At 41.7% G+C, this 119,642-nt stretch overlaps 2 protein-coding genes and 1 pseudogene across 2 annotated transcripts; all 3 read right to left on the reverse strand.

The window, feature by feature from the left end:
* Positions 1–6,119: 6,119 nt before the first annotated feature.
* Positions 6,120–46,466, reverse strand: LOC110515972 (alkylglycerol monooxygenase). The gene is made up of 13 exons (XM_021594663.2): positions 46,208–46,466; positions 43,185–43,315; positions 42,710–42,861; positions 34,116–34,219; positions 33,100–33,195; positions 31,668–31,734; positions 31,483–31,548; positions 31,321–31,400; positions 29,009–29,143; positions 27,984–28,100; positions 23,667–23,749; positions 23,275–23,377; positions 6,120–6,734 (listed from the first exon to the last, which is right to left on the reverse strand). The coding sequence occupies exons 1-13, from the start codon at positions 46,325–46,327 to the stop codon at positions 6,654–6,656; spliced, it is 1,335 nt and encodes a 444-aa protein (XP_021450338.2). The 5' UTR covers positions 46,328–46,466; the 3' UTR covers positions 6,120–6,653.
* A 1,465-nt stretch (positions 46,467–47,931) lies between these two features.
* LOC110515986 (homeobox protein MOX-2) lies at positions 47,932–61,526 on the reverse strand. The gene is made up of 4 exons (XM_021594668.2): positions 61,375–61,526; positions 57,766–58,667; positions 52,618–52,790; positions 47,932–48,791 (listed from the first exon to the last, which is right to left on the reverse strand). The coding sequence occupies exons 2-4, from the start codon at positions 58,310–58,312 to the stop codon at positions 48,573–48,575; spliced, it is 939 nt and encodes a 312-aa protein (XP_021450343.1). The 5' UTR covers positions 58,313–58,667; positions 61,375–61,526; the 3' UTR covers positions 47,932–48,572.
* A 19,991-nt stretch (positions 61,527–81,517) lies between these two features.
* Positions 81,518–117,809, reverse strand: LOC110515999 (annotated as a pseudogene).
* Positions 117,810–119,642: the final 1,833 nt, after the last annotated feature.

A 119,642-nucleotide genomic window follows, 5' to 3' on the forward strand; every position in this document is an offset into this window, starting at 1 on the left:
CCTAGACATTTCCACTTCACAATAACGGCACTTACAGTGGACCGGGGCAGCTCTAGCAGGGCAATTATTTGTCTTGTTGGAAAGGTGGCATCCTATGATGGTGCCACGTTAAAAGTCACTGAGCTCTTCAGTAAGGGCCATTCTACTGCCTATGTTTGTCTATGGAGATTACACGGCTGTGTGCTCGATTTTATACACCTGTCAGCAATATGTGTGGCTGAAAAAGCCAGATCCACTAATTTGAAGGGGTGTCCACATACTTTTGTTTATATAGTGTATATTACAATCCACTGTGCCATTCTTGTCCATACTATAGATGTTTACTCAGAATTCATGCTGGAGTATTGTTCAGTGGGGGACGTTTAAGGGAAGAATAGACCAGAGATTGAATCAAGCGTTCCGACGTAGAAGACACTATGGAAGACACTATGTCAGTAAATAGCATTCGTGTCTATGCATTCTTATGGATATCTGTCTGTTACAAATTCACAAGAAGGTGATGAAAAACACATTTTTATATTTATTTAACTAGGCAAGTCAGTTAAGAACAAGTTATTATTTTCAATGACGGCCTAGGAACAGTGTGTTAACTGCCTTGTTCAGGGGCAGAAGGGCAGATTTGTATCTTTTCAGCTCCGGGATTCAATCTCGCAGCCTTTCGGTTACTTGTCCAATGCTGTGACCACTAGGCTACCCTGGTTACATATCTGAGTTGGAAAATGTCTTGAGCAGAATGTCACAGCTGAGATCTTGTGTTGAAGGCTTGGTGTTCCCCGCGGAAGATGCAGAGATGCTTTTACTCACCCTCTAATTCTGTCTGCGAGTGATAAACGGGGGCCTGTGGAAGACCTTCATTTGTTGGATGCTATTGTGGAGCTGTTTGGATCGTTTTAGACTGAGATGGAGAGGAAACAATGTTGCCTTTAGTCAGAGAAAAGGCTTTTGTAAATTTCGATCATAAACGTGTGACAACTGACATGCCTTGTGAGAGCTTTTTCTTATTGTCTTTCCTTTTTCATTAGGGTAAACCCAGGGGGAGAATTCTCCCACACCCGTATAACTAACAATGCTTTGTGTTGAGATGCAACAAGCCCAATTCTACTACCTATAGTTAGGATTTTATTTCAGATATACACGATAGACCGATACACAGACAACAGGCTTAATTGACATTTAAAGTCAAACAGTACATATCTAGAAGCAGCATAACCAACAGCCTCGCAAATTTATGTAGCCTACACGCTCTGTACATAACGTAGAACAAATTGCAACACTTCTTCTAGACTCATTGTGCTTGACACATTATATTCAAACATTGAGCCTGGCATTTGTATGCCTTTATTTCCTAATAGAGCCTCCGAATGGTGAGAAATTCTTAGAAATGAGACAGCATGCTTTGGCTCGTCTCAATCATGAAGTGATGATAGGTGGAGTGAGTTGGAGAAGTAATCCTGTCAAATGGGATTCTGAAGCCTATGGTTGTAGCTTTATTTCTATCTTAAAGAGACATTGATGGGTGTCACAGAGCTTGTGCCCTACTCATTTAAAAGGTTACGCTACTGCAACAGAGTTAAGAGCCTATCGTAACATCACTCCACAGCGAGCTTTTGTATAGCGCAAACGACTCGTACCTTGTCAAGCGGGTGGTCATGTGTGTTGGCGAGTTAGAGGACCCTGGTTCAAGTTCAGGGAGGAAGCTCTACATGCTAAGCCAGCACACTGACACCGGTTATGCAACTTTTGGACTAATAAATTAATTATATGTACCAATTGATTCTTGAAGAATATAACTTAGAAATGCTTTGTGAGTTTAGTTCAATAATTGTACCCCATCAGAATAAAATAATAAATAAGACTAAATTGAAAAAAATCGAAAAATAAAATAAAATTTTTGCAGCCAAGCGTTCTGACCTGTAGGGAAAAATGTAGGCCTACTTCCTGCGACCCTCAGGTCAGAATTCTGGCAACTTCAGACCCATCCCTACGTTTTTTACAGGGGCGGGGGAGCGCTCTTTGCTTTTGTTTCAACTGAGGATTGCTGATAAATGAGCCATTTATTAAAACTGTTCATTGGATATGAGAAAGGCATTTACTTATTGTATAATGTCCGATATTTTCCCAAAGTTGCATATTGTTGATCCCCTGTGAAAAGAGAAGAAATGTATGTTTGTGGTCGGAACGCCGGCAATAGGATTGTTGCCAAACTACATTCTGCAAGTCCCCCAGTACAAATAGGTTACCCTTCCTGTTCATGCATTTTATGATTTAATGTTGCCACCAAAACGGATCATGTTTATCAATTAAAACACACATAGTTAAGCTGAAGTAATGTTAATGCTTAATTGTTTTCCCGCTTAATTATAGAGAGAGGTCCTTCATGTTTTCTGGTCAGAGATTTTGACAGGCAAGCCGGCTTTGTGGGAAGATGGTAATTGGGGAACATTAGGCTAATGGCATGTTCCAAAGCGAAATGCATTGTGGGTAAAATGTGTTCAAACGGTAGATGCTAAGAGAGATCCTTGAGACAACCTTACCCTAAACCCTATCCTTAACCCCATCCCCTACCTTGACCCGCATGTTTAGGTAAAACGAAAAATAATGTCCCATTTGGAACACTGACAAGTAGAGCATGAAAAAAATATTATGTATTTATTTATTTTTGCTCAATCTGATTGGGTGGGCCCAGCCCCTCCGTGCCTATGTGGCTGTTTCAAGTACCTATATGCTGGAGGGGGAGAGGTCTGACGCTGCCCAAATGCTCTGTCTAAATGTTGATACTTTCATATCGACGAGAAATCATTTTCAAAAAACTAAATGTTAAATTATTGCACACCTTTATATGGTTAGGTCCCCACATGGCCATATGTCCATGTTACAGCGCATGTTAACAAAAGCAGGGACGACCAGCTGTTCTTAAGAGATATCTAGCGTCTCTGAACACCTGTATGTAATGGAAGGACGTCAGAAAATTTTTGTAACTGAAAAGTACTGTTAAACAGTGTTAAACGTGTACAGTAACTATATATTTTGCATTTGTGAAATTATTTTGATTTGATATGAAAGTAAAGGGCTTTATGTTTCTAGAACCGTATCTCAATGAGAATCAATTCACATTTAGATGTAGCATTTGGCTGTTTTGGCTGCCAGAGACAGTTTACCTCTGAACATAAGTCAAGGGCCTTGTGTTTTGGTTGATCATGTCACATGACCTGACCCCATCCTATGACTTTTGCTGACATTTTCTGTGCAATGATCATTTCTGGAAAAGACTTCAAATTAAGGTTAAAATCCAGGTCAAGTAACATGACCAACCAAAACACAGGGCAAAAATGTATTTACATAACAAATAAAGTCCTTGGAGGTGAAAAAAGGAAGTAGACTTGCCTACACTGTACATCTTAGGCTAGGCCTAGCCTACCTTCCAGGTAAGAGGCAAAATCCTATTAACTGTGTATCTCCAAATAACAGTGCATGTAATATCCTTTCCTACACCAAAACAACCTGCAGGAAATACTACTGACTGAGTTGAACACATCTTTTATTTAGCTTTATTTGGCATATGCTGTGTAACATACTGGCATTTTGAAAAGCGACCGTGCAATATCAAACAGTGCTGAGGGAATATGTGAGACAGAAGCCATCTGACGGTTTACTATCCTGTATGTTTTGGAATAATTCACAGTGTTTTCACACAACAACAACAGAACAAACAGTAGCATCAGGGGACCAGGGCTCAGCTGCTTGATTCTAGTGGCTCTGATACACTTCTTTACCAACCAGAGACATTGTTTCAAGTGTCATTAGTTGTATGTACGGGATACGAACGCAACAACGCAACAATAAGAAATAATAAAATATAAGAACATGTACATAAAGTAAATGGCTCAGTAGAATTTTTGCATAAGTATAATACAGGAAGGCACAATGTATAGTCCAATATTTACAGGTGTTTTGGAGAAGGGGGGGAAAGTGTTTAAATTTGTCACGCCCTGGTCTTAGTATTTTGTGTTTTCTTTATTATTTTGGTCAGGCCAGGGTGTGACATGGGTTCATTATGTGGTGTGTTTTGTCTTGGGTTTTTTGTAGGTATTGGGATTGTGGTATGGTGGGGTTTTCTAGGAAAGTCTATGGTTGCCTGAAGTGGTTCTCAATCAGAGGCAGGTGTTTATCGTTGTCTCTGATTGGGAACCATATTTAGGCAGCCATATTCTTTGAGTGTTTTGTGGGTGTTTGTTTTGCACCAGTATAGGCTGTTAGGTTTTTGTGTTATGTTTTTGTATTGTTTTTTTTTTTTTTAATCTTCATTAAAGATGTATAAAAATTACCACGCTGCATTTTGGTCCGCCTCTCCTTCATCGGAAGAAAACCCTAACAAAATTGTGCAGTATTCAGCAGTCATAGTAAGAGTCTGGTAGCAGCGGTTGTGATGTTTGTGTGTGTGTATAGCATGAATATATGTGTGTGTCTGTGTGGATATATGTACACTGAATGTACTGTACCAAACATTAGGAACACCTTCGTAATATTGAGTTGCCCCCACCCCTCCACCCCAACCCACAAGGTGTCAAAGGTGTTTGACAGGGATGCTGATCCATGTAGACTCCAATGCTTCCCACAGTTGTGTCAAGTTGGCTGGATGTCCTTTGGGTGGTGGACCATTCTTGATACATACGGGAAACTGTTGAGCATGAAAACCCCAGCAGCGTTGCAGTTTTTGGCACCTACTACCATAGCCTATTCAAAGGCACTTAAATATTTTGTCTTGCCCATTCACCCTCTGAATGGCTCACATACACAATCCAGGTCTCAACTGTCTCAAGGCTAAAATATCTTTCTTGAACCTATTTCCTCCCCTTATTGAAACTGATTGAAGTGGATTTAACAAGTGACATCAATAAGGGATCATAGCTTTCACCTGGATTGACCTGGTCAGTCTATGCCATCGAAGGCGCAGGTGTTTTCTAAATGTTTCGTACACAAAAGTGTATGCCTGTGTGGGTGTACGTGTGCTAAGGTGAGGAGAATCAGAGCAGGTGGCCAGTCCAGTTCAAGTGTTCAGCAGTCTGATGGCTTGTAGGTAGAAACTGTCTATGAGCCTGTAGGTATCAGACCTCATACTCCGATACCGTATGCCCAATGGTAAGTGAACAGCTCATTGGACATCGAATAACAGGCACCAGAGATATGTACTGTAGGCCTACGAGTCTACTCACGTGTTTCTGCAGTTCGACTAGGCTTCTATTGGGTAGGCTACCTACAGTTTTTTTTTAAATGTTTATTCTATGACCAGGCCAGCTTCCCACAGTGTGATGTACAGGTAACCATCAAAGTAAAGGAAACACCAACATGAAGTGCCTTAATAGGGCGTTGGGCCACCACGAGCCAGAACAGCTTCAATGCACCTTGGCATAGATTCTGGAACTCTGTTGGAGGGATGCGACACCATTCTTCCATGAGAAATTCCATCATTTGGTGTTTTGTCGATGGTGGTGGAAAACACTCTCTCTGGTTTCGCCCACACAACCGCTCCAGTGACCACTCTTGCCCTGTGGATGGGGGCATTGTCATCCTATGGGGGCATGGAAGCCAAAATAATGGGCAGCCCAGCTTTTTTTATACAAGACCCTAAGCATGATGGGATGTTAATTGCTTAATTAACTCAGGAACCATACCTGTGTGGAAGCACCTGTTTTCAATATACTTTGAATCCCTTGTTTACTCAAGCATTTCTATTATTTTGTCAGTTACCTGTATTAGGCAACACCAGGTACAGATCTTCCTCCTCCAATCCATACCTTAACTATTATTTGGGAAAATACAAAGCTGGCCCAAGATCAGAGTCTAGGGGCAACCTTATCTATAAAATTAATGCAGTCGTAAGGCAACAATAGTGCCACCTGGTGCAGAATCCTGAAACTATTTTCCAGCCCATGGTAGTGAGGTAGAGAATGCTTCTATAGTGTTACTTATTTAGATACCCTAATACGAATGAATCACAGTTTTAGTTATATAAAATACATGAATATCTAATACATTGTTTTTTTCTGAAACTTGTCTAATTTAGTCGAGCATGCTGTACTGCTGGCCTACAGACCAGCTAAAATGATGAGTGAGACTGGTAACAGAAAACTGTTTAGTGAAAAATGGAACTGAAAAATATAGAGTTAAGAAGTATTACATTTCATGAAAAAAGGGATCCTAGGAAAAGTTACCCTGCAGTTTTAGGAGGTATTTGTTGTACAGGTAAAGGTGTAGGTGAAGACAGTTTTAAAAGTCATTCATAATATTCTCAATGGCTCACTAAACAGGAATGTATTACATTGATTGTCATCAATCAATCACTGAATAGCACCATATAACAGTACAATTTGAACAAAATCAGAAAAGCTACCTTCCATAAGAAACGTAGAAACACTAAGCATGGCCATAAAGGTATAGTGCCTATGGCCATTCATACACACTATGCTTGTCCGATTAAAAACATTAACAAATATTATTATGAGGCAAGATATGCACATTACATATATTATATGATTCATAGAAGCTTGTATGTTGGTTAATATGTGGGAAAGTGTGGCTACCTAAAGTCATGGCTAAAGTCCTTCAAACATTTGATGGAGCCAGGTACAGTAAGCCAATGGGACCTGACAATCTCATGTTGTCTTCTTCTTGACTGAAATCAATTGGCTGAATGTCTGCAGGCCCCAGTACAGCAGGGAGATGGAGACAAAGGCCTACAGAAAGAGAGAGAGGGAGAGAGAGAGAGATAGGCGTTAGGCCAATATGTTCTTTACTTTATTAGGTGTCTGTGAGTACTGACTGATTCATTTTACACCTACATCTTGTTGGGACTAGATGCTGTTCGTGAGCACTTACCCCAAACAAACATTCATTTTTTAAAATACTCTGGATTGCTTCAAAGTAGATTTGATTTGCTTCATTCTCTTACCCTCATATTTGGTGTACCATTGTATGCATTCATTCACTGGACATGATGGTCAGACTGACAGATCTAGATACATAGGATAGTAAGGAAGTATCGATCGATATTATATCTGCCCCACAATTGATAAAGGAGAATAATAACACAGCATCATCTTTCACTTAATACATGATTGAAAGAAGACACAGAAGAACTGTGAGCCAGACATATTAGCGCGGGACACATAAGGAACGGCAAAGGTTAAGGAGTAGGGCAAAATCATCTCCCATGATGCTCTCATGTTGGGGTCAAGAAGTCGAACGCCACGGGGGAATATGCCAGAACATTCTGCCAAAAGCTGTCCTGTGGCGCCTGTCCCTCCTCCCCCGACCCCCTTTCCCTCTGTGATCTGGCCCATAAACTGCATCCTACCTCGCAGAGCAAGCCAAACCAGGCCCCTGTCCATCACAGGCAACGGCCTGATGGGAAAAAAGCAGCGTTTCCTCTGGACGCCACAGCTGTTTTCCTCCGAGAGGGAGAGTGGGAGGGAATGAGAGAGCACAACAGGGCCTGGAATGTCCCCCCGCTTTTCCGCCCCTCACTACCTGTCCTGGCAACAGGTTCCCCACTGAGGGAAGGAGAGGACGGAGGGAGGGAAGGAGAGGACGGAGGGAGGGAGGGAAGGAAGGAAGGAAGGAGGAGGGGGGGGTTGAAGAAAAGAGAAAAGGAGAGGGAGGCAACCTGGGCCTGAGACCAAAGCCTCAACGTCTAGGGCGGACATACCTTTTTACACTGCAGCACTTTACAGAGACATGACGTTGTGATGTGAGCTGTACCCATCCCGGAGATGGATTGGGATCGAAAGTGAAGCAAGGCCTCAGGAGTACCCCACAAATCACATAACAGGCCGAGCTGTCTGTTGGATCGACCGGGAGTACAGTATTGGTTCTACTCCCATCTCTCTGTTGGCCGTACTAAGCTACATTTTAATAGACTTCTCTGGGAAAATACTGCATGTGGGATAGATTACATGCGGAAGCGGGGGTTTGATCGTCTGCAAATAAGCACTACGAACAGAGAACACTGGTTCACCAAGTAGGAATCTCAACAAATCCACTCTCACTCACTTTGTTTTGATTTCAAGAGAGGGTAGTTCGTTAGAGCACCAATGAGTCAAACAAATGGGCTCAGAGCAGGACAAATAGAAATGCATGTGGTAGATCTTAATTTCTGAGTAGTTTCTGTTTTCTTGGGTCCAAATCAAGATATGTTTCTGACCAAGGAGGATACACTTCTACAGTAATGTCGAGACTGCATTGACTATTCGGCCATCATGTGATAAATAAAGTGATATATTGAATAGTCAAGAAAGCTGCCACCAGGTGAGACGGTAGCCTTTCCTCTCATACCTTTGACTCCCAACCTCCCTACATTGGGGTACCTGTGGCAGTCCTGGGCAGTAGGGGGTTAACATGGTGGCGCCCTGAGTTCTCCCATGCAGCTGCACTCATGATTGAAATGAAAACAGCACAAAATGGGTGCTGTCAGGAGTGTGATATATGACTTGTAATGGGATGTTTCCAGAGCTCCCCTCCCGTCCATATGGCTAGCCTGCCTACAGTACACATTAGGAGAGAGAGGGAGGGAGAGAGAGAGATGCAATACTCAAACATCTGCATAACAGGGCTAGGAGATTCTTAGACACAAACACATACTCCCTCATTCGCAGGCAGGGATACACACGAGTGCACACACACGCATGTGTAGGTATGTATGCATGCATGCATGCAGTGCATTCAGAAGGTACTCAGACCCCTTGATTTTTTTTACATTACAGCCTTATTCTTAAATGTATTAAAACACATTTTTTCCCTCATCAATCTACACACAATACCCCACAATGACAAAGCATAAATGTATTAAATATTTTATTTACATAATATTCAGACCTTTTGCTTTGAGACTCGAAATTGAGCTCAGGTGCATCCTGTTTCCATTGATCATCCTTGAGAAGTTTCTACAACTTGATTTGAGTCCACCTGTGGTAAATTAAATTGATTGGCCATGATTTGGAAAGGAACACGCCTGTCTATATAAGGTCCCATTGTTGACAGTGCATGTCAGAGCAAAAACCAAGCCATGAGGTTGAAGGAATTGTCTGTAGAGCTCCGAGACAGGAGTTTGTCAAGGCACAGATCTGGGGAAGAGTACCAAAACATTTCTGCTGCATTGAAGGTCCCCAAGAGCACAGTGGCCTCCATCATTCTTAAATTGAAGAAGTTTGGAATCACCAAGACTCTTCCTGAGCCATCGGGGGAGAAGGGTCTTGGTCAGGGAGGTGACCAAAGACCCGATGATCACTCTGATATAGCTCCAGAGTTCCTGTGTGAAGATGGAAGAACCCTGCAGAAGGACAACCGTCTCTGCAGCGCTCCACCAATCAGGCCTTTATGGTAGAGTGGCCAGACGGAAGCCACTCCTCAGTAAAAGACACATGAAAGCCCACTTGGATAGCCTCAAATAAATAATGAAACATGTTCAATTTGGTTTAAATAATGCAAAAACAAAGTGTTGGAGAAGAAAGTAAAAGTGCAATATGTGCCATGTAAGAAAGCTAACATTTAAGTTCCTTTCTCAGAACATGAGAACATTTGAAAGCTGGTGGATCCTTTTAACGTGAGTCTTCAATATTCCCAGTTAAGAGGACTTAGGTTGTAGTTATTATAGGAATTATAGGACTATTTCTATCTATACCATTTGTATTTCATATACCTTTGACTATTGGATGTTCTTATTTGCACTTTAGTATTGCCAGTATAACAGTATAGCTTCCGTCCCTCTCCTCGCTCCTACCTGGGCTCGAACCAGGAACACAACGACAACAGCCAACCTCGAAGCAGCGTTACCCATGCAACCACTCCAAGTCTCAGAGCGAGTGAGGTTTGAAACTCTATTAGCGCGCACCCCGCTAACTAGCTAGCCATTTCACATCGGTTACACCAGCCTAATATGGGGAGTTGATAGGCTTGAAGTCATAAACAGCTGCTGGCAAACGCATGAACGTGCTGTTTGAATGAATGCTTACGAGCCTGCTGGTGCCTACCATCGCTCAGTCAGACTGCTCTATCAAATCATAGACTTAGTTATAACATGATAACACACAGAAATATGAGCATTAGGGCATTAATATGGCCGAATCCGGAAACGATCATCTCGAAAACAAGACGTTTATTCTTTCAGTGAAATACGGAACCGCTCTGTTTTTTAAATAACGGGTGGCATCCATAAGTCTAAATATTCCTGTTACATTGCACAACATTCAATGTTATGTCATAATTAGGTAAAATTCTGGCAAATTAGGCGGCCCAAACTGTTGCATATACACTGACTCTGTATGCAATGAACGCAAGAGAAGTGACACAATTTCACCTGGTTAATATTAACTACTAACCTGGATTTATTTTAGCTAAATATGCAGGTTTAAAAATATATACTTCTGTGTATTGATTTTAAGAAAGGCATTGACGTTTATGGTTAGGTACACATTGGAGCAATGATACAGCATCGATTATATGCAACGCAGGACACGCTAGATAAACTAGTAATATCATCAACCATGTGTAGTTAACTAGTGATTGTGATTGATTGATTGTTTTTTATAAGATAAGTTTTATGCTAGCTAGCAACTTACCTTGGCTTACTGCATTCACGTAACAGGCAGTCTCCTCGTGGAGTGCAATGTAATCAGGTGGTTAGAGCGTTGGACTAGTTAACTGTAAGGTTGCAAGATTGAATCCCCCGAGCTGACAAGGTAAAAATCTGTCGTTCTGCCCCTGAACGAGGCAGTTAACCCACCGTTCCTAGGCCTGTTATTGAAAGTAAGAATGTGTTCTTAACTGACTTGCCTAGTTAAATAAAGATTAAATAAAGGTGTAAAAAAGAATAATAAAAAGAATAAAAAATCGGCCAAATCGGTGTCCAAAAATACGGCCCTAATTAATCGGCCATTCCGATTGATCGGTCGACCTACGGTGAAGGATGGGGTGGCAGCATCATGCTTTGGTGATGTTTTCCAGCGGCAGGGACTGGGAAACTAGTCAGGATCGAGGGAAAGATGAAAGGAACAAAGTACAGAGAGATCCATGATGAAGTCCTGAGTGCTCTGGAGCAGGTTCTCAGACTGGTGCGAAGGTTCACCTTCCAACAGGACAACGGCCCTAAGCACACAGCCAAGACAATGCAGGAGAGGCTTCGGGACAAATCTCTGAATGTCCTTGAGTGGCCAAGCAAGAGCCCTGGCTTGAACCGGATCGAACATCTCTGGAGAGACCTGAAAAAAGCTGTGCAGTGACGCTCCCCATCCAACCTGACAGAACTTGAGAGAATCTGCAGAGAAGAATGGGAGGAACTCCCCAAATCAAAATCAGATCAAATCAAATTGTATTAGTCACATGCGCCGAATACAACAGGTGTCACAGCATAATAACCTTACAGCACATTGCTTCCTAAAAGTAACAAGTAATTAAAGAACTGCAGTAAAATAACAATAGCGAGACTATATACAGGGGGGTACCGGTACAGAGTCAATGTGCGGGGGCACCGGTTAGTTGAGGTAATATGTACATGTAGGTAGAGTTATTAAAGTGACTATGCATAGATGACAACAACAGAGAGTAGCAGTGGTGTAAAGGGGGGGGGGGGGGGGGTGCAAATAGTCTGGGTAACTAATACTGTACAGGTGTGCCAAGCTTGTAGCATCATACCAAAGAAGACTCCAGGCTGTAATCGCTGTCAAAGGTGCTTCAACAAAGTATTTAGTAAATGGTCTGAATAGTTATGTAAACGTGATGTTTCAGTTTACATTTTTTATTACATTTGCTAAAATGTAAAAAAAACTGTTTTTGCTTTGTCATTACGGGGTATTGTGTGTAGATTGATGAGGGGGGGAAAACGATTTAGTCTATTTTAGAATAAGACTGTAACTTAACAAAATGCGGAAAAACTCAAGGAGTCTGAATACATTCCGAATGTACTGTACATGCACTCAAATACACACACATGCTCGAAGGTAGGCACATGGACATATATGTAGCAAACACACACATGCTCCTCTCCTGCTGGGTCTAGTTCCTCCCTCTTCACTATAAGCAGACACACTTGACTCCTGTCTTTGAACCCAGTCAACAGAGAGATGCTGAGCAGGTTAATGTCTCTCCAGAGAGGCTACTCTGTCTGGTGCTTAACAACTGTACAAGAGCCATGGGAAACACTCTCCAACACACACATACAGAAACACAGATAAACGGGGACACACACACAAATGCACGTATGCACGCATGCGCAGACACCCACATAACGCACATATAGCTTGTGCAGTAGTAATGTAGCAAAATAGTCATGATTAAGTCACAAATGGACTCCTTCAGTGTCTCAGTCTACTCTTTCCACTCTTATCAGCACTATTTTCTCCAAGGATGTCAGAGGACAGATCCAAGGTCACTACAAACCTATTTGGTCCATGAGGCCTTTCCCCTTTCTACTGTTCTGGGGTCAGCGAAAGTGAAGGATAATTCACCATCCCGACCTCCTGGCTGTGTGTCTACACACTATTACACTGTCATTACTGCAAAAGCCATAGGCTTGGCACAATCTAAAGCCTCAGCCATGGAAGTTTAGGGTCATGTCTCAAATGGCACCCTGTTTCCTTTATAGTGCACTACTTTTGAGCATAAGGCCATAGGGCTCTGGTCAAAAGTAGTGCACTTTATAGGGAATAGGATGCCATTTGGGATACACTTGTAAGCCTCAGCCATGAAAGTCTCGATCTTACTAATACCCATAATGCTCTGGGTGGCTCCAGCGTTGAGGCGGCCCACTCCGGAGAGCGCAGGCGGAAAGTTGGCAGCCGCGGCGCGATGGGAGTGGGTCCAGAAACAAGGGATGAAAAAACAAAGGAGCGAGAAAGAGAGAGGGAAAGAGGGGGAGACTTCTGCCTTGCAAAATCAAGCCCGGTGTGCTTTGATGGAGCAATCAGGCCAAGACAAAGCCCTAGAACTAGAGTCTCAGTGGACGTTCTGTAAATCAGTTCAATGGGATTCCACAGAGAAGGGCGAAGATGGATGGAACCCCAGGGGCTTGTAAGAGAGAGAGAGAACAATCCTTCCCTCCCTCCTTCCCTTCTTTCGCTCCACCTCCACCTCTGTCTTCTCCTCCCTCTCATCCTCTACTCTGTTAGCGTATTGTACTGTAGGAACCTGGAGCATGATCACATTCAACCATCCTGGCTAGTGGCTAGTAGTGGCCGGGGACTTTAATGCAGGGAAACTTAAATCCGTTTTACCTCATTTCTACCAGCATGTTAAATGTGCAACCAGAGGAAAAATAACTCTAGACCACCTTTACTCCACACACAGAGATGCGTACATACAAAGCTCTCCCCCGCCCTCCATTTGGCAAATCTGACCATAACTCTATCCTCCTGATTCCTGCTTACAAGCAAAAAATAAAGCAGGAATCACCAGTGACTCGGTCAATAAGAGGTCAGATGACGCAGATGCTAAGCTACAGGACTGTTTTACCAGCACACACTGGCATATGTTCCGGGATTCTAGAATGCTAGAGGCATCATTACATTACCTGGTTCGATTCCAGGTTGTATCACAACTGGCCGTGATTGGGAGTCCCATAGGGCGGCGCACAATTGGCCCAGCGTCGTCTGAGTTAGGGTTTGGCCGGGGTAGGCCGTCATTGTAAATAAGAATTTGTTCTTAACTGACTTGCCTAGTTAAATAAAGGTTACAATTCTTCCAGTGGCATTGAGGAGTATACCACATCAGTCACTGGCTTCATCAATAAAATCGATGACGTCATCTCCACAGTGACCGTACATACCCCAACCAGAAGCCATGGATTACAGCAACATCCCCACTGAGCTATAGGGAAGAGCTGCCGCTTTCAAGGAGCGGAACTCTAACCCGGATGCTTATAAGAAATCCTGCTATGCCCTTGATGCAAAGCATCAATACAGGACTAAGATTGAATCGTACTACACCGGCTCCGATGCTTGTCGGATGTGGTAGGGCTTGCAAACTATTACAGACTACAAAGGGAAGCACAGCCGTGAGCTGCCCAGTGACACGAGCCTACCAGACAAGCTAAATTACTGGCAAGCAACACTGAAGCACGCAAGAGAGCATCAGCTGTTCCGGACGACTGTGTGATCATGCTCTCCGTAGCCGATGTGAGTAAGACCTTTAAACAGGTCAACATTCACAAGGCCACAGGGCCAGACGGATTACCAGGACGTGCACTCCGAGCATGCGCTGACCAACTGGCAAGTGTCTTCCCTGACATTTTCAGTGGTAAGGGTAGGTAACAACACATGTGTCATGCTGACCCTCAACACGGGGGCCCCTCAGGGGTGCATGCTCAGTCCACTCCTGTACTCCCTGTTCACCCATGACTGCATAGCCACGCAGGACTCCAACACCATCATTAAGTTTGCCGACGACACAACAGTGGTAGGCCTGATCACCGTATCATTACGTGCCCTGGAAGGAGGATCATAGCCCCCCCCCCCCCCCCCCCCCCCCCCCTCTCTGTCTCTCCACAGTTTTATGACTTTACGACAGGTCATAAATACCTGTTAGAAACTGCCATGCAGTGTTGAGAGAGTCTACCAGAACAAAGAGACTTGGACAAACTCCTAAATCCCCAAAATGGGAAAATTGAACAATATTTCCACTTTTGAGAATGTGGAAATGGTCCATGGACACTTAAGGGACAGTTATGACGAGTGCGTTTCATTTGGTGATTTCATGAAGGACAGGAAACACACAAAATGGTATCTCTTAAAGTGTACATTTCCCATTTCTAAAATATTGTGAAACGTATGTGATTAAACATGATTAAACATGACACAACTATTTGTGTGTAATGAAATATTAACCTTCTAAATGAGAGTATGGATTTTCATATAAAGATGAACTAGTCAGTGGCCACACCCCCATGAGTCCAGACATCACATTAGGCGTCATAGAACCACCCCTTCTTCGACAGAGGTTAAAACCCACTCCTGAAGAAATGCACATCAGACTAGAAAACATGCAGCTGACACAACATGTTTAAATAGTTGGCACTACAACTCTACCAAAGGACAAGACCATACCACGTGGAGCATTGGCTACACGGCTGGAAATGGTTCAACTCTGAGACTATCGATCACTACAGAATACGAGCAAATCTTAGACGTATAATTACTAGTCTGGAGCTAGAAGTTACTTAAGTCTAGAACAAGAATACCGACAACAGCCGAAGCATCTATTCCATGATAACATTTCTGAATGATACTCTGTAGTATCCATCCTAACCACTTACAACCCTGAAAGACATTGTGACTTCTGGGAAAGTTAACCAGAGACTCTGATGAACCCTACAGGACGATCGAGGATTCCAACAGAGAAGACAACAACAACATACGGGCGTAAATATATATACACATTGCAATTATTCTCGAATGAACGGACGTTCACGTGCAAAGGATTAGCATTTCAATGAATATAATTATAGACTGTGTGTAGTGAATCCATTTTGTCTTTCCCGCTCTCCCAGTCCTCACCCCTTTCCTTTGACTACCAAGCCGTCATACCGGTTTAGCCCACTAGGGACTTTTCTGTCATTGTTAGTAACCAATATCTACTGTTTGTTTGTGATGTATTTCCGTGACTATTTAGTTTGTAAATAAATAGTTAAGACAATTTGTATATTGCTGATTCATTATGGAAACTAGGGTTCGTGCAGATGAGACTGATAGAAGGTAAAGAATAATTCATGACTGATTGATGACTGAAATTTAAGAGATTTTTTGATCTCTAAGAGTTAATTCGGAAGACGGAACTCCTTAAATAAACTTCTCCGTGGTGCCCCAGGTTATTAATAAGTTAATTGTTGCATGATTTAATTAAATCACGTAATCAATGAAATGTTAGGTATCAATTTGATAAAATAGCACGTCATCACATTAATGATAGTCACAGACACAACAACCGACAACGATGAGACAGCCTATTGGGAGGAGGTCAGAGATCTGGCCGTGTTGTGCCATGATAGCAACCTCTCCCTCAACGTGATCAAGACAAAGGAGATGATTGTGGACTACATGAAAAGGAGGACCGAGCAAGTCCCCATTCTCATCAACGGGACTGTAATGGAGCAGGTTGCTTGGTGTCCATATCACCAACAATCTAGCATGGTCCAAACACACCAAGACAGTTGTGAAGAGGGAACGACAAAGCCTATTCCCCCTCAGGAGACTGAACTTATTTGGCATGGGTCCTCAGAAAGTTCTACAGCTGCACCATTGAGAGCATCTTGACTGGTTGCATTACTGTCTGGTATGGCAACTGCTCGGCCTCCGACCGCAAGGCACTACAGAAGGTAGTGCGTATGGCCCAGTACATCACTGGGGCCAAGATTCCTGCCATCCAGGACCTCTATACCAGGCAGTGTCAGAGTAAGGCCCTAAAAATTGTCAAAGACTCCAGCCACCCTAGTCATAGACATAGATATTCTCTCTGCTACCGCATGACAAGCGGTACCAGAGCGCCAAGTCTAGATCCAAGAGGCTTCTAAACAGCTTCTACCCCCAAGCCATAAGACTCCTGAACAGCGAATCAAATGGCTACGCAGACTATTTCTTACTTATCTATTTTTTACCTTACACTTATTTTTCTTAAAACTGCATTGTTGGTTAAGAACTTGTAAGTAAACATTTCACTGTAAGGTCTACACCTGTTGTATTTGGCTCATGTGACAAATAACATTTGATTTGATTTAGTACTGGGGTTGGAATAGCATGACAGATTAGCGTAGGGCTTTGTGGTCCTCCTTTACTCCTCGTCATCCTATTTTTCCTCATCTACCTCCTCATGAGTAAATGACAAACATCTGTGACGAATTCCCAAGAACAACATAAGGAGAAAGTTAGATGGACAAATATACCATCCCAGAAATGCTAACCTCCCCTGTTATTGTAATGGTGAGAGGTTAGCATGTCTTGGGAGTGTGATATAAAATGCTAACCTCCCCTGTTATTGTAATGGTGAGAGGTTAGCATGTCTTCGGGTTATGATATCTGTGCATCTCTAACATTCTCAAATCCAAAGTGCTGGAGTACAGAGTCAAAATAATTTTACAAATTGTCAGTCCAAATATTTTTGGAGCTCACTGTACATGTTATTACATTGGTTACAGTGCCTTGCGAAAGTATTCGGCCCCCTTGAACTTTGCGACCTTTTGCCACATTTCAGGCTTCAAACATAAAGATATAAAACTGTATTTTTTTGTGAAGAATGAACAACAAGTGGGACACAATCATGAAGTGGAACGACATTTATTGGATATTTCAAACAGCAAACTCTCTCCAGAAGTTCAGTGAGGATCTCTGAATGATCCAATGTTGACCTAAATGACTAATGATGATAAATACAATCCACCTGTGTGTAATCAAGTCTCCGTATAAATGCACCTGCACTGTGATAGTCTCAGAGGTCCGTTAAAAGCGCAGAGAGCATCATGAAGAACAAGGAACACACCAGGCAGGTCCGAGATACTGTTGTGAAGAAGTTTAAAGACGGATTTGGATACAAAAAGATTTCCCAAGCTTTAAACATCCCAAGGAGCACTGTGCAAGCGATAATATTGAAATGGAAGAAGTATCAGACCACTGCAAATCTACCAAGACCTGACCTCTAAACTTTCAGCTCATACAAGGAGAAGACTGATCAGAGATGCAGCCAAGAGGCCCATGATCACTCTGGATGAACTGCAGAGATCTACAGCTGAGGTGGGAGAATCTGTCCATAGGACAACAAAGTCGTATATTGCACAAATCTGGCCTTTATGGAAGAGTGGCAAGAAGAAAGCCATTTCTTAAAGATATCCATAAAAAGTGTTGTTTAAAGTTTGCCACAAGCCACCTGGGAGACACACCAAACATGTGGAAGAAGGTGCTCTGGTCAGATGAAACCAAAATTGAACTTTTTGGCAACAATGCAAAACGTTATGTTTGGCGTAAAAGCAACACAGCTGAACACACCATCCCCACTGTCAAACATGGTGGTGGCAGCATCATGGTTTGGGCCTGCTTTTCTTCAGCAGGGACAGGGAATATGGTTAAAATTGATGGGAAGATGGATGGAGCCAAATACAGAACCATTCTGGAAGAAAACCTGATGGAGTCTGCAAAAGACCTGAGACTGGGACAGAGATTTGTCTTCCAACAAGACAATGATCCAAAACATAAAGCAAAATCTACAATGGAATGGTTCAAAAATAAACATATCCAGGTGTTAGAATGGCCAAGTCAAAGTCCAGACCTGAATCCAATCGAGAATCTGTGGAAAGAACTGAAAACTGCTGTTCACAAATGCTCTCCATCCAACCTCACTGAGCTCGAGCTGTTTTGCAAGGAGGAATGGGAAAAAAATTCAGTCTCTCGATGTGCAAAACTGATAGAGACATACCCCAAGCGACTTACAGCTGTAATCGCAGCAAAAGGTGGCGCTACAAAGTATTAACTTAAGGGGGCTGAATAATTTTGCACGCCCAAATTTTCAGTTTTTGATTTGTTAAAAAAGTTTGAAATATCCAATAAATGTCGTTCCACTTCATGATTGTGTCCCACTTGTTGTTGATTCTTCACAAAAAAATACAGTTTTATATCTTTATGTTTGAAGCCTGAAATGTGGCAAAAGGTCGCAAAGTTCAAGGGGGCCGAATACTTTCGCAAGGCACTGTAAATTAGAAAGTGAGTATGTGTGTTTGTGGGTGTGCATGTCTGTGTTTCTGTTTCTTTTTGGGAGGGATAAGCTCCCCTGCAACAAAGATTGCCTTGCATTATATGATTCACTGTGAGCAAGGATCTCTACACTTACAAAAAAGGGTTCCAAAAGGGTCTTTGGCTATCCCCACAGGAGAACCCTTTTTAGTTCCAGGTAGAGCTATTTTGGGTTCCATGTAAAAACACTCTGGGGAAAGGGTTCTACCTGGAACCAAATAGGATTCAACCTGAAACCAAAAAGGGTTCTTTAAAGGGTTCTCCTATGGGGACAGCCGAAGAAACCTTTTAGGTTCTAAACAGCACCTGTCTGTCTGTATCTACGGCTTGAGTTTATTATATTGTGACTAATACATACAGAACTTGTTTTGAGAGCGTTGTTGTTGTTGTTGTTGCGGCATGGAATTTGGACCAGTTAGACAACAGCTGGATTTGAAGGAGAAATGGCGTATGAGTCTGTAAGTACATAAGTACATAAGTGTTTCCTTGGATTGTAAATTTGACATCTAGTCATGTTGTATATTATTGGTAATGGTTTTGTATTTCATTGATGAATCATTTACGATTAAGGGTTAATTAATTATTTAAACTCCTAAGACAACCATTATGGTGTGCTTTGGTTTTTGAGGATATCAAGTCATTATTCATAAAGTGTCTTAGAGCAAGAGTGCTGATCTAGGATCAGTTTTGCCTTTAGCTCATAATTAATAATATTATATGGACGGGGGCGCCTGATCCTTAGATCAGCACTCCTACTCAGAAATGGCTTTCAGGAATTACCACAAAAAAACAAGCAATCTATTTAGATTTCCATGGCCTTACCTGGCATGAGCCTTGACAACACATATAAACCATTTCTTACTGTTGAGTGACGTGAACCCCAGCACATTGACGGATACTATTTCACACAGGCAGTAGTTTGGACTGTTTACTTAGAGAAAACACTATTAGCCCACACTTCTTTCAAATCCCTTCATTTTTGCCAAAGAGGAGATTTGTTTTCCATCCCTGGGAGCATTCAGATGATGTCATTCTCTCAGACTTTCCATAGCCCCAAATGATCCCTTAACCTCAGGCGTTTCAGTGTGTTTCTGCTACCAGGCATTCTCTCTCAAAGGGCTCTAACGCTAACCTCTCACACCTGAAAATGAGCTAGTGGAAACAGATCTCTCAGATAACAGTGGATTTTCACTGATTGCTGTCTTATCTTTTCATTCAGGGTTGGGGTGTCAACAATGGGTGGAACTATGGGTTTATGGGACATGTTGTTTTTGTATATGGGTCAGGTGTTGGGCTAGATAAGAGCTGCCATAAGCTGAGGTGAGCTTTGGTGTTCACGTGAACTTGATAATATTGTTCTGACTCAATGGAGAAAAAAATTCCCCCCTCAAAAATATTGAGAAAATCTAAATAAGTGTTACGCAAAATAGAGGAGGAGATCAAATATGATGAATGAATAATTTATGACGATTTCTGGCATACTTGTGGATTCAGTTATATACTGTTATATGAGCCCTGCTCACAGAGAAAAGTGCCAACTGCAAACAGACCCTCATTGGCAAAGTAGCCTGCTCATGATACTGAATCCGACTACAGACAACAACCTTTTTCTCATTGATAGTGCAGTGAGTGACTCATTTTGAATACAAAGTGACTCATCATTCTCACAGCAGGGCTGAGAAGAGCCCATCAGAGGTTCCTTCTCCAATGCACTGGTCCACGGGAGGACAGGTGTATTTTTATTAGCTCTCTTAAATTGCTATGACTTCACTAGTCAGGGGGTTAACCTGTTGGGAGAGTAGCTCCTTAATGACTGTGAGTCCAACCTGGCTCTACAGCACATTCCCTTACACCTTCAGGCCTTTAGGCAGACAGACCATGAGCCTAAAAAACATATGTTACATCATTACAGGCCAGTCCTCCCAAGTCTCAATGCTCAGCTCCTAATCATAACCACACACGGATACATGTACGCACAAACACACACACATGCGGTGTACATCACCGGGCATACACACGCACATACACACACACGCAAGCTTGCAGGCACACGCATACACACACACACACATACATATAAACACACACACACATATATTCTCTCTCTCACACACACACATACACACATTTATATACACACACAAACACAAACAGTAAATAACAATATAAATACAGTTGAAGTCGGAAGTTTACATACACCTCAGCGAAATACATTTAAACTCAGTTTTCACAATTCCTGACATTTAATCCTAGTACAAATGCCCTGCCTTAGGTCAGTTAGGATCACCACATTATTTTAAGAATGTGAAATGTCAGGATAAGAGTAGAGAGAATTATTTATTTCAGCTTTTATTATAAAGGCTAAAGAAGGCCAGTTTTATTGCTTCTTTAATCAGAACAACAGTTTTCAGCTGTGCTAACATAATTGCAAAGGGTTTTCTAATGATCAATTAAGCCTTTTAAAATGATTAACTTGGGTTAGCTAACACAACGTCCCATTGGAAAACAGGAGTGACGGTTGCTGATAATGGGTCTTTGTACGCCTATGTAGATATTCCATTCAAAATCATCCGTTTCCAGCTACAATAGTCATTTACAACATTAACAATGTCTACACGGTATTTCTGATCAATTTGATGTTATTTTAATGGACACATTTTTTTTGCTTTTCTTTCAAAAACAAGGACATTTCTAAGTGAACCCAAACTTTTGAACGGTAGTGTATACACACACACACACACACACACACACACACACACACACACACACACACACACATATATATATTCTCTCTCACACACACACAAACACTTTACGCCCGCCCACACACCACCATTCTACCTAATACAGCCTGGCTCCATGTGTGCCACTCAGACAGTGGGTGTGGGTGGGGAAGGGAGGGTGAGAGGTACCCCAGCCTTGGTTTACAGGTCAAGCCTGCAGCTTTACAAGGGAAATCTCCAGAGCCACTATAAATACCACAGTGAGCTTTAAGGGTGCTGTATATCACGCCAGTGGGCTTTAAGTGCTTCAACTCAACCTATTTTTTTTGTAGTTCTTTTTTAATAGTGGAATCGAATGAGTGATAACTTTCAGTCCCCAGCGTTAATTGATCGGCGCGACTTCAAAATGCCTCCCGCCTGCAACTGAGTTGGCCGTTCACCTCACACGTCAGGACAATATATCATTACTGTACCTCGGTTTCTTTGCTGCCTCACTTGTAGTAATGGGGAACGAGGCACAAAGTCAGGAAACGTTTCATGAAAATCGTAACGCTTTTCAATGGGCACCACTTGCATAGGCGACATTTATTACGCTCCAACTGAAATACTGAGACATTGAATAGGACCTAATGACTCATTCTCAGAAAGAGTACATAAAACAAAGATGTCATGGAGAAAGTACTGCCGTGTAGCATGTAGTGAATACGTCACAATGAAAACGTTTTTCAACTTTTTTTATTCGTTTTTATCATCTTGAAAAAAAAAAGGGTCTGGGGAAAAAACTCCAGTCTCCTTTTTGAACACCTGAGTGTGCAGATGTGGAGTCACGCAATAAAAGTAGCGATTCAGCCGCAGTGCTCACGTGCGAATCTCATCAGCCAGCTTTGGTTAGCGGCAGACTAGACTAATTGGTTCCAGAAGTGTTGCAGTTCGCACTGCCTGGGATGGCAGGGAACAAGGGAGTGAGAGAGAGAGAGAGAGAGAGAGAGAGAGAGAGAGAGAGAGAGAGAGAGAGAGAGAGAGAGAGAGAGAGAGAGAAAGAGAGAGAGAGAGAGAGAGAGAGAGAGAGAGAGAGAGAGAGAGAGAGAGAGAGAGAGAGAGGCCAGTAATGAAAGGTCAGCCATGATCTAGAACTCCACCGCAAGTGTCATACATCGCAGGTAAATGTGGGGCCAGTGACGGTTCACACCTACACACGTAGTCTCTCTCTCTCTCACACACACGCACACACACAAACACAATGAGGCACACTGGACACATACAGGGACACACACTACTGTATTGGCCTACTGTTACACTTAAACACAGTGCAGCTTCATCCACAGAGCATGGCTGGCTACAGGAAGGGCCAATGCTCTAACTAGGCCTAATGGCCCCTAAAGACTGGCTGTCGACTCCGCTCATCATCAAAGTGGCAACTCCCCCCACACACCACGCCCCACCCATCCCTCCATCGCCTGGAGGGCATTCTGCTAGTTGCACTACTTTCTGACACTCTTTGACATGGTCATCGTTAAAAACAACATTCTTATTGATTGGTTAATAGGGTTGTATTACACTAATTGTTACCTCTGAAAGTATGTTTCGGTCTCCTTGTCACGTACAGTATGTCTGTATTTTCTAGTAAAATGTTTGGGACAATGAAATGGTGTGGATAAATGCCTACTTATATCTCTAGCTTTCCATTACAGTAGGATACCGTTATCACACAAATGATAGATTAGCACATCGTATCATTCTCCAAAAGGGGTTTCTAAAAATGGTTTGTAGTAGCAGCATGGTCAGTCTCCTACCTCAATGGGCACAAACAGTGGTGCTGGTGCAGTCATGTAGCCATATCGATGCAGCATCATCATCAGAACACAGCGCAAAAACTCCAACATGGGTGCCGTTGGCCTGCATAGGGAAAGAACGTAACAACCGCCAATAAGGAACTGGTTGAAGTGGCATTTCGACTCATTTCGACTCAAGTTAATTCAGTCATGGTATTGAAATCCAATAGATATGAGAGAATCTATTGATCAGTCATTATTGAAGTGTTTTCTATGTCAATTTTCTAAATTGTTAGACTTAAATTGGGTTGGCCCACATAACCTTGAAGTGGACCAATCTGTGTGTGCAAATTCCAAGCTATTTACAGTGATGGATAACAGTACAGTAACAGTGATATGTGACAGTACAGTACCGTTGGTCAATGATGAAGCCAATGGAGGTCAGACTGAGTAGAATATAGCCAGTCATCATCAGAACAGTCAGCTGGGATAGCATCTATAACATAAACACAAAAATAATGCTTATCATGAGAAAAAGTTATGGGAAAAATACAATAAACATCAAGTACAGATGTAGGATCTTAATTTGAAAACCCTGTGTCAGGAGAACTTTCATGCAATGCGGGATTTATAAAACTTAAAAGTGTATTTCAGGTTTAAAAAGGCTTCTGATGTTTGTCTTTCCTCGTTGAAATTTCAGACTTGATTTTCCCTTACAAAAAATGTATCAACCCCTACAAAAATGTCCATAAATTATAATCAACATAATAATTCACGTTTCCTCTTGCTGTAGGATTATTTTTCTGTTGAAGCAAACTGGATCAAATTAAGATCCTGCATCTGTATGGTGAATTATGGGCACAGGAGATTTGACTACGAGTGAAGTCATGAACCATGTCCCTTTTAATAGCCCAAACTACACATCTATACACAGTATGCATTTATATTACATCTAGGTCCTCTACACAATGTAGTGTAGAGTCTTGCCAGTAACTGTGACTCACACAATTAAAGCAGCCCCAGCACCTCTCTGATTCAGAAGGGTTGGGTGGAATGCGGAAGACACGTTTCGGTTGAAGTCATTAAAGTTGTGTAACTGACTAGGTATCCCCTTTCCCTTTCTCACGCTCAATATAATAGGGATATTACCTCTGACCATGTCTGTTGAGTCCCGCTAAGGGACTTGACCAGAGTGGAAGACGTTGCGGTACATAGCTCTCAGTACCGCTGCACATCAAGCCAAAGCAAACACTATGAAGAACACTAGTCCTATACTGTACACATTGACATTGACCTTGGTGAGCTGTTTGCGTTTTGTTCGCACACAACCCCAACCTGTGGATGGATACATCAGTGGTGAAAATGCATGGCCTTAAGTTCCTAACCTAAAAGACAGCTGTAAGACTAGCTTCTCCTAAGGGACTCGATTGGTCTGCCAGAGCAGGGGTTGGATCTTCAACACTCCACCCAGAGGCCCTGACATGCAAACCTCACTGGTCTCCTTCCATGCAGTGCATACACAACAATGTACATTCCCAATAGGCCATATATGGCATCAACATATCAACAGGAAGCAATAAAGTAGTATTTCTTAATGTTTATATGGTACAGGCCCTATAATCGTTATACCGCATATTCCCCTAACCCACACGTGGGAAAGTTTAGGCGGGGCGCTACTGTATGTATTCAATTGGGGCAAATAAGAGGTTCTGGATCAACTATACTAAAACGTTTCCATTACATGGATTCCAAAGACACACAGTAAACTTAACCATCACTAGAGTCAGTAACGCTTAAGGCGAGGTCTAAATTGGCAGTAATACAGTAACTACACAGTTGTTGTAAGCTAATTACCAATCTATTCAGCATTGTATTTTTTGGTCATTGTATTTGATTTATTTATTACATTTTATTAGGTTATTATGCTGTCTTGTACCCACTGGTACTGTTACCCAGGAGACAAAGCAGGTCAGTGAGGTTACATGATCTTTACTTTGGCTATCTCTACCCTGGGGGAATGGACCCTAGACACAACTTAAATGATTGGATTTTCATGCCGGCTCAGTGCGCACATTTTTGATTTTGTCCCATATCATATTTCAACGATAACACTGAGTGAAAATAAATGAAATTCACCATCTGTTGGTGCTTCAGTGACTCCAGCACTGGACTGATAATGTTATTCTTTCTATATCCCCAGAGACCCGGAGATGAACTCGTTATTATTATGGTTATCATCACCACCATTATTATTTTCAGGACAAGAGATTGGTTGGATTCTGAGTTGAGGAATTAGTGTTTCGACTTGGTCAATTTACCTGTCTGTTCTCATCGTAAAATTACCCAACCTGAAATAAACTTGTAGCGACACGAGGGCCGTGCATCTTGTAGCGACACGAGGGCAGTGCATCTTGTAGCGACACGAGGGCCGTGCATCTTGTAGCGACACGAGGGCCGTGCACCTTGTAGCGATACGAGGGCCGTGCATCTTGTAGCGACACGAGGGCCGTGCACCTTGTAGTGATACGAGGGCCGTGCATCTTGTAGCGACACGAGGGCCGTGCACCTTGTAGCGACACGAGGGCCGTGCATCTTGTAGCGACACGAGGGCCGTGCATCTTGTAGCGACACGAGGGCCGTGCATCTTGTAGCGACACGAGGGCAGTGCATCTTGTAGCGACACGAGGGCCGTGCACCTTGTAGCGACACGAGGGCCGTGCACCTTGTAGCGACACGAGGGCCGTGCATCTTGTAGCGACACGAGGGCCGTGCATCTTGTAGCGACACGAGGGCCGTGCATCTTGTAGCGACACGAGGGCCGTGCATCTTGTAGCGACACGAGGGCCGTGCATCTTGTAGCGACACGAGGGCCGTGCACCTTGTAGCGACACGAGGGCCGTGCATCTTGTAGCGACACGAGGGCCGTGCATCTTGTAGCGACACGAGGGCCGTGCATCTTGTAGCGACACGAGGGCCGTGCATCTTGTAGCGACACGAGGGCCGTGCATCTTGTAGCGACACGAGGGCCGTGCACCTTGTAGCGACACGAGGGCCGTGCATCTTGTAGCGACACGAGGGCAGTGCACCTTGTAGCGACACGAGGGCCGTGCATCTTGTAGCGACACGAGGGCCGTGCATCTTGTAGCGACACGAGGGCCGTGCATCTTGTAGCGACACGAGGGCCGTGCATCTTGTAGCGACACGAGGGCCGTGCATCTTGTAGCGACACGAGGGCTGTGCATCTTGTAGCGACACGAGGGCAGTGCATCTTGTAGCGACACGAGGGCCGTGCATCTTGTAGCGACACGAGGGCCGTGCACCTTGTAGCGACACGAGGGCTGTGCATCTTGTAGCGACACGAGGGCCGTGCATCTTGTAGCGACACGAGGGCAGTGCATCTTGTAGCGACACGAGGGCTGTGCATCTTGTAGCGACACGAGGGCCGTGCACCTTGTAGCGACACGAGGGCAGTGCATCTTGTAGCGACACGAGGGCAGTGCATCTTGTAGCGACACGAGGGCCGTGCACCTTGTAGCGACACGAGGGCCGTGCATCTTGTAGCGACACGAGGGCCGTGCATCTTGTAGCGACACGAGGGCCGTGCATCTTGTAGCGACACGAGGGCCGTGCATCTTGTAGCGACACGAGGGCTGTGCATCTATACCCATGGTGTAATTAAAGGCTAAGTTAATTTGTTTGAAATGTTTTAAAATCTTTGAATTAACACTAAGACCATAAATTGTGCTACACTGCATCATCAATAGTCACGGTAAATACGTTCCGAGTGCCTAGTGAAAAGGGAGGTATACATACATACATTGACATGAGTTATTGCCAGGCCAAGGTCCTAACTTTGTTATTTTCCCTGGAAATTCTGATTACAGCATCCTAAAGGCTATTTAGGTTGGGAAATGGTTGGGAAATGGTTGACTTGGCAATTAAGGCGTTTGTGTTCACTGTTAGACCACCAGCTGCTATGCTGCTGTTTCATGCGCTGGTGGCCAATACGAGGAGGGAACTCTTTGATTGTGGGCCTATGTGGAGGGAGGACCACAACTAAGGGAACACCATGGAGGTAGGAATCACATGAAGACAGGCCATTTTGTCTCAGTTTGAAGGGCTGGGTGGGACAGCACATTTTGGCTAACCAAAACTATGCCTGGGGAAAAAAGCAGTCCAAAGATAACTACTGAGGAACCTGACTTGAAGGGGGGGGGGGGGGGGGGATTTTGGCTCTGAGAGTGGAAAATAATAGACAAAGGTTATTTTAAAGTGGACTGACAGTGAGTCATTCTGACTTGATGGTAGCCAAGTCACTATTTTTCTGGATAAATACTGTAGAAAAACAACCCAATGAAGAATGTCATAAGCTAAAATAAACAGAATGTTTGTGACTTCTTTCCTTCGGAGAAAATGAAAATGACATTATTTAAAATGGCTAAAATAAGATAGAGCCCATGTGTTTTCAATCCCAGTTGATTATCTATGACTGGTAACTTGGGGCGGCAGCGTAGCCTTGTGGTTAGAGTGTTGGACTAGAAACCGAAAGGTTGCAAGATCGAATCCCCGAGCTGACAAGGCACAAATCTGTCATTCTGCTCCTGAACAAGGCAGTTAACCCACTGTTCCTAGGCCGTCATTGTAAAATGAGAATTTGTTCTTAACTGACTTGCCTAGTTAAATAAAGGTAAAACACATTTCAAAAAACTCTTGGGATTGACAATACATACCAGCCTTGACTCAAACAGATCCTGGTAAACACCCAACAACATTAGACCATGTATGCAGACATAGACTTTCAGAGCCAGAGGCCAACTGGGATTGAATGGCAGCTCTTCTCCAGTAACCTATCAATGACATAAAAAAAAAGCAATTTAATACAGCTACACAAAAGATGAGACAATATAACATGATTCCTGAATGCTGCAATTTTTTAACATGGCTTTTCTATACGCACATAATAAGATACTTTGAAATGATTCACTACAGAACTTATATACTGTATGTACTTTAAAACTTTGTTTAAAACACCAAATTGTAGAGAACTACATGTTGAATTGGTACAGGTATCTTGCAGGGGTTTTCCAGGGGTCTTGGGTGAGTGAGTTTCCTTCACTTCACTACCCTTGTAGGTGTTCCAGCCCACAGCTCTGCTTAGCCTCAAAAGCCAACACATTCGACCCTGACTCTCTCTCTCTCACTCTCTCTCTCTCACTCTCCCCTTAGAAAATATCAACGCACTCGTCTAGGCCTTTCAAGATATTTCAGGCAAATTCCAGCACCCTCCACATGTTTAGAATCACCATGCAAGAGTTTAGGGGCCAATTTAATCATAAAGTCGAGGGGTGGAGTTTTTTTTAAGTGTGAAGGGCCTAAATATGTGCCACCATCAGCGCTATTTCAAAGCCAACCGCTGGGGCTCCTGATTGGCACTATAGTAACACACACACACACACACACACACACACACACACACACACACACACACACACACACACACACACACACACACACACACACACTTTTCTCTTCTTTACGTCATAGTGAAAGGTAATGAAGTATGAAAGTGTCAAATGTGTCCCTTTTGAGAATGCAGATACACCAAAAATGCTAGAACACTGTCTTCAACTCCCTCTTCACACTCTCTGTCTCTCCATGATTCCACACGTCTTATACACCCTCTCTCACTATCGCTCTCTCGTTTTCTTTCTCCCTCTAATGACAAAACATGACTTCATTTTGAACGTGGCAGTACCTCGGGCACCTCTGCGTGATCCCCCAGCCTTGGTTTGCCAGGTTTCCAACTGGGTCCTTTCCAGAGGACGCCCAATTTATTGAAGATTTTCTTGTATCTGTTGAACCTCCTCCACAAGTATTTATAGTAATGGAACTAAAGGGAAAAATATAAAATATATACCATCACATTACAGTCACATTATACAGTGCCTTGCGAAAGTATTCGGCCCCCTTGAACTTTGTGACCTTTTGCCACATTTCAGGCTTCAAACATAAAGATATAAAACTGTATTTTTTTGTGAAGAATCAACAACAAGTGGGACACAATCATGAAGTGGAACGACATTTATTGGATATTTCAAACTTTTTTAACAAATCAAAAACTGAAAAATTGGGCGTGCAAAATTATTCAGCCCCTTTACTTTCAGTGCAGCAAACTCTCTCCAGAAGTTCAGTGAGGATCTCTGAATGATCCAATGTTGACCTAAATGACTAATGATGATAAATACAATCCACCTGTGTGTAATCAAGTCTCCGTATAAATGCACCTGCACTGTGATAGTCTCAGAGGTCCGTTAAAAGCGCAGAGAGCATCATGAAGAACAAGGAACACACCAGGCAGGTCCGAGATACTGTTGTGAAGAAGTTTAAAGCCGGATTTGGATACCAAAATATTTCCCAAGCTTTAAACATCCCAAGGAGCACTGTGCAAGCGATAATATTGAAATGGAAGGAGTATCAGACCACTGCAAATCTACCAAGACCTGGCCGTCCCTCTAAACTTTCAGTTCATACAAGGAGAAGACTGATCAGAGATGCAGCCAAGAGGCCCATGATCACTCTGGATGAACTGCAGAGATCTACAGCTGAGGTGGGAGACTCTGTCCATAGGACAACAATCAGTCTTATATTGCACAAATCGGGCCTTTATGGAAGAGTGGCAAGAAGAAAGCCATTTCTTAAAGATATCCATAAAAAGTTTGCCACAAGCCACCTGGGAGACACACCAAACATGTGGAAGAAGGTGCTCTGGTCAGATGAAACCAAAATTGAACTTTTTGGCAACAATGCAAAACGTTATGTTTGGCGTAAAAGCAACACAGCTGAACACACCATCCCCACTGTCAAACATGGTGGTGGCAGCATCATGGTTTGGGCCTGCTTTTCTTCAGCAGGGACAGGGAAGATGGTTAAAATTGATGGGAAGATGGATGGAGCCAAATACAGGACCATTCTGGAAGAAAACCTGATGGAGTCTGCAAAAGACCTGAGACTGGGACGGAGATTTGTCTTCCAACAAGACAATGATCCAAAACATAAAGCAAAATCTACAATGGAATGGTTCAAAAATAAACATATCCAGGTGTTAGAATGGCCAAGTCAAAGTCCAGACCTGAATCCAATCGAGAATCTGTGGAAAGAACTGAAAACTGCTGTTCACAAATGCTCTCCATCCAACCTCACTGAGCTCGAGCTGTTTTGCAAGGAGGAATGGGAAAAAATGTCAGTCTCTCGATGTGCAAAACTGATAGAGACATACCCCAAGCGACTTACAGCTGTAATCGCAGCAAAAGGTGGCGCTTCAAAGTATTAACTTAAGGGGGCTGAATAATTTTGCACGCCCAATTTTTCTGTTTTTGATTTGTTAAAAAAGTTTGAAATATCCAATAAATGTCGTTCCACTTCATGATTGTGTCCCACTTGTTGTTGATTCTTCACAAAAAAATACAGTTTTATATCTTTATGTTTGAAGCCTGAAATGTGGCAAAAGGTCGCAAAGTTCAAGGGGGCCGAATACTTTCGCAAGGCACTGTATAACATAAGCAGTTTTACTATAAAAGCCCTGATATTACTACATATTCATGGTTGTCAATGCTAATCTGTGCGTTAATTAATACTGTGCCGAGAATGTCCCTCCATTTGGGAGGCATTGCTCATGCGGTAGGTTGCCAGCGGTAAGGGCAGTGAAAATAATCAAACACAACTTCTAGTATTTCATTTTATTGGATTCTTTCACCTCTGCTGGGCGGTTTGTTTAAGGTTGCGTAATAATGTTATGGTTACAGCATGGCTGTTCCAGTGGTAACATTTACTTGTATATACTGATTGAGAGTAACTGCTCTACAAATGGTTTGATTCCACTGATGTAATACAGGGACAATCAGACAGTTTGCATGCAGCGTCAGCTCAGTCTAAACACTATGACAATTTGCTCTTTGATAGCTTGTATATGCATTTTATAGTCTAGTAGTTTATATCTTACAGTGTGCAAAATAAAACGCAGCAAATAAGAAAATGATCTTGTATTTTGTATTTTCTCTTGGGACTAACCTGAATATGGAAGATCTCAAATGTGTTTATTTTGTGTACGAGACCGTAGACAACTTTATTGCCCTCTGGAGCAAAGGTACCTGATCAATCAAAATAAGAGAATGTAGTTAAAATGACAATGCCATATTACAACAAGCAATCACCCTGTGAACCTTTACTTACCGAATAGTCTGTCCCATATTATCAGAGCTCCCCCGTAATTCTTATCAATGCAATATTCATTTCGCCCTGCCAATGAAATGCAACACATCATTTTTCTTTTTTCGCCAATACTGCACTGATCAGCTCACGTCAAATATGGTAAGAATGTGTTTGTTTGAGATAGAAGAAGAGGCTTTCTTTCTTACCGTGGTGAACTCTGTGGTGACTGGGGGTGTTTAGGACCCACTCCAGAGGTCCCAAATCTCTGATCAGCTGAAAGACAGAGAATGTACATAAATAATACACAATTTGGGCTGATTTCCCGGACATAGATTAAACCTAGTCCTGGATTAAAAAACGATTTTAATATGGGTTTCTCGCAAATGTATGTTTTAACTGGTAGTGCACTCCTTGGGTACTTTTGAGCAATTTGGTTAACATACAGTAGCAACTAAATGTATCTGGCTAGAACCCTTTTTTTTAAGACTAAAGCATTTTCTTATTTGATGAGTTCGGTCTAATGACAGAAATCGTGAGGTGGCCAAATTCCCAGATGGAGAGAACAATATTTATAAAATGGAAGTAAAAGCAACACTAGGATGGAGAGCGGTGCCAAGACCAAAAAGCAGTTGACACTGTTGATAATGCTCTTACATACACTTGAACACACACATATGCATACAGGCATGCTTGTAATAGTAGCTACTAGCTAATATGAACGCACACACTTCCTTCCAGACAAACAAACAAATGCATGCACAAGCATTCCAAAATAATATCTCCGTCAATCACAATCAAACACGTATGGCTGTTCAATCACTCTATTAAGCAGACACACACACACACACACACCCTCACACACAGAAAATCATTACAGATCATGCCATAAGGCACATATTTCAGAAGAATCCGATTTTTCTTTGGGTGCAACTTTGACAGACATTTTGATGTTAAAGTCTACCCCTGATCGTACAGTCAGTCTGGGAAATGATGTTTAAATGATTCATTATTTCCATGTAATGAGTGGTCTGGCAACAGCCAGAGTTTCATCTTGAATGAAAACGTTTTTTGCAGCTTCACTCAAACTTTTTCATTCCCAGATCAGGTCTGGGAATCGTGTGCCAATAAATTATTCACCATCAAAAAAGTCTATAAAGAAATCATAAATTATAGCCCTCAGAAAATGGTGATTTTATGACTGTTTTCACTAATAGTGTACTAAAAGATGGAAGTGATTCCAACTCCATTCATTCCGATAACGATTGGGGATTGTAAAAATGATACTACCAATCACTTTACAGGAGAACGACTGGTCTTGCTTCTGTTTGGAGTATTTCATAAAATCTCATTATTTTTAATTAAACACAGGTTTGACTTGAGCTCCCCTTAACAGCAGTTAGTATAGGGACTAGAGTGAGATAACTTTCAGTCAAAGTAGCTTTATCTCTGAATTATTTTACAGTTTACGCTATCACAGTAATTGGGAAATATGCATAATGAATCTTGTAGAATATTGACTACATGAATAATCATCATTAAACAGGGACGCATTCACTAGGCATGAAAATAAGCAAGCGGGCCGAAATGAGGAGAGATAATGGTAACCTGAGACTGGGTGGTACTGTGGGCTGCATCTACCTCAGTGTGGATCCAGAACTGGTAGAGCAGGTTGAATTGGATGTGAACAGCAAACACAGAGGGTGGTACTGCCAACGCCATGGGGAGATAGAACACCTGAGGACAGACACAATGAATATCGCTAAAAGGACGCAAAAAGATGACCATTGTGGATAGTCAGATTAATATAATAGTTCCATTTAATCGTTTAGATGCTTTGCAAGAAAAACTATTTCCCTAATAATCCTGTTTACATGGACACATCCGAAATCACCAATCAAAATAAACATTCTACCACAGCGACGATGTTATTTTTGAGAAGCCTATTTGATTCTGACTTCGGACATATAAAGTTTGTATGTGAAACTACTTCAAAGATGCATACTTTCAGTTGTTCTGAATACACTTCACTCGCTCTAACGAGGGAGGCACGCTTGGCTGGTGCTAGCACATGCGCATATCAAATACACCACTAGAACTATGATTAAGGTGTTTACATGTCCTAATAATTCAAAAGATTGCGTATACTTATTACCGTACGCCGATTAAGGCAAGCAGAGTCATGTCAAACTCAGCCTACTGCCATAATCAGTTAATCAGTTTAATATCAAATTATTAGTGTACACGTAAACGTACTCAATGACTATGGATAAAGAACAGTATACCATACTTCGTGCATAACACAGCATTCATTGTGGTGAAGGAGCAAATGTTGGACTTATCTGCATTTCTAATGCAGCAGGCAGCCCAGCGTTTAGAGCGCTGGGCCAGTAACTGAAAGGTCGCTGGTTCGAATACCCGAGTCGTCAAGGTGAAAAATCGGTCGGTGTGTCCTTGAGCAAGGCACTTAACCCTAATTTTCACTATGGCTGACCCTGTAAAACAACACATTTCACTGCATCTATCTTGTGTGTGACAATAAAACCTGATTTTCTTTATCAAATTTTGCCATGTCCAGCATCACACAAAAGTATGTTGTTCACAATACAATAGAATAAAATAGCGTATTTGTTCCAGTGGTTAAGTAGGGCTCTTACCCATGATGAGAACTGCTGTGTGAGGGATTGTCTGAGGGCTGTGGAAAGGTTGTAGTACTCTGAGCTGTGGTGGACCTGGTGGGCAGCCCACAGGAAGTTCAACTCTGTCGTGGGAACACGTGCGCGCGCACACACACGCACACGCACACACACACAGAGTTAGCAACAGATAGACAGGGCATCACATACTGTAACACTGTCTGACAATTAAATCTCTTAATCTCATACTGTTACAAAGTGACCTGCTTTTAATCTGTTAATGACCATGAGGAGCAATTGCAAAGTGCAAACAGTACTGTACATGATTAAAGGTGCACTATGTAGAAATCGCACAAAAAGTTGCATTTTGACACACGCATGTCATCGCTTGCACTCCACTTGCACACACTTTGAATTTATTGAATAAAAAAATGAAGAAACTGAATTCATGAATGGAATGAATTGCATAATTGAATTGAATAAAAAAAAAACATTTTTAAAACAACTAACAACACTCATTGCCAGTCTTTAGAAAATATAGCAAAACAAGAATCTAGCAAACCATAGGAGGACATTACGATATTATGACAACAAGGATATAAAAGCATTCGTCTACAGCTGTTGACCATCCAGCCATGTCCCCGTGCTGCAGTTTACATTCCTCTGCTGTGTTGTGATACTTGCTACATTAATATTACTATTACACTTAATTTTAACATCCAAAGCAACACGCTTGTTAAGTTTCACTGGATCTCCGAGCTGTTTCCGGACCACCCATTTCTCTGTGCTCTTTGGCAGTGGCACCCCTCAAACGCTTTGGCTTCATCTACATGGGAGTAGAGGAACCTTTGCGAAGTCTGGACCACAAAGCCCCCATATAGGCTATCTATAGTAACGTATACTTTTCATTAAAAGCAGTGAAAGTTACTCAATGCCCATTAAAATCCCATGTGGTAGCCCTGATGTGCAATTGTGCTATGATTACACGATAAATGATAACACAAACGACTAATTCAACTCTAATTAAAGTTGACAACAAAGCTGAGTTTTGAAAATGTAGGGAGGCACATTTTTTTGCCTGCTAAATATAGACATGCGTTCGATGAGCAGATTCTCACTGGGCTAGCTCTCCATCCATTCTATTACGAGAGTTCATTCTAAAGAGACATCTTGAAGGTACTGTATGGCTCTATCAGTGTTTAATAAACGTGTGAATCCTATCGAAACAGAGAGCCATAAAACCCAACGGGTCGAGAGACGCCACCTGAACAAACACACCGTGTAGAAAGTGTGTGTGAAGGTGTGTACAGTAGGTGTCTGTGAAAGGAATGCCATGATCGGTCCTCGAATGCCAAAAATGAAACGTCCAAGAAGCTGTGGACTAACCATCAAAATCAGCCAGCCTTGTCTATGAGGAACTCCCAAAGCCTAGGAGACAGGGAGAGCCCTCTCACCTCTTAGAGAAAAACTGCCTGCCAGTACTCGACACCTCTGTAACGTCAACAAGCTATCAGCCTGTGTGAGAGGACAGATGGTTAAAACAGTGAGAGTACAATTTTGGTTGAAAAGTTCAATGACATTACTGGACTGGATTTCAAACTTCATTTCCCGACTCTCCGGAACAGAATTCAATCGGTGGTTCCACTATAAACCTAACAGGAAGGTAAAGAGGAATGAGAAGGAGAGAAAAGGAGTAATCGACATGTGTAATAACTCCAGTCGTTTACGTGTGCTTTTACACTTCTTCCTGTCAGAGCCCGTGGAGGAACTAGATCAACTGTTAAACACACAGAAGAAGTTATAATCCAGCCATTGTTCGAATTTTGCTAGCCCCCTTTTTTTTGGTTTGGGGGGCCGGAGCGGGCTAAGATTAATGCTGGGTGTCACTAGTAGGAAGTATGAACTGCTAGGCTTCGTTGCAAGCCATGTCCTCATCCTGCGACTCAGCAGGACATCGCATAGTTTGGCAGGCCCTATTCAGGAGGGAACTCCTTTAATGATGAGAACGAATGCCACAGAGAACCTTTCCCACCAAGAGCAGAAACGCTGAGGACTGCACATCCACAGGTCTCAAGTAGGGCTTTGCACCTTTTTTGAATATCAGTGATAAGTAGATAATGACGCGCTAATATGCCAAACGGAACAGAGACAGTCCATGGAAATAATAATAACATGGTCAGGCCCGTATTTTTCAGGGAAGAATCTCTGTAGGTTTGGTTTGAATGGTAGTGGGTTAAGATCAGACATTTACACTGTAGTCAAATGAACACGTGCTACTAACGTGTTGCAATGTGCATCAGTCCCACGGGTGTGTGGACTGAGGTGAGAGTAGAGTTAAGACGATAAACCACAAATGATTTTGCTGATGTCGTTCATAACGATAAGTAGCCTAGGCTAGAGAAATGTGAAATGAAATAAGTTTGCTATTGGTGATTGTTAATGGTACAATTGAACCATCAAACTAGTAGTTTAAAGGACAATACAAAAAACAAATGCAGTGCACATTGTTATATACGTATCATTCTATTTATTGCTCAGGCAATTTATCGCAATATGGATTTTAGTCCATATTGCCCAGCTCTAGGTGATAGCGAGTTGGACTTCGATCAAACAAGATCATATTTAACCTGTAACTACAGTTCCAGGGACTGTGCTTATGTAAGATATGTCATAAACACAGAGTACTGCAATCCAAGGTCCCATTTAAACATTGTGTAATTCCAGAAAGATGCAACAACAGGTGATTACTAAGTAATGTATTAATAATAGCACTGGACCAGTAAACGAAAGGTCGCTGGTTCAAATAACTGAGCCGACAAGGGGAAAAAATCTGTCGATGTGCCCCTGAGCAAGGCACTGAACTCAAAATTTCTCCAGGGGCGCTGTACTACTATGGCTGACCCTGTAAAACAACACATTTCACTGCACCTATCCAGAAGGTGACAATAAAACATATATTTTTTCTTTTTTCCCCCTTTAGTTTATCAACATACAGCAAGATAATAAGGTAACCTACAGCTGTAGTGGGACATCTGTTATAGCCTATCAATAGAACACAGACTATTTTAAAGCAATAATAATCGACTGCTTGAATTGCCACCCTCCGTGACCAGACCTTGGCATAATGTTTTGTCTTTGATCGGCAGTCCACCGAGTGGTTGGGTGCCCTGTCAATCATGTTCGTAATGGCCTGTAAAGGGCCTTCAGTGTTTGGATTGGAGGTCCTTACATGAAGTGCCAACTATAACACAATAACCCCTACCCTGGGACAGCCGACTGGCTCCCCCCTGTCACTGCAATACTTCATGCTGTCCTCAATCCCCAGTCTCACGCACGCACACACACACGCACGCACACACACACGCACGCGCGCGCACGCACGCACGCACGCACACACACACACACACACACACACACACACACACACACACACACACACACACACACACACACACACACACACACACACACACACACACACACACACACACACACACACACACACACACACACACACAAAGTCAGGCCCACTTAAAGAGAATTCTAAATTCGGAGGAATTCTTACTTAATTTTCTCCCAATCAACAGTGACTTGTGAGTGACTCTATGTCAAGCACATACGATTCATAACCTGTAATTCATGTCTTCAAAATAAGTCTATTCATCTAAATCCAAACTAATCTTGCTAAAGTAACGACATATTCATGAAAATGTTTATTGTATACGTACAGTACATTATTCACACCTGATCACCAACATGTCCAAGCTCTGTTTTGATAGGTATCCCACTAAACCATGATTCACCTTTCCTGCCAACATCATTAGGGAAACTAGTCTGTCCTACAAAAACAAAAGTGACAGACAGTCGCAAATGACCAAACATGAGGGCAGTAGACTCCTGGGCCACAGAGCGCTTAGCTCAGCTCAGTCACTTAGCTCATCAGGAAGACTGAATTTCCTTAATTAGCCCAGTCTAGCCCCTCTAAGCACACATACTGTACAGACAAATAACCCCCCCCCCCCCCCCCCCCACACACACACACACACGCACTCTCAGACAGTGAGCTGAGCTGAGCTGAGCTTCGTGGCCTGCTAGCCATTGTTGATATTATCCCTGGGTCCCAGAGGTGCTAGAAGCCCGGGTCTCTTGTAGCACGGCCCACATCCTGACCGACCGGGTTTGGTTCTTTTGTACGTGCTCCAACCCTCCAACCTGCGCCGGGCCAGGAACTTCCAGTCACAGAGAATAGTTATGAAGCCCTGGCCACCAGGACGTTAACCCCCGCCCCGCCGCACGGCCAAAAGGAGCTCATTTTAAAACAATAACATTCAGATCAGCAGAGCCTCCTCAGGGAGGCCCCAGCCCCAGCAACCCCAGCCCCAGTACAGCGCAGCGACGACCAGATCTGTTTGTCTTGACAACTGCTGCTGGCCGTAGGGCTAGGCTATGGTACTGTAGAGAGAGGACGGCCCGGCCAGACACACACTCGCACACACACGCATGGACACACACACACCACAGGATGCTATAGAGAGTGAAACGCAGGCACCCAGGTGCAACACACTGGAAAACATTATCTCAGGTGAAGGATGTCATCAGTACAGTGTAGACTATGAGTCGTGGCTTTTTTTTGATGAGAAAGAACTGATGTGGAGGAAGATTTTTTATATTTACAGTAATATAACCCCCATATAATGGCGACTAATGTGACAGGTAAATAGGAATTAAACTGCTTTTGAGTCCATTTTTTTTTTTACAGCATACTTGGAGTACTGTACCAAGTGTCCCTGTACAGTAACATGAGTATGTGTTAATACTACTGTAGCTACTAATGGATGAGAACAGAGCAAACAGATCTTCCGATGGGGACATATTTTGATATGAATGAGCTGGTGATGTACACAGACGAATGCTGGTGTGGTGAAACTCCTCTATATCCATGATCTCACGTAGAACCAATGTGAGGGAGACCTGTGGTTCTGATCTGTGGAAAGCTGGCTGGATATAGATGTGTTCTGGGATGATACTAGCTATTAGTGTGATTTATACAGATGTAGGATTTTAATTTCACCTATAATCCCACAGCAATAGGATTTGAATGTTTAGTCCATAATGTTGCTTGATGGGTGGTTAGGCTATTAGTTGGCCAAAATTAGGCTACATGAAAAGTGCAATACTGTTAAAATAACCATGTGTTAGTGTGGGTTTTCAGTGAATTTATGTAAATCACACAAATCTCTGAAAATTGTCAGTAACAAAAGAGTGATCAAATTAAGATCCTATATCTGTAGGTTAGAGGAGAATAAACAGAATCAACAGGACTGTCAACAAGTCAAGTCCTCCAAAAAAAACTTCCCATTTCAACTCTGTACCACCAAAAAGCATATTGCCTTCTGAACATAACTGCCTCTGGACTGTATAATTTCTCGGGTGGAAAGAAGACTGTGAAAGACAATCAATAATAAGCAAATGTCATCACGTTGGGAGAGGTGAAATGAAAAACAAAACACAGTACAGTACATGCTTCCCTATGCAGCTTACCTTAGAAGATATTTCTAGCAGTGAGTCAGCATACAAAGGATGCAAGCATCCTTAAATAATATATTTTCAATGGTCTGCCAGTCTGCTGATGAGGAGAGAGGCCTTGCTGTTAGAACAAAGTTAGAGTAATAACAGATTGCACTGACAGGACTACTGGCAGAGATACATGCCAGCATAGACTTACTGAGAAAACAGAGTGGAAAATGACACCGGGTAAGAAATGCAGAACTACCTAACAGAAAGGCAGAGCACAGTGAGGAAATAGTGGTGAGACTGGGACTGGGAGTACTATGAATGGTTCTAAGGTTATATTTGTGGATTATTCAATGCCCGAGAACAGTGGCTTGCTCTCTGCTCACGCCGGCAAAAACTACTGTATGCGTTTTAGCAGCTAAAAACCTACTGTTTTCGCGACACCCCTGTGTAGCTCCCCTGTGACAGTGCCTCTCATTGAACCTTAACCAAGATTTGACTAGGGGATTGAATAAAATATATTACATGTTAATTGTGCTTTATTTTGCCATTCACTTTACTCTGTATTAACTCTGTCATAAAGAATGCCTACAGACAGTTTTAAGAGGGCCTCTAACCTTAAATGCCTGGAGACTATGGCCATTTTGTTATCTGGTCCCTATCCCCAAGAGCTAACTGGCTGCCCAGAGCAAGGGCAAGTAATGTCTTCTCAATAAAGACGGCATCAGCGAAGAGAGGCCGACTTTTTACTTTCAAAGCTCTTTCCATTCAATTATAATGAGACTGTCCTTTCAAGTGACATGAGGGGAAACTATGAAATGGCCATAAAACTCTTCAAATCCACATTGGTATTTTACAGTTCTACTAATTAGGATTCACATTTCCCAATGGAGGATTTCACTCTGCCCTCTTCACAGCTTTCACTTTTAACACAGTATTGAGATTTATAGGTCATGTGTTTTGACAGAATAGAATTGCAGATACATTTTCACATGCTCAATTGATGCAGACATTTACGATTTAAACTGTTTGATGTGTCATACCAGAACATTGTAAAATAGAGGAAAGTCGTGAAATTAAATTTAGATACACATTGTTAGCTTTCATACTTGTGGAATTACAAGAGCTAAAGTATCCGTGTCTCTTAGTGACTATTACAACTAAACACAGATACATGTCTACTGCCTTATATACTGTAGACATTCACTTACACAGACAACAACCAATACGGAAATGAGAACTTTGCATTGGTCAAACTCTACCCTGGAGTAGGCCAGGAGGTCAACAACTGGTTAACCAAGATGACCTCACCGGGCCAGAATGAAGAGTGAATGAAGACTGGGTCTGGCCTGTCCTGCGGTGAGAGAGGTAGCTCTCTCTGGTAGCGAAGGGGAAAAGCTCCTGTCCTTCTATCCTGACTGAGTGCAGTGCCAGGCACCAGAGAATGAGCTGTGATCCCACTAAGTTCCATACAAGCAAGTCAAAGCTGGAGTGGAGGAAATGAAAGTAAGTGGAAAGTTTTGAGACATAAATATCATACCACACTTCAAAAATAAAATCTGACCACATAAACCAGAGCTATATAATATTGTATGAAGAATTGTTTTAAACAATGGAGAGAATGAGAGAATGACATACACAAGCACTTCATTACAATATACTGTACAAATTCTAATTCAGGACTAGTGAAATGCTATTGAGATCAATCGCCATGGTGACTATACAAATAAGGTAAAATAGGCAGAATTGCGGCTGATATTTATGTGACCTATCGCTACAATCCACTTAGCCTGAGAAGAGTGCCATCTACCTTCATATGCCACAATAAAAACCTGCTTAGCTAAGGTTAACGACCTTCCATTGAGGATAATAAACCTCCGAGGTTTGTTTACATGTTTTATAGACAGGCAGACTACTCAATCAGGCAGGTTGGCACTGGCAGGGGTCATTTTCTATCATACAATACAGTTGGTCTTACCCACCTTCAAAAACACAGTTTATATTTACCCATGACTCAAATGTCAACACAGGGACAGTCTGGACTTTAAGCCAGACATATTTGAAATAGAGAAAGATCTGGAGCAGGCTTTGATGTACCTCTGACATAAATAGAGCTACAATTTAGCACACAAACACAATGTTGCTGCTGCCAAGCAAGTTGAGAAAAACATTTTTATTACTGCATTGTCATTCAACACTGGTTGAATCAACGTTGTTTCCATGTCATTTCACTGAAATGACATTAAACCATTGTGGAATAGACGTTGATTTGACATCTGTGTCCAGTGGAACTTGTGAGATTTTGTTCTGGGTGCTAAGATTATCATTGTCCAGTACAAACTGCAGTTTAAGTGATAAGGGCTGAGATCCCAGGATGTTACAGACAGCCCTACATGGGGAGAAGAATTAGAGGGCTTCTTTGGTGCAGCTCCAGAACCGTGCTGCTATTGAGCCATCACTACTTACAGCTTTCTCCCAATGAAGTGCCAGGTAAGACACCATGTCTCAAGAGATCACAGCCTCTCACATCTGGTCAGTTCAAAAACATCTGGACGTAACTCACAAATAATTGCTTCCTCTCAAAAAGAAAAAAAGATGTGCGCATTATAGAATCACGCTGCATCGATAGAGAAATCAGTAAAGACAAAACCTTTTGTTTCCGATAATTCAATCCTCATGGACATGTAGAATTGAAATACATGCAAGACTATTTGCGAATTTCATTATGAGACGAGATTTAATATTTGATCAAACCTTGCATACCATACAATATTTACCCAAAAATACAAGTACAACTACTTCCCAATACTTTTAAATATGTGTGTTTCATTTAGCTTGACCAGCTTGTTTCGGTAACACTGTAATTGAAGGGGGTGTACATAAGGCATTCATAACACCTTTATGAAACCAGTCATAACAAATCTAGGACTGTTATGACTGTGGTGAATGTCTTACGTATAACCCTCTTCGAGTAAAGTGTCGACCCTTGCTACTCATTGGTTCCATTGTACCTGGCAAGCTAAATCAAGTGCACCTCAAGTATTTGACATACTGTATGGATTTGACCCAGGTCAGGAGCTAACCCAGACTGATGGCCATACCGTGAGCAAAGCGATGGACCCAGTAGTAGCTGAAGTCCACCACTAGGAAAGCCAGCCACCATGCCCAGGCAGAGTCCCAGGGTAGCTCCAGGAGACGCAAGTTGTCCCACACGTAGATGTAAGTCGTTATTTCAAAACCTCTTGCAAATAGCCTGGGGAAAAAAGGACAAATGTGTTTAGATTGGCACACAGATTCTCCACAATACATTTCAGGTGCAAAGTTAGAGGATCTTACAGTATACAAAAAATAAATGGTACATATACAGCCATACATTATCATAAGAGATGCACTGCTGTTATTACTTGTCTATAGAACTCAATGAGCCAGTTTCCTGGACACAAATTAAGCCAAATCCTGGACTAAAAAGCTACTTCTATGGACAGTCTCCATTGATCATTATTTTTAGTTTAGCACAAGGCTTAAGCTTCCCTATAGGAATTCTCTAAACATAACAGAAAGTTAGAGTTTACTCACGTGGGCATTCTGGAAATGATACCAGCTGACACTGAGGTGACGACATCACTGACGCAGGCCAATGGGGTTCCATCCTTCAGCAGGCTCACCACCAGCTCGACAACCATCAAGCCCATAAAGAACGGGGTGGCCTGTAGTCACAAGCAAAGGAGAACAAATACGAATCAACAGTCCAAGCACAATGAAAACTGCACCTCTTTTATGTCTTGTGTTTCCTTGAACGCTTACAGTAACCTCACATGTTTGACTTGGAAAATGAACAAGAGGACATGTGGTAAAAAGGGCTTTCATGTCTTGTGATGCATGATGCTTCCCTGATGGCTCTATGGTGAAGCTACACAGGGGTAGTCACATATCATCTCTCTCTGAGGATTTATTTCAGCTTCCAGTGGAGAAGAAAACACTCGAACAACCCATACAAATAATATTTGGAGGAACCTTTCATTTCAATAGGTCCCGTTACATCACATGACAGTTCAGACTGAAAACATGTATACCTGATGTGTCTGAATATTATCCATCCATATATAATAAGTCACGTAAACAAGTGGACCATGTCTTTAATATGTATATAGGATGTTCATGTAACAAAAGAGAAAACAAACAAAAAAAATCTGTATAAACACAAGTTAATATTTTGTCTATCCGATTAGGGCCCTTTTTGAATAACGTTATTCTATTCTATTCCATTATATATGTATGCTACATACAGTATCTGCTGCATTAGGTATTACGTAGGCGTGGAGTATGCAAGAACAGAATGAGAGGTACTGACCATGTCACTCCTGTGATTGACCTAACCTGGTCACTTAAAACTTCATCTGGTCACATGACTGCATCCAGGGAGTGTGTGTGGAATGTGGATCGCGAGGTGTAGACCTGGAGGTGGAATAGGATGCGTGTGTGTGTGTGTGTTGGGGCGAGCTGGAGGACCACGAGGGACCGACGATCACACGCTACACTCCAACATCTGGCAGAGGACTGACGGACTACATCTAACAAATGGGCTCAGAGCGCAAGCACTCTCTCTCCAAACCCACTGACTGAGAGAGAGATTATCATTTTGGATTCTGGCTTGAACGCACCCTCTTTTTCTCATGTCTACAGTATTGTTTTACCTCGTCAGGGATGTGTTCTTGACAGCTTTCCACTTTAGTTGGGAAGGAATTCAGGTTCTCATGCCATGTGAAAAAGCGGATGCCGAGGGAATGGGTTGTTTTGGACTTTAAAAAAAATCCTTCTTAACGTGTGTGTTTGACCTTCACAATCACTGTGTTTACTCTGTGTGGCATTTTCCTCCAAACAACAGGACAAATGAAAACAAGTCCTATGAAGGCTGTAACATACTTTGGGCTTGTGAAAATTGTCAAGGGAGTTGTATATAAATCTCTGTTTTTGGTCTTCGATCTTGCAAGGCAAATGACATTTGTGAAACAGATGTTGGTATTATCCCAAATGGGGCCATTTTTGTCAGGTTGTAGATGAGTGAAGTTAGCCACGTGTTTGTGAGGGGGAAGACACAAACCTTGTACACTCTCTTATGAGAGTATGTCCACTTTGTCCTAAAGTAACAGGTAGAGTGTATCTTGTTGCATAACCAATTCAACTATGGCAGGAATTCAATCGGACAAGCAATGTTGATGCAGTGTTTTTATTTATGCCATGATGATTATCACGCTATACTGGGGTTCAACAGACCAGCGGCTTTTGTAGAGGGACAAGCAATGATGCTTTGTGGGTGACATTTGTCAATGTGATCAGAGGGTCCTGAGTTTGAGCCCAGATTGGGACAAGGAACGGGATGGAAGCAAGACGGTTACAGGTGAGCTAGTTTGCTACAGCAGGAAAATAATCCTGCAGAAACAGGAAATTTGGATTATAATTCATGCCTATTTCTGTAGGGTTTGATAAATTTTTCGTAAGGGAAAATCAAGAATTAAATTTCAAAGTGGAAATTGACAAACTTCAGAAGCCTTTTTAAGTCTCATATACACTGCCAGTGTTACATTTCCTGCATTGCATGAACGTTCTTCTGCAACATGGTGATCAAATTAAGATCCTACACCTGTACATACAGTCAACCAAAACACAGACTAGTGCACGGAGTGATGACTACCTCACAAACAACAACCAGCACCGAAACAACAGCGACACACCCATGCAAACATCACATTAAACTCTGTAACAATACTGTAGTAAATTAGGTTGTTTCATTACAGTTTGTTTGGAGCAGGATTAAGACACTGAGGAGTCCTGCTGTTTGGGTAATTGTTTTTTTCTCTATTCATATGGCTTTATAGAAGCCTGTTAAAATGTGAGCTTTATCCCCCAAATAACAACCGTGCTGATTTTAGGATTTCGTTAAACCTTTATCATCCAGATGTCCCATTAAAAAGTATTGGTGTGTTCAGTTATTTTGCACTGGGTGCTCTTGAGTCAAAAGTGGTCCTAAAATTCAACAATATTTAACAGACATTCCCCCATTGGACTGAAAAGGGCACACCTCCTCACACTCATGAGCAAATACATATTGTTTGTCCAAAACTAAGGATTTGTTAGAGAATTTGAAAATAAATGTACTAATATCATATCATGTGAAAATATGAACCATACAGCCAAAACTCAAGTCCATATATGACATAAACAATAACAGCAAATAAACTTCTAAAGTGTTTGTATCGTTTATACAATGTTATGCAATAGCTCTGTGAAATGAAGAGATTACAGGCTCATCTAGGCTACTGCAGAAACCAGTGTAGCGACTTTGTCACCCTATAGCACCACTTCCCTGACAGTTCCTACGGGGTTTGTGAGTTGTTTGTGACCATCTTTGTGAAGATGTATGAATATACCGTAGCATATATGATATCATTCAAACTAAGTGTGCAGACTTTATTTCGCTATGTTTAGACATGTCAAGTGTGTCACTCCTAGCATGAGCGGCACAAAATCGATTATCAACGACAACAAAAAAAAACTAAAACACATCAAAGCGCTCCAGCGTTTTCAACGAACTCACTCACCTGTTGAACATATGGCGGGACATCCTCCACATTTTCAAATGATGATTCGTTCGGTGTGACAATGTAAAACATGGACCGAATTCCCTTGGTCAATGAGACGACATCCATGAATTGCGCCATTGTATGCACCTTCAATCCCTCTACCCAAGGTGATGCTAAACCGATCCTCTGGGGAATTTTAACTACCGGGTGATACTCGCACAGTCATCAAACGTCATTTGAACTGCGAGATAATTGTGTCGTTTTATTTCACTCTCCAGAGGCGGGATACAGTGGATCATAGGTCAGGTGCGGGGTTGGTTGTTTTGTCTCAGGACTGACAATGCCTTCAGCTGCCATTACATCTTACCATCGTATCAATTCCATAAATGAAAAGATAATAACAAATAAGTCTGGTGGTCTTTCATATATATTATGAACAAACCAGCTATGACATTGTCAGACCATTCTGTCTGTGTCTCTTACGTTCCATTGATTTGCAGGTCATGGATAATTGTTAGGTATCTAATAGCGAAGCCCTATTAGTTCACATGACATGTAATTAGCCTATTAATTGATGTTCAAATATGTAAATATTTTTCTTGATGGAGAGGAGAGGCATTTTCGAAAAGGAGAATGTTGCATCACCTGACATGAAAAGAAGGCAGAGAGCATTAAATTATGAACTGCGCATAAAGAAGATAATGGAGAGATGGGTGACATTTGGTGTACCAACTGGGAGCAGTTATCAGTTTTAGAAATCCTAATTGGGAAAAAATGATTGCATGGGTGATTGCGCATTTAATTTAAAGGTCCAATGCAGCCGTTTTTTTAAATCAAAATATCAAATAATTTCTGGGTAACAATTAAGTAGCCTTTTAGTTTAAAAAAGTAGTATTTTGCTAGAACTGTCTGGGATTGGTCTGGTCTGTCTGAGAACTGTCTGGTCTGAGTGGGGAGGGGAAAAATAGCTGTTATTGGGAAAGGTTTGGGATGCTCTTTGCTATTGGTCTATTAACCAACGTACCAACCTAAACTCCTGCCCATGTAAACCTGCTGATTAGAAAGTCTGTGTAGATTGTATTTTCAACCAGCTACTATCAGGAAATAACACTGATCAAATTTATTCACACTTTTACAGTGTTAGTTTCATCAGCTGTTGTACAATATGATACAAAACAAAGTTAAACAGAATTTTGACTGCACTGTGCCTTTAATAGGTACAGTATGATTATAATTTATTCACACTGTTTCATCATGTTTACCACACAGTTAGCTTTTGGTAAAACTGCACTTTATTGCTATCTTGCACTAATAAGTTCACAGTCTCCAAAATATTGTTCTAGCTCCAAATTAGAATGCACACTCACATTGTGCTGAAAAGGAGATCAAGTCTTGAAATTATTCTGTGATTTTGTAATAGAATATGATCCTTTCGCAGGTTCTCCTGTGGGGCTTTGGCAAACGTCCTAAGTCCCGACTCTGCCTTGAGGAAAAGGTGAATTAGGCATGCACCCCATCAACAGCTCTCTACACGTTGGCTAATGTTTAATTCATGTCATCTCAGTTCACAGCATAGTCCTTCCTACATTACCCTGGATTCCTGTGGATGGGAGGCATCATGAAGTTATTCAACCCAACGTGAATTCAATCTGAGAAGCATTTCAGTAGAACCTCTGTTCGTGCAATATTCAGTCAGTTTTGTTTACAAATACCAGTCAGGCAGAAGAAAATGATCACTAAGAAACATCATAAATGTTTATTACTGTGTGAGTGGTATAGTGTGTATTAGAAATTGTTGCTAGAGAAAAGGTAAGAAAATGACAGATAATTAAGTTCAGAGTATACTGTATATTAGCTGAGCAAATTTGATTCTCCCGCACACTTGATAATAATTTGATTACATCGCAATTTTTATGACAAACAGTAGAAACCAATTGAGGCAAGTGTTCACCAGTGCAAATCAAAAGCATGAACTTGCCCCTTTTTCAATGTAAGACACACAACATGGAATGTTCATAACAATTCGGCCAATTCTGAATCTGTCCTAATATTCAAAGAATATGTTCTGCTTCCAAGAGCAGTGTTGAGTGGAAGCACGTTCGTAACGTATGCTTAATGTGCATTGACCTTTTGCAATATCTCATATTCCTGCGTTGGGTTCGCAGTTCTTGAAACGTATTGGTGATCTTAGTTTGGTTTAACCAACGTCCTAACATGTATCTTCTTAGATCAAGTAACACACGTCATTTCTTTGTACATTTGTACACATTTATTTAGCATCGTTAAACTTTGCTAATGACGACCAGATAACATGTCCTTTTAAGGACGTTCCTGAGATGTGAGGCTGAACCCACTTTGTGTAGGAGTGGCCTGCTGCTGTGCATCATAAGTGAGCATGCTCAGAACTCTGGTCGCTTTCGTGACTGTCCTCATTGGCCAGGGAGTCTGTGGAGTGATGAAGAGCCACTATGCTGGAGAATTCGGACGGCAGCAATGTCCCCTTTTTCACGTTCACCAGTTCCTTTTCCCTCGCTACAGCCCCCTGTTGACCTCCTTTTACTCGTTTCCACTTCATTCTCCTGTTCTGGAACCACACCTTTACCTGTGGAACAACCACAAAAGACAAGCTGAGTTATTCTAAAAAGAACAGCAAAATGGCGGTGGGGTGGGAGTGGGAGTGGGGGCGGGGTACATTTTGCATAGCTGGAGACTGTTACGAATACTGAGTAGAGTCCTATTAAAAGACTATTAAAAGACGTGGATATTGATCCATTGGTAAGCCTGACACTTGATACAGGCGCTGCTGTAAAGGTTTGGCAGCTATTTCTATACTCCAGCAGGGATTATGTGCTGATGTATTGTCACATTCCTTGGCATCAAGACGCTGCTTCCTCTTTTCCCTGACTCGACAACGCCTCCAGTATTTACGTCTCCCAAAATGATGATTAGGCTGTTGCTTAAAAGGGTTTACGTAGAGGATCGGGTCCGAGTAGACGTGAAAGTCAACACTGACTGGGTTCTAGATGAGTCTCTCTTTCTCTCCTTGCGATTGGATTAGAAATCGGAAATCTGTATTTTTGGGCGCCGATTTGCCGATTTTTTATTTTTATATAATTTTTTTTCTTTTATGCCTTTATTTAACTAGGCAGGTCAGTTAAGAACACATTCTTGTTTTCAATGATGACCTAGGAACGGTGGGTTAACTGCCTCGTTCAGGGGCAGAACCACAGATTTTCACCTTGTCAGCTCGGGGGATCCAATCTTGCAACCTTACAGATAACTAGTCCAACGCAAAAATGACCTGGCTCTCTCTCGTTGCACTCCACAAGGAGACTGTCTGTTACGCGAATGCAGTAAGCCAAGGTAAGTTGCTAGCTAGCATTAAACTTATCTTATGAAAAACAATCAATCATAATCACTAGTTAACTACATATGGTTGATGATATTACTAGATATTATCTAGCGTGTCCTGCGTTGCATATAATCTGACTGAGCATACAAGTATCTAAGTATTTGACTGAGAGGTGGTAGCCAGAAGCAGGCACGTAAACATTAATTCAAACAGCACTTTCGGGCGTTTTGCCAGCAGCTCTTTGTTGTGCATCAAGCATTGCACTGTTTATGACTTCAAGCCTATCAACTCCCGAGATGAGGCTGGTGTAACCGAAGTGAAATGGCTAGCTAGTTAGCCCGCAAATAGCGTTTCAAACGTCACTCGCTCTGAGCCTTCTAGTAGTTGTTCCCCTTGCTCTGCATGGGTAACGCTGCTTCGATGGTGGCTGTTGTCGTTGTGTTGCTGGTTCAAGCCCAGGGAGGAGCGAGGAGAGGGATGGAAGCTATACTGTTACACTGGCAATACTAAAGTACCTAAAAGAACATCCAATAGACAAAGGTATATGAAATACAAATAGTATAGAGGGAAATAGTCCTATAATTCCTATAATAACTACAACCTAAAACTTCTTACCTGGGATTATTGAAGACTCATGTTAAAAGGAACTACCAGCTTTCATATGTTCTCATGTTCTGAGCAAGGAACTGAAACGCTAGCTTTCTTACATAGCACATATTGCACTTTTACTTTCTTCTCCAACACTTTGATTTTGCATTACTTAAACCAAATTGAACATGTTTCATTATTTACTTGAGGCTAAATTGATTCTATTGATGTATTATATTAAGTTAAAATAAGTGTTCATTCAGTATTGTAATTGTCATTATTACAAATACATTTTTAAAAAATTAAATCGGCCGATTAATCGGTATCGGGTTTTTTGGTCCTTCAATAATCGGTATCGGTATCGGCGTTGAAAAATCATAATCGGTCGACCTCTAGTTCAGATGGTTTATTTTGAGGGTGTCATGTTGTGGGGCCTAGCTGGGTCACGTGGGCAGGAAGTCACTTGATTTTACACACAATGTTTGTCTTAAACCTTCAGCGATACATGCCATGCTGACGATCACATCAGTGGTGGTGATGGATATTTTTTCGGCCCATATGATTGCACGTCAGAAGGGCATGTGTGAGCTGTGGCACACCTGCACAAGCACGCCTTCAAAGCCTTTGCCACCTGAATACAGCCTATAGCTCAATGGGGATGCATGCATTTTGTTGGTATTTTGTTGCTATGTTACCTAATATACAGTACCAGTATATTATATCAAATCAAGTATATCAAAAGTTTGGACACACCTACTCATTCAAGGGTTTTTCTTTATTTTTACTATTTTCAAATTTGTAGAATAATACTGATGAGTTGGACTGCAGAGTGAAGGAAAAGTAGCCAACAAATGCTCAGCATATATGGGAACTGTTTGAAAATAATTCAAGGTGAAGCTGGTTGAGAGAATGCCAAGAGTGTGCAAAGCTGTCATCAAGGCAAAGGGTGGCTACTTTGACGAATCTAAAATCTAAAATATGTTTAGATTTGTCTAACACTTTTTGGGTTACTACATGATTGCACATGTGTAATTTCATAGTTTTGATATTTTCACTATTATTCTACAATGTAGAAAATAGTAAACATAAGGAAAAACCCTTGAATGAGTAGGTGTGTCCAAACTTTTGAATGGTACTGTACATGTTTGTGATATATCACCTATCAAGGTATTTTTAGTTCATTGACCAAAATTGAGTTTCATAGTTATAAAATCCCTATCAGGTTGACGGGTAGAGTTCCAACCCCGGCCACCCAGATTTCCTACTGTCATTACTGTAAGTGGATCATCCTTAAAATACATCTGCAAGCTTGCACTTTTCACTCCTGTTATTGATAGTGCAGTAAGGCAAGGCTGTACAGTACTGTACATACAGTCCATGTCATTTCACCTAATGCTATCATCAGTGGGCTAATGACTCAATTACTTATAATGTTATTATTATGACTGGTTTGTATGGGTTGTTTTGTTTTGTTACAAGATATGAGTTTCCATATTACTGAAGGTAAGACACAGGCCTGTCCGAGTCATGTTATGCTTTAGGGGTCATGTTGACTCTCTGGTATAACAGGTTGGTTCATGTTCTCTAAGAGTTGGTTATGAATTTGAAATTGACATAAGAAAAATATTGGATGTTCTAAGCGCAATATAAGTGCTCCAGAACTGTACATAATTACTAGGCTATTATAGGGTAATTACATAAATACTTCATGGAATAACCCAATGGTATTCACTGTGGTAAGGGTGATGTAACGTATGGCCATTATTTAATGTTACATTCATGTTTAGATGGTAGGCATAATGTTTTTCATCTTAGTTTATTTGTATATTTGGGCATTTGAAATGACTTTTAGAAGTGTTACATTGAAGCACTTTGTCGAAAATCGAAAACTTAAGGTTGAAGGTTTTGAGTCTCCGATGTTACGTAAAGGAACATATACTGTCAGGAATCAGTCTGTTCTATCCATTTAATCCCTACTGTATATAACAAACTACCTACAGCCAGATGTATGCCACATGTGACATATCGCTTCTCTCTGACACCCCAAATAGGTGTTACAGAACACTGTACGATGTTTCCTTCCCCGCAATTTGTCTTCCATTATTTATTTCACGTGACTGTGTTTACAGCGGCCCTTCTGCCTGCGCTCTGAGACTAATTTGTCCTAGCTGGGGGAAACAGGAAGTGACTTGCTAGACAGCACCTCCTGCTTTTGTGCCTGTCTCCATTACTTGACTGTAGGCTGACTGAAAGAATAGACCCAAATATCTGGAATATGATAGTCCCTCTTCACAGTCACAGCTGGAGCACAACAGCACGCAAACCAGAAGTTCTAAAGTTAGGAAAACATTGTATCTCCGAAAACCTCTGTATGGTCCGACTGAGGCAAACTTTTCCCACCACCCGGCATTAATGCGTTATGGGGTCAATATGTTTGAACCCAAAAGGATAAGTGGGAGAATGAGGTTAGAGTGGTGACATTACATACTTGTCTCTCTGTGAGATCGAGGTTGACTGCTATCTCGTAGCGCCTCAGTCTCGTCAGATAGTTGTGATGGGCGAACTCGGCCTCCAGGTCACGGATTTGCTCTTTGGTGAACGCCGTCCGCTCCTTCCTGGGTTTGCTGCTCACATCTGACTTGTAATTCCCGTCTTGGGACTCTGAAATCAAACACGGCACTCATTTTTTCTTTCCAGTCAGGGAGATTTATACTCAAAGAAAATAATGATAAAAAGAGTACTATATGGCAGGTGTGAGCCAGAGACACAAATACAGGCAGAGGAGGGAAGGAGTCAGGTATGGGAAACAATGGGAGCTGCCAATCACCTTTTATTGTTGCGGCATTGTTTATGCACACTGTAAGTGGCTGGGAGGACCCAGAAGCGTCTACACATGTGCCTGTTTCTGGCAGCTGTGCTCTCACACACACAGTGGGCTGGCTCCTACTCTTTACAATGTGGAGTTCATTTGTCTTACTGTTAATGGAATCGGCTGCTACCCTTGTAGTTTTAATATGGAACGAAACAGCGCTGCAGGATTTGAGAAACTATATTTCCTCAGTTTATTTACCTCAATTTTATAAGCGTATTTTTCCAATCTCTCATTTAGATTTGGTGTTGTTTAATTTTGAACAATGTTATCAAACTTTTTAACTTACTGAGAATGGCTAGACTATGAGATGGACTACAGGGAGAGTAGCACGCACGTATGTCAGTCTGGATTTGACCTATGATTATGATCTCATACACATAAGGACAAACTGTTACGATTCCCCAGATGAACATGAAGCAATGCAGGTCCCTTTTTTGCAAAGATATGCAAGTCTACCACCTGTTGATTAACTGGAGTGATGGGAGGAAATAATCCACAACCAATGTGGATTAAAAATCCAACCTCAGGAGAAGATATTGTTACATTTTTATTTTTCACTGTTTCTCAGAAGGAACATGTTTTGTTAATTTGGTTCCCAAACTTTCCTATTGTGACCAGACTTTGTGGTTAAGCCTTTTGGATATGCTTCAGTTGCACATTGCACTTCAAGGCAACAGCGATTGCATGCTAATTCATCTGCGGTTCTGTTCTGCAGTCGCGTTAATCCCAACAGGCGGTCCCAAATCCAAACTGTAAATACGCTGGGAGTTTACAGGCCAGGACCAGACCAGGCACCCCACTTTGCCACGTCACTGGAGACACTCCGAGAAGTTCTTACTGAAAGAGTGTCTCTTTCTAAATATTTTCTCACAGAAAAAAGCTTCCTTTCTCTTACTCTTCTTTTCGTGTCATAGAAAATATAGAAGAATGGAAAATTATGCAACTTTTGTTTGCAAAAAGCCATTCATCATTGATATTGTGGGAAAAAGGAAAGGAAAATTCCAAGCACATGGTGATATGTCATAGTGCGCAACTGGCATCCATGACAGGAATACACTGCAAATATATAATCTAGTTATTCCAACATAAAGTATAAGACTTTCCTTACAGTGTGGTAAAGTAGCTGAAATTCTGTGCATCATTGTATGGTGAATAGAAAATGTCTCAACATGTCTGTCATTTCACCAGGGTTGACCAACTGTCGGTGTGCCAGAGAGCAGGCCTCATTCAAACATACCTCTTAGATGTATTTACTCTCTGGTAAACACAGCCATTGTGTAAGAATAAAGAATAACATGGCCAGCTGCTGGAGACCAGCGCAAAGCCGATTTAAAAAGAGTCCCAAGGTTTTACGACACAGCCACTACACCACAGCAATTAGGTCCTTGCTGGAACTTTCATCTCTCCACACAAAAGGGAATAATGGGAGGAAAATACAGAGCCCAGACACTGGGTAGTTTTAGGGCTCCCAAATGGTCTGAAGCCAGATCAGGGAACCCTTTCAAAAATAATGTTGGTGTCCATGCCGACGTTTCTGACAGAGATTTCAAAATGAAATGGTTATACTTTTCACTCCTTTCGGTGTGACATTTCCAGTTCATTGGCCAATCATTTTGTAGATTTTGTTGAGGATTCTTATCTAGGGAAAACACAATTTCACTGTGACATAGAATATTGTAATGCTAGATCTACCAAAAATAACCTCAGCGTCAATAACGAAAATGGCAAAGCCATGACTGAGTTAGTCCCTGAGCATCACTTGCTACGGCAGCACTCAAAAATACACTCCACAATAACAAAACAGGATTCAAGCAATTACTATTACTTCATGTTTAAAATCTATTAGCACTTTCCAAATATGTTTTGGTTACACTTTACTTAAAGCCTACATGTATACTGCATTATAATTCACCTATAATACACAGTAGGAGACTTGACATGAGCATGTATGATGACCCTCTACCAATGTCATATAATTATATAATGATCCTGACAACAAAAAAACAGCCATTTTTGAGTCAGTAAAAACGTTGAGTCATAGTGATATGGAACATTATAAGCCTTATTGTTAGACATTATGTCGATGTGCATCACATAATGTATAAAGCACTATACCTGCGGGCTAAAGTGTTCCCAAACTTTAAAATCTGCCAGGTTAACCCCTAACTCCCTCAGAGTTCCAGAATACTCCAAGAGGCCAGCCCAGGTTACACCAAACGGCACGGCCATATTCCCTCCAGGTGGGACCCTTAAAATTAGCAGGTTTCACGGAAACCAGACACCCAAATATCAGCCGGACCACTCATCACGTGACAGTGTATACCCTGCAGTCCACCTTTAGGGAAAAAATCACACTAAATTATTTGTATTTCTTGACCAGGAGAATGTTTTGCATGGAAATCTGGTTTCAAGTGTTTTATTATTGTTTTCGTATCTAATGTAAAGTTTCACAGGCTGATTTTACTCAGGTTTCAATCCAGATGGTGAAACCCAATCAGGGCTATCTCATCGAATTGGCAACACGATGCTATTTGGACAGCTGATTGGATAAGCTAACTACGCTCAATAATCAGCATGATTGGTGTTAGCGTGAAGAGAATGTAAGGCCCACGTAATGAGGCTGCAATAACCATTGGAACTAGGGAATTGAAATGGAGCTTGGGGGCCAAGTGTTAGTTTCCAAATGATTTGACCAAGGAGAACAGGAAATAGAGGATGGAGTTCTAAATGTGTGAATATATGAGAGGTTAGTATGGTCAAAACAAGAGCAGTATTATAAATAGTAGTGACTGCCTTCGAAGTTGCGCTCTCTTAGTTTAGTAACTTTCTGTCGTTTCTCTGGCAATTTCAGCGTGGTGCTGCTACTTGTACAACGATTTGCATAGTCAGGTGTGTTAATCATTTCTATGCATCTTTTTGATATTCCTCTACATCCAAATACCATGAGTCCTTATTTTGGTAACTACTTTTTTTTAAATAGGATTGTTATAAGCTTCTGAAAAATGATAAAGAAACCTATTTTATATGCCGTCTGTCTCTATGCTGTCCATTCATTTCAAACAGAAAGAATACACATGTAATTGCACACTTAAGTAGTTTAAGTCCCTGTGATTTTGTGAAAATGTTCCATCGTCTGTTTGAATGAGTCATGTGTCAGAAGGGATCCATGACTAAAGTGGCAAATAGTATCCTGTGTGAGTCAAGCGAAACAGGGCACTGACCACATAGGGAAATATCAATCAAGTATTCAAGTGGTGTGTACAGAACCACAGCCAGGTGACCCACACTGAGGGTGTTGAAACAGACAGAGGTCCGTCCAGGCCCAGTGCTGCAGGATGACATTCCAGTGACCCGGTATAACGTTTCCATGGGAAACCGATCCGTCCCTACTAATACGTTGACAACAAAATCTTCCCTTCAAAAAAACACTTTAACACTTACAAAGTGCCTAATATCGATTAGAAAGGTTGAATAGTAAAAAGTTGATATATTAAAGAGATATTGGTATATTCAGAGTTATAAATACACTGCTAGGCTATGTAATAATGTAGAAATGTATGTTCCAGTTATCTTAATGTAATAAATTACCATATTTGTATTGTTTATATTTTGTCGATATTTCTACACTTGCTGTGTATAAAGTCCATAGTCCTTTTCACAAACGTAGGAAATCTCAATGATTATGAAAGTCACGCCTGTACAGTATCTACTTGAGGTAAGTAACTCATTATTCCAAACCTTCTCAATGCAATTAGACCATAATTTCACGTGTGTTGTTGTAATGCTGGAAAAACTTATTTTTCTAACGTTGTATATTAATAACGGCTCAATAGTGACTGACAAAGTGATCTTCATTTGAGATGTTTAGGAGCGAAGCACCAAATACTTAGCAGTAAAAATGTGTAAGGTTGGTTGTATAGTTCATACATTTTTTAGGACCATTGAACAAACTGGTAGGAAATAGAGAGTACGTTTTTCTGGACGTTTGAAAGTTATGTTTAAAAAAATTGTTAAATTATTTAAAGACTATTAACATTGCAACAAATCTATTAAACTGTATATCAAATGGTATACATAATGCCACTGTAACTCAAATCGTTCAATTGAATATATTTATTGATTCAACTTCCCAGTCTCTTTTAGTCAGTGCAATTTATAAAAATGACTGCATCAACAATAATCCTGGAACTAAGCGCACTCCACAGTAAGAAAAGCCTAAATCTTCTCGGGTGTTTATTGTCATTCCAAGCACTGGTGTAGTCTTTTACAATCCATGACATTAATATTTTACAGTGAGCCTCATTTTCTGCCCCCTAAAAATGTGTCGAAATGAAACCGATGGGATTTAGCCTTTGCTCTCCCCTTTAGTCAACATACTGTAATTGCCCCTGTTCATGTCAGCCAACATCTACAAACCTCTCTTCAGACAATATAAACATCAAATGAAACATAAACTTCCCTCAATCCATCTCCACGGAAAGCCTTAGAAGTCTGTGATTATGGCATTCTTGAAACCACACCATTAAGGTACAGTTAAGTTATACCCATCTTGAATAAATACTCTGCAAGTGTATTATATCATGTTTAGTATTTCAAATGTATGACAACTTATGAATAAGATAAAGATATGTAGCTTTAGTTTCCCAGTTAAGTTGTGCAACATTATACTCAACCCATTTTTACATGCGGCTCACAAAATAAGGAAGAAAAAAGACAAATAAAAATAAATGTCAACCAAAAAGTTGATCTTTCCTCTGGTCTTACCTGAGCTGTCACTTTTCCTCTTGCCATTTCTCTTCTCTGCCTCAGCAGGTGACAGTGTCTGTCTTCCAAAGTCTGCAGGCACACAATTGGCCCCTGTGGGGGTGCTGCTGCCCAGGTTGGGGGTGCTGGAACAGAGACTGTTCCTGCCAGGGGTGCCTAGGTCTGGGGGTGCGAGGGCACTGTCCTGGGCCGAGTGAGAGTGGGGGTGGGGGTGGCAGAGGTTGTGGCGGGAGCTCGCATTGCCAGGAGAGGGCATCTGTGGAATGTGCCAGCCAGCCTGGTGCTGAGGCGGGTGATGCTGCTGTTGCTGTGCCGGGTGATGCCCACGGTGATGGTGGTGATGCCCACCGAACAGGCCCTCGTCACCGGGATAGCCGGAGATGATGCAGGCCGAAGGAGAGGAGGTGGCGGTGGAAGAGGCCAGGTCAGGGTAGGAGACGTGGTCCGTGCGTCCGTGGAGAGTCAGCGGAGACTGGGTGAAGGCAGGGTGCAGGGCCTGCACAGTGGCATGGGGGCTGCGGAGGCAGCCAAAGAGTGTGTGATCCATCGCATGCAAACACACAGCCCTCCAGAAAGATAAGGAGGGGGACAAAAAATGAAACGTAACAAAAAAGTAAGCCAACTAAGTTAAAAATATATATATATAAAAAAAAAGGGTCAAACAAAACACAGAAGATCCAAAATCCACAACTTGTGCTCTTTCCTTAGCTCACCCCAAATTCGTCTCCTTGATAAGAGTTCGATAAAAAAGTTGTGTGTATGTCCGTGTGTGTGTTGAAAGGGGGCTCCAGTAATAATCCTGGGCATGCGGACAGTTGCCAGGCTGCGCAGGATAAACAGTGAACCCTAGATAAGCTGCCGGAGAGATTCTCAGATGACAGGAGAGAGAGGAGACTGGAGACCTGTGGAGTGGAGGGAAAGGTGGTTCCAAAGAACTGCAGTAAGAGGGGAGCCGGCAGAGGGAACGTTATAAATAGGCTGTAACGTGAGAGGGAGGCTGGGTCACAGACTGCGTACTACTGACCACATGCATATGATCGCCCTCCAAAAAGCATGGCAGCTCTATTAAAATGGCTGGTGTCTCAGGAAAGAAGGCCATTTATTTTTTCGACTTTTGCTGTCTGTCTCCTGGTGGCCCCTGTTCTTCTTAGAAAAATAATCCATAATGTTTAAGATGATGATGGTGTTATGTGATTGGGTTGTACCATTTCATACTCACCATAAGAGATGGGTGTCCAGGGATAGCTCGATATGTATTCTCTTACCTTTGTTGATATCGTTGTGAGGTTAGTTATGTTAAAGCACGTGTTGCTTTGTTTCCTTTGCAAAGCCATCTCATACTAGTATACCTCTGTATGCGTAGTTGGTATACACCAAAAAACGTTTTACCACATAATATATATATATATATATATATATATATACAGTACCGGTCAAAAGTTTGGACACACCTACTCATCCAAGGGTTTTTCTTTATTTTTACTCTTTTCTTCATTGTAGAATAATAGTGAAGACATCAAAACTATGAAATAACACATATGGAATCATGTAGTTACCAAAAAAGTGTTAAAAAAATCTAAATATATTTGAGAGAAAAAAAACTATGAAATAACACATATGGAATCAAGTATTAACCAAAAAACTGTTAAAAAAATCTAAATATATTTGAGATTTGAGAAAAAAAAACGATGAAATAATACATGGAATCAAGTTGTGAGCAAAAAACTGCTAAACAAATCAAAATATACTTTATATTTGAGGTTCTTCAAAGTAGCCAACCTTTGCCTTGATGACAGCTTTGCACAGTCTTGGCATTTTCTCAACCAGCTTCATGAGGAAGTCACCTGGAATGCATTTCAATTAACAGGTGTGCCTTGTAGAAAGTACATTTTTGAGCCAATCAGTTGTGTTGGGACAAGGTAGGGGTGGTATACAGAATATAGCCCTATTTGGTAAAAGAACAGCTCAAATAAGCAAAGAGAAACGACAGTCCACCAAAGTTTTTTCAAGTGCAGTCTCAAAAACCATCAAGGGCTATGATGAAACTGGCTCTCATGAGGACTGCCACAGGAAAAGAAGACCCAGAGTTACCTCTGAGGCAAAGGATAAGTTCATTAGAGTTACCAGCCTCAGAAATTGCAGTCCAAATAAATGCTTCACAGAGTTCAAGTAACAGACACATCTCAACATCAACTGTTCAGAGGAGAATGAGTGATTCAGGCCTTCATGGTCGAATTGCTCCAAAGAAACCACTACGAAAGGACACCAATAATAAGAAGAGACTTGCTTGGGTGAAGAAACACAAGCAATGGACATTAAACCGGTGGAAATCTGTCCTTTGGTCTGATGAGTAGTTGAACGGATGATCTCCGCATGTGTGTTTCGCACTGTGAAGCAAGGAGGAGGAGGTGTGGGGGTGCTTTTCTGGTGACACTGTCGGTGATTTATTTAGAATTCAAGGCACACTTAACCAGCATGGCTACCACAGCATTCTGCAGCAATACGCTATCCCATCTGGTTTGCACTTAGTGGGAGTCTCATTTGTTTTTCAACAGGACAATGACCCAAAACACACCTCCATGCTGTGTACGAGCTATTTGACCAAGAAGGAGAGTGATGGAGTACTGCATCAGATGACCTGGCCTCCACAATCACCTGACTTCAACCCAATTGAGATGGTTTGGGATGAGTTGGACCGCAGAGTAAAAGCAGCCAACAAGTGCTCAGCATATGTGCGAACTCTTTCAAGACTGTTGGAAAACTATTCCAGGTAACTATCTCATGAAGCTGGTTGAGAGAATGCAAAGCTGTCATCAAGGCAAAGGGTGACTACTTGGAAGAATCTCAAATATAAAATATATTTTGATTTGTTTAACACTTTTTGGTGTTATGTGTTATTTCCTAGTTTTGATGTATTCACTATTGCTCTACAATGTTGAAAATAGTAATTACATTTTTAAAAACTTGAATGAGTAGGTGTGTCCAAACTTTGGACTGGTACTGTATGTATATATATATATAAACATTAGCTTTTAAAAAATAGCTAAATATAAAGATCCTATATTATCTTTACAGAGGCGATGATGATACTACTATATACTATAGAGTATAATATGACCAGTAGGAGTTTATAAAGCATGAAAATACCTAGAGGAAAAGGTATTTCTCTTATCTTATGTCCTCTTTCAGTGAGACAGAAGTGTTAAAAGTATTAAGTTTGTCATAATCAGATATATACATCACTTTTTTTTTAGCTCTATAATAGTTTGTTGTATCTAACATATATTTAACAGATTAAATTGGATGAAAGCTGAATCCAATCATTGATTATTTAAATTTAGTAGCAGGAAGGGGTGATAAAACACAAATAAGCCTACAATCAGATTTAAGAATAATTTGATAACTTTTGAATTTTTGTGTGCAATTTTTTTTACAAATAGTGATTTGCCTACACACAAAAAATTATACCATTATATTCCAAATTAGATCAATAAATTCAAATCTCACCGCAAGAATCAGAAATTATAAGTGGCTCATGAATTTACAAATGACAAATTAACAGACCAAATGACATTAGACTATTAAATTAGCAAAATAAAACAATCCAACCTTTTTCGATCAATCAAGATATTCCAATAGCTGCATGTGTTCACCTGATGTACGGCTAATGCTTATTGCTTAGGCATCATGGTCAGTACCACACACACCAGAGCTTCAGAGACTATGCTACTGCAGCCGGCTGTGCCACATGTATGCAGGCCTGCCCGAGCAAGGAAACTAATTACACTTTGAGAGAAAATGACTTTAGCAGATAGAGAGGGGGCAGGCTGTAACTTGGGCGCTATCGCTCTCCCCATTCCTACCGTGCCTTTCGAAGGGAGCAGCACCGTGTCTACAAACTCCTTAGGTGAGCTTGAACCTTCTACTGTTCACCTTTCAAATGAAGGCTAATAGCAGTGTATGAAAGCTAGATGTTTATTCAGCTCTCCTTCGGGTGTTAATACACGTGGTTTCACTCTCTGGACATTCTGTTCGCAGCATTAGTACCCTGTGGCGAGAGTGTCTCAGTGAATTCTACTCTTGTTGCCCCTCGTGTGGTGTGTTGCTCGAGCCGCCGTGATATGAGTCAAAACCCCCCCACAGGTGGGGATGGTGGTGGGGTGATGGGTAATCCACAGATTTTCTGCTGTGACTAGGAGCCCCGGGTCAGTGATGTTACAGATTAAGCCGGGAAAATGGCACCAATTTGGAGCGTGTTTAATGAGGCTTTAGCAGTGACAGGGCAGATAGAGCAAGGCCAGGATGGCACAGTGCTGTAGACATTAGATAGAGACCTGCTGCTAGTCATCCAACCTGTCCCTGTCAGTCAGAGAGGCCCAATACGTCCAAACAATGTGGTTATAGACAGAGGATGATGTGTAACAACAACAAAAAAACACAATGAAATTATAGTATAGTGCTTTCAGTCTGTGTGTATTTATTGTGTAGTTATTGGTGTTGTATGTATTGGCTGGTGCAATCCCATTTCCCCCGTTGGGGATCTGGGGTCTGACTGTAGATCTGATGGGTTCCCAAAATCTAATCAGTAGAAGAAGTGTACAAAAAAAAAACTTTTGTCAAATCCTTTTGCAGTTTTTTTTTTGTGTCTGTTTTGTCTTGTATACAAATTGATGTGGCAATTTAGTGTTTGTGTATAACTGACCATACTAACTGAATATTTTAAGTCAAATGTATTTGACTGAAGAATAATTATGCGTTTGTTCTTAACATTAGATGAAAAATCGAATGTGTAACGGAGGCCCGGCTATCACCATGAGCTCTTTCTTTTCACTTGATCATCTGCCTCTTACTTAGCTGAGTTTTAATGTAGTGCTTTAGTCAGAAAGAGTTTTTCTGACAGATATCGAGTTTTTGATAGTACAGCATAAAAACTTTCAATCAGGATGCATAAATATACACATATGTAATCTGGTTTAAACCTTGGAATATGACGCATTAAGCACAAGCAGGCTCACACTTGTATGTTTGTTAAAATACAACAAGCAGTAATCCAACACATGTCAAATGAATACATGAATATAAGTATCGGGCGAGAAATATAAAGGGCGTATATTGACAGTTGTTTTCTCATTCGTGGCAAGTTGGATACGTTTTAATGAGAAAACACTTATTGTGATTTTTCAAACCTGATTTGTCATATCATCCATATTTAAGAACTGATTAGGAGGGACAGCAATTTATACACAACCATAATTATTAGATGGATGTAATTATGCTTCTTTCATGTCCATAGGCGAATTGAATATTAATGAGGTTGTTAATTACTTAATTTAATGAATTATTCGACAGCAATAAAATACAATATTTAGTGTGTAAAATTGATTGAATCCAACTTAATATAATTCTTATTTAAATCTTGTTTTTCACATGGTCTCTGCTGTAGTGTTTAAACACCAAGCTGTTTCATATCCTACTTCACAAAACAACTGGTAGCAAAATATTTACTTGAACATAATTTAGCTACACCATACATATGCTTTATAAAGAATTTTTCTCAAACCCAAAGACAAGATCATTTAAAATACAAAGGAAATGCATTCCTTTCTTGACCGTAAAAAAAATCCTATATATTCCTCACAATAAAGTTTGGCATTTAAAAGCTTGTCCTGTTGAAATTATTGTGTGGGGGAAATCCTGGTGACTGTGGCAGGGAAATGTTAATCACTGCTTATTTTACTTTGAATTTCAGCTTTAGATTTATGACCGTTGTCAGGAAAATACTTGCGGACGTGAAAACGATGTACTTAATATATGGTGCTCTTAGGCACTAACTGTTGTCTCTTTACACTCAGCATTTTGTGGATATCTTTAAAATAAAAAGTACTTATCCAAAAACCTATCTTGTCATCTATGCCTTATAAATATAGAGTTAGACTTTTTTCTACATTATTATCTTATTTATGAACTTATTTATGCAGTATTTTGAAGCTGCTGTTGTTTTTCAGCATACATTGAGTGTAAAAAAACATTAGGAACACTTTCCTTTTGCCCTCAGAACAGCCTCAATTCGTCAGGGCATGGACTCTACAAGGTGTTGAAAGCGTTCCGTAGGGATTCTGGCCCATGTTGACTCCAATGCTTCCCACAGTTGTGTAAAGTTGTCTGGATGTCCTTTGTGTGGTGGACTATTCTTGACAAATATGGGAAACTGTTGAGCGTTAAAAACTCAGCAGTGTTGCAGTTCTTGACACACTCAGGTACGCCTGCCACCGATTACCATACCCCGTTCAAAGGCACTTAAATCTTTTGTCTTGCTCATTCACCCTCTGAATGACACACATACATACACAATCCATGTCTCAGTTGTCTCAAGGCTTGAAAATCCTTCTTTAACCTGTTTCCTCTCCTTCATCCACACTGATTGAATTGGATTTAACAAGTGATGTCAATAAGGAATCCTAGCTTTCACCTGGATTCTCCTGATATGTCATGGAAAGAGCAAGCGTTCCTAATGTTTTGTACACTCGGTGTACACTGATATGTTGAATAGGATTGCAATGGTCTTGTTGAATTTTGTGGGATGTTGGTTGCACTTGAATATGCTGTATATTTTCTCTTTTGAGTAAGTACTGTACAATAAAGCTAATGTTTATTACTGAATGACCTTGCATAGTTAAGGCAATATCTATCATGCTGTAAATATGAACTGCCAAATATACTGAGTGAAGGTCGCTCTGGATAAAATGTAATGAAATGTAACATAGCTTTGTTTTATTACTTTTGATTGCATTATGTAAAGAAATTTGATCTCATATCTTGTTAGGAATTCAATAGACATGTCTAATGATGACTATGATGACTATGATAACTATGATGACTATGATGACTATGATAACGATGATGACTATGATAACTATGATGACTATGATGACTATGATGACTATGATGACTATGATAACTATGATGACTATGATGACTATGATGACTATGATAACGATGATGACTATGATAACTATGATGACTATGATGACTATGATGACTATGATAACTATGATGACTATGTTGACTATGATGACTATGATAACTTTGTTAACTAGGATAACTATGATAACTATGACGATTATGATAACTATGATGACTATGATAGCTGTGATGACTATGATAATTATGATGACTATGATAACTATGATGACTTTGATAACTAGGATGACTATGATAACTATGATGACTATGATGACTTTGATAACTAGGATGACTATGATAACTATGATGACTATGATGACTATGATGAGTATGATGACTATGATGACTTTGATAACTATGGTGACTATGATAACTATGATGACTTTGATAACTATGATAACTATTATGACTATGTTGACTATGATGACCATGATAACTATGATGACTAGGATTTTTAAACCTGCCACCAAAATAATGATCGCTTAATAAATCCAAGAAATCTAATGTTTTTTTGGTTTTTATACACATTCATTGTAGCTTACCTATCTATCTGCTAGAGATTCTGGTTTTAGTTGAATTCATATAGTTTTTCAGAAGCTATAATTAACATCTAAAATGCATGGAAATCAAAATTCAGCTAACAAATTCTGATTCATGCCTATATCCCTGTACTACAGAGAAATGAAGGCGGTAATAGTGAGGTGGCCATTGTCTATTGATTGAACAATTATTGACAGCAGGTGGTGCTTGGAGCTGTGGATAGCGTGATGGTCCTGCTAGGTTCTCAGAACAGGGCGACAGAGCCCGGCTGGCTGCACGGCTGCAGACTCGTGTGGTAATGAGCAGTGCCTAGCACCAGGCAGACCACACCTCAAACAGCTCAGGTTCACCCACTAAAACTCCATTTAGATCTGGACCTAGTACAACCTAGTATCCTACCTCATTTGCACACACTGAGAAATAGACTTTTTGTACTGTATTATTGACTGTATGTTTGTTTATTCCATGTATAAATCTGTGTTGTTGTATGTGTCGAACTGCTTTGCTTTATCTTGGCCAGGTTACAGTTGTAAATGAGAACTTGTTCTCAACTGGCCTACCTGGTTAAATAAAGGTGAAATGAAAAATAAAAAATGAAAAAGAAACACCAACACCCAAAGTCCCAGGTTGGCGGGTTCCATACGCATTACTATAGCGCAAAGCCACTTTCCTCCTTGCTACATTTGTAAATGCCCTCCACCATGTTGCCCCCCACACTTGGTGAGCCCTGGAAGGCTTCATACTTCAGATGTGAATGGGTGCCAGAAGGCATTGAGTTGGTCCAGACTCCAATCTGTGAATGATGCCTTCAGTGCCATTAGGCCTTAGTGTTTTTGTGATTGCCTCACCCTTGGCTTTTTTCACAATTTGTTACTGACCCCCACAAATCTCATTCACTCCAGCAGCTTGGAAACAGCATTGGGCCACTTCCATTACTTCAGCATCCCTCTGATCGTCCAGTACAACATGCTGTTCCAACAAAACAAAACATTCAGAAGAGTGAGGTCAACGTTTTGGGATTTAACGGCTTCCTTCTCTCTTTAGGTTCCTGGGGGTCTCTGGCATATTCCCAGAGCGCTAGATTCTCCCGCTAGTCACAGACTCAAAGCTCTGACTAACACTCAACGTGTCAAAGTGTTTGTCGAACCTCATTAGCTCGACCTAGCACATTATTCTAGCTCTCCAGTCTCCACCATTGATCTGCTCTCAGGGCGTTGCCATACCATACCACCCTGTCAGTGGCAGGTCCAATGCAACTATCAAAATCCATTGAATTGTTAGTGATCGGTGAAGGTGTTTCCAAGTGGTTTAAACAATACCATGGTCTGGGACTCTCAACTCTCTCATGGTGGGGAGGTATGTTATGCTATGCTATGTGAACGCTGACCTCTACTGGTAAGTGTTGGGGAAGGGGTGGGGGGGGAATAGCTACAGTCATGCTTCAAGTGATCCCAACTGACCTGTAGCTATGAGTAATGCTAACGCATACTTGACCTCTGGTGCCGATGGGGTTATGCTGATCTCACTTACATTACACAAGCATATTAAGGGGAACACGATACTAATAGCAATCAGAGATGGTAATCACAATCATCATTATAGTTTTATTTATGGTAATTATCATATACTGGACAATGTACCAGATGGGAAAGTATCAACGTTTTTTTTTACCCATCCCTTACCAGCAATCATTAGATTGATGACTCCAAAACATTTTAAAAGAATGGCTACAACTACAGATTGTCATTAGAATTATTTCAGAATGTTGACATACTGTATTAACCATACTGTAGTATGTCACCCATGAAGCTGAAAGTGACATAATTTCAATGATTAAATATCCATATTCTCACATAATCTGATGAGACCATGTTGCCAAGTAAACATTTTTTTAAAGTTCAGACATATTTTCTTGACATTTATTCATCTATTATTAGTGTGTGCAGAGCAGATCTGAAGTCAAGGGTTATTGCTGCCCGGTGTCAGTCAGATTTAGCAGCGGCCCAATAGGAACTCTGTGACCTTCGCATATTTTGCACTCAGTGAGGTCATTGGCTGGTCTCCGGGGAGCCATTATCCTCTCTGTCTCCTCTCAAGCTGGGAAGTGGAGTTCCCAAGCATTTCCCTTCTTTCCTCCAGAACAATCCCATGTCTTCCCAATCAGGAGTATCTAGTAGCTGGCTTCACCCGTTTACTGAGTCCACGCGGTGTGGAGATGACGCATGACCAGCCGTCTAGGACAATAGGAGGATATTGAGACATACTGTAAGAGGGGCGATTTCATTTCAGACACCAACGCTGATAGTGAGGGCTTAGAGCAGTGGTACTCAAACCTCTCCTCTGGGACCCCCAGTCGTTCCATGTATTTAATCTATTCTGGAGCTAGCACACCTGACTCAACTTGTCAACAAACATGAATCCCTTGAATAGGGGATTCAGGTGAGCTAGTTCAGAGCTGCGACAGAATTGTGATGCGCCAGGGGGTCCCCGAGCAGCGGTTTGAGAACTACTGGCTTAATAAAGAGCACAGGTGATGTTATGGAGGCTCGTTTGGAGATCGTCCAGCACAGTCTCAGATTGTAAAAGACTCTGATGTTTTATTGTTTTGTGATTTGGTGTTTGAGAAAACACATTCTGGTCCTGCGTCTATCCGAATCCTTTAGATCATACAGTAGCTTAATTAACCCTGGACATCAAACATGTTTTACTCTTTATGTATTAGTTGAACATGAAATACATGGGATTGAATACAGGGGCATGTCATTCACAATGTAAGAATCAAATGCATCCCCATGACATCTGTGGAAGAGAAATGTACAGTAAGACATGGACCTATATCCTGTCTTTTGTTTGTAGTCGTCAGGTGACAGTGCAGTGTGCAGGAGCTGGGAGGGAGGTTGGGGGTTGAATCGGGCTAGCTCGTTGGGACTGAAGAGTGAAGGGGAGGAGGAGGTTTGTACGGGAAGGAGAACAGCATCAGTTCCAGGGATTTCCAGACCTCCCTGGGGCTTGATTAGAAGACAGAGAAGAAGGAAGGGGGAGGGACTTCCTGTGACACATAATCCATCTGCACAAACAGAAGCACTGAGGGAGACCTGCGAAGGAACCAATGTCACAGCAAGTCTGTGATGGAAAATTGACACTGAGGAAGGAGAGAGAGAGAGAAAACAAAAGTATAAGTAAAGAGAGATGGAGAGTGCAGGAAGTAAGAAGCTGGAACAGAAAGACAGGGTGTGCCGATTTAAAGAAAATGAGTGGGGGAGTTGGACAGACTCAAGAAGGAATTGAAAAATCCCTGTAGCGTGAAAGCTGCAGCTATTAGTCATCCAATAGGAAACAATAGGGATGTTGTCAATCTGGGAGAGAGGACAGAACAACTTCACTCAGGATGAAGCGTGGGATGGGAGAGTATTGTATTTGAGACTATTCTTTCAAAAGTGTGTTTCTCCTCTGCAAAATGTAAAAACATTGTAGCCTACGTAGTTTGTTTACCTATGAATTAATACCCACATTAGTTCACCATTAATTGTTTGTATGGGGCTATTAGAAAACAATGGTAAATCAATCATTCATACTGTAAGCAATGAATAAAAAACATTTAGTTCATAAATGTGAAAATGTTTTCAAAACTTTTTGGGTTAGTATATCCCTGACCAGGGTTGGCTCTAGCCTTTTAGAGGCCCTAAGTGATTATCTATGTACGCGGCAAGTTTTAAAGTACATTTAATGCAATTCTACACATTTTGCCATGGTGCGGATAATATAATATAATGTTTTGACAAATTTCATGTAATTCTACTCATTTTTCCAGGGAGGCAGTGAGACATTTTTGCAATTTTAAAGCAAGTTTTCTGCAGTTCTACACATTTTGCCATGACTTATGTATGCCATGTTAATGATATCTGAGTGAGAGTGGGTCCCCCTGGAGGTCAGTGCCCCTGGAAACGTGCCCTGCATGCTAGACTAACTTGCTAGACTAACTTACCATTCTAAAAATTGTTAGCTGACATGGCTAATTGAGTGACTGTAAGTGACAGACTAACCTGACGTAGCAGGCGTAAAATAAATGCCTGAAACTAGACCCCCCCCCCCCCCACCCACCCACATTATGTATGGTCAAAAACTGTAGGGGGAGGTTCTCTTCTGCACTGTTCAACCAATCCAGTAAATGCGGAGGAGGAGTTAAGATGGAGTCACTCCTTTTTAATGTACAAATACGTTGTAGTAATGGCCGAATATGACCGGGCACGTGTCAAGGGGCCCTGACCTCCAGGGGGCCCCATTGATTTTGTTAGTCACTCTCACTCAAGCTCTCTCTTCCATTTCCCCTGAAAACTGTAACATCCGGTTATTGATGTCCCCGCTGAGACTAATGACTGAAAAAAATAAGAGAAAATCTGCTGAAGCACAACCAAACTAACTAACAAACTAACAAACTAACTGTCAACAGTAAGTTGAGTCAAGGGCCCTCTAGTGGCCGGGGTCCCTAAGCGATCGCATATGTTGCTTATGCCTAGAGCCGGCCCTGTCGCTGACTGTTCCTGAATCACACATTGTCTTAACAAATTCCTCACACCTCTTTGAAGAAATAAACTCCTCTCCTTCGACTAGTTTTGATTCAGTGCTTCCTCAGTGTCTTCCCCCAGCTGTTTACGCTTACTAATTATAGTTGTTGATATTGAATGACCCACACTGACGCACCAAAGCACCATGCATTGCCAGAGAAGTCCCAGATCAAGTGGGGAAAAATCCCCCTAATTCTGTTGGCAAGTATGAAGACGGACTGTGGGTTGTAATGTTTATATCTGTCCCCCTACACTTGTTAGCTCCTTTAGGCCTATAAGGCTCTTATACATACTGTCTCAACGTCACTAGTAACTGCTTTAACTTCAACTTCAGCATCATTTGAATATATGTATTTATACAACGTATACATTGCATATTTATGGTATTTTACAAAGCATGAGCTTTGACATCCTCTAAACACGTTTGACAGACATGGAACTACTTTTCCCACATGTACAATGTCCCCCAGTGTAGTTATTGAGGTAACACACATCTCTCAATTCAAGATGAAAGAACACCGAGCATTTACAGGAACATTCTCACATATCACTCATCTTCACGCACGTCAGTCTTGTTGTTCAGCAATCAACACGTCATTTCCCTTTCTCCTCGATAAATAAACCATATTAAAAGATTGCCTCCTGGTATTAAAATGCCTAACACTGAGCGACACTGCCATAGTTGTGGTAAGTCGTGTAAATAACTGTTCTGCTGAGGGCCTGCTGATCAAACACTGCACCAAGCACCATTTTCTTTCTTAATCGACTGTATCATACAACCCCATCTGTTTACCTTAAACCAGATTGCCATTTTATAGAGCTGATTACTACGTGCTAATTGCACTACACAGAGGGTTGGAGTCAGAACACACAGCAGGCAAACACAGTACGCACACAGGCTGGAATACACACACAGACTCGTACTTGCAAACACACAGTCTTGAACACACACCAACCTTGGTTTTCACACCGAGGCTGGTACACACACACACACACACACTGCTCCAGCGGTTTACACGTGGGCTCCATTTTGCGGTGGCATGCGATAATCAATATGATCAGAATTCTGACTAACAAATGCTCCAGCAGCGCTGGTAGAGTAAACAGGAAGTACATCTAGATCACATCAGTGTAGCATTCTACTGTAAACACTTTGTTCAGAATTCGTATTTGGGGCATCCCGTGCTGAAGGGACATGCCGGCTGACACTCTTGGCGCTCTCCACAAGAAAGAGCTGTTGGAGAAATAGAGCTGTGAGTTTATGGGTTTGGCCATTTACGAGTTTTGCCAGAGCATCTGGTGGCTGGAAATTAATCAGAAATGTAGGAAAGGTGAGGAGGGGGCAAGGTTTGGGTCAACTGGAGAGGGAGTCTCATAGGCCACCCTTTGTGTGTACTGAAAGGCTGTGTTGATACTTTACTTCACAAATATGACTCATTTTCAATGGACATTTATGCTTATTTATGCGGGGTTGGGGTCAATTCCATTTCTAATTCAGCCAATTCACCTCTTGAATTGAAATTCAATATACACATAGAAAACACAATTCATGAAATGGAATTGACCCCAATCCTTTGTGCCCATGTAAAGTGGTTCCTCGTCTGCACACGTGTTCGCTGCAGCTATCAAAGGTCACAGTTCACGGTCCTTTTAACAGTCAACATCAGGTTCACTTAAACTGAAACTGATCCCTCTCCCTTCTAAAAGGTGCACACCAGACACATGCAAGTGGAATCGCCACAGTGAAATTGATCTCGGCGTGAACTGAATGAGTGAAGTGTATCATAGCCCTTTGTCACCTGGAAGTCCATGTGTGTGTATGCAGACCTGCATGCAAGTGTGTGTGAGTCTTAGCATGTGTGTACACGTGCAAATGTGTATATGTGTGTGTGTGTGTGTGTGTGTGTGTGTGTGTGTGTGTGTGTGTGTGTGTGTGTGTGTGTGTGTGTGTGTGTGTGTGTGTGTGTGTGTGTGTGTGTGTGTGTGTGCGCATGTGTGAGTGGCGACTGACATATAACCCACGGGCTAATGTAATCTGATGGCAAAGAGAGGCGTGATGCGATAACTTCTACCCCTCAAATTAGTAGCATTTTTAACAAGCCTGCCCACACACTGTTAACAAAGTTCTCACGACGGCAGACCTAATAATTAACTGTGGAGCTCCCCAGATGAGCTCCAGGAGAGTAAGGAGCCCCATATATCATCCAACTATAGAGTAAGTCCCCCCCCCCCAGGATGGAAACAATATCATGTAATGTCTCTAGTGACATAAAACAAAACCCTTAGCTTTGACGTCGACGGAGGAGAAGTTAGCTCATTTGGGGTTTAAAAAATGAAAACGTCTGAAATTATCCTGTTCTTTATGGCCAGCCTGTCTGTGTAAGTCCCCAGATTTATTTTGGTGTCTGCACAGCAGGGCATAAATCATCTCTGGTCCCTCTCCCTCTATTTCTGTCCTTTTTCTCTCTCCCTATTTCACTCTCCCTCTGTTTCTCTTCCTTCTCTTTCTCTCTTTCCCTCTCTCTCTCTCTCGCTCTGTCTCTCTCTCTCTCTTTCCCTCTCGCTCTGTCTCTCTCCCTCTCTGATGTCAGAGCGTGGGATGTGGCCGTCAGCGTCTGCAGCAGGAAAGGGTCCTTTTTTCTCTCCTCCGGAAGAATTAGGCCTGGAGACATTACCACATTGTATTTTGCGGTGCAGTTTGGGGGAACACTCCTGGCGCTGGCCAGCCCTGTGTGCCTCTGGGGCCTCTTTCCCTCTCTCTCTCTTTAATTAGATTATAACCGGGTCCCCATTTTGCCATTCTGCTGCCTGGGCTCCATCCTCCAATCCGCCAACCCGCTACAGTACCTTCGCTGGCCGCCGCACCGTAATATCTGGCCTTAAGGGTAGGAAATGACTTAAATGTTGGTTAGACAGGATTCTGTTACACCCAATGGTGTGCTGACAAAACAGCCAGGGTAATGGAGATGTTAAAAGTACGAGAGCAATTGAGATTTACGGCCGGGTTCTATGAAAAGTGCACACCCAGACCAAAAGCACCACAGGCTGCGCTGCTGTGGCCGGGAAGACATTTGGGCCCAGCTGAGAGAACCATCACTACCGGGGTTAACTCCAAAACAGCCAATTAGATGTGCAGGGACTGTTGCAGATCAATAAATTTCACTCGAGCATGGCGCTGCTACTCAGACTTCATTTGTAAGGAATAAGGGAAAGAGGAGAAAAGAGGCAGTCGGTCCGGATGCGTACTGAAGTCTCTGAAGTACAGCCGCTGGAACTCTCGTCTTGCGCAAGTTTTGGAATTATCTGAAGTTGTCTACCCAGCAAGAAAAACAACATGGAGTCATTATGGAATGATACATTGCATATAGCAGGGGCCAAACTCCTAGAACAAGCCTGAGAAGTCATGGCTCTAATATATATCTCAAAATTGCTCAAATACATTATCCAAAAGCTAGATAGAAAAGATAATAAATATCAATGGATCTTCAACTGCTTGAAGTTGATTCATTGGTAACTCTTGTGGGTTTAAATGATACAAAACATTCACGCAGTGAGACACATCCACCCCAGAGCTGTCTATCTAAATGGGACGTGACAGCAGAAGGAAAGTCAGAGCGACGTCTGGAGACTCCCCTCAGGGGAAGTGAACAGTACGACTGATTCGGAGTCGTAAATCATTTCGGGGAGACGCTGGAAGCTGCCAAAGGGAGAGTGTTTTCCATGAGGACTACTGAGAGAGGAGCTCTCCGAAGACGTTCCGCTGCACAGCGTGGTGGCTGGGTGGATGGCTGGAACCGTGTGTTACTAGTCGTTTCTTCCCAAAACAATTCAAATCATGATGCCATGCCATGATAACAAAGTACGTCGCTTTAGGCTTTGAGGGTTTCATCTGGGGAATGGTTGCAATCTTTCACAACACTGCAGTTGGAATATGCTCAGGCCCTGAGGCATGTTCTGCTCTCGTGTTTTCAGTTCTGTACAAATGTGAATTAAAAGTGTGACTGGGAGTTTGCGTAGGTGTGTGTGTGTGTTAACTCGACACTCACTGAAGGTGTCCTCGATTGAGAGGCATCCAAGGAGTTGAGGAGGAAAGAAACAAAGATGACTGCTTCCTCTGGCGGAGGAGGGAAAATTCCTTGAAATATGTTGATATTCCATCCTCTGTATTGCATACAGAATTGCAACATGGCCGTCAGAGCGATGGAGCTCCTGCCGTGAAAGAAAGCTCACAGGTAAAACCAGTGCCAGGTCCACAGCTGCTTCCAACTAACAGGCTCTCTCTTTCTCTCTCCGTCCCTGCTCTCTCTTTCTGTCTCCCCCCACACCCACACACACTCACATCATTGCACAGATCACACCGCACATCAAAATGGGATTCAGTAAAAAATGGCATCGTTTCAAAGTGATGTACTTTACCAGACATTCAGTCCAATTAGACCCTCCTACTACCCCATATGTACGAATAGCAGTTACTGCAAGACCATTTGTAACTGAGTGGTTTAGTCTGGAGACCATGACACACAGTGCACTAGAGTGAGTTAACTGTAGAGCTCCATCCTAATCCCAGTCTATCCCCTAGACCTCTTCCCTCTGTTTGGTTTCTCAGCTGTTTAGTTTACATAAGAGGGACATCCCCATTTGTAAAGTTCATCACTACATCCCCCTCCACACACGACTCACACTCTCCACCTACGACAGAGCACTTCTACCCTTCCAAATACAAATAATCAGCCATGATGAGCGATAGGGCCGGCCTGCAGAGGTAATCGTAGTGGCGGATAATCACAGAGCCCAATTTAGACCACTTTGTTCTACTTAACCAAGCCCACCCTAGGATCTCGGCATGGGGCTGCTATGTCGGCTGGATTTGGACATCGTTCCTGCTGATGGAGTCTTTTGGATGTGTTTGGGTCAGGTTTGTTTCCCAAACCTCTCCTCGAGTACCCCAAGCTAGTTCCACATGTTTGACGTAATCCAGCAATAGCACACCTACTTCAGCTAATGATGGGCTTACTATTTAAATCAGGTGTGTTATTACTGGAATAAATCAAATAAGTGAAACTGCCATGGGGTACTCAAGGAGAAGTCTGGGAAACACTGGTTTAGGTTGTAACTGGGGTCTCGAAACTTTCTTTGTCAGTTCACACCTGGCTTTACACACATGGCCATGTGAATTGAACACAGTGGGGGATGGGACATGCAGGCAGGGCACAGGAGGTTGGTGGCACCTTAATTGGGGAGGATGTGCTCGTGGTAATGGCTGGAGCGGAGTAGGTGTAATGGTATCAAATACACCAAACAAATGGTTTCCATGTGGTTGATACCATTCCATTCACTGCATTCCAGCCATTGTTATGAGCCGTCCTCCCCTCAGCAGCCTCCACTGAGGCCAGGCTATAACTAGGGCCAATAATCTTTCCTGGTCATGTCATGTGGTCAGGTAAAACTCCTGGACCTACCCAAGGCCATGTGTGTTGAGCACAGTGGGGAATGGGACAGGCCAGAACTGGGGCTGATGTCAGACAGAACGTCAAAAATGTCTGCCTGAGTCTCTGTTTCCTCCAGTTTCATAGGAACCCATCAGAGAGCTGATACCCTGCTGATTCTCATCTATAAAGCTCACTGCATGTGTGGACCAGTGACAGCTCTGCGAGAGAGAATGTGGAATGAATTTATGTGGTGAAAAGCAGAGACCATATAGGACTTAAGGGAGAGCGTGAGGGATGGAGGGAGTGAGGGAAGGAGGGAGTGAGGGAAGGGGGGAGTGGGTGAGGGAAGGAGGGAGTGAGTGAGGGAAGGAAGGAAGGAAAGGACAATGCTTTAAAAGGGACAGAAAAATCACTGAAGAAAAATATTATTCAACATTTATTTAGTGAGCAACACAGAGAGGGGTGAGACAAAGGAGTGTTATCCACAGAATTTGGAGAAGTGAGAAGTGGAAAGGAGCGTTTTGAGGAGGTGTTGGAGGAAGAGTGGCTTAAGTGCAATATTTGTAGAGGGCTGAGAGCATGGTGAGCACACCGGATGTGTGTGTAGCTGTAAAACACATGGTTGTATGAGTGAAAGGTAATGGTCAATAGGGTGTGAATGTCTACATTCCAGATGCAGTGTGTGTGAGCGTCTCATTCCCTCACACACGTTGCAATTCTCTGTATCTCTTCTTACGTCTATGTTCAAAATATTCTCTCTAGTTGCAAATGAGCATAAGACAAAACTGGAGCGTTTTACCCACTGTAACCTGTGTTACTCTGTCTGCTGTTTGTGTTAACCATTTACATCCTCAGTACTCAGTTCATCTCACCTCAATCATTTTCTCCTTTATCTGGTTGATTTTGATGTATGTGTTGTATGCTGGGAAACGTAACTCTCCGTGTCAGTCTTTTATACACCAATATAGTTGATCCCATAACTGTGGTCCTTGTGTGTATAAAACCGACCCTGAGACAACAACCATGCACTGGTACTGAAGGATGACAGATACTGTTATGCATTGGTTGGCCCAAGGGCTGGTGATTACTGTAATTATAACCAATCGAAAGAACTACCTCAATCTCCTCGATTATAATTCACACACTTCACTCCACTAGGAGGCAGTATTCAACTGCTGACCCTGCTGAATTTGTGGTGTATCTTGATGGTTATATTGGTTCGCTAATACAGAACTAGTATATTTTATTCATATATATTTTTAATTCTGATTTTTCAGCACCCTCAGCACCCCTACTTCCCGTAGCTATGCTTTGTACCTCTCATAATATCTTTAGTGACGATCTAGATTTGGAATGACATCATAAGAGGCACTCAACAGAACTGACCTGGGTTCAGCTCACTAAATACCTCCCCTCCTGACTGTAAATAACACTGTTGTACTTGGCACCACATCTCCTACACACCCTGACCTGTGCATCCCGTCTGTATACGGTATCCTCTACACTTTGACTGCTCTTTTTCCCCTTGATATATTTGTTTTTCAGTATCCAGGAAGAACGGTTTTCTTGTCCGTCTGTGGGTGTATTCTCTGCTGCTTTGTGTTCTAAGGGACCCTTTGGCCCAGAGTTCCTAAACTAAGTGATCCAAGTAGTGATCCTAGTTTAGAGGAAACTCTAACACTCACACACAAACTCACACACACACTCTTTCTCACACGCAAGCACACACACACACGCACGCACGCACGCGCACCCCTCAGGGCCTCCAGGGAAGCGCCAAGGCCATAATCAAACCTGTCTGGTGAGGGTGATGATGACTGGCTGTCTGGGCCTGGCAGATCTACAGACCCCCATTTAGTTGGAACTGTGTTAGTTCTCCTATTCAGCTCTGTAAAAAAGTGAATAACGGTGAAAAATTGGCCTAGCTCTGCGATGTGGTGGCCATGGTCTCCATATCTGGCTAGAGTAAAACTCAGACATAACAAATGTCTATGACAGTGATTTCAGTCAGACGCACTCTGGTAGACCATGAGCAGGGATGCGTAGGTTACTTTCTAAATGTAATCCGTTACAAGTTACAAGTCCAAAATTGTAATCAGTAACATTACTTTTGGATTACCCAAACTCAGTAACGTAATCTGATTACATTCCGTTACTTTTAGATTACTTCCCCTTGAGAGGCATTAGAAGACAAACATTTATGTTACCAATTGAACAACATCTATTGCAGGATAAATCAATGTTAAAGTTTATATAGCTGGCCATACATGGGATGCTAAATTTTACTTTATGGATTGGTTATGTAGGCTTCTTCTAACCCATCCCTTTCTACTACATATACTACATACCATTAAATGATATCTTTACATTAAGAACCAAAGTCTATCAGAATTCCAGTCATTGCAATAAATGTTATACCCCCTGATCTTCAAGAATAGGACTTGGAAATATGGAAGTATAGATTAGCCAAATTGTTTGACCCCAAAACTAAGGACTCTGTTGTTTATAATTTTGTTGTCACGGAGGACTGATTTGGCTCATTGAGTTGAGTTGAAATATAAATGGTGCGCTCATAGAATGGCATGCTTTGCCAAAAGTGTGCAAAGCTGTTATCAAGGGAAAAAGTGGCTACTTTGAAGAATCTAAAATATAACACTGTTTAACACTTTTTTGGTTACTACATGATTCCTTGCGATATTTCATAGTTTTGATGTCTTCACTATTATTCTACAATGTAGAAAATAGTAAAACTAAAGAAAAATCCTTGAATAGGTGGGTGTGTCCAAACTTAGTACGGTGTGTCCAAACGTTTGACTGGTACTGTATATATAATTTATAAGTCCAAAAATAGATGTAGAAACTACAGATTGCCCCTTTAAGTCTATCAAAAGTGTGCAAGTTTGAACATGAGTCCATTAGGCCTATGGATTTCATTAGGCCTAATCCGTTACTCCCCAACCCTGAGACTGGAACCATGAGGCTAAAGGAGGGAGAGGGTAAGCCAAGGTGTCTAGATCAGAAACACTGATTACCAAATAACACATGTTCAAACTTGCACACTTTTGATAGACTTAATATATTTTGTTAACAAAGTGATAAGAATCAGTGATCACACCTCTTTTACAAAATAAAAATATGTTTATTGCCTGTACAACTGTTTTACGCTAAATGTATCGTGACTCTTCAGATCACGGTGTGCTACAGCAGTGTTTTCCAACCCTGGTCCTCCAGTACCCCCAACAGTACACTTTGTATTATTTTATTTTTAACCCCCTTTTTCTCCCCAATTTTGTGATTACGAGCTTGTCTTATCGCTGCAACTCCCCAACAGGCTCAGAAGAGGCGAATGTCGAGTCATGCATCCTCCGAAACATGACCCACCAAGACGTGCTTCTTAACACCTGCCCGGAACCCAGCTGCACCAATGTGTCGGAGGAAACAACGTTTAACTGACGACAGAGGTCAGCCTGCAGCCACCCAGCCCGCAAACAAGGAGTCACAAGAGCGCAATGAGAACAGAACACATTTTTATTGTGACCCTGGACAAGCACACCTGATTCAACTTGTCAACTAATCATCAAGCCTCAATGAGTTGAGTGAGGTGCATTTGTCATGGGCTACAATGAAAATGTGTTCTGTTGGGGATATTCTAGGACGAGGGTTGGGAAGCGCTGTGCTACAGCAAATACCACCATGGAAGTGAGCTCAATGAGAGTCCCTTGTGGAGAATGAACAAACTACAACTCTATAAAGAGCTCATGCTGTACCATGATCATCCACCAGGTGTCCCTATATTGTCAGAGATGAACAATAATGTAAATCTGAGTACACCAATTTTTCTGATTAGTGTCTAGTCCGCAGACAATCAACTAATGAACTAAAAGACAAGCAAATCACATATAGAAAATGTTTGAACACAAAGACGAGTCATCATATTATGATAAAACCTTCCCTCTGAAACAAGGTAAATACATATTTTTTTTAACAAGACATTCCCTCTCATGTCTAGAAGCATGCAGTGTGGCGTGATCCTGACTATCCCTGAGGCAGCTTCCATCAACAGTCGGTATTCCACTACATTTTGGAGGATGTAAAATGTTGGAAATCGGATCCGCCCTGGAAGTGTAAATGGCATATACAAAGCAACAACAAAACCAATCGCTCTCCACCTCGGTACGGTTGCTGTGGAATGTGCCGGGATCAAGAGTAAAAAGCCTTTTGATGTTGAGACTTTCTTCCACTCCTGTGAGAAAAACATTAACCTGAGGGAATCCTTGTTCTCTCTCTGGGATTCTCTCTCTTTCACAAACACACATGTTATCACAAGCACACTTACAACACACACACACATTCTCACAAGCACACACACATACTGTAGCCAATGTGTAGCCTACTCGTTCGTTCACACACACACACACACACACATACAGGTTTGAGCGATGGCTGACTGAGAGTAGGGGGAAACAAAGTTACACTACTAACCTGGGTTCTGTATACCTTTGTACTATGCCTCACTTAAAGACTTACAGTAGGATGATAGACTATTGCCTTGGGCTCCCTCTTACTGTGTATGATTAGTCCATGCAGCTTCACAGTTACTGTGAAGAAGCTGGAGCTTCAATAGGACTAAGCTGCTTCATTATGGGCTCAACTGATGTGTGGGGTCTCAGACAAAGCAATTACACTTGTCCCTATCACGATCTGTATATTTACCAGGAACACTGAAGTAAGGTCTGTGCTACTGTATCCATTTGAATGGAATAGGCACCCGTCGGGATTGTGTCATTGTAATGCCATAGGGACATTCTCTACAAAATGGTCAATACAGTACTGAATCCAACAGGAGATGTCCGGGGTGGTCTGCGAACCCCACAATGTTGCGGTCATAGCATAATCAAAACAAAGACAATTTATGTGATGGCTAAAACGAAAAGAAAAGTCATTTTTATTGAAAGCAATATTTTAATAACATTTCAATGTGCCACTCATTTTAAACCTCCACTCAAACATGGCAGTACAAAATCACACATGTATACAGTAATGCCAACTCCTCTCCTCCATTCAGCAGCACCTTTATCCAGTGATCTAGAGACCATTCCACATAAAAAACTATAGCATACTATGGTATATATACTATAGTATTAAGTGCAGTGTTTTTGCAGACTTTACTGTAGTGTTTACTGTAGTATACTGTTGTAATATGTAGTATTTACAGGTAACTATAGTATAAATACTGTAGTAATAGAGAACTGTAGTATATACTATAGTAATTAATGTAGCGTTTTACAGTAGTATTTACTGTTGTGTTATAGCAAACTGTAGTATTTACTGTAGTATTTACTGTAGTGTTTTTGCGGACATTACTGTAGTATTTACCATGGTGTTTTTGCTTTATTATCTTTGACATAGAAGTGGAGGCTTTCTCCTTCAGGAAACCAGTGGAGAAATACTAAGAGAGCTCATTTTCTATAACCTCTAGGTAGATAGGACTGGGGTCTGAATGGATAGTTCAGAGCTTCTGCTCTGTCTATAACTTGTAGGTAGGTAGGACTGGGGTCTGAACGGATAGTTCAGAGCTTATGCTATTTTCTATAACCTGTAGGTAGGTAGAACTGGGGTCTGAATGGATAGTTCAGAGCTTCTGCTCTGTCTATAACTTGTAGGTAGGTAGGACTGGGGTCTGAATGGATAGTTCAGAGCTTCTGCTCTGTCTATAACTTGTAGGTAGGTAGGACTGGGGTCTGAATGGATAGTTCAGAGCTTCTGCTCTTTTCTATAACCTGTAGGTAGGTAGGACTGGGGTCTGAATGGATAGTTCAGAGCTTCTGCTCTGTCTATAACCTGTAGGTAGGTAGGACTGGGGTCTGAATTGATAGTTCAGAGCTTCTGCTCTGTCTATAACTTGTAGGTAGGTAGGACTGGGGTCTGAATGGATAGTTCAGAGCTTCTGCTCTGTCTATAACCTGTAGGTAGGTAGGACTGGGGTCTGAATGGATAGTTCAGAGCTTCTGCTCTGTCTATAACCTGTAGGTAGGTAGGACTGGGGTCTGAATGGATAGTTCAGAGCTTCTGCTCTGTCTATAACTTGTGGGGAACACATTGATGCGTGGCACAAATTGGGATATGAGGGAGGGTAATGCTGTAGTATTTACTCTAGTTAAAAAAGTATAGTGTTTTTGCGGACATTACTGTAGTATTTACTATAGTATTCTACAGCATTCTATAGTAAGTACATCACATGATCGAGGGATACTACAGTGTGTAGTATATTATACTGCAGTTTACTACAGAATTATTTAGTAAGTACTGTAGTATTCTATAGTAAACTGTAGTATTTCTCCATGTGAATGAAACGCAGTACTGTTTGAAGTCTCAGACCATAGGACTATAGATAGTCTCACACACTTGCAAAGCGAACTGTCTCCATGTTAAACTCTTCCCTATCACACGGTTCCTTTTTCTCGTGCAGTTCATGTCATACACAGAGTTTGAAGGCTCAGAGTGTTTCTCAAACACACACCTTGTAGCAAAGTCATAGGTGGGTAGTAGTGATAAGGGTGGTCCAAGGCGAGGCTGGACGAAGTGGTCTGCTCTTCCGGGTTGACTCACGCCTGGAGCAGCTGTCCTGTAAGGGCGGGGCTTCTGTCCCGGATCAGAGCACAGGACATCTGGGCCACCCTCTCCACTGACCGCCCCAAAGTGTAGCTTCCTGCAGCATGCACATACATACAGAGAGACACTGTTAGGATCCTTAGTGCATACAGACACACAGAGAGATGATGTTTGGATCGTCTGCATAATCTGATCCACAGACAGACAGACTGTGCTGCTGCATATCCTGATCTATCAAACCAATCACAGTGTGGAGGATCTCCTTCGCACAAGTTTGACTGTTCAAATACAATACACAGCTCTTTGAGCTCCTTTAGAACAGACAAAAACAGGACAATCCACCAAGTATACCCATGGGTGTTCAGACACACACAACCTGCTGGGATCACACCAGAAGCCTTGTGATTGACAGATACCGTGTCTTACACAGAACCTCCCATGTCGAGTCCATTGTCTCTTAGGAGGATTCCTCCCTGGAAAAGCAGCCCTTCTCACGTTCTCCGGTGTTGTAATGCCTAGTGCATGTCCATAAAATCAGCCAAACAAACATCTGAATTCTCCTAAATCGAATTTAGTTAAGAATTACCATTTGCAGGGTGGGTGGGGAAATTATCGTTGCCCACATGTGATTCGATAGCGAGTTCAATCAACAGACGGAAGCAATTTGAAATGGGAGAACTTCGAAATGAAACCTCTATATGATTTTTTTCAAATGTGCGTTTCTGAATCACAGGTCCCGTTGCACTCGTAAGCCCGAGTGAGGGCATTCTTTACAGTTTACAGTGCATGATATTGGACAGATCTACAGCAAACCACACGTTCAACTACAGACGGAATGTGTGTGTGTGTTTCTGATCTAACAGGCTAGGGTCCCACTGCTTTTAAAGGCAGACTCTACTGTTGTGGTCGTTTGCTTTCGTGATTCCTCTGTGCCTTGTGTGTTTTTTCCAGGCTGCGAATGCCTTTTGTAATCGTCTTTCACTCCCTTCTCCATTCCTGACATCAGTGAGTGACTCCCGGTTTGGGTTAGTACTTGCTTGATGAGGCCTCAGCATTGGGACAGGGCTGGTTTCTGTCTTTCAGACAGAGCAGTGTTTTAGAGAACTATGGCGCTGCCGTCCTGTTCCACCACTGATCTGAGATCTGAGGGGATCTCTCGACGTGTACTCTACTCTATACTCAGCCTGGTCAATTTCACATTGGACCTCATGGGTTTGAATATCAGCCTAGTCACAAAGCATTGGAAACTGTGATGAAATGAGATTTCATTAAATGCTTACGTTCTCCACATGTTTGAATTGATTTGAATGATTGTTAGAGTGACTACTCGTTGGTGAACCTATAGTGCTTATTCTATTGCTACGGTGTCCATATAAGGACAGCCTCAGAGTCACAAGGAGTTATTGTCTGCACTCATCTCCCAGTGGAATGACGTGTAATTGGATTGCTGCTTGATTTCATTGTGTAAAATTATAATAGAAACATTTCTAATTCAGCCTCTCCTGGGTATTATTCAGATGCAACGTTATCAGTGACTAGACCTAAGGTGTGAGAGCGTTCAGAGCAGTGAGCGTGGAATCAGGCCTGACCGTGGTTAATGTGACTGAGCACTGGGATCCAGAACTCCTGGAGTAACTCCCTAATCAGAACCAGTGTTGGGGAGTCAGATGACAAGCATTTTCCACACCAAGAGGGGATCCGAGGCTACAACTGCTGCTAGACGGATCAGCAATAATCTATTGACTAAAGCAACACAAAGTCATAATGGAGTCAAAATATGGTAGCTTTGAGCAGGCTCCAGGAGTATTTCATTTCAGCTTTTCCTGTGTTTGCCTATTATGTTTTTCTATTTACATTTGGCCCTGGTTTTAAGAAATCAGAAAAGCTCAGGGAATGGAAAAAAAAATGGTCTCTCCTGTTTTTCTTTAAGATGTACCAACGTCATTGTTCTTTTACTTAAAGGGATACTTCGGGATTTTGGCAATTAAGCACGTTATCTATTTGAACTCACTTGAACTCATGGACATCATTTTTATGTCTCTGCTTCCAGTATGAAGGAAGTTGGAGGCAATTTCGCGCGCCAATTCTAACTAGCATTAGCGCAATGACTGGAGGTCTATGGTATCGACTAGCATGCTAGCAGTTACCATAGACGATCAGTCATTGCGCTAACGCTAGTTGGCAACTTCCATCAAAATGTATGCAGACATAAAAATGGTATCCATGAGTTGATCTGACTCTGGGAAAGTAGATAAAGGGCTTCATTGCCCAAATCCTGAAGTACCCCTTTAATTACGAGTACTTGGCAATGCAGCCTGGTATCATAGACTAGATGTGACATAGTAAACGTAATTCCGTGGGACTCAAATTCGTAAGATATGTTACGTTTGGTATGGTTACTAGAGCTAAAGTAGGGTGGTTGGTCAGGGAGGATGGGGAGATACAACGCGAATGCCTAGCAACCAATAAGCATGTTAGCTAACCCTTCCCCTAAGCATTTTAGCTAATTCTTTCCCTAACCCTTTTAACCCTTCCCCTAACCCTTTAACCTAACGCCTAAACTTAACCCTAACCCCTAGCCAATCTATCCAAAGTTAGCCAGCTAGCTACAGTAGCCACCTAGTTAGAATTCGTAACATATCATACGTTTTGCAAATTCGTAACCTATTTTTTATTTTACCTTTATTTAACTAGGCAAGTCAGTTAAGAACAAATTCTTATTTTCAATGACTAGGAACAGTGGGTTAACTGCCTGTTCAGGGGCAGAACGACAGATTTGTACCTTGTCAGCTCGGGGATATGAACTTGCAACCTTTCGGTTACTAGTCCAACGCTCTAACCACTAGGCTACCCTGCCGCCCCTATTGTACATTTAGAAAAATTCGTAATATATAATAGGAATTGTAATTCGTAACATACCATACGAAATGGATGATGGACCAAAATGGATGATGGATGATGGACCAATTAATACATACCATACGAAACATAACATAACATACTAAATGGAGTGTCTCAGAATTACATACATAATAATATGAAATGCTCTGAGACCAAGTTGGGCAATGAGGATGGGGGCCAATACATCTGTGAACAGTCAACAGAATATGGCAGCAAAACGCACTCTTTTACCCTAACGTTGACTGGATATTCCTCCATTACAGAAATACACGTTGGTTTGTCAGAGGCTGGGAGGCAAAGCTTTGCGAGAAACCAAAGCATTCCAGGAAATCTGATTGCAACTCTTCCCCTTTATTTTCACCGTAAGTAATGACCAATACATTCTTTCTTTTTTTCTCTCTCAAACTGCCTTCAATCTAATTCAGAAAAATAACTTATTGACACAAAGGCCATGGCAATCAGTTCATCACACGGAATCGATTCCACAATGTTCCATGTGTTTGAGGCATTTAGTGAACTATGAGGATGATAAATGTTATGAACATGTTCATTAGTCCATTATTTACCACCCAAGTGCATTGTCAAAGAGAAAGTCTGGGAAAGCTTTAAGAGTATAGGGCCGTGTCGTGGGCTCATTTGAGACAGCTACAATCTCAGCCCTTCTAACCACCAAGCTAATGATCACTCCCCTTAACGAGGTCTGTTTGGTTATGAGCGCAGCATGACAAGCCTAACTGCTGGAAAATGAAAAAGAAAGGGATAAAAAAAAGAGAGGAATCGAGAGAAAGCGACTGGAGATTTAAGCCCCGTCTAAAGCCTTCGCGTTAAATCATTTCCACTTGGAAAATACATGCCTTTAAAATATGAATCATACTTCATAACAACGCATTATTAAATCAACTAGTCGCTCTTTGGTACATGAGCAAGAATTGAGTCCCTTTGAAGTCACTGCAGCTTTGAGTGGACACAACTGTCGCTGGCTGTTGCCAACTTGAGCAATCGGGGGAGAAGGGCCTGGTCAGGGAGGTGACCAGGAACCCGATGGTCAACCTGGCCCGATGGTCACTCGGAGTTCCAGAGTTCCTCTGTGGAGATGGGAAAACCTTCCAGGAGGAGAACCATCTCTGCAGCACTCCACCAATCAGGCCTTTATGTTAGAATGGCTAGACGAAAGCTACTCCTCAGTAAAAGGCACGACAGACCGCTTGGAGTTTGCACCTAAAGGACTCTTAAGACCATGAGAAACAAGATTCTCTGGTCTGATGAAACCAATATTTAACCCTTTGGCCTGAATGCCAAGCGTCACGTCTGGAGGAAACCTGGCACCATTCCTACGGTGATGCATGGTGGGGGAAGCATCATGCTGTGGGGATGTTTTTCAGCGACAGGGACTGCGAGACTAGACTAGCCCGAGTGAAAGATGAATGGAGCAAAGTACAGAGAGATCCTTGATGAAAACCTGCTCCAGAGGGCTCAAGACCTCAGAACGGGGCGAAGGTTCACCTTCCAACAGCACAACAACCCTAAACACACAGCCAAGACAACGCAGCAGTGGCTTCGGGACAAGTCTCTGAATGTCCTTGAATGGCAAAGCAAGAGCCCGGACTTGAACCCGATCTAAAATCCTGAAAATAGCTGTGCAGCGATGCTCACCATCCAAACTGGTAGAGCTTGAGAGGATCTGCAGAGAAGAATGGGAGAAACTCCCCAAATACAGGTGTGCCAAGCTTGTAGCGTCATACCCAAGAAGACTCGAGACTGTAATCGCTCCCAAAGGTGCTTCAACAAAGTACTGAGTAAAGGGTCTGAATACTTAAGTAAATGTGATATTTCAGCCTTTATTTGTAATAAATTTGCTAAAAATTCTAAAAACCAGTTTTTGCTTTGTCATTATGTAGATTGATGAGAAAAAAAAACGATTAAATCCATTTTAGAATAAGGCTGTAACGTAACAACATGTGGAAAAAGTGAAGGGGTCTGAATACTTTCTGAATGCACTGTATAAATGGTTTCAAATTGAAATGTAGGCCTATCCGATGACAGAAAGAGGAAACCGAGGCATAAATAATGTCAGTTCACTCAAGGAACCGCAGCTCACTCAAAATACTCTGGATGGGCTTGACAGACATGGCGGGTACCTCTCCTGACCCTAGCTCACCCACTAAACTTTTCTGTCATTGGCAGAGTCTCTGTCTGTTCTGTGCTCCCCTCTTCTCTTCTTTCCACTGCTGGCGCTCCAGGATCCATAAACCCCTCTCCCTAATGAGGCCCTATCTGGCCCATTGTTACGAACACATTCACTCAAGTCACACACGCACACTCAACAGGTAGTCCCTGTATATAGCCATGTTATTTTCCACTCCCTGTATATAGCCATGCTATTTTTTACTCGTAATTGCTATTCACTGTGTATTTATTCCTCGTGTCACTATTTCTATTCGGAAGGGTCCGTAAGTAAGCATTTCACTGTTAGTCGACACCTGTTGTTTACGAAGCATGTGACGAATAACATGTGATTTGATTCACTTGCTGTGAGAGAGGGAATCTGAAACGAGGGGGGATTTTCATTTCCCCATGTCTTTAGCAGCAAGTAGTCTAGTCAGACCCAATAACATGTCCTCTAGAGCCAAGGTGGTTTTCCATTGGCTCTCAGTCTCACCATGTCTTCCAGAGGTTTAATATGGATGGGGAAAACAGTTGGTTGGGGTGCAACACCACACACAAAGAGGCCTACAGTATCTCTGAGGCATAGAGGAGAGCTGAGACATGTGGAATAGAAAAACACCTGACTTGGAGTAAAATTAAGTATTATAAAACAGGTAGTTTGGATTCTGGATGCTGATTGGCTGAAACGGCATAAACGTACTGATTGCATTGTAATCGATGCTTGTCAAATGCCTGCTCTAAATATGTGTGCCAATAAATACGTATACACACTAGGTATAGTGCCCACCTGTGTTGTGGGATACAATGAAAAATGTCCCTACACATGTATCTGAGACCTGGTGCTTTCACAACAAGGGTATGTCCATTTTTGGGACATTTCATATTAACTAGGAAATATGAAATGAACCCAAATGAGCTTGACAAATGCAGCACTAGACTAAAACCACAGAACACTTTGATAATGGAATATATTTCACCAATATTTGACATGGGGTAACCTCACTTTCCATTTATCATTCAATTTGATCATTTAATCACGGCCTTTCATCTAGAAAATCTCCCAGACAAAAGTCCATCACTTGCACATATTAGTGGGAAAAGTGTCACAAGTCATACAGCATATGCCATATGTAATCCAAGAGCAGAACGCACAGTTACACGCATATAAAAGTTACTCCTCTACATCAGTCATCCACATCTCCTATTTTAATACCTAATACATGCCCTTTCTACGTGGACGTGTTCACTTCAAAGTGCATCGACAAATTAACTTAGAATAGGTATCAAAAGTTAGTGACATATGGGATAAACACAAATGCTCTCTCGCACGCACACACTAGCCTTGTTATTCCAAACTGAAACCACACGTTTCCAGAATGGAACTCCAAATCATTACGGAGTCTATTTTTGCATACTGTTTAAGAGGAGGATTTTGACAGGAGTAAAACTATATGTCTTTGAAAGAGGAGAAAACATCAGCAGACCACACAATAAGCAATCCTTTGCGTACTAGCTAACTTTACTTTTAAATGCCACAGATGGGATCAACCTTTCCATCATGGAAGCAGAGCTGTGTATAGCAGTCCACCGCCACACATGAAGGGGCTCTTTGAAGCTTTGGTTTTTTTTAGCAATTAGGAGTTTTAACAGTGACAATTTGCACGCCTCTGTCATTTTGAGATCTCAAGCCCTGAGGACTAGCTACCGAGGGCTCCCACTTCTGTTCCCTTCATGGATTGCCAGTGGAGCTGGAGTCCTCAGTAAAAACAGCTCATGGAAAAGCTTTCAGTAGCGCCGGGCCAAGTGCACTGCAAAGAGCTGTTAGAATCACACTACCCAGCGGAGAAATCGGCCAAGCGGTCTATTGAGACATACCGACAAATGTTTTGGACTTAGTGTAATTGTTTTCCTATACTTGTACCGTTAGCCACGAGGGCAGTATCAGTTTCTGTGGGCAGTTTCAAACTCTTCCATGAGCGGCTCCCCCTTGCTAAAAAAAAAAACGCCGAAAATTAGCGTCTTGTTTATTATCGTCTAAAATAAGCTGAAATAAGAAAAAGCAGTATAAGAAGCTCTCCCCAAATGACCTATGAGGGGAGTCCCACTGGTTTAAAAGGATTGTGTTTCAGCCTTCTGCCAGCATGTACTTTTGTGGGTATTGAGGACCTACGGCCCCCTCCACTCTCATTCCAGGGGGAGGCGGTCGCTAGGGGCTAAACACACAGAGGGGGATAGCAGGTCTGGTTAATGTCCGGTTCAGAGACTTGATATGAGCCCAAACGTAACACCCAACATTTGGGGTAACTTCATCCAAAGTACGGCCTACAAGGCTACTGCTTGGGCCATGCTAAGTTAGGAGGACCCAACTCAACAGTTAAAGCATTGACTTGGGATTAGTGATTCGGGCCAAAGGGTCTGGAAGTGAGATAATGTGACAGGCCGCTGGTCAATGATTTTTAGGGTGAGGCGCTGAACTTGGCAAAGTGCCCGAATGTCTGTATTTGGGATGACCTTGTCCTTCCCATTCTGCCCCACTTCATTTGAAAATGACACGTATTGCATGAGCATGCTTAAGTGTGCCGATATTTATCCTCCTCCATTTGTGTGGAACTTTTGTGAGTCTCCTCAGACATTCCAGCCAAGGAAAACCGCACTTGTATTGATACATAGCTGCTTCTTAGACCCCATTGACACGACAATTGTTGTTGCACAAACCGCTCACAGTACAGTGAGAAACCCCTTTCAAAGTGAGTTTCCAAAATATCCTGACAACTACAGCATGTATAGACTTCCCTTTGACTAATCAAACAACAAACCCAGTCAAAACGGGACACAGAGCATTTCAGCAAAGAAAATAAAGGAAGTTTGTGTTTCCATAGGGTCTTTTCAGAATGAATGCTGTGTTATTTCAACAAGCTCTAGTGAGTGATGACTTGAATTTGGCCCACCGGCAGACATACGTCTAACAGTAACCAGGACATTGACTCTTTAGTCATAGAGGCATGAAAACATGGGGAGGATGTACGCACTGGGACATACCAAACTCCACTCACTCACACACCTCATCATAGTAGAAAGTCCCCACATTACAGATAAACATGACACGGTCTGTATCGTAGGACATCTCAGGTCAAAGACAGGCACTGGTATTTTGCTCACTGACACACCCAGACATCCCAGACATGACACACCCTGGACTTAAACACAGTACATCCTGGTCACGGCTTAGTGTCCTCACTTCCACTCCAAACACGGAGGTAGAATGTAATCGCAGACATATCTCCCATAAGCCAGGCATACAAACACCGGTGCAACAATGTGTTTCTACACTTCTGTCAAAACAACCGCATCTCACAGACTAAACAACGAGGGGATATGCAGGCCGTGTGGCCTACCAGACGATGAGCGTGAGACTGAGTGGGCAAGCAATGGGCCGTGCAATTGATATCAAAACACTTCACAAAAAATACCAATAGGTGTTTGAGACAGACGCATTACTGATCTAAATCAAATCTAAACATATGGAATTAGATTCTATTATCATCCCCTTCAAAGATATCTGTAGGTAATGATGTTCTAACATTGTAATCACACTCAAGGTTTACTGTGAGGATTTTCCACATCCCAAAACACACAATACCATATCACAGTGAGGCATTTCCCCCCAATGTAGACACAGGCACACATCTGAAGGGTTAACACTACTCAAAGTAGCCTTAAATAGAGCCTGTAAAGCAAAAGCGTAATCCTTCCAGTGCCATGTCTCTTATAACATTATAAACTATAGTACCTAGGTGTCTGACTAGACTGTAAACTCTCCTTCCAGACTCACATTAAGCATCTCAAATCCAAAGTTAAATCTAGAATCGGCTTCCTATTTCGCAACAAAGCCTCCTTCACGCATGCTGCCAAATTTACCCCCGTAAAACGGACCATCCTACCGATCCTTGACTTCGGCGATGTCATTTACAAATTAGCCTCCAACACTCTACTCAGCAAATTGGATGCAGTCTATCACAGTGCCATCCGTTTTGTCACCAAAGCCCCATATACTACCCACCACTGCGACCTGTATGCTCTCGTTGGCTGGTCCTCATCACCAAACCCACTGGCTCCAGGTCATCTAAGTCTTTGCTAGGTATAACTCCGTCTTATCTCAGCTCACTGGTCATCCCCAAAGCCAACACCTCCTTTGGCCGCCGTTCCTTCCAGTTCTCTGCTGCCAATGACTGGAACAAATTGCAAAAATCACTAAAGTTGGAGACTTATATCTCCCTCACTAACTTTAAGCGTCAGCTGTCAGAGCAGCTTACCGATCGCTGAAGCTGTACACAGTGTCATGTTCTGACCTTAGTTCCTTTGTTATGTCTTTGTTTTAGTATGGTCAGGGCGTGAGTTGGGTGGGTTGTCTATGTTCCGTTTTCTATGTTGTGTTTTTGCGTTTGGCCTGGTATGGTTCTCAATCAGAGGCAGGTGTCGTTAGTTGTCTCTGATTGAGAATCATACTTAGGTAGTAGCCTTTTCCCACTTGTGTTTCATGGGTGTTTATTTTCTGTCTAGTGTGTTTTGCACCTTACAGAACTGTTTCGGTTTCGTTTCTTTCTCTTCGTTATTTTGTTTAGTGTTCTGAGTTTAAATAGATATCAACATGAACACATACCATGCTGCGCTTTGGTCCTCACCTTCTTCCCACGACAGCCGTTACACACAGCCACTCTGTAAATAGCCCATCCATCCAACCAACTACCTAACTCATCCCCAAATTTGTTTTTCTGCTCTTTTGCACACCAGTATTTCTACTGGCACATCATCATCTGCACATATATCACTCCAATGTAAATTGCTAAATTGTAATTACTTCGCCACTATTGGCCTATTTATTGCCTTAACTCCTTACTTTATTTGCACACACTGTACATAGATGTTTCTATGATGTTATTGACTGTACGTTTGTGTGTAACTCTGTTGTTTTTGTCGCACTGCTTTGCTTTATCTTGGCCAGGTCGCAGTTGTAAATGAGAACGTGTTCTCAACTGGCCTACCTGGTTAAATAAAGGTGAAATAAAAATAAAGACGTGTTAACTCTACCCGCAAATAATGTGGGTGGTCAATACTGTGGGTGGTCAATACTGTGGGTGGTCACAGTACACAAAGCGGTAAAATAAATTCACATATGAATACACTTTGGAGTTCTTTGCCTGAGTATATGTTTACAAACTAATTAAGAGAGACCTGGAATGTATTAATCCACTATAAGAACATATCCTTTTGTTCATAATAGTTCCCGCAGTTGGAATGCCGTTTCCCTGATTGGGACATGTAAAGTCTAAGTCAAGTCTTATCACAGAGTGAGAGAACCCATTGCTGGTCTTTTTAATCGACCAAATCAAAGCTGAGTAAACAGTGCTTTTGGTATGTCTAAGTCCTCCCCAGCCAAACTCCTGCGGTTGAGTTTCACACATACCGACACACATCTGGTGCACTCTGGGCACAAAAGATCAAGCTTGATATCCTGCAAGTCGCCTGGGTCCACATCTTCCCAAGGCCCTATGGGCCCTGGTTCAAAAGTAGTGCACTATATAGAGGAAAGGGTGCTATTTGAGACTCAACCAGGGGGTTTCTTATCTCGGTTTCCACAGGGCTCCACCATAACAGTAACAGGCATCATTATGAGAAAACAAAGATAACTAATTAGGCTTATGACAGGGGAAAATACTGTGAATGAACGGCTGCATATTGGAACATAAATCTGATGCTAACCATTAGAAGATCTACAGAAGACTGGCCAAATCTGTCAGCGCTGTCGGATATGTTATTGAAGTAACACAAAACAGCTTTCACATTAGGGTTGAGTTTTTGCAAGCACTTGATTCACTTTATCTATGGTTCGTTCAGCCGTGCACTTTTCCTATGCAGTGCCTCAAATTATACAGTACACTTCTTCCAAACCCTGGTACATGACAGATTTCAAATCAACAGAGCGAACTATTCACATGTATTTGAATTACTGTTTTAATTCCAGTTTACATCATTCCTTGTATTTTCACCGTGTCAGTCCTTCTCTAACAAAGGTAAAATAGTGCTTACATCTGTCCTGTTTCACTGCATGTACAAGTAGGTAACCTGTACCAGTGTGAGGTTTGAAATGGAAATGTGTTTTTTGCATTTCCCAACTCCTCCTGAGACACCTTCATAGAGTGGGGTCACGGCCAGGGTTCAGCCATTATTCACGGCGACCCTGGAGCAATTTGGGTATGAAGCGATTAAGTGCCTTGCTCAAGGGCAGATTGACAGATTTTTCACCTTATCAGATCGGCTACCTGCCACCCCATATGGAAGTACTCTTGAAGGGTGCGCTACTCAAGGTCTATAACCCATATTAGTTCACACAAATACACGTGGCATCTTATCCCAGGAAAACTGCTGAGCTGTGGTTGAGAGTGATTGGGAGCGTGCCCGAGACCGCAGTGGCGGTGGTCGTCCCTGCTCTCCCATGATCCCCTGTGACCTCGGCGAGGGTGCACATCCAGGTAAGACTATGAGAAGGGTGTACAGTTTCGCCTGCCTGCCATGCCGACGGTGGACCTAAACAGGGAAGAGAATAGAACTATAAAGCGTTCCCTTTTTCTTACTCTCGTTTTTCTTTCTTTTTTCCTTCTTTTCCAGAGGCTAATCTCTTCTCAGGTTTAAGGTATTCCTGGTCTGGGATCTTTGAGGAGAAGGAAACGCGGGGAGGGTAAACATCAGGGCTCTCACTGCAGGGATTAGAGCGCCCATATATCACTGTGACAACCCTCTTTTCATGCTGTGACAGGTTGCCAGGACCCTGGACTGGGGGGGATCCGGTGACACTTCCTATCGCCGCGGCAGCCATTGATAGGGGATACGATCATAGTTTTCACACCGTAAGATTGGTTTACTGCACTAGAGCGTCTCCCAACTCTCACCACCGACAACTTCAGCCAACGGCTTAAATGGTCTGAGTGTTCAGTGTTCACACATCATGGCACACATGTCAGGTGTGCATCTTTGGTCAGGTTGAATAACACCATCGCAACAGGTCTGTGGAGGGGCTTTGATCACAGATCTTTCCACAAAGGCGGCAGTTCATTGTCCATGACTCCATTTGTTCAGCTTGGGAGAAATCTTTACCTTAGGTAAACAGGAATGGTTCTGCCACGCTGCGTTCCAGCTGTGGGTGTTGCCTTGAATAACATGAAACCACAGTTATGGCTCCTTTCAGTAGATCAACTTTGGGTCCAAAAATACATTTTCTGAAGGCCAATGAGTTGGGGATGAAGAAATTCATAATTTTGAAAAACTTAAAATGGCATGCATTTATTCATCTGTATAGCTAAAATACTACGAAAGTTGCTATTAACATGTGCAAAAGTGTACTTATGTGGCAATCCATTCTACTGTAGATAAATATAACTCAACCCCAGACATTCAGTTCTCCATTATCCTGTACAGACTTCAGGGTGTGTCTTGTATTCCCCCGTATGATACATAACAGAAGCATTTCAATTATCTCCATTAAGTTCATCCCTACTTACTGTGGTTGACAACAACCATTCATTTAACACCAAGTGACCAAGTGAAAAAATTTAAGGAGGAACAAGAGCTGTATGCTGTTAAGCAGGTCATCTTGGGGTCACATTAACTCATGCACAGACTAGGGCTGGGCGATATGGCCAAAATATCATATCATGGTATTTTTCACATTTTTGACGGTATTTATTTTTGATTAATAAAAGTCCTAAATTTGCTTTAAGAGTAGTGCGTGATCCTAGGGTGGCAACACACATATTCTACATTATTTCAAAGGGTCTTTCTCCAGTCTGATTGTTTTATACTGTTCAATTCAACTTCAACCTCAAATAATTTCCTGCATTTCCATCAATTTCTGCCTTTCCTGCACTCATTTGAGATCATTTCCACACTGCCACGATATGGGCAAAAATACTAGGCCTTATTTTTAACCAAATGTTGCAATTGCGAATTAGATCAAAATACTTGGGTGAACTTTTGGAATCATGGAAATAGAATGTTTATTCTAATTCTATAGTTAGAATATAAATAATAATGTGCACTTTGAATACAGTGTTGTTTGACATGACAACAAATGAAAATACCACGGAAGAGTTATTGTGACAGGGTAGGAACCAAAGTGATGTTCAGTGTTTCCTAGGGGACCCAATAATCTTTGGCTACATTAAATCTTTATTCATGTACCTAACATATTCATGCTTAGCCTATTCCTCTTTGATTTAGAAGATACTGTTGCACAAACAACATGCTGATTTAGGCCTCCACCAGCACTGGTATCAGACTGTATTAGCTAGCTACATTTGCTCTGACTCAGTACTTTTATTAGCTAGCCACCTAACTAGCGATTAGCATTAGTGGCTAACACGATTTAGCTTAACTTGCTAAGAAAATACAAACTAGCTGTTGGCAGATGTAAGAAACACAAACTAATATTGTAATTATAGACCACTTGTGGATTTATATTAAGATCAAAGTGGAAACAACATCATTGTTGCATGTGCTGCATTGACTATGCAGACAGAACGAAAGTGTCTCCTGGTCAAGCAACAACAAATGTGCTCCTTGAGTGACGGGGTGGGACTAGGTCTATGTGGAAAGCGGCATGGAGAGTGAGAGCGGTGGGATGACTCAAGTAAACTATACAAATGGACGTTACACACGGAGTATCACATTTAACAAACCAAACATTCAAATACGGTTATAGAAGGTAAAGTAAAAACCCAAACCAGTCCGTGCCAAAAAAATATGGTATACCACCCAGTCCTAACATAGACTACATTATATTTCTCCTTCTTCCCCTCTAAGGACCAAGTCGATACTGAGCAAAAACAGAGAATACAACCAGCCAGTAATAATCCTGAAACAACAACAACATTTAGTTTGGGGGGGAGACTATGGAGAAATGCAAGGGGCCAAGAATAGATCCCTGCGGGGCCCCGCATGTAATATCAAAGCCATAGTCTCCTAATACAACAAAACATTGTCTCTCAGTAAGGTATCAGTTAAACCAGTCCATTACTGGTCCTGATAAATATATTACATTGCATTCAGGTTGCAGAGTATACGAGTATACAATGGTGCAATACTGAAAATGTACTCCACTATCACCAGACACCAACAGGTAATTTTGCTTGCAACTTCCTCTTGCTGCATTAGGGGACACTAATGGGGGGACACTACACTACCAGATTTGCCTTGATGACAGCTTTGCACACTCTTGGCATTCTCTCAACAAGCTTCATGACCTGGAATGCAATTCAATTAACAGGTGTGCCTTCTTAAAAGTTAATTTGTGGAATTTCTTTCCTTCATAATGCATTTGAGACCAAGTCCATATTGGCAAGAGCAGCTCAAATAAGTAAAGAGAAACGATAGTCCATCATTACTTTAAGAAATGAAGGTCAGTCAATATGGAAAATTTCAAGAACTTAGAAAGTTTCTTCAAGTGCAGTCGCAAAAGCGCTATGATGAAACCGGCTCTCATGAGGACCACCACAGGAATGGAAGACCCAGAGTTACTTCTGCTGCAGAGAATAAGTTCATTAGAGTTAACTGCACCTCAGAAATTGCAGCCCAAATAAATGCTTCACAGAGTTTAAGTAACATACACATTTCAACATCAACTGTTCAGAGCAGACTGTGTGAATCAGGCCTTCATGGTTGAATTGCTGCAAAGAAACCGCTACTAAAGGACACCAATAAGAAGAAGAGACTTGCTTGGGCCAAGAAACACGAGCAATGGACATTAGACTGGTGGAAATTTGTCCTTTGGTCTGGAGTTCAAATTTTAGATTTTTGGTTCGATGTGGGTGAATGGATGATCTTCACACGTGTATTTTCCACCGTAAAGCATGGAGAAGGTGGTGTTATGGTGTGGGGGTGTTTTGTTGGGGATACTGTCTGTGATTTATTTAGAATTCAAGGCACACTTAACCAGCATGGCTACCACAGCATTCTGCAGTGATACGCTGTCCCATCTTGTTTGGGCTTAGTGGGACTATCATTTGTTTTTCAACAGGACATGACCCAACACACCTCCAGGCTGTGTAAGGGCTATTTTACCAAGAAGGAGAGTGACGGAGTGCTGCTTCAGATGACCCGACCTCAACCAAATTGAGATGGTTTGTGATGAGTCGGTCCGCAGAGTGAAGGAAAAGCAGCCAACAAGTGCTCAGCATGTGGGAACTCCTTCAAGACTGTTGGAAAAGCATTCCAGATGAAACTGGTTGAGAGAATGCCAAGAGTGTGCAAAGCTAAGGGTGGCTAATTGAAGAATCTAAAATATAAAAAATAATTTGATTTGCTTAACACTTCTTTAGTTACTACATGATTCCATATGTGTTATTTCATAGTTGTGATGTCTTCACTATTATTCTACAATGTAGAAAAATAGTAAAAATAAAGAAAAAACCTTGAATGAGTAGGAGTTCTATAACTTTTGACCGGTACTGTATATCATTAGTAAAATAATGTGTTTCATTCCAGTCAGTGAAGGTTTAAAATAACAAATCTCCTCACATTCGATTAGATTCTTGCGTGAGATTTCGCCCTAGGTTCCCCACAGTGGAATTATTGCAGCAATCCCATAGAATGGCCAAATGTCTTGGCATACGAGGTAATGAAACATGACAAAATCTATACTTACAGATGTCAAAGGGGAAATCAGACGAGTCTCCAACAATAAGAACAACTGTTTTCAATACGATATTTGAAACTGTATTTACCAGAGTGGGTTTACTGATCCTTATCAAGTTCTAACAACAAGAATCCCTCTACAAGACTAACTAAAGAATTCCATCTCAAAAACAACATGGAAATTCTAGCATACCAAAAACAATATTGCTATTTAACATTTCGTTTGGAGAGACAAACACACAAAAAACAATCACTGACTTTCAATTTTTGTTATAATTACAGTGTCAATGTGTGTCAGTGAGTGCTTGGCTAACAGTCATAGGTTGATACATTTCAATCTGTTTTCACACAATGGTAACCTAAGGTTTGCTCTTTGCACTATGTCATCTACAGTATAGGAACTCTACATGCAATCTTGGTTAGGTTTCCCCAGTCACGGAGTTACAATGTCTGATTGAACAGGGCTTTTAAGTACCTTTGGGATATTGTATTAAATTACAATTCATTAAATACTGTCCAGCCATTTGGGTGATTTGAAAATGAAATAACACAGATGCAATGAGTTTAAGTTGTGGATGTCCATTAACATAGATACATTTGTACATATCTGGAGGCCAGGAGGACTGAAATAGGGAGTTTTGACAAGAATGAATAAGCCCATCTGAGAAGAATTATCCTCATTATAACAGAAAACCTATCACAGTGATTTATGCAAGGTCTTAGTCGGCTATTCCACTATCTGACAAGGATAAGCATTTTCTCATAAAACTGGAACAGGAATGACTAATTAAGAGCATCACTCTCCATAGGTCAGTGGAAGACTCTGGCATGCTGGGAATTGCGGACCAAAGACCCAACATCCGATAGCGCAATCAAACTCACATGTGAAGTAGGTGCATCACATGCTTCCCCGTAAAGAATACAGAGCACCTTGTTTTAATTAGATGACACGTTGACGTCAAAGACTGACGGACCTCTTCAGTTCATTACTCAGGTTGAATTCCTCCTAGCTAATGCTGACAAGGTTTGTGATGTGTTATTGCTGCCAAGAAATGGAAGCTGTCATTTGTCCAAACACAAAGCTCACTGGCATGTATATCAATTGTTGCACAAACAAGATTACAACCAGTATATGTTGTTGTTGTTTTTTGTTTTTTTTTTGGGGGGGGGGGGGGGGGGCTTTTCTATTGTGAGAACATCTGGCTTTTCTGTATCCTTTCCAGCTGTTGCGACCTACTGTTGTGGGTGAGCGCAACGTAGCCACTAGCCTGCAGTAATCCAATCTCTTCAGTAACACATATCCCGCCATCTCTAATCCAGTGTTAGGAGGGTTTCACATTCATATAATCATGTAAATGCCGACAGGAACACATTTCACGTCAACCGCATCAACCCTGACAACTGCAGTGAACTTTTGACAGGCCAATGGGGAACCTCAAACACCATCCAGAGCAGAGCCTTCCCATGAGACACAGCTGAGGTATGTATGCGGTAGGGCAAACACTTGAACCAATGTGTGTGTAAGTGTAGCATGGCTTTTTCACACTTGGAGGACATCTTTATCCTCTGCATGTTTCTTTTATTAAAAACAAAACATCCGTGTCTGGGTGGAAAGGTTAAAAGGTCATATTCCACCCACCAATCATCCACACACCCACCCACACATGTAAGCACACGCACACACACACACACATCCAACATCTAACACAGACAGCACAATTAGCCTCAAGACCAAATGCATGAGGAGACAAGACTCTGGAACAAGGACTTACACAGTTCTCATTGTGTTTTGTTTGGTTTTTTGAAAAGTGCATTCCAGGGGGACTCTAAATCCAGGAGAATGTAAGACCAGACACATAAAAAACAAAACAAGGGGGCATACCTATGAGTGATAAAGCTGGATCCCATAGACTAAAATATTTCCGAGCTTGGCTCCATCATGGCCGCCGGCTCTCCTCCCATCGGCTCGCTGGCGGACGAATCGTCCTTCCACACGCTCAAATACACCTATCAAAAGAAGCCCCGCCACACCCAGTCAGACATGCATCTCCTGCCAATAATGACAATCTCTTACAGAGTCTTAGAGGATGATTAAACCATTGGATCAATTAAAGCACATTGTTCAAAACACTCCTAAGAAAGACGAGCTTACGACTGAACAAGCATGTTTATTTAAAGGTCCTCGTTTGTGGAGGGATGTTGGAGGAGTGTGTTGTCGTGTTCGGGGTAAACACACGTCGGATAGGACTCTGGGGGTAGTAATCCCTCTGGTTCAGGTGGAAAGGCCTCACAGTGTTTATGTAGCTAGATGGGCCCACCTTAAGACAGCATAAACCAGCACTGATGAGTCACAGTGTGTCATGCATGGGATGGGAAAGCATGTGAGTCTACACTGCTGCTGCTGCTAAACGTCTATTTCTAATTGGGCTGTTGACTGATGCTCGACAGGGTGAATTCACTCCAATTATGTCTTCTTATACTGGATTTTTGTGTTGTAAACTCAATGTCAAATGTGTTAATTAATCTGTTATAAACATCATCATTATATGACTATAAGTCAAGTATTTCTTGAATAAGTAAAGTAAGTCACTTGTCATCTATCAACATCTGTTTTAATTCAAATAAATGGTATTATTGATTTGTTTTGCTGCAGTAGAAGGTGCCAGTTTGGCTTAAGTCTAGACGGGATCATTACCAGGCACATACTGAATCGATTGCCACACACTCTGTCTGTGAAACTCGATTATCTCCCATTCTGATTGCTAGGTCATTGTTTAATAATAGACTAAGCCAGGGTTTCCCAGACTCGGTCCTCTGGACCCCAAGAGGTGCACATTTTGTTTTATTGCCCTAGCACTACACAGCTGATTCAAATAATCAACTAATCATCCACTTTTGATCATTTGAATCAGCTGTTTAGTGTTAGGGTAAAAACAAAAATGTGCAACCCTTGGGTTCTCGAGAACCGAGTTTGGGAAACGATGGACTATGTCCTCAAGAAAGAACAACGTGTGCCATCTAACGCCACCCAGATATCCTTCACTGTTGATTTTGCGTCCTCACTTAAGACGGGGAAATTCTGAGATCGCTCTGTGAGGCAACTCTTGTTTTGAATTCAGCTCCCACCTCGCTAACTCTGTTTGGATTTAAGCCTTCCCATGATGCTGATGTTCAATGTAGGACATTCTTAAGCTGCCATGAAATCGACTTAGGCCGGGAGTAAATGTATTTTTAATAAGGTGCTGGATCTAGGGAGTCCTAGGGTTCTCTACCTGGGAAAAAGGGCATCTGGTCCACAGTAAGAGCTGTGGGGAAAACTCAGACACAGATGCATTTACTCTGGTGTGGTGGAGAGCGATGCTCCCACCCTAATGCAGCCTGGAACCTAGCTCCACACCACCGGAGAGGAGCTGTTTGTGTGTGTGTGTGTGTGTGTGTGTGTGTGTGTGTGTGTGTGTGTGTGTGTGTGTGTGTGTGTGTGTGTGTATGTGTGTGTGTGTGTGTGTGTGCGTGTGTGTGTGTGTGTGTGCGTGTGTGTGTGTGTGTGTGTGTGTGTACTTGCATGCACAGAGATTCACTGAAGACCTAACAAGGCCTTACAACACAAATCAAGGCAGGCGGTTTAATCAAGTTATCCTGTATGGCATTTGCAATGATTAAAACTGAGTTGTTTTGAAGATGTAAAGACTTGCTTAGAGAAAAAACAGAATGCAACTTCCCCAAGCCCAGTGCACCTTTTTCCCCTCACTTTGTTTTGGCAGTTGTGCTGTTGCCGGGGTGAAAAGGTAAAATCACAAAAAGTCAATAGGACCTTCATACCGTAAATATTTATTTTGGGTTCCAATTAGATTATATCGCGGGGGGTTCTACTTGAGCTGTCATGAGTTAATGTTGCTCTGTGGTTGATATTGACATCTGAACCGAGCCAAACGGTAAGTGAAAGGAGTGAAGTGCTCTCAGGGGGGGGGTATAGGGTTTCTAAACAGCAACATCGTTTCGTCGGAGGGACCAGAGGTAGACTGCAAAGTGAACATTTTACAAGTGGAAAAAGGTTAGCTGGCCATGTAGTACATGTACCTTGAGGAAACTAGAGCTTGCCCGGGCCAGACGTGTGCTTTAGAAAACACCCAACACAAGTTCATTCACAGTGTGGGAAACCTGATTGAGCCATGATAAACGTCCACTAAGTCCACTAAGCACAGACAACACCCATATACACAATGTTCTCTGTTAACACTGCTAACTCACCTTGTTCTGAATGTATGCGATTGCTACTGGGATACCCAAACATCAGAGGGTTCCATGGCCTTCGCAAGCTTACAGTCCTTCCTTAAAGCAACAGGGCCAACTCACAACAAGCAAAGTGATCAGGAAGGGGCAAAGAGCCCCAAGCATAGAGAACTGAAGAGAGTCTAATTTCCAGTACCAGAACAAGAGTGTTGGTAAGGCAACTGTGAATTCATATTTTTTTCTGTTATTTTACCAGGTAAGTTGACTGAGAACACGTTCTCATTTACAGCAACGACCTGGAGAATAGTTACAGGGGAGAGGAGGGGGATGAATGAACCAAATGTAAACTGGGGATTATTAGGTGACCGTGATGGTTTGAGGGCCAGATTGGGAATTTAGCCAAGACACCGGGGTTAACACCCCTACTCTTACGATAAGTGCCATGGGATCTTTAATGACCTCAGAGTGTCAGGACACCCGTTTAACGTCCCACCGGAAAGACGGCACCCTACACAGGGCAGTGTCCCCAATCACCAGTATGAGGCTCTATTCACACATTTATCCCCATGTGAACTCAACTCACCCAACTAATGACCACTGGATGCAGGAGTGCTCGGTCTCCCTCCTCCAACGCACTCAGCGTTTTTCCATCTGTAGGCAAGCAAGAACTGTTCACGTATGGATACAAATTAAAAGCAATTGTCAGAAAAGAGTGGAATAGTTGAGTTGGCTATCTGAACAGCAAAACATTTACTAATTGGCAATAACATAAACCATTTTCATAGTGTTTAAACAGGCTTACTTATATTCTGTTTTCCTAAACTCCTGAAGTGTGAACTTACAGAAACTCGAATAAAGCTCCACTCTTTTGACAGAGATCGTCTCCTTATCAAGTCTGAGATCATATCCACCTCCTCGAAGAAAGAGACAAAGAAACATTTTGCAGAAATCCTTTATTAAAATGTGAAATAAACCAAATTGTGATGTTAGTTAGTGCTGTTAAATTATATTGGAATGTAGGGGAGCTCAACTACAATCCAAGAGGGTTTTCCATGCAGGAATTAATTTCTCCCTGGCACTTCATCAATTCATTTCAACCGGAGAGTCTCAGTCCACACACCTGGTTACCCAATAATAAATGAGTCCCTGATTAGAAAGCAAGGACAAAACCAGCATACATTACGTAGCTCCAGGACTAGAGTTGAACACCATTGATCATAAGCTAAATTCTCTCCATGGCTGGATTGCTCATTAGAACAAATGAAAGAGACAAGGAACCACTGCTGGGTTCTCTTTGTCTCTCCGAGCTGGCAGAATGATAAAACGTACAAAGAAGCCTGGGGACAGAATTGCAGATGAGCCAAGTTAAATGACATTACACTGTAAATCGAATCAAAATTCAGCACAGTCCAAAATAGTAAAAGCATTTTTGTTCACTGTAATTGTAACCACGTTTTAGCTGAGTATCTTTCAACGAATTTAGCCCTTGAATACAAATGAAATTAAGCTGTACAACATGCTACAGTCAGTGTGTCCATTTCATGTTCATCTCTTCTGTTTTCCCAGTAATTCTTCCCTGGTCCTGTCCAACATTTCATACACAAGAGGAAATAAACACAGAAACAAACATCCACGCTCTGTGTTTGTCACTGACTTTGAACCGTTTAGAATAACAACGACAATTAGAAATATGAAATGGTTACGGGAAACATGTGGAGCGTTATTTGATCCAGAAAGATAAGTTGCTTGTGGGTTCTGAGGGAAAAGCATCAGTCAGAAATGTAGATTTGCGAGATGATCTTTTCTGACATGATTTAAACAAGGTTAGTTGGGCATGAAATTCTGGAATGGGATGTTTGTTCAAGAAGTCTGTCTGGGAGAGCCAAGGAGACAGGAGGTCAAAGACCAAGTACAAGACACACCAGAGATTCCGTGACCGAGACAGAAATCAAGTTCCAGGCTGCCAGAGGAAAAAAAGAGAACTGCCCTAACTATGAGTTTCAATTCAGTAAGATGTTACCAACATTGTTTCCTAGTAAAGACCTTAGAAATACCAAGTCCCAGCTTAAAACAGGCTATAAAATAAAGCGTTACCTATTACTTTTTCAAACTATGAGTTGCTTGTTCGAAATGCCGGGGAACTTAGACAAAGAGAAAGGATAGACATGATTTGAATAATAGTGCTCAAAGTGTAGTTCAGTGAGCTTTGTCCCGACCTAGCTGTTCATCTATCTGGCTGTGTCCATGACTAAATATCTAGTAGGTCAAGGTTCATATTTTTGAAAAAGGAGGGATATAATTCATGTGTTCCAAGATTGTACTTAATCTTGAGTGAATATGAAATACTATCTTATACCAAGCTCAAAATGTTAAAGATAAGGAGGGGATGGAGGTGTTCTCCCTTCATCAGATCCTCCCTTCCTATCATGACACTAATGTCTATTAGATTGGGCTCCGACACAAATGGACTCAGAGCCTAAATGTAAAAAAAAACATGCAGATGTTTCAGTGGCAGCTCTACTGTAATGTCAGAATTATGTTTTTGTGGTAAAATTCCAATTCCTTTGTCTCAAGACACTGAAATAAATGTGGCACTAATAGGTTTACTTATTAAATAAAAAATTCTGAATGGTGAAGAAAGCTGTTTGTTTGAACGGTCTGGGGAATGTCTGATAAAGGACAAGTGATCTGGGGTTATTGTGGCAACAAAGAAAAACTAAAAACCTAAAAAAAAGAAAATAATAATAATATTTGACCAACATTATGTACAGAACAAGAAATAAAAGTGCTAACAAGAACATTGTTTATAATATATTACAAAATAAACATGAAATTGTATTAATATGCATCTTCCACTATGATTATGGGATCACGTCCATATTCATCCTGCTATGAGAACCCCCTAATCATATTCTCCCCACAATAACACACACGCAGCCAAATCCTCCACCTGCACACACACCACACTGTGTGCTCGCCTCCAAGCTCCAGCTCAGGCTCTACCTCCCTTATCCCCTGTATTAGATTCATTAATGGCACTGATCACAAAGCTAACTCCTCCGTTTCCTCTCCTTTCATCTCCCTCGAACCCCTGGGAAGGATGTATCTGGTCCCAGACGCGTGCACCGCAACACAACCCCACCGGGCACCCGTGTGCAAGGAACGATGGTTCCAATCAGAGCCAAAGCCTTAGGTTCCTAGGATCCCATACATCTCAGGGGTCTGCCTAGCACCACGACAGCTAGATCCGCTGCCTGTTTGACGCGTACTGCCTGATGAAGGGATTGGCACTGCTTCACAGGAGGATGAGCTGTCGGTGTGTCTGTGCTCTCCCTGTATCACCAACACACTTCATCCGCCATGCATTTCCCCCCTCTGTTGTCAACTACAGAGGGAGGATGCATATACTTTTCGATATACGCAGGAAGGAAGAGACTCGACGGCGATGTGGGGACGGTATGGTAGGAGGCCGGGAATGTCTGTTATATAATTCATGAGAATGGAGAAGTGCAATGTGATTTGTGGGGACAATATGGCAACCTGTGACCCCTTCACCATGACTGAGAATGAACGGGAGATATGTCATACGGGGACGGTATGGGGACACTGGTTGCCCTTCAACATGATGGGCGGTAGTGAAGAGTCATCGCTGAACACTCAATTAATCAGATAATTCCCATGGCATGAACTATATGACTGCCATCTGCTTTCCGTCATGCCGGGGAGGTGGAGTGGTGGAGAGGCAGAGGGGGGATGGGGGGAGGAGGGTTTGGAAGCCTTCAGACAAGCTCCATTATAGGTCTAACAGCAGATGGCAAGTCTAACCGGGGCCCACCCAAGCGGAGCTCACATGGTCTGGGAGAGGGGTGTTGTTGGAGGGGTGAAAGAAACATCAATGTGATGATCGCATGTAAAATCTCACAAACATTGTAATTGTAATCATCGTCATAATTATCACCATACCATGTCCAAAGCGCTCATGCGCCTCTGCAGAGCGTTGGCCAGCTCTGTAGCCTGTGCAGACTCACCTGTGACAACACAGGCCGACTGGGAGAGAGTCTCTGAAAAAGAAAGTGTACTTTAACCACTTTTGCTGCAAATCTCCATTACTAAGCAATGATAATCATCTTTAAACATAGCGAGAATTCATTGAAATCAGCAGCACTCGCAATTCAACTTGATTTACGTGGGGAAGTGATGTGCCAAAGACACACGCACACACATGAATGAAGATGTATTCTTGCATATGCTCCCAACACACACTAACAATGAATTCATTCACACACAAAGCTCTCTTGGTATAATTACTATGCTCAAATATGTCATAATCCAGTTGGACGGCCCAGGTGCATACAGAGGTAAAGAGTAGGACTGATGACTTTATGGATGTTTCCCTGACTGTGCAGAGAACATGATGGCTCTACCCTGCCCTGACTTGTATAGATGGCATTCACATCACAGACTGCAAACACCCTCCCTTACTTTCTGACAAACTTAAAAACAAGACTTCGTAGAATATCTTCCTGGGAGAACAATAAAATACTATTTTATTTCTCATCTACACTCTATTCCATTCTGAACTGGCATTGTCTCACACAGGACAAAACGCCTTTTCGTCACTTATGTGGTATAGAAAATAGTGCTAACGTACATTAGGTCTATAATGTACGTGGCTTTACTGTCGAGATAAACAACGATCATGGAAATATTGCACTTAAAAACAGTACAATGATAAAGTGATGATAAAGTACAAACAAAAACAGTACAATGACAAAGTTGTGTATAAAAATGTATACAGATACATACATACCTTTGACAATGAACTCTGCTGCAGCCAAATCTCCTTTGTAGGTCACCTACAGTAGAAATAAACCTAGTTTCACAACATGCTAGCATCAAACCTGTTCTAAAAAGCATTGTTCATTTTAGTGCAAATATATTTAGATTCATAGGCCTTACCCCATTACTGGCTTATTTCAATGCTATAAAAACCATTAAAAAAACTTTACTTTCAGTCATCATATCAAGTAGTATTAAATACAATAGACAATGTATAAATTCAGATCTGTACTTGTCCCTGTATAACAAACTAGTAATAAGAATACAGCTAGAGCTACGACAATGGCCTAATTTAGGCTTAAAGGCATTGTCCCAAACTGAGTTCCAGTGTCCCAGGCTTGCTCACCTTCCACAAGGTTGGCGGGCCCTCGATGAGCTTGGCATTGGTGCCGCAGTACTGCAGAGCCAGATGAAGGCACTCTGTGCCAAACTCAAAGTCCGACTCGCTGCACTATGAGGACAGGACACAAGAGACGTGGGATTGTTGACGATGCACAACAAACTGAGTTAGTTCCTATTTCATAAACAGAGTTGAGAAAGTCTTCTGGGGACAAACAAAAGAGGATAGCTCACAAACTCACATCAACCATAGTTACATCTAAACATATTTTTCACCTAGTCGGCTCGGGGATTCTAACCAGTGACCTTTCGGTTATTGGCCCAACGCTCTTAACCACTAGGCTACCTGCCACCCCAAATCAGAGGAAAGTTGAGTTCATAACACTTTGGCCCAGTGCAGTGAGAACACATTGGAATCAGATTGCCGGCGCTGTAGATCGCATTGCATTGAAAAAGTGATATAAGCGATGAGCTCATGGCTTTTAAGATACTGTGTGTGGACTACAAAGGCTAAATCAAAGGCTAACTCATGCTACCTGAGATAATATGCGGGCAATATTTTATCAGGGTTATAAAAGAGAGGACCTTTTTCTCAGGACCCTGGAACTGAAGGAGAAATATGACTGCGTCCTGTGGTAATCGAACCTGTAGAATTCTCTCCCAGTACAAAGGCGTGCACTGGGGACAAGGATAGCGTGTCTCCCCTTTGTCTTTTCAGACCAGAGTTCTGCCAGGCTCAATGCATGTCAAACTACAAAAGTGAGGCTCATGCAGAATATGTCCTACAGTGCCAACTTGACAGACACCTTACACTTCCCCAACTTCGATGGACACAAGTGGAGAGGGGGTGGGGCACTCGCCATCGCGCCAGGGTCTCTGGTTCTCACAAATACACTTACATCACAACAAATTTGTCTTAATTGTCAGTGAAATGCTACTTGACTTCCTTGACACTCCACTTCACTTGCATAGTGAATTGTGCTCTCATTTTCAGAGTCAAAGCCAAAACCAACAGGGCTCCCTGGTAATCTAAAATTCGTAGGTGCCAGGAACCAATATAACTGCAGACAAATGGGGCTCCAATTGGACCCGTACTTCGGCTCTTCGTCAAGGCTTCCTACGTCCTTCAAAACACTGGTACTGCATCATCATCTAAATCGACCCAAGGTTCAAATAACAGAGCTCTGAAGTATCTGGGCTGGTTGAAATATAAATATGGTGAATTTTTGCAGTGACGGATTTGTGATAGACAGAAAATCTTACAATGTAAAAGTTATAAGCCTACATTTTAAGATAAGAATCCACACATTTATGATTTTGGTCAAAGGGGTGATTCCTGACGAATCTAGGTTAAAAAAAAAAGAAGATGATTTGGGAGATTTTCCCAACATTTAATCCATAGAAGGGTCCATTGGAGGAAGGATTATTGACATATTTGACATTTGTATCATAAAGCACAATTGAGAAATAATGAATTGAAGTTGGCACATTTGTGACATTATGGCCTTACCCAGGCCTCCTTTAAGACGTTAGAACGTTTCATCTGTAGGTGCTACAAAGAAAAATGTTTTCATATGAAGCTTTGCCACTTGCTCTGTAATATAAGTAACATTTTGATTTCAATGATGATTTTCTTACATTAATGTATGGATATTTAAAAATAGAAACATGAATATTGAAAACATACCCTTTTTGATATGGCAAATGTTTCAATATATTGTTGAATATAGTATACTCTACAGGCATATCAAAGTTCCAAAGTGGGATCTCTGCTAGTTTTGATGTTATGGACAATTTTATACAGAGAAATTGTCATAGTAGGCAATGTAACCAATCACAGCCCTCCTTTAACTTGTATCATTGCACATCCTGCAAATCACCAGCAGAGGGCAACTGTTTTGAATCGATTTTCACAATCACTGTTCGTAATGCTTACAAATTGGATCATAACTTTAACAGTAGAAGAGATCCCACTCTGGAACTTTGAGATGCCCACAGAGTATATTATGTTCAACAATAAATTGAAAAATATAGCAAATCAAAACATTTTCAGTGTTGGGGGTAATGCGTTACAAAAGTACCGCATTACAGTAATGTATTACTTGTATCAGTAATGGAATAATATAACAAGTTACTGTGTTCAAATATTGTAATACTATAATAGTACTTTTTCAAGTAACGCATCCAATACTGGCAAATTGGGCCACCTTGATTGGCAAAGTGGGACACTTAATTATTTATTGTATAGAAGGATAATTGAGAGGGTACATGAATAATATATATTTGTGATAAATTAAATGTATTAAAATCACTAGGTATTTTTGTGGAACATTAATAATTAATGATCTACACGAAATACTCTGCAATGTCAAAGTGGGGGGAAAATTCTAACATTTGTAAAAGAAAATATGAAAAATAAAGCACTAATATATTTTGATTAGATAAGTACTCAACCCCATGAGTCAACACGTTAGAATCCCCTTTGGAATAGCTTACAGCTGTGAGTCTTTCTGCCTAAGTCTCTAAAGAGCTTTCGACACCTGGGTTGTGCAACATTTGCCCATTATTCTTATCAAAATTCTTCAAGCTCTGTCAAATTGGTTGATGATCATTGCTAGACAACCATTTTCAAGTCTTGCCATTTATTTTCAAGCAGATTTAAATCAAAACTGTAACTGGGCCACTCAAGAACATTTACTGTCTTCTCGGTAAGCAACTCCAGTGAAGATTTGGCCTTGTGTTTTAGGTTACTGTCCTGCTGAAAGGTGAATTTATCTCCCAGTGTCTGGTGGAAAGTATACTGAACAAGATTTTCCTCCAGGATTTTGCCTGTGCTAAGCTCCATTACGTTTATTTTTTAACCTGAAAAACTCCCGAGTCCTTAAAGATTAGAAGCATACCCATAACATGATGCAGCCATATAGAAAGTACTCAGTAATATGTTGTATTGGATTTTCCCCAAACATAACACTTTGTATTCAGGACAAAAAGTGATTTGCTTTGCCAATTTTTTTCAGCATACATTTAGTGCCTTGTTTCAAACAGGATGCATGTTTTGGAAAATGTTTTATTCTGTACAGGCTTCCTCATTTTCACTCTGTCAATTAGGTTAGTATTGTGGAGTAATTACAATTATTATTTAAATTAGTTTTTTAAAAACCTTTATTTAACTAGGAAAGTCAGTTAAGAACTAATTCTTATTTACAATGACTACCTACCAAAATGCCTCCTGTGGGGATGGGGGCTGGGATAAAACATTTTTTTTTATATATATATATATATAATATATATATATATATATATATATATATATATATATATATATATATATATACACACACTGCTCAAAAAAATAAAGGGAACACTTAAACAACACAATGTAACTCCAAGTCAATGACACTTCTGTGAAATCAAACTGTCCACTTAGGAAGCAACACTGATTGACAATAAATTTCACATGCTGTTGTGCAAATGGAATAGACAACAGGTGGAAATTATAGGCAATTAGCAAGACACCCCCAATAAAGGAGTGGTTCTGCAGGTGGTGACCACAGACCACTTCTCAGTTCCTATGCTTCCTGGCTGATGTTTTGGTCACTTTTAAATGCTGGCAGTTCTTTCACTCTAGTGGTAGCATGAGACGGAGTCTACAACCCACACAAGTGGCTCAGGTAGTGCAGCTCATCCAGAATGGCACATCAATGCGAGCTGTGGCAAGAAGGTTTGCTGTGTCTGTCAGCGTAGTGTCCAAAGCATGGAGGCGCTGCCAGGAGACAGGCCAGTACATCAGGAGACGTGGAGGAGGCCGTAGGAGGGCAACAACCCAGCAGCAGGATCGCTACCTCCGCCTTTGTGCAAGGAGCAACAGGAGGAACACTGCCAGAGCCCTGCAAAATGACCTCCAGCAGGCCACAAATGTGCATGTGTCTGCTCAAACGCTCAGAAACAGACTCCATGAGGGTGGTATGAGGGCCCGACGTCCACAGGTAGTGGTTGTGCTAACAGCCCAACACCGTGCAGGACGTTTGGCATTTGCCAGAGAACACCAAGATTGGCAAATTCGCCACTGGCGCCCTGTGCTCTTCACAGATGAAAGCAGGTTCACACTGAGCACGTGACAGACGTGACAGAGTCTGGAGATGCCGTGGAGAACGTTCTGCTGCCTGCAACATCCTCCAGCATGACCGGTTTGGCGGTGGGTCAGTCATTGTGTGGGGTGGCATTTCTTTGGGGGGCCGCACAGCCCTCCATGTGCTCGCCAGAGGTAGCCTGACTGCCATTAGGTACCAAGATGAGATCCTCAGACCCCTTGTGAGACCATATCCTGGTGCGGTTGGCCCTGGGTTCCTCCTAATGCAAGACAATGCTAGACCTCATGTGGCTGGAGTGTGTCAGCAGTTCCTGCAAGAGGAAGGCATTGATGCTATGGACTGGCCCGCCCGTTCCCCAGACCTTAATCCAATTGAGCACATCTGGGACATCATGTCTCGCTCCATCCACCAACGCCACATTGCACCACAGACTGTCCAGGAGTTGGCGGATGCTTTAGTCCAGGTCTGGGAGGAGATCCCTCAGGAGACCATCCGCCACCTCATCAGGAGCATGCCCAGGCGTTGTAGGGAGGTCATACAGGCACGTGGAGGCCACACACACTACTGAGCCTCATTTTGACTTGTTTTAAGGACATTACATCAAATTTGGATCAGCCTGTAGTGTGGTTTTCCACTTTAATTTTGAGTGTGACTCCAAATCCAGACCTCCATGGGTTGATAAATTTGATTTCCATTGATAATTTTTGTGTGATTTTGTTGTCAGCACATTCAACTATGTAAAGACAAAAAGTATTTAATAAGAATATTTCATTCATTCAGATCTAGGATGTGTTATTTTAGTGTTCCCTTTATTTTTTTGAGCAGTGTATATATAGAGGACAAAACACATTTCACAACAAGAAAAGATACCACAACACTACATAAAGAGAGACCTAAGACAACAACATAGCATGGCAGCAACACATGACAACACAGCATGGTAGCAACACCACATGACAAAAACATGGTAGCAGCACAACATGGTAGCAGTGCGAAACAGGGTACAAACATTATTGGGTACAGACAACAGCACAAAGGCAAGAGGGTAGAGACAATACATCATGCAAAGCAGCCACAACTGTCAGTAAGAGTGTCCATGATTGAGTCTTTGAATGAAGAGATGGAGAATGTTGTTGATCCATCCTCAGTTTTCTCCTATCACAACCATTAAACTATGTAACTGTTTTAAAGTCACCACTGGCCTGATGTTGAAATCCCTGAGCAGTTTCCTTCCTCTCCAGAAACTGGGCTAAAAATTGAGTTTTTGAGCTAGGAAGTATTTGTGTCGTGACTGGGCGTATTGATACACCCTCCAAAGTGTAAGTTAATAACTTCACCATGCTCAGAGGGATATTCAATGTCTGCTTTTTATAACAAAATTTCCCATCTTCCAATAGGTTCCCTTCTTTGCAAGGCAAAGTGGTTGTGGTTGAATCTATGTTTGAAATTCACTGCTCGACTGAGGGACCTTACAGAAAATTGTTAAACACTATTATTGCACACAGAGTGAGTCCATGTTTTATTCACATTTTTACTTATGAACTTATTTAGGCTTGCCATGACAAAGGGGTTTAATACTTATTGAAAAGACATTTCAGCTTTTTATTTTCTATTTATTTGTAAACAATTCAAAAAACATTATTCCACTTTGACAATATGAGGAATTGTCTTGGCCAGTGACACAACAAAATTTGAAAAGGGTCAAGGGGTGTGAACACTTTCTGAAGGCAGTATTCTTGTATGGTTATGTACATAGATAGCTAAGGTTTTTAATGTTGGTGAGGTCATATATTTCCAAGTAAAATGAAGCTATGCTAGCTTCCGCTAGCAAGCTAGCCGATAGCAGAATTAAGGAAAATTAAATGGAACATTTGATCCTATTAAGAAAATGGATATCTGTTAAGGAAACATATATTTCAAAATGGTATTTCTCCATTAAAATGACCTAGGGGAGTGTCAGTTTTAAAGTAACAGGGTCTCCCAGTTTGACAGTAGGCAATTGGCAGCAGCATACCACCCTGAATCCCACTGCTGGCTTGCCTCTGATACACAGAGTTGGTCCTGGTTGGTCCCTGGGTGGGAGACCAGATTATGCTGGAAGCACTGTTGGAGGGCCAGTACAAGGCACTCTTTACACGGGTCAACAACAACAACAAAAATATCCCTTGCCCCAGGGCAGTGATTGGGGACATTGCCCTGTGTAGGGTGCCTTCTTTTGGATGGGACGTTAAACAGGTGTCCTGACTCTCTGTGGTCACTAAAGATCCCATGGCACTCATCGTAAGAGCAGGGGTGTTAACCCTCGGCATTCTGGCCAAATTCCCAATCTGGACCTCATCATGGCCACCTAATTATCCCCGGCTTCCAATTGGCTCATTCATACCCTGTAACTATTCCCCAGGTCGTTGCTGTAAATGACAATGTGTTCTCAGTCAACTTACCTGGTAAAATAATTATTGTACAAATAATGGGAAACTGCCAAAATTGTAATATTTTAAAAAGGTGAGAGTACTGTAGTACAAAAACCACTTACAGTCATTTTGATTCTCAATCACATCCCATTACAAAATATGTTGTAATGAGACAGTGAATATCCTTCCTTCATGTTTTATAACCTTAACATGATTTACCTCAGAACACTGTCATTTTACTTACCATTATGCCTCTGTTATTCCACGGGATGCCACACCCACAATGATGATGTCATACCCATTGAACCCATTGTTTATCATCAATATTTGATGGGTATTGATTGTTGATTATGTTATTGTACATATTTAAAGATATCTATTACAAAGCTTAAGAGTCCTACTTTTGTCTGTGTCCCATTTAACCAACACTCACCCTATATGGAATTGTTCCACAAATACGTGTGAAAGAGACATTTATACTCATTACGATAAAACATAAATATTGAATATGTTCTAACACAATTTCCATATAAACAATCAAAATCTGATGAATGCAATTCAAAAATGTGCCTTTTATCACAACGAAATGATGTCTTGGTAAATCTAACACATCAAACGGATATTGTCCAAAAACATTCTGGCAGCTTTACGAAAAGATACATAGCCTACATATTAAAGCCATTAAATACCGGCTATCAAATCAAAACAAGGCCGACTTCAAATGCCGATCGCAAGATTCAAATAACCGGCACATGAATTGACCGGGGCGCAAATGCAAACTATGTCAGATGAATCCTACACATAATAATGCATTGACATGAAAGGCATATAATCAAAGGGATTACTTATCATCAAGGACCTACAGTATTTAAGTCAAACGAAATCGAGTAAACTACGGCAAAAAGTACCAAAGGAAAATCTACACCTTCGCTCATCGGATAGGCATATAGTGGAGCTTCGTGCTGAATGGATGGCGTAAAAAAAAAGCCAAATAAAGAGAATATAATAGATGATATGTAATCGAGTGGTTTTCCAAGTAACAAATCCAAACACCGTTCATGTTTATATTTGATACATTTTCATAAATTATTGTAAGAAAATTGTTATTGAAATCAAAATACTACTCATAGTACAGAGCAAGACGTAAAGCTTCATATGAATTATACTTAAAAAATGTCAAATATATGTCAACAAACATTCCTCCAAAGGACCCTTCTATGATTAAATGCTGTGAAAATCCCCAAAATCATGTTGTTTTTTTGTTCTAGTTTTGTGAGATATCACCCCAAGGTGAAATTATTTCCATTATTATTTCGCAAGTATTCTTGGATGTTCAAATCGTCTCACATGTAAATTAAAAAATATGACAGACAGTTAGACCTATAGTAACCACGTTACTTCAATGTTATTTTTAAGTTACCTTTGCCAAGCCAAGAGGTCTTTTCCTGTTGTTTGATGGAGTGATAGGCTGCACAGTGCCAAAGTATATTAATGTGTCATTTCTTTCCCAGACATAACCATGCCATAGTGAAAATGATGGCACCCACACCACAATCTCTTCAGCTTGAAACCCTGCAGGTTCGAGCACATCTGGTGAACAATGGACGACTGTAAAGACTTGGTGTGATGTATGAGAATCATAAAGTCTTTTGTCATCTAGTCGCATTGCTGGGATTAATTATTTCTTAAGCATAAATCTCTCTCAGACTGTCATTTTATGTGATTCAAGGGATCTTTTAAAGCAATTATTTGACATTGAGAGGGAACATTCAAAACCTGCAGGACATGACTAGTGCTCGATTTGGAAACATTTTGCAGACATCTAAGGTTCTCTATTTCCCTGACCGGAAGTGGAGACAACTTCACAAAATCATTATCTAAACGTGAGAACTAACTACTGTACAAGGCTTGGTTTGGACTTTGTTTCAAGGTGCATCCTTGTTGGCATATTTCCATTTAAGAAAATCATTCAATAGTTGGTTGTTATATCAGTCACATCCCTAATTCAAATGTGCACGGTAAACATAGTCATTTTTAGCCAGGTCAAACAGACTGACTGATGCATTCACTTTCTGTTTAATTGAAACAGAATGTGAGTTTTCGTGAGATCAGGCTGGGTTCACGGGGCTATGCATTTTTTACATAGCCCCAAAATCGGGCTACCAGTTTTTATTGACTGGACCTTGGGTAGACTACAAGTAATGTTTTGTGTACAAGAGCTGCCTAGAAGTACCTACCCTCTGATAAGCCTGGTAGATGACATCATAGATGAATCCCTGGGGCATCTCACTGGCTCTGTACTTGGTTCTCTCCAGAGAATGGTCCAAGTAGCCCTCCAATGTGGTAGCAATCACTGTGGAAACCAGAGGTCGGATAGCCCCAGCAGCCTGCAAAATAATAAACGGAACAGAATATGTCATTCTTCCTTATTCTTTATGGCAAATACACACATCAATCCATAATGTATCAAATGGTTCCGATGCTATTGTGTCTTGAGGCTTACCACAATTGTTCTAGCCATGGCTGGATAACAACAATAAATACTAGCTAAACAACAGCTTGTGCATACAATGCTTTTTAAACAACATTCCTGAGATCCTATTTTCTTGTGACCATGACGTGATTGAGGATGAAAATCCCCATTGTGCCAAGAACAAGTATGGTCAATGAGGTAGTGGGGACAAAATGACTTGCAAATGGAATGAAAGCAAACATGTGTTATGTGTGTTACACATGTTGTTAAAATCAAAATTAATCTCATGCTCTTCGGAGAAGACTGACATTTAATCACGATCGGGGATACTGGCACGTTAATGAAGACCAGACTGCCGGCTTTGAGAGTCAGTCACTCACTCACACTCACACACACACACACACAAAATGTCAGCCCCAATGTCAAAGAGCTCCTGCTCTCACTTCTCACTTTTGTGACCAGCCTTCAACAATATCATGTCACAGCTAGTAAAATGTAAATATGAATCACCATCTAAACAAATCAGTGTCTTCCTTAGCCACTAATATCAGCCAATGTGGTTTACATTTGTCATGGCTTACAGTAGGTACACATGGCTACAGTTGAGAGCAATGAATCGCTCCGTCTGAGCCTCACTGACTGTGTCGCGGTGGAAGAGATAGAGGACTTTGAATATGTACAAACCCCTTGCTCTTTGGCAGCCATGCAGCCATTGTTATCTTCAGGAGGAAGTCTTCTTCCACAAAGGGACGCACTGCATCATGAATGATGACCACCTTTGGTTTGACGTGGGCCGTACCACCCTCTCACTCACTGAGGGCCCAACCCCATTGAATATAGATCTGTGGCGAGTAGATCCGCCATGTACCACTAGGACATTTCTGTGGTGGAAGCGTGGATAATGTCCATCATCAAATCTAAGCTCTCCTTGGCAACCACCACAACGATGCTTTGGATCCATGGCACTCTGTCAAAGAAACATTATGTCTAGTCATAAGTCAACAGCTTTCGCACTGTGGTTAGAACATATCATTCTTGTTGAGTATATTTGTTTCATTACTTGTGTCATGACTTGTTATATTACCATACATAACACATTCGGGTGCAATTATTTGCATACATTATTTCAACAGAATTCCAATGAAATGGTCACATTGAAACAAAAATACATGGTAGTATAAAGAACAAGTAGGCTATTTTGGACGTTGTAGAAAGACTCAAAATTGTAATGTGTGACCTGATGGATTCAGTAAAGATCTTTTGAATGGGATAATTTGAGACATTACAAAACCTCACATTTATTCAACGATAACATAAAAAAGCTTGGCACCCCAGTGAAATGGTTTGTTTACATGTGGCCACTGTCTTGTGCAGTGACAAGGTTAAGGGGCAGGACCATAAAACTACAGTATTCCAAACGGGACAGATATGTTTTTGCATGCAAACATTCGACACTTCAAGTGTTACCTCTCGAAAGTTTGAATTGTGTAGCTTATCAGAAGTCTGTTGAGAAACGTGCAGAACTGTTTGGGTGTCAATATCCCCGTTCTTTCTCCACTGCCACCGGCTGGAAGAACCACAGCTACCGGGAAATCGACACTGCAAAGTCCCGCAATGTGCTTGTCCAACCGGGCTTCGCATGTTGAGAAATGCCCTGGATCAACAGGCCTGGCCATGTCGCCCGTTTCCTCTTGCATGCTTCAGGACAATTAATTAATTTGAAGTTAAAATGGACTAACATTGATGTCACGAATATATCCTACCGGTATCCCCGTCTACCGTTTCATTCATTCTTTTATGGGCGGAGTCGCGTAGACTAGTGATTGATTCGATTTGCGCTGTCAAGGAAGCCCCATACGAGCTACACGTCACTGATGTTATCTGTGGGGTCTTTGCTGATGTTCTCAAGATTTCGATATCATCATATCTACTATGTATTTGTGGTTATTTATGACTTTCATGCCTTTTAAAATGTTGAATGCTTGATGCAATTGAGCATACATTTACATTTTAGTCATTTAGTAGATGCTCTTATCCAGAGCGATTTACAAGAGCATTTAGGGTTACGTGTATTTCTCAAGGGCACATTGAGAGATTTTACACCTAGTCAGCTCAGGGTTTTGAACCAGCAACCTTTCAGTTACTGGCCCAACACTCTTAACTGCCAGGCTACCCGCCACATATTCATTTATTCAAGATTGCTTGATCTGGTGCAACTGTATAACTAGTGGGATATGATAATTGTATGTGTAGGCCTATACGATACGGGATTACTTCACCTACAGTTGTAGTCAGAAGTTTACATACACTTAGGTTGGAGTCATTAAAACTCGATTTCAACTACTCCACCAGTTTTGGAAAGTCGGTTAGGACATCTACTTTGTGCATGACACAAGTCATTGTTCCAACTTATAATTCACTGTATCACATTTCCAGTGGGTCAGAAGTTTACATACACTAAGTTGACTGTGCATTTAAACAGCTTGGAAAATTCCAGAAAATGATGTCATGGATTTAGAAGCTTCTGATAGGCTAATTGACATAATTTGAGTCAATTGGAGGTGTACCTGTGGATGTATTTCAAGGCCTACCTTCAAACTCAGTGCCTCTTTGCTTGACATCATGGGAAAATCAAAAGAAATCAGCCAAGACCTCAGAAAAAAAATTGTATATGTCCTCAAGTCTGGTTCATCCTTGGGAGCAATTTCCAAACACCTGAAGGTACCACATTCATCTCTACAAACAATAGTACGCAAGTATAAACATCATGGGGACCACGCAGTCATCTTACCGCTCAGGAAGGAGACGCGTTCTGTCTCCTAGAGATGAACGCACTTTGGTACGAAAAGTGCAAATCAATCCCAGAACAAAGCAAAGGACCTTGTGAAGATGCTGAAGGAAACAGGTACAAAAGTATCTATATCCACAGTAAAACGAGTCCTATATCGACATAACCTGAAAAGCTGCTCATCAAGGAAGAAGCCACTGCTCCAAACCCGCCATAAAAAAGCCAGACTACGGATTGCAACTGCACATGGGGGGGACAAAGATTGTACATTTTGGAGAAATGTCCTCTGGTCTGATGAAAAAAAATAGAACTGTTTGGCCATAATGACCATCGTTATGTTTGGAGGAAAAAGAGGGAGGCTTGCAAGCCGAAGAATACCATCCCAACTGTGAAGCACGGGAGTGGCAGCATCATGTTGTGGGGGTGCTTTGCTGCAGGAGGGACTAGTGCACTTCACAAAATAGATAGCGCCATGAAGAAGAAAAGTGATGTGGATATATTGAAGCAACAGCTCAAGACATCAGTCACAAAGTTAAAGCTTGGTCGCAAATGGGTCTTCCAAATGGACAATGACCCCAAGCATACTTCCAAAGTTGTGGCAAAATGGCTTCAAGACAACAAAGTAAGCATATTGGAATGGCCATCACAAAGCCCTGACCTCAATGGGACGAACTGAAAAAAGGTCTGCAAGCAAGGAGGCCTACAAACCTGACTCAGTTAAACCAGCTCTGTCAGGAGGAATGGGCCGAAATTCACCCAATTTATTGTGGGAAGCTTGTGGAAGGCTACCCGAAAACGTTTGACCCAAGTGAAACAATTTAAAGGCAATGCTACCAAATACTAA

The sequence above is a fragment of the Oncorhynchus mykiss genome, chromosome 3 (genome assembly GCF_013265735.2).
Source record: "Oncorhynchus mykiss isolate Arlee chromosome 3, USDA_OmykA_1.1, whole genome shotgun sequence".
NCBI classification, from domain to species: Eukaryota; Metazoa; Chordata; class Actinopteri; order Salmoniformes; family Salmonidae; genus Oncorhynchus; species Oncorhynchus mykiss.

Excerpts from the sequence above, each read along its gene's own strand:
- LOC110515972 (XM_021594663.2), bottom strand. The coding sequence starts at position 46,327 with ATGGCGCAATTCATGGATGTCGTCTCATTGACCAAGGGAATTCGGTCC. Across the intron at positions 43,316-46,207 it reads TCCCGCCATATGTTCAACAG|GCCACCCCGTTCTTTATGGG; the intron begins GTGAGTGAGTTC and ends TTGTGACTACAG. Across the intron at positions 31,549-31,667 it reads TCACCACAGAGTTCACCACG|GGCGAAATGAATATTGCATT; the intron begins GTAAGAAAGAAA and ends TTTCATTGGCAG.
- LOC110515986 (XM_021594668.2), bottom strand. The coding sequence starts at position 58,312 with ATGGATCACACACTCTTTGGCTGCCTCCGCAGCCCCCATGCCACTGTG. Across the intron at positions 52,791-57,765 it reads GAGGAAAAGTGACAGCTCAG|AGTCCCAAGACGGGAATTAC; the intron begins GTAAGACCAGAG and ends GTTTGATTTCAG. Across the intron at positions 48,792-52,617 it reads TCGATCTCACAGAGAGACAA|GTAAAGGTGTGGTTCCAGAA; the intron begins GTATGTAATGTC and ends GTTGTTCCACAG.